Source organism: Zootoca vivipara, chromosome 6 (assembly GCF_965207765.1).
Source record: "Zootoca vivipara chromosome 6, rZooViv2.hap1.1, whole genome shotgun sequence".
Taxonomy (NCBI): Eukaryota; Metazoa; Chordata; class Lepidosauria; order Squamata; family Lacertidae; genus Zootoca; species Zootoca vivipara.
Window position 1 is genome coordinate 24,541,034 of NC_142589.1, and position 108,347 is coordinate 24,649,380.

At 48.1% G+C, this 108,347-nt stretch overlaps 2 protein-coding genes across 10 annotated transcripts; one reads left to right on the plus strand and one right to left on the minus strand.

Annotated features, from left to right (window-relative positions):
* Nucleotides 1-10,261: 10,261 nt before the first annotated feature.
* ZNF362 (zinc finger protein 362) lies at nucleotides 10,262-38,624 on the plus strand. 4 transcript variants are annotated; one of them, XM_060276118.2, is made up of 9 exons: nucleotides 10,639-10,686; nucleotides 22,017-22,251; nucleotides 29,284-29,347; nucleotides 30,186-30,432; nucleotides 31,494-31,815; nucleotides 32,960-33,184; nucleotides 33,814-33,892; nucleotides 34,940-35,098; nucleotides 35,656-38,624. In XM_060276118.2, exons 3-9 carry the CDS (start codon nucleotides 29,285-29,287, stop codon nucleotides 35,770-35,772), a joined length of 1,212 nt encoding a protein of 403 aa, XP_060132101.1. In that variant the 5' UTR covers nucleotides 10,639-10,686; nucleotides 22,017-22,251; nucleotide 29,284; the 3' UTR covers nucleotides 35,773-38,624. The 4 variants fall into 4 exon arrangements, with proteins under 4 accessions (XP_088527923.1, XP_034973348.1, XP_060132101.1 ...); XM_088671797.1 differs by lacking the exons at nucleotides 10,639-10,686; nucleotides 22,017-22,251 and adding an exon at nucleotides 10,262-10,552; XM_035117457.3 differs by lacking the exons at nucleotides 10,639-10,686; nucleotides 22,017-22,251 and adding an exon at nucleotides 10,321-10,454.
* A 1,271-nt stretch (nucleotides 38,625-39,895) lies between these two features.
* Nucleotides 39,896-95,546, minus strand: PHC2 (polyhomeotic homolog 2). Of its 6 annotated transcripts, none has more exons than XM_088671792.1 (16): nucleotides 95,424-95,546; nucleotides 78,833-79,055; nucleotides 68,718-68,876; nucleotides 67,140-67,217; nucleotides 66,802-66,966; nucleotides 64,135-64,218; nucleotides 63,535-63,865; nucleotides 61,715-62,136; nucleotides 60,579-60,756; nucleotides 46,289-46,497; nucleotides 45,327-45,482; nucleotides 45,067-45,202; nucleotides 44,337-44,455; nucleotides 43,370-43,507; nucleotides 41,792-42,083; nucleotides 39,896-41,218 (listed from the first exon to the last, which is right to left on the minus strand). In XM_088671792.1, the coding sequence occupies exons 1-16, from the start codon at nucleotides 95,438-95,440 to the stop codon at nucleotides 41,064-41,066; spliced, it is 2,862 nt and encodes a 953-aa protein (XP_088527918.1). In that variant the 5' UTR covers nucleotides 95,441-95,546; the 3' UTR covers nucleotides 39,896-41,063. The 6 variants fall into 6 exon arrangements, with proteins under 6 accessions (XP_088527918.1, XP_088527917.1, XP_088527919.1 ...); XM_088671791.1 differs by having other exon boundaries at nucleotides 64,135-64,284; XM_088671793.1 differs by having other exon boundaries at nucleotides 64,135-64,284; nucleotides 95,429-95,500.
* Nucleotides 95,547-108,347: the final 12,801 nt, after the last annotated feature.

Genomic DNA, 108,347 nt, shown 5'->3' on the forward strand with positions numbered 1-108,347 from the left:
GTCCAGCCTATTTGTGCAGCTAGTTCTCTCCCTTTCCAAGGGTGTGTGACAAAAGAAGAGGCGCTGGGAGGTGAATGGCAAAGCCACGAGGAGGAGGAGACCAGCACCTCTCAGCCTCCATCGCAGGGAGGTCTTTGGCCTCCGGGTCGCGCAGGGGCCTGCGTGCCCCCCTTGCCCGCGGGCTGCTGGCACCAAGCCCTTCTCGACAGCTACCGCTGCCCTTCCAGGCCTGGGCAGAGCAAAGAAAAAGCCACACCAGGCCGGCCAGGCCGAGTCCAGGAGCACGGAATGGCTTTGCTGCTCCTTCCCACCACGTGAGAAGAGTCCCCAGAGATGGAGCTCTCTCTCAGAGCCTCCTCTTGCCTCCGTTGCCCAGTGGGCGGCACTCTGCACCCTGTGTGTGGGGAGGGCAGCTGCTCCTGCTTGGGGAAGGCCTTGGGCGCAGAGGAACCAGGCCGCCCCACACGGCACGTGTCCCACAAGAACCTCGGAGAGATCGGGCGTCAGAGGCAGAAGAAGACCCGGACTGTCTCTCTTCTCGGGAGAGGCCTCCTCAGCTCGACCCCGAGACTGAGCAGCGCATCTTGGACTGGCTGGAAGAAGTGAACCACTGTCTCTTCTCAACGGTGAGCTGCAGCGTCAAGCAGGAAGCCGAGGCGGACACCTCCATCAAAATCATCTACCAGGGGGACTGAAGCTGGGGAGAGACACCCTGAGGCTGTTCTCCAACTTGATCCCCCAAACCAGACTTTGCCTCCAAGCAGCAAACTGACTTTGCAGGCATGCTTAAACCTTTTCTCTCGCTCTGTTTACTCCAGAAGTCCTGTTCCGTCACCTCACACCCTCACTGCTTCAAATGCAGCTGAACGAGTTTTGGGGTTGTTGTTGGTTTGTTAGGTTTCTCCTTTTTTTAGCATTGTGTAGGCTGAGATTTGTATGAATAACTCCCTCATTCGAAATTTGCCTCTGCTGGCAACACACGTTCACTTCCTCTCAGCTTCAATTCCCCCACGCTACATGTACAATAGGGGAATAATAATAGTGACCTACCTTTCAGGGTCGTCGTGAGGATTGCAGGAAGTTATGGTGTATGTGAAATGTTTGAAAGCCCTGAATGACAGAATTTACACTGTAACATACTGTAACTCTCCTCTTTCCATTGACTGGCTGTAACTTTTTTTTCCCAAACAACTCTTTGCCCCTGCTGACCATGCTCAGCTGAACAGTGATTGATTATTGATTTGATTGTTGACATCAATTTGTAGAACGAACAGAGGGATTTCTCTTGGAAACAATATCTCAGAGAGAGAGAGAGAAAGAGAAAGAGAGAGAAAGAGGGGGGGGGAGAGAGCTCTTAGCCCTGAATGGGTGGGACTAGCTTTTTAAAAATCTACTATTTAAGGATTTTATAAAACAATATTATAAAATAACCCCAAAACATTAGAAAGAACTGTCTGACAGTAAGAGCAGTTTGACAGTGGAATGGACTGCCTGAGAAGGTGGTGGACTCTCCTTTGTTTGAGGTTTTTAAAGTTTGGATGGCTATCTGTCAGGGATTCTTTAGCTGTGATTTTTGCATTGCAGGGGGTTGGACTGGATGACCCTTGGGGACCCCTTCCAACTAAGATTCTGTGACCAAAGGTGATACACACAGCAACTTACGTTTAAAAGTCAGGATCTGCTGCACCAAGGTGAACCTGAGAACCTATGTCTCTAAAGAGGTGGTTAAAAACAACAACCAGGAAACAGTGAAGTGCAGAAGGACCTAGGTGGAATTTATGGCATCTCCAGTTAAAATAGCATCGGGGACCAGAAAAGGTTTCTAGCCTAAATCTGCCAGGTTGAACACTCCAGGGCCAGATCAGGATAAGGCAACTCCCTGTGTTTTACACCTCTGCCTGCAGAATCCAGTGTGACTCAAAGGTTAGCATCCAGCTTTCGAAAGAGGAGTCGAAAGAAGGCCACCTCTTGCTTTCTGTGCTTTTGGTGGGGGGAGCTCTGTGCTCCCCTCGCAGAGGGCAGGGACCCGCCCTGCCAGCTCCCTGCCCCGACATTCCAGTGGCGCGAAGAAGGATGCTATCTAAACACGCCACTGCAGCTGTGCTGTGGGAGCCCTGTGGCAGGCGCATTCCTGGGCCAGTTTTCAAAGCTTTGCCCAGAGGGCTCCTCTCGCGCTCTGCCCGCGACATCCGAGGCTCGGCAGCTCGGAGGGCCCCTTGCTACTCTTGGACGGCGGCCAAGCTCTCCCCTCCTGTTTATTTTGGCAGGGCTGGGGCCCTCCTATCAGAAACACACAGAATTCGCTCCTCTTTGGAAGCTGGTTGAAGGCAGGAGCATTTACACACACACACACCACCTCTTTCTTTTCCATTCCCAATCCCTCCAGCTGCACCTCTGGAGGAAACAGTCAGGGAGGGAGGAAGAAGCAATGCTTCAGCAGACCCTGGCTAACGTGCCCCAGTTTTTACCTTTTCTGGGGTGCAGCAGCTATTAGTACATACCCTCCTACATTTCTGCAGTGAAAACAGGGACATCATATCCCATACTAATACCAATTTTATTTGTACCCCGCCTACCTGACTGAGTTGCCCCAGCCACTCTGGGCAGCTTCAACTTACATAAAAACATTAAAAAAAATTTTTTTAAAAAATCCTCTACAGGGCTACCTTTGGATGTCTACTAAAGGTTGTATAGTTACTCTCCAGCATTTCTCTGGTGAAAATAGAGACGTCCTAAGGAAAAGCGGGGCATTCCAGGATCAAATTAGAAACCAGGGTGACTTCTGTAAATCCGGGACTGTCCCTGGAAAATTGGGACACTTGGAGGGTCTGTTAAAACTGTGTTGTGGAGAGGAGAGTTGCTCTTGTGCTTAGTAGGTAGCCGTGTTGGTCTGATGTAGTCAAAACAAAATAAAAAAATTCCTTCCAGTAGCACCTTAGAGACCAACTAAGTTTGTCATTGGTATGAGCTTTTGTGTGCATGCACACTTCTTCAGATACCTGATACTTGTGCTTAGGTCCTGCTTAGGCAGGTATTTGGTCTGCCATTGTGAGAAGAGAAGGCTGAGGTAAATGGGTCATCAGTCTGATCCACAGACTTATGTTCTTATAAACTGAATGATAGCGGATGATTCAGGGCAGATAAAAGAATGTAATTTCCCACACAGTGCGCAGTTAAACTGTGGAACTCCCTCCCGCAGGAGGCAAGGTTGGCCACCTCCTTGGATGGCTTTAAAAGAGGATTGGACAAATTCCTAGAGGAGGAAAAGGCTGCCGATGGCTACTAGCAGCCATGCTTCTGAATACTAGTTTCTGCAAACCACAGGAGGGGAGAGGGCTCTTGATTTGGGGTCTGCTTCCCGTTGGGGTATCTGGGTGCCACTGTGAGAGCAGGCTGCTGGATCTGTTGGGCCATTGGTCGGATCCAGCAGAGTTCCTGGAGACTCAGCCACCGGCAGCTTTCCAAGCAGGTACATTTCGGCAGCAGCGAATAGAGGCAGCTTTTTCTCTGGTAACGGAGATCAGCTGGCCATTCTAAGAAACCAACTTTAAGAATTGGTGCCCCCATTTGCTTCGCTTTTTCTCTGCCCTCCTCCTTCCTTCTTTCCTTTTCTGTTGTGTCCTTTAGACTGTGAGCCTGTGGGCAGGGACCGTCTTGTTTTTAATTTATTATATGGGAACTTTTGGGGTTGGGCTAAAGAGAAGGTTTACCACAAAAAACTCCTCTCCAAATAAATAAATATATATATTTGCCCTGCAGCTGAGTTGTATTTTGATGAGATGGTGGGACAATTGTTGTTTGTCGAGTCTCTCTTGAAACCAAAGTGGGGTTGGGGGGGGAGGGGGAGACCCTCTTGGACAGAAGTGGAGAAACTTGGGCACACAGACTGAATGTGGCCCTCCAGACTTCAGGATTCAGGCATTACACCAGGCTTCCTCAAACTCGGCCCTCCAGATGTTTTGAGACTACAGTTCCCATCATCCCTGACCCCTGGTCCTGCTAGCTAGGGATCATGGGAGTTGTAGGCCAAAAGCATCTGGAGGGCCGAGGTTGAGGAAGCCTGCATTACACTTTGGAATTGCCTCCCTAGTGACATCAGCCAGGCCCCTCTGCGGTGTTCCTTTAGGCAAGAGGAAATGTAGAGCTCCCCCATCCCTTGCAGTGTTGGGAGGGGCTTCAAGCCAGCTGAATTTTCCTCCCAAACCTTCAGAAAGATGTGCACATAGGGAACACACACAGAGAGACGCCCACCAACCCACACAAAACAAAGATGTGATCTTACAAATCTATTTACAGACTAATATTCCCCAGCAGATTTATTTTCTTATGCTTTGGCTCCCTCTTGTGGTTTTAAGGTACGCTGCATGTGTGTGCAGAATACAGCTGTCTGTCCACACCTTTCACAACCCTGCACACTGTCCCTATTTTGGGGGCCCTTGTCCTGGCAGATCATGGTCCTCATTTGGGCCTTTTTGTCCATCCCTTGTTAGAATGCTCTCCATAAGAGCTGGTCCCATACTTCAAGGTTCAGTTGCCTCCCTAAAAATTTACATCTCTAAAGAGGGTACATAGTTAAACTATGGAACTCACACCCGCAGGCGGCAACTGTTCAGCCGCTGTGAGAACAGGAGGGTGGACTAGATGGGCCCCTGGCCTGATCCAGCAGGCTCTTCTGGTGGTCTTATGTTCACCCTGTCTCTCGTGCGCAGGTGCCTATTTTCATGAGCAGGAACGAGAAATCCCCTTGCAATGTACTTACTGTCTGCTGCTTTGTACAACGCAGATTGGCGAGGTGTCTTTCTTTTTTATAAATATTAAAATAGTTTTTATTCTTGTGTTTTTCATAATCGTTGCAAAGGTACAAGTGAACAAATGTATGTAGGATTGCTTCCCTAAGCCCCCCCCCTCCATGCGTTCAGATTAGATGTAATATACTGTAGATGTAATATAGTCTACATGTTGGAGTGTTAAATGGTTGCAGAAGATTGTATAAAGACTGTCTCAAATCTAAAAATCCCTGTCCTGGGATTAATTTATCGTGCATTACTAGTCATATGGCACTTTATCAGCACATATAGAGTGTGCTGATGCGTAATTACGGGCAGCACATTTGGCAGAGGAGAAGCACGTGCTGAGTGTCTCTGTCTCAATTGGGAGGGCAAAAAGGCTGAGTTTGCCCCAGAGAGGCTTCTGGGGTGTGCTCTCTTCCACATCTGCATGTAGGGCAAATGAAGCAGCAGTCTTCCTCGGTGAGGTAGCAGCAGCAGCTAAGAACTGAAGTCCTGGGTTCAAAACTCAGCCCATCTCCAAACTGATTAAGGAAGCCTTAAGGCAAGAACCACGGCTAGTCAACCCTGGGGCTGATGTGAGCTGGAGCCCAATGACATCTGCAAGGCACCATGCGCAAGACATTGATCTCTCGTTGACTACAGAGGGATGATAATGCTGGCCTACCTTGCAGGGTTGTTGAGAACGTAGAGCACGAGTTGGGTGCCAGCTCAAGGTGGTGGCATTCTTTGAGCTGTGCGATTATTTGCTTGCTTGCTTATGTCCTGTCTTTCCTGTAAGGAGCTCAACAACCCTGTGCAGTAGGTTAGGCTGACAGGCAGCGATTGTCCCAGGGTCACCCGGTGAGCTTCACTGCTGAGTAGGGATTCGAACCCTCGTCTCCCAGGTCCTAGTCCGACACTCTAACCACTACACCACCACCTAATGATTAAATGGCCAGTCCTCATCGGGTGTTCCCCGCCCCACCCAATTCCACATCTGGACCCAGAGAGGTGAGAGGATCCCACTCATAGAAGCCAGTAACACTCTTGTTGCCATTTTGAAATGACCCATACAAAGCAGGAAGAGGTGAAAGACAGCTGATGGAGATTGTGTATAATCCCAATTTGGTGTCCCCCAGGTCTTGGACTAAATCTCCTATCATCCTTGTCCATGGGCCATGCTGGTTGAGGCTGATGGGAGCTGGAGTTTAGCAAAGGGGCCTTGTTAGTGGTGGCTCCCTCTCTATGGAATGGTCTTCCCAACAGGGGCGTAGCATGGGGGGGGGCAAGAGTTCCAAAATTAAGTCTGGCAATTTTAATCTTAAGTCTCAGCTGACAGCAAAAATGAATTATTTGGGAAGGCTGGGGTTGTTTAAAATTGTTCTTAAGTGTTATACTGTATGTTAATTTATATTTTGTATTTCTGTTTGATTTTTTTTGTAAGGCCAATTAAATATTCTACATTTTTTTAAAATGTGTTTGTGGGACAGGGGTTACTGTTTTGTTGCTTTTGCTTTAACTATTTACTGGTGTTTTTACTTTGTATTTTTAATCCTGTGAAGCACCCTGAGATCTTGTGATTGATATAAGAAAAAAACTGCTCCTGTTCCCTTATGGCAGGGGTGTCAAACTCAAATTCATCGGGGGCCGCATCAGCAGTTTGGTGACCCTCAAAGGGCTGGTTGTATCTGTAGGACTATGTGTCCACTCTTTATTATCATAAATTATTGTCACTGCATTCAATTATTACTGTTTTTTGTAATAATGTAAGTAATAACTCGCTCTGAAAGCAGAAACATAGTCAGAATAATGGCAAGTAGATATTCAAATGTACAATTATTGTACAATTTATTGAAAAATGATTTTTGGTAACTGCACTGGGTGGTGGAGGCTCGCTAGGGTTTCATGCAGGACCTTTGCAGAGCTACTAGTACCTGGAGATGCTGGGGTCCTTCTGCATGCAGGACAGATGTTCTGCCAGTGAGCCACCACCCTTCACCAAAGGGACTGGCTGAGGTTGACTCACTGGAGCTGCTCTCCTGGTTCCAGGGTTTAAGGGCCAGAAGTATAAAGCAGCATCCTATGTTTCTGAGGAGAGGGAGAGGGAGGGGAGGGGAGGGAGGGAGGGAGGAAGAAAAGAGGGAGTGGGAGGGAGAGAGGAAGGAAGGAAAGAGGGGAGAGAAAGAAGAGTAGGAAATAAGGAAGGGAATAAAGAAGAAAAGAAAAAGAAAGAGGGAGAGAAGACGGAAAGGGAGAAAGAAGGAAGGAAGTAGAGGGAAAGAAAGAATAAGAATGAGGGAGAGGAAGAAAGATGGGAAGGAAGGAAGGAAGGAAGGAAGGAAGGAAGGAAGGAAGGAAGGGAGGGAGGGAGGGAGGGAGGGGGCAGGAGGGAGAGAGGAAGGAAAGAGGTGAGAGAAAGAAGAGTAGGAAAGAAGGAATAAAGGAAAGAAAAAGAAAGAGGGAGAGAAGACAGAGATAAAGAAGGAAGGAAGGAAGGAGAGGGAAAGAAAGAATAAGAACGAGAGAGAGGAAGAAAGAAAGGGAAGGGGGGGGTCGCCGCCTTGATTCAGCGCCAGAAAAGAGCGTGAAGGGACCCAGGGGCAAAAAGCATTTCCCGTGCAGCGTGAGGCAGCAGGTGTCCGTTTTAGGAGAAGTGCGTAAAGCCTCAGAGTTGCACGTTCGTGAGGCTGAGCTGCGGCAGGAGGAGAAGGAGGTGAGGCAAGAGGAGGCGGAGGCGGCGGCTTGCCGGGTCGGTGCCCGGCAGCGCCGTGCAGAGAGTCCCGAGCCTCTGGGATGCAGCAGTGCTCTGTAGCACTTTGAATCCTCCTCCTCCTCCACATGGCACTGCTGGGTGCTTTGTGCTTCAGCAGCAGCAGCAGCAGCCGTTTCCAGGCGCCGAGCCGTGGCAGGGAGGAGGATTCAAAGTGCTACAGAGCACTGCTGCGTCGCAGAGGCTTGGGACTCTCTGTGCGGCGCTGCCGGGCGCTGACCCGGCAAGCTGCCTCCTCCTTCTCCTGCTGTGGCTCGGGGCGCTCCACGCAAGCGCTGCTCTGGCCGCCTTTCTACCCCCCCGGCCCCAGCTGTTTGTCGGCGCTTTGTCGGCGCAGCGCTTCAGCAGCAAGGTCCCGCTGCTGGGTCCTGCTGGCTGGGGCGCTCGGCGCTCGGCGGGCCACATGACGAGGTCTGGCGGGCCGGATTTGGCCCCCGGGCCTTGTGTTTGACACCCATGCCTTATGGGGTACCCAAGAGCCCATATAGAGTCCTTTTGTAGGTTCTCTATCAGTAGAAGAAAATAACAGAGACCAACCAGAGAATATTGAGAAGCAAAGCAGCTAGTAGTCCTGATCTTTATAAACTGTTGCAACAGGGTGCTCCTCCACACGCAGGAGGGAGGAGGAGGACCCAGAACAAAGGTGTTCCCGCCCTTATGTTGTTGTTGTTTAGTCATTTAGTTGTGTCCGACTCTTCGTGACCCCATGGATCAGAGCACGCCAGGCATTCCTGTCTTCCACTGCCTCCCGCAGTTTGGTCAGACTCATGTTGGTAGCTTCGAGAACACTGTCCAACCATCTCGTCCTCTGTCGTCCCCTTCTCCTTGTGCCCTCCATCTTTCCCAACATCAGGGTCTTTTCCAGGGAGTCTTCTCTTCTCATGAGGTGGCCAGAGTATTGGAGCCTCGGCTTCAGGATCTGTCCCAGTCCTTCCAGTGAGCACTCAGGGCTGATTTCCTTCAGAATGGAGAGGTTTGATCTTCTTGCAGTCCATGGGACTCTCAAGACCAGGCACCCCCAAACTGCGGCGCTCCAGATGTTTTGGCCTACAACTCCCATGATCCCTAGCTAACAGGACCAGTGGTCGGGGAAGATGGAAATTGTAGTCCAAAACATCTGGAGGGCCGAAGTTTGGGGATGCTTGCTCAAGACTCTCCTCCAGCACCATAATTCAAAAGCATCAATTCCCGCCCTTACATAGACATCAAGTTACCTGATTGCATTATCTGGGTTTTGGCCACTCTTTTTGTTATTATAACTACAGTACTTAATTCCTGAATCTAGGTCACAGGTCACAGGCTCACACCCTGTTCATATCTTGAATGTGCCCTTAAGACAGGATTTGTGAGGAAAGTGACAATGGGGAAATTTCCCACTTTGACCTGACCTTGCAGAGAAATATTTGAGGTAAATTTGTTCAGGACCTTTTCTATGGGGTTTCAGACATGTGGTTTATATATACAGTTATCAACATTATTATTTTTTTATATGACCTTAAAATACTTATAACATGATCAAAGGAGGTATATAAATCTAGACGACAACGACGACATTCATTGGGGGAGGCACACTTACAGAGCAAAGTGCTCTTTAGGGGCCAGTGGAGCAAGACACCCTGTGGAGCTGCAGATGACACGCATCACATGACTTGGTCCTGAGTTCAGGATTTACCTCCCATCAACAGCAGGTGGGGGGGGGGACAGCAAATCCAGAGTAGCAGCCTGGCTAGACAAGCAGTAGCCTTTGCACATCATCATCATCATCATCATTATTCTAAGTCACTTTAAAAACAAAAGCAACTCAAAGCTGAGATGCCTGCATTTGCAGGGGGTTGGACTAGATGACCCCTGGACCCTCCTTTCAACTCTGCAGTTCCATGCTTCTGATTTTGCAGTGGTGCTTGCTCCCAGATAAAGAGGGATTCCAGGGCCACGGGCCTTCCTGAATTAACCAGCACACCCTTTATTTTATTTTTCCCCTGCGAGGGAGGTGCCTATGAATTTATACTGGAAATTCAAAGTTGCCTAAGGTAACTTTGGGGCTGGGGATTTTTGTTTGGGGCGGGGGAGGGGAAGAGAGATCAGGAATCTGCTTTTTAAATACTGTAAAATAAAATCAGTGGGTGGACTAGGAAACAGGCTCGTAAGCCAGCCCATCTCTTGTTCTGTGCCTAGCAAGCAATGTCTGGGCACATTCTGCAGCCAGCCAAACCCACAAGACGCCCCCCTCCGCCACCCACCAAACCCCCCTCTGCACCCCACCCCAATGTTTTCTTTTCCAAAACTCCCTCCCCCATTTCCCTCGCCTCTCTTGGATCTGCCCCTTTTGGAAACTCTCTTGCATGAAGTGAATCTTTTCGCACACAACTACCAAGGAAGAAAGAAAGAAAAAATATTGCAGGGGGAAAAGAACATGATCAAAAAGAAAAGGGAGGTTTTCTGTTTTGTTTGTTTTTAAATGCTTTTTTTTAAAGAAAACTTGCTTTATTTTTGGAGGCGGAAGGAAGAATCGGTCGCAAGAGGAAAAGCTGCTCTTTCGGACCTCATAGAAAGCAACCCTCCGGCTGGCTGGCTTGGGTTGCTGCAAAAACCAGAAGTGAACTCCAGGCCGACCCGGAAGATTTGAACTGAGCTTTATAAGCACTCGGCGGGGAGGGTGGGGGAGGGGAAAATAAAACAAAAAACCCAAGCTATAGAGACTGAACTTCCCAAGATCGCCCTGGTAGGGAGTGTTGTTCTTTTTTTTTGAAGGGGGGGGTGTTGTTGAAGAAAACACTCCTTTTTGCCCCCCCCCTCCTGATAAGACTTGAGTGGCTCTATTATTACCAGTCTTTATCTCTCGATATCTATACTCTCGCCTCATGTCTATTTGCATTAAAAGCGCCCCACGTTTGCCAAAACCTCTGCAATCGAAGGTGTGTATTCTTCCGATTACTGTATTCTGTTATTATGGAGGAAAGGGCAAAGAGGCGGACGCGCTCTCCCAGGCCAGCTCCAAGCAAGGACTGGCGAGGTTGGAGGCTGGTGGGGTTAAACTTGTGGAGGTGATGGGGGGGGGAGAGAGAAGGGGATAGATTGCAAATGTTGCAACTCAGTAGCAACGCTGCATGCTTTTTTTCTCCTTCCTTGGCTTTCTGCAAAATGCATGTCAGTTCCAGGCTAAGATTGCAAAGGGGGAAAAGAAGTGGTGGGGTTTTTTTGGGGGGGGGGAGGTGGTGCGTTTTCAAATTCGATGCGCGCATTTGCAGCATGTCTGCACCGGGGATCGTACGGGGGGGGGCTGTCTTCCCGGTGTGTGCCCCCACTTTCCCCGGTCTCCTCCTCCTTATTCCGCCGACCCCCCCGACGTAACTAAAGGTTGGGCGGGTGGAGATGGAGGAGGAGGAGGAGGCGAGGAAGAGGAAGCGAAACGGGGGTGCCCATTTTCTTCCTTTGCAGACGGATCTCTGGCTTGGGTTGCAATTTGCAAGCGGAGCATGTGTATTGGTATAGGAAGTGTCTTTTTTTTTTAAATAAATAAAAGCCGGGCTATTCAAAAGAGGGAAAGATTATTAAGAATAATACGTTAAAAAAATAAATAAAACAAAACACCCCTTTTGGTGCAAAAAGACCTCCGGCCAACAATGATTTAATGAAAATAAAGGCGAGGGCAAAAAGGAGCTTTTTTTTTTCCTCCCTTTTTCCCCCCCTCCGACTTTCTAGTTTTGCGGCTGCCTGAAATTTTTTTTTTCCTCCTCTCTTTTTCTTCCCCTCTCGGAGTCCAGGCGAAGCTTCCGATTTCTCCCTTTTTTGCAGATCTGCAGAATATGGCGTCCCCGTTTCTGTTTTAAAAATAAGCGAGGCTGCCATTTTTGTTTCCCCTTTTGTCTGCAAATTTTAATAATAATAAAAAAACTGTCTTGAGAGTGTTGGAGAGGCAGCCCAGGGGGGAACCGGGGGCACCTGAAAAGGGGTGTTTTGCTTTGTTCTGCGGTTTTATGCTTTTTGGGGAGGGGAGTTGGCGTTGTTGTAATTTTGCTTTGCTTTTGTGTTTGTGAGTCTGGGATGTTGCACTGTTGTTTTTGCTTCTTGCACTGTGAATTGAGTGTCGATTGCACTTTTATTTAAGGGGAGAGAAAAAAAGAAATGGCTGTTTGTTTATTTTATATTTTTTAGATCTGAAGTTAACTTACGCGAAAGTTGGCTATGAAAATATTGCATAAAAAAGGACACCCCCTCTCTCCCAAGTGACTCTTGAGTTGTACAGTTTTCTTTCCTTTTTCCCCCTTTCGGAATATTTAAGGAGTGGGGGGGGGGGGTTGTTTCTTTTCTTCATGCCTTTTCTTTTAATGGGGTATTGTGCTCGCTTTCTTAAAACAGCTTTTGCAAATGCCACGTTTGCCGAGGAATAGTTTGGAAATAAGCTGTTTGAATTGGAATGTGGTATTTTCTCCTGGTGTGGAACCTGCAGCTTTTTAAAAAAATATTGGAGATCCTGTCTCTCTCTCTCCCCACCCCCCTACCCCACTTTTGCAGTTCTGTAGAGAAAGGTCTGTACAGTTTCAGAGAAACATAAGGTTTTATATATGTGCACGTATATTTAATGTCTCCATGTGCATTTGTCTCCCCGTATATGTGGTGTTTGGTCTAGACTTAAATTTTAAGATGTTTGGTGGCCGAATCTTGTGTGTGCTAATTTGCCATTGGACTTAGAAAAAAGAAGCAATGTATCCTAAGATAAGCATGGATTTATTTTTGGACGGTAGTGGGGAGGTGGCGACAGTGGTTGGGAAATAAATGTGCTGGGTTTTTAAATTTTATTTATTGCTCCTCCAGTGGAATGGTGCACTGTGTATGGATCTGTCAGGCATAACTCCACGTCCTTTTGTTCAGTTTTGCAAGACAGTATGCCTTTTGGAGACTTTCTGCCCCAAATGCCACAATTTGACCCACCCACCCCAAATGCCGGGTCGGGTTAGGTTGGATTGGGTGCCTGTTCTTGAAGCAGGCCGGCAGGGAGGCCTTAGAAGAGGTGGAGGCGTTCTCAAGAGGCAGCACACAAGTTTTTGGGCCATCCTGGGGCTGGACATTGCTGAGAGAGGGGTTCAGAGAGCCCTGGCGTGTGCATATAGTTGATCTATTTGGCATCTTAAGACATTGGTTGCTTTTGTCGGTGGCAGAGAATAGGAACTTAGCAGGTCAGGTAAGACTCGGTGATAGAGATGATGTGGTTTTGGCTCCTCCTCAAGCAAGGCCAGCTAACGTTGGTGTATGAGTTTGCAAGCTTTCGGGTCACACAGAGCTCTTCTCGATAATACAGGACTCCTTACACCAAGAGGAATTGGCTTGGTATTTCCTGTTCTGTGTTTATTTGGCTGATCATTCATGTTGCTGTTGTATTTTGGGGGATGGGGCTCAATCTCTGAGAACTGGGCCCTCCTTCATGTTTAGGAGCTGTGGTTTCAGACCACGCATTCGTGAACAAATACAGACCTGATCCTTAAGTTACCAGTATGTGATTATGGGGAGAAGCCGAAAGAATACCCCAGTAATTCCCAAAGCATCTACTGCGGGAGAACCAGTAATGTGCTGCTAAGAATGAGAATCTCCAGGGAGGAGGTTGCTCGTTGTGTCTCTGCATTATTTACAACTCAGGCCTTGCTTCCTGGGGACGGGCAACTCTAAAAAGTCTCATAATTTGGTATGATGGGATCATTCCCAGTGTAGACTGCTAACCAAAATCACCAACACTCTAAAGGAGGCTGGCTGTTGCATCTCTGCATTGGTAACCACCTCAGGCTTCCAGTGAGGAGTCGCATCTCAAACAGTGACTCATGCAGAAGCACAGAAGTAGACTCCTGGGTTCGTGATTCTTAGAAAAACTGGTTTGGGGGTGTGGGAAGAATGAGGGTTCTTATGTATCAAACAATGTGTTCGTGAACAAATTGGGCCCACTCCTGGTCGTGGATATATTTGTAGGGGAATGAATGAAGGATCTGATATTCAGTGCACCGGTTAATTTTTCCTCCCTTTACCAGTATAACACTGGTAGAAAAACCAAGAAATGTTTGGTTTGCATGCTGTGTTGCTGTTATTTCTCTTGTTCCCAACTTCACCCAGATTGGCTTCCTCCTGGAGAACATCCCCCCCCCCCGGCCCATCCTCTTTTCCCTCACAAAAATCGTCCACGGGGGTCAAACACACCCACTCCCCTCCACAGAGTGACCAGCAACCAAGGCTTCGATGGAGCCTTTTGTCTTGCCTCTTGCTGGAAGATTCTGTGGGAAAGGGCACTTGGTTCCGCTCCTCCAGCAGAGAGGCCTTGGCAAAGCGACTTATTTTGAGGGAAATGCTCCTCGTGCGTTCTCCTTCCTGGTGGAGATGCTTATATGATAGTTGATGGTGTGAACTAAAGCCGCCAGTCAATGAGGGCAAATGGAGTAAACGGCAGCGCACTGCCGCGCCGAATACAGCCATTAAACCGAACTCATGGGAGACAGGCGGATAGATAAATGGCTTCTTGGAAAGTGCTCCTAGTTGAGGAAACAGCTCCGGCATCATGCTTGTACAGGACGGTTGTTGTTGACCGAGCGCATGTGGGTCAGCCGGAGACGTTTGTTCCTTCCATTTAAACATAAGAACATGAGGAGAGCTCTAGTGGATCAGGCCAGTGGCCCACCTAGTCCAACATCCACTTCAAACAGGTGCAGAAACCCACAAGCAGGTCCCATGCACAAGCGCACTCTCCCCTCCTGTGGCTTCCAGCAACTGGGAGTCAGAAAGCATTACTGCCTCCAGCCCTGAAGGTGCAACATAGCTTTGTGCCTAGCAGCCATTTCACCCTCTGGAGGAGGGGTGGTGGTCATGGTTCAGGGCCCCATCACCCACATCTTGGCTGCCCAGAACCTCGTTGGGAATCTCGGGGTGTGTGTGTGTGCAACCAGTATTCAAAATTAGCCAGGTGCGTTTTGCGTCTGGCGCAGGTCCAGTTGCGACCATGTGGAGATCTCAGGGGGGGCAGGTTGGCGACTGAGGAAAGCAAAAGGTCACTTAGAGAAGGATCTGAAATGTTTTCCTTGAAGCCTGGATTTGTTTTACTCGGCATTGTTTGATCTGGAGGTGTTGCGACCTGCTTTTGAGAGTTGTTCTTTAAAATATAAAGCGATATAGAAATGAAATTAATAATAATAATTATAACAACCGCAAACATCAATGGAGAAAAATGATGCCTGGACATTCTGTTGTGATGACTGTAACCTAGGTTTACGGTGCCTTTTGGCGATTAGAGAATATATCTTGAGTTTCTAAATTTGCATGTGACAGTTGCATGGTTCCCTTGCTGCTCATACAAGGTGGATCAGCAAATGATCTCCCTTTGATCATATATTTAGTGGAGCAGGAATAGCGGGAAGAACTTAGCTCTGGGCTTTTTCTCCCCTCAGAGCGCTGGTGTCTGCTGCCCTCCTGGTTCTGGCAAATGGATGAGATGATAATGAGGCTTTCAAGTTTTACTACCGATTAGTATAGACCAGTCTGTGCCAGCTTTTGAAAAATCTGGGGCCACAGTGCCCATCATCCCTGACCATCTGGCCATGGTGGCAAGAGTTCAACAATATATGGTGGGCAGCAAATTGGAGGAGGCTGGTGTAGAGGGGGTGGAAGAATAAGGAAAATAATGGAGGAGATACTCAAAAGGTAGAGCACCTGCTTTTTATGCAGAAGCCCCTGGGTTCAATCCCCAAATGGCGTCTCTAGGTAGGGCTGTGATTGTTGCCTGCCTCAAATCCTGGAGAGCCACTGGACAGTGTAGACACTGAGCCAAGTGAACCAGTTGTCTGGCTCCGTATATGCCAGTTCCCGTGTTCCTAATTCATGGTAGTAGTTTAAATGGCAAGACCTTGGGAGATGGTTTGCATTTCTGTTTAGAAGTTAAAGGACGCATGTTTAGCCTGGAGAAGAGAAGACTGAGAATTGATATGATGGTCATCTTCAAATCTCTGAAGGGCTGTCACATCAAAGATGGAGCAGTATTGTTTTCTGCCACTCCAGAGGGTAGGAACCAAACCAGGGGATTCAAATGATGAGAAAGGAGATTCTGACTAAACATGAGGAAGAACTTTATGGTGGTTAGAGCTGTTCAACAGCAGAACAGGCTCCCTCGGAAAGTGGTGGACTCACCTTCATTTGAAGTACTTAAGCCAAGGTTGGGTGAGCTTCAGTCAGGAATTCTTCAGTAGGGGGTTGGCCTAGATGACCCTTGTGGTTCCTTCCAGCGATGCAGTTCCAACTTCCAACGGGCTTGTGCTGAAGCTCAAATGTGTCTTCCTACAAGTTAGAGCAACATGGCCAGAAGTGAGCTCCTCTGAGTTCATGGAAAATTCTCAGGTAACTCTTGTGTAGCATTGCAGTTGTGCTGCCTGGTTGATCAAGGTTGTGATCCCAGCTCCGCGTCTGTTCACTCGCCTTGCTGCAGCCAAATTCCAACAGGCTGTCGTCCATCTAATATTCTATGACTCTCGCAGATCCACACAGCCATCTGCATTGATACACTCTCCTTGGGAGCATAGCTATGGGCTGGTTTCAAAACGAACCACTTCGTTGCTTTTCGAGAAGTTTGAAGCTTGAGCCCCACTCCTAGTATATAGAGATAATATTGTGATGATGATGCTTAGCGGGTTTGCAGCATACTGGAGTTTTAGGTACATGAATTGCCCTGTAAGGCTGGCTGGTATTATCCTCTCTGTACTGTATTGCGGTTGGGGCTGAGGCTTAGATGTTGGCTTGCTGTAGGCTGCCTCTTCTGTGGGTCACTGGCCATTGCTGGCTGGGGCTGATTGGAGTTGGGTGTACAGATTCAAAAGCAGCTAATTCGCAGTTGTAGAATTAAGGAGCAGGATTGGGAGCAGTTAAGAAGCTTAAGAACAACCTCTTTCCATATGAACCAAACCAGGTCCTGCAAATGTCATCTGGGCCCCCTCTTTCATGTTCCCCTTCCATGGGAGATCTGGGGAGTGGCAACAGGAGAAGGGGCCTTTTCAGTGGTGGCTCCTCATTCGAGGAATACTCTCCCTGGGGAGGCTCTTGTTACATATCTTTAGGCATCAGGCAAAAACTTTCCTCTTTAGCCAGGCATTCGGTCTTCTATAAGTCTGGCCTTTTGAGTGTGGGAGAATGTTTTAAAATGTATCTTTAATGTATTATTTTAATTTGTTTGTTTCTTTGTTTTGGTTTTAATGTATCTGTGGGGTTTTGTTTGTTTATTTGGTTGGAAGTTGCTTTGAGTTGCCTTTGGCAACTCAATTTAATAAATAATCAACTCAATTCAATTAATAAATAATAAACAAACAATAAATTCAATGAATAATAATAATAATTGTAGGGTCATATTTAATATCTGTAGCCCAGGATCATATTTCCAGCTCAAACGTTTAGTTAGATGCAAGTTATTCCGGCATAAATCATACAAGGAGACAGACCAGGGAAGAATAGTTAAATGTTGCTTGTCTCTAGTACAGTGGAACCTCTACGAATTTAATGCGTTCCAAACGCACATTTGTAAGTCGAAAAAAATTGTAAGTCAAATCCCACAGGAATGCATTGGGAGAAAAAATTCATAAGTCAAAGCAACCCTATCTAAAAATTCGTAAGTAGAAAAAATCCTATCTAACCCACATCCAAGATGTCGGACGGAGCTCCATTCGTAAGTAGAAATATTCGTAAGTAGAGTTATTCATAAGTAGAGGTTCCACTGTATTTGATATTCAGCTGCTCATTTTTTTTTAGAAAAACCTCAAAGCAGTTTACAGAAAAGATGAAAGAATAAAATTATCACTAAAAAAACGGTGGCAATAATTGAAGATATTCAAAAAGTTGAAATAACAAGACTAAAAGAAGATTTAAGACTTGCATCAACTTTCTCAACATCTGAGTTAAGCACCCATCTCCCACTCAGTAAATCTTGCCTAAGGGACCCCTGACCATTAGGTCGAGTCTTGACCGACTCTGGGGTTGCGGCGCTCATCTCGCGTTATTGGCCAAGGGAGCCAGCATACAGCTTCCAGGTCATGTGGCGAACCAGAGCAGTGCACGGAAATGCCATTTACCTTCCCACTTGGAGCGGTACCTATTTGTCTACTTGCAGTTTGACATGCTTTCGAACTGCTAGCTTGGCAGGAGCTGGGACTGAGCAACGGGAGCTCACCCCGTCACGGGGATTTGAACCACCGACCTTCTGATCGGCAAGCCCTAGGCTCTGTGGTTTAACCCACAGTGCCACCCACATCCCTAAATCTTGCCTACCTGTGCTTTAAAATTGGGAGGGGGGGAATAAGTTTGGGAACCCTGTTGTTTCCCTGCTAATGGGTAGTTTCTCTTAAAATGTTGGGTTTGGGGCTACAAGTGGCCCACTGGGCAGTTTCTGGTAGGCTCTGAGGCCTTCCTGAAAAGCATGGGTCCTACTGGGATTTCCCTGGCACGTGCTAAAGAGGCAAGCTGTTTTTCAGGGCTCGTTTCAAGACTTGGAATGAAAAGAAGCTGGCCTCTTCAGCGCTTCATGTGGCAAAGTGACATTTAATTGGAAGGATGAAGAAATGGACGGGGTGACGTGAGGATACCTGGGGTGCCATATAGTAGGAAGAAAAAGAGAGAGGGACTTTCACATCTCTTCTATAACGACCCTAAGTCATTGTTCAAGCGCAGGCCAAATATTTTTAGGGCCCATCTTATTTTTATGGTTGCAAGTTATTTTGTGGTTGTGGTTTAACCATCAGTCCTTCCCAGGGAACTCTGGGAATTGTTCAAAGTGGCATCCTCATGCTTTAAAAGACTGGTGTGGATGTGACCCAAAGTTCCCCAATTGCAGTGGGCCTACCCTGGGTTATGGCATCACTTTGTACTTTGTACCCAGAGCAGATTGAGTTTATTTTGACACCTGGCAGAAAAATCCCAGAAATCCTGTCTCTGGCAGCAATTAATTAATCAAAGGGCTAACTGCTTGACATCCTAGCTGATTTGCCTGAGGCGGCCACCTCAGCGGCCTACACAGAGGTGGGGAGCCTGTGAGGGCTCTCCCAGATGTGGTAGGCCTCCAGCTGCCATCAGCCCCCAAAGCAGGACCAATGGCTGGAGGTGATGGGAGCTGGAGTGGTTGCTTGGCAACCGGCTGGTGGGCTTCCCTATCAAGCCCAAGTCACTGGGACGGTTCAGGGGAGAGCACAGGAAGTCTCTAGGAAACAACCCTTTTGGCATTCCCTTCAAACATACATTTTGCCACCTAGTGCCTCAGCAGCTATTTTTACGCCAGGCTCGCCTATCTGTTCCTCAGGAGTAGCAGCAGGGTAAACTGAGGCGGGTTTGTGGGCCTTTCAGAGTAATGCTGCCTAATTCTGGCGGATCAGATAGACTGCTCCTGATGGAAGCTTACAGTCACCCTGGTCAGTAGCCATCGACAGCTTTTTTTCCCCTCCCTTAATTTCTCCAAAACCTACCTCCACTCCTTTGAAGCTGCCTAAATCAGTGACACAGCTCAGGCAGCAAATGCCATTGTTTAACTACTTGATCCATTCACTGGGAACTGCAAGGTTGGACTTTTGCAATGCCGTCTGCTTGGCTCGGAAGCTGCAGCCGGGGCAAAAACCAGCAGATAGGTTGTTAAGCAGGCCGGCTTGCCAAGGACGTGTCACACCAGTTCTAAAGGAGTTCCACCTGGCTGCCAATATGCCACCAAACTCAAGGTGTGTGCACTAAAATTTAAAGCCCAGTGCAGCTTCGAATGTGGGTGCTTGCTTTATTTATTTGCATTTATTTATTTTAAAATATACGTTCCTTTTCTGGGGGAAGACCACCTAAAGCATCTCATGACAATAAAGACAAGTAAAAAGAAAAATTAGTGTGACTGAAACCAGGAAGGAAACCTAAGAATAAAACAGAAGGAAAACAAGAACAGACACAAATAGCACCACCATATTCCAGCTTTCATCCAGTCTGTGGGACAGAATATCATTCAGGGGAAAGCCAACGAAGGAGCTTCCATAAAACCTGGAGAGTTGCCTCCCTACTGGGAGGGGGTTACAAAGGTGCAGCCTCAGATGGAGTGGAAGCTGTGTGTGGCCTCCCTGGGAAGCCGGTTCCGCAGCTGTGGTGCTACCACCAAGTGAGCTCTGCTTGAACCCCACCTGGTTTTAAATCATGCAAAGCAGGGACACCAGCACATCTCAAGGAATAGGAAGATGCTGATGGATGGAGACATTATTACAGGCAGGTTGGATCTGTGCCAACATCTGGAACTGGAGGCAGCTGTGTAGTTTGAGACCTTTAAAACTACTCTGCCACCTGCCCAGACCTATATATCTCAGTGATTTGTAGCTAGAAGGAAAAGACCTGCTGGCTGGTTGAACATTCCAGATGTTACATTAGGTTCTAGGGAGCTCCTTGTGGATATGGCGCTGGTAAAGTAAAGCTTTGCTTCTGTTGGAAGAGAGGAGATACCTTTCTACCCTTAGAATTTGTTTTACAGGGTTTAAGATTCAGTAGTTTCTATAACCTTGACAAACTGTTCATCAAATTGGTGAAAATTGATTCATGCAACTTCGGATCTCGAATGGTAGATTTTCTTGTTGTTTGTGTTATGCTCATTCTCTCTTTGAGTTGTATATTCAGTATAAGTTTAAGAAGAAAGGAAAGGAGATAGTAGAAAACAGTTTTTGTAAGTTTCCTCTGCATGGAGCCGATTTTTACCAGGCCAGTGGCTATTTGCATGCCTGATGCAGTACAAATGATCCAGAAGCAGAGTCCAGAATCTGGGCTTCACTAGCTCGGGACTGTAGCCCTGTGTGTGTTTTTCCCCCTCCTTGAATGTTCAGGGTTCGTTTTCATTAGTAACAACCCTACTAGTCATAAAGGCTAAGCTGTGGATTCACAGTCGGAGGCAGCGTCCCTCTGAATATCAGTGTGCCTCTGAATACCAGTTTCTAGAAATCACAGATGGACAGAGTGCTGTTTCACTCACCTGATGCTGGACTAGATGGGCCATTGGCCTGATCCAGTAGGTTTACGGAATACAGGAGGGGAGAGCGCTCTTGTGCTTGGCTCCTGCTTGCAGGTTTCCTGTTGGGGCACCTGTTGGCTAGACTTGTGTGCAACTGCAACACCTGTTTGTTGCAGAAAAATCGCGGACATGTTTTGAGGATGCACATTCTCTGTTGTTCTGGCTTTGGCATTATCCAAATTTATGAAGAGCCTGCTGGCTCAGGCCAATCTCTATCCACTCTCTCCATGCTGTGTTTAATTTTATAAATGTGTATCGTGCTGCCTCTCTCTCACTCGACTTTTCTGTAACCTAAAAAGTCCCAAGTGCTGTAGCATTTCTTCATGGGGGAGTTGCTCCATCTCCCTTTGATGCTTTTGGTTACCCTATTCTGACATTGTATGGGGGGGGGGCCTCTGAGACCCCATTGGCAGCCTGATGAATGCACACGATATAGCACGCTGGAACATGGGAAAACCAGTGATAGTCCTACTCAGAGTAGACATGCTGAAATGAATGGACATTCCTGCCTTAGGTTCATTGATTTCAGTGGGTGTATTCTAAGTAGGATTTGGTTGGATACAGCCCAGGGCTGCCATCCACAGCTAAGTTTGGCAGCATTTGTAGTTCCAGGCCAAGGCTTAATCTCTAGAGACTGGCTCCCTTTTACAAGAGAGGTGACAGGACAGCTTAATTTGTTATTTAATCCTCCACACCACATTTCCTCTCCAGTTGCTCTCAAATCTTGTGCTTAGTCTTTTAAATTTTTGAGCAATAATTTTTTTCTGATGCCCTGCCATTCCAGGTGCCAGCTCCAAGTTTTATTTATATATTGCGTTTATATCTCACCCTTTCTCTAAGCGGCTTGAAGTGGCATACACAGTTCTCCCTCCCCCACAAAGAAATTTCTTTATCTTTATCCTGTGAGGTAACGTGGGCTGAGAGACAGTGACAGGACCCCAAATTGAGCTTCATGGCTGAGTGGGGGAATTTGAAATCTGCTCTGTCCCAAGTCTTAGTCCAGGTCTTAGTCCGTCACTCAGATCTCTAACCACTACGCCACATTGCCTCTCTAATTGGCACTACCCAACACTCTGGCTCCTCCCCGGTCATTTTTTCCTCATCAGTTCTATACGCACAAGCACTATTTTGAATCGGTCTTTTCCTGCAGTCAAAACACCTCAGTTGTAAAACCAGAGAGAAGTGGTGCAAATAGCCCGTATCGAGTGACCCAGAGGTTGGTCCTGACTGGCATTTCCCTCCACGAGTTGAGAGGTAGACTGCCTCTGGACTTGGAGGTTCTGTTGAGCTATGGGGGGCTTACAGGACCATCCGCAGCTCAAGAGCTCAGCTTGGTTCTCTCTCTCTCTCCAGGGGTTGGGCAGTGTTTGCCAGCGTATCCCTCCCCATCGGCGAACCTGCCATTTCTGCATGGGGGGAAAACAAACATCTTATTTATTTCTCTTTATTTCAGCAAGGCGAGACAGAGGGGGCCTCAAAAGCAGAGCAGTCCCACATGGGGCCCTAGCTTGTTTTAACAACAGTTGGGTAGGAGCTGGCGAAGGCCTGTGAAACCCCCAGGCCAGCCTTGGGCACTGGTGCTCGTACCTGCCTGCACCAGCGGGGGACCGTCTGCCGCCCGCCAGCCTGGAGCACCATCTACACGTCTCCTCGGGCAGCTGCGGCCACCGGGCTTCCGAGGCCAGCCTGTGAGTACGAACCACGGCGCTGCTAATGTCTTCCCTTTTTGCAGGGCTGCGGCGGGGCCCTGCCCTGCCCTGACTGCATGAACCTTGAAACGGAACCCTTTCCCTGGTATAACGGGGCCCCCAAAAGCAGTCCTTCCTCTCGATACAGCCCATGGGCCAAATGTGGCCCTCCACGCCTCTGGATCTGGCCCCCAGGACTCTCCCTCTGCCCTGCTTCATGCCCTTCCGAAGTGCTTTTGCCTGCTAACGGCCTCCGTGCTTGCTTGGATGGAGAGACGGGGCACAAAGAAGCTTGCAGCTTTTTGCATGGCTAAAATGTAGCCGACTGTATGAGGGTAAGCATTGCATATGGTGCCTGCCCTCTGCCCACCCTAGCATGTGGCCCCTGGCCTGGAAGATGGCCCTTGTGGGCCGAAAATAGTCCTGGTAGATATGTTGTTGCATTGCCGGCTGAGACCAGGAGCTCACTTGTCTAGCATTTCCCCTACCCTGCAGATCTTTTGGGTCTGCCGGTCCCATCGTTCCTCACTGGTGGACACACTGACGGGGGCTGATGGGATCTGGAATGCAGGAGGACACCTGAAGGGGAACCGAGATTGGGAATCCACCGGGATTCTGTTTTTTTTAAATTGTGGGTTATTTTCCCAGCTGTTCTCACTGATTGATATTCAACAATACTACCCACCTTGCACAGAAGCACCAAATGTCTGTTGAATTACATTTAACTTTCAGGTCATTTCCATTTTTAAACAAAGGTATCGTTCCACAAGTTGCCGTGTGTCTTCGGAGGCCTGTAACTACGTTTTATCGACATTGCATATAAAATAAAAGCATGCAAGGTTGATTGAAAAGTAGTGGCTTCCCTGCCTGAGCAACTCTTTCAGAGATAGATTGCCAGTTTGTCCCTCAGTGTTAAGCCTTAGAGTTGGGAGGTCAAGATCTCAAAGAGGTCTGCGTTTAGTCTCCCAGTACACGGCAGTAAAAATTTTGGATTAATATAGTAGATCTGGGGTTGCCAATACCAGGGATTGAACCTGGGGGCTTTTGCATTTGTGAAGTCGCTCGGGGAGTTTTGGCGGCTGAAGAGATGGATAGAAATGATTTAACTAAATGATCAGTAATAAAATTGACTTACAGACACTTTACTTTTCATTTTTGTAGTGGGAAACTCCCAAACTCAGTGCTGTATTCCCCTGCCCCCATAAAAATCCCTGCAGCACAAAGTGGGAGAGAGCAATCAGCCCTATGAGAGCAGGAGGGGCATAGTAGCTGCCCAAGGGTAGTAAGGCTTTGGTGCCAGGCCTGGTCATAGTGCCTGAGCTAAAATGGGTTTACATTGCGTCTTTCTTTATGTGCGTATATATCTGCTGACCTGGCTGTGAGGCCCCTTGGCCGTAAGTGTTCTCAAGGCAGGACTTAACCAGATGAAGGCTAGGTCTTGCTTGCATAGTCAGAGGATGCTGTAGATTCCACCCCAGCCCCATCTCACTCCGCTTTCTTTCGCCCTGGGCAATGTGCTGTCGGTCTGCCAGGGCACATGCTTTCTGCCTCCTAAATTAGGTAAAGGTAAAGGGGGTGACCGTTAGGTCCAGTCGCGGACGGCTCTGGGGTTGTGGCGCTCATCTCGCTTTATTGGCCGAGGGAGCCGACGTTTGTCTGTAGACAGTTTTTCCGGGTCATGTGGCCAGCATGACGAAGCCGCTTCTGGGGAACCAGAGCAGTGCATGGAAATGCTGTTTACCTTCCCACCGGAGCAGTAGCTATTTATCTACTTGCACTTTGACGTGCTTTCAAACTGCTAGGTGGGCAGGAGCTGGGACCGAACAACAGGAGCGCACCCTGTCGCAGGGATTTGAACCACCGACCTTCTGATCAGCAAGCCCTAGGCTCTGTGGTTTAGACCACAGCGCCACCTGCCCCCCCCCCCCAAATTAGGCTACTGAAAAATAGTGGATTTGGTGAAGAAGGTGAGACTTTCTTGGAAGGTTTTGAAGTGGAAAAACATTTCCAGAAATGCTTTTTATGTGAATGACAGTAACTTGCATTGGATTATTATTATTATTATTTCCATTATGCTGTGGAGAATTTGGAATTGGAAAGTTTTCCTGTGCAAAGGAGAGTATTTTATTTTATGTTTATTTATTTTGCTTTGGATAGAATACCGGTAGTAGAATCCATAGATAACTTTGCAGCGGAAATGTTTTGATGCCCAGCCTTAGGCAGGGATTGAATTTAGCAGGTTTGGTTTGCTTGTGTTTAGTAAACAAAGCTAAATGTGTTGAAACTGACATGCTTGTCTAATATTATATTTGCAATTGTTCCTAACTGAGCTTAGAAATTGAAATTTTAATGTAAACCACTTAGACGTTTCGATGACCAAGCGGTATATAAATCTGGCTAAATAAACAAACACATAAATGTTGTGTTTGGGGAACTTTTCCACTGCACATCACTTGATGAAAGGACTTGTGAGCTTGGATCACAAATTCCTGCGCTGGGCACATGCTCAGAGGCACCTTTATTACTTACATTTTAGGCTATTTAGGGTTGCCCTGTGCCCTCTTTTTCCGGGACACGTCCTCTTTTTCATGGGCGTGTAAAATTAGAGTTGTCATAGCAATCCATAGTTAAAAGTAGAAGTTGGCAAATGTATCCTCTTTTTTTGCTCTTCAAAATATGGCAGCAGTTTATTATATTTTTCTACCTGGCTCCGGTTGCTAGCCCGCAAGATTCTAGCAAAGAACAAAGCAGTCTGCAAGCCTGTGGTCTGCCCACAACCTCTGTCCTAGAAGAGTTATTTTGCTAGCTATAAAAGGACTAAATTGATGGTCTCTGGGAAGGCAGTTTGCAGGATGTGTGATGGGGTGGCCTGGGTCCCCTGAATCTGCTGCCCTTCCTCCATTTAATTTTTTTAAGCTTTAAAGAAATCTTTGTTTAAAGGGCAGCAGGAGTTTTCTTAGTTTTTTCAAAACAAATTAAAGTCGGGGATCCACAATTCCTGTTTGCACTTTGTAGTAACCCATTACAGCAAGAGACAGAATTTGGGATGTCCCCACCCTCTTTGAAAGTTGGCCTAAATTTGCATCTCTCTCTGTGTGTGTGTATATATATACATTCACATATACATATGTATGTATGCAATGAGCATATGCTACCTTTTCTAAGAATTTATTTTCAGACTGGCATCTGTGGTGCTCTGCAGTTGGCAAGGTTGGACAGGGGCCGTGAAACCCCAGACCCATTGATCGCCTTGCTGGGAGGGATCTTGTCCCAAGTGGTCCCTGCTACCCCATAATTTCTCTTTGAATTGCTTTCCTGCAATGTGGCATCTTCCATTTTGCCTCTCTGGCTATGAACACATCGGAATAAAAGGGTCTCTTGCATTTTCCCAGTCAGCTTCATCCCCTACTACTGTCCTTTGATCAGCTCTGCCCCCTCCCTCAAACCTGTCTTTCTCAGCCTGGTACACACACACACACACACAGATACTTTTGGGGCTGATGGGAGTTGTAGTCAAAAGCATCTAAAGAGCATGGGGCTCGTCTAGATGCTTTCAACCTGGGTTTTAAACATGGATTGGAACAGTAGAGAGGCAGCATTTTACCTTCCAAACAAAATACTGGTGGTGTTTGCGTTAAAGGGGCGTCATTGAAAACTGTACCGTTGAGCAGGGACAAAAATAGATCTTGTTGGCACGGGTGCCTTTTTTTGGAGGGGTGGGACAACCCTATTATTTTAAGTGTTTTGTAAGCTCTCCGCACATTTACAGTGCTTGGCCCCCAGACAAGCAGCATCCTTCAGCCATGGTTACTTAATTTTAAAAGTTTGAGTCTGCCTAGCAACAGGCTTCCATGGTAGATGACGACATAGGCATGCAACAGAGATCTCCAGGCCAGCTTTGGAAGCGTATCTGTGTGGTACTAGATTGTCATGTTCACACATTGCAGTGTAATTGTATCCCACTTTAGAGACACCAGATCACTTTGCAGGAGAAAGAGGTGTCTTGTCATCCCCCCCCCCCCCCGGACATACCGTTGTCCCACAAGGTTGGGATTGTGGCAATTGGGTACACAATTCAGCTCCTGGGAGCACTTATTTTATTTATTTGGAAGGTAGACAAATGCTGGGAAATTGGGGTTGTGTTTGCTATTTACAAAGTCCTGAACAACTTGGGTCCAGGGCGCCTAGGGATCGCCTGAACCCTTTTATCCCAACTTGATCACTAAGATCATCTGCAGGAGGATCCTACCGTAGGTCATTCCCTGGGTTTGTTAGGCACATTTGACAGCGGCACAAAACTGAGCCTTTTAGTGTTGTGGTTTAGCATGTGTGGTCTGTTTTAGCCTTTAAACATCTGCTGAAAACTGTTTGGTGCAGCCAGGCTTATGCAAGCAATTTAAGAAAACATCTTTCTGTAATAGGTGGCCGGTATCTCACATTTTAAACTTAGATGTGGTTTCTGTTGCGTATCTTTATGGCTGTTATAAGAATACAGAGGTGAAGTATATGGGATTTCAGTCTGCATTTGCTGACTTTGGAACTTACCAGGAGGGTTAGGGAACCAAGGAGCCATTAGCCAGTATTCCCACCCCATTCCTGAGGACCCCCACAACTCCTGGCCTCACCTTCCTCTCCTAAGTTTACCCCCCCCCCCCAAGCACACTTATCACAATTTGGAAATAGCGGAGCTTAGTTAGAGAATCATCCAACTAAAGCATTTTAAAAAGGTTTAATTCCAGATAATACACTTGTTAAATATGAATGCTGCTTCTTATCAAATCTCAGTGCAGGTGACATTTTTGGGGTTGGGGGAGAGCACCCTCCCCCATTTGAACACACTCAACGGCTTCGATTGGTGGAACTGGGACTGTTACAAGTGTTGCACAACATCTATTTTGCATTTGCAATAACTTGGTCTTTTAGTGTGGCAGCACCTGTACTTTGGAACTCCCTGCCTATTGAGATCAGGCAGGTACCTACTAAAAACATTTTTGTTTAGACAACCCTGTCTAGATGTTTTATAAAGTTCATGTGAGTTTTAATTGGTTTTTTAGTCTATTGTTTAACTCTTCAAAAAAATTAAATTATTGTTGTTCATTTTTTTAGTGATAATTTTATTTTTTTATATTTTTTAAGCCGCTTTGAGGTTTGTGGATTATTATTTTTTTACTATCAAGCTGTGTATATATTTTGTGAAATAAATAGTAAAGAACAATATTTATTGAAGGAACCGCAAGATAATTTTCTTTAGCCAGCTATTTTCTTACATTGAGATCCAACCTTTCTTCCCTCATGAAATCCCAGGTGGGGCACTCATCCAGCCATTAGCCTTAGCAAAGGGGTGGCCCTGTGGGCCTTCAAACAGACTCTGGGACAAAAACAATTAAATAATATATATTTTTTAAGCTGCCAACCATTGTAGAAGCAAAGGCTTCTTTGTCTGTACTTATCAATTCACTATTGTGGGAGCAATTTACAGTCCAGAAGAGTCTCAAAAAAATTGAATAAATAGGCAAGTGTGTCCTTAATTCTTAACCCTGCCGATTTAAAATTGCCCTCCCCGATTAAAATTAATCGTTTCCTACCATTTATTTAACTGGCAGGGCAAGCCTGTACATGTCTACTCAAAAGTAAGCCCCATTGGGACTTACACCTAGGTAAGTGTGAATAGGAATACAGTACAGCCTAAAGCTTCTGTTGATTCAACTTTAGATGTCTGCCCTTCCTTGTCATTTTTTATATGACTCTGGGGACCACCTGGACCACAGACAAGTCTCCAGACCATAGTTTTGTCCTCCCACATAATGTGGGTTTATAAATAGCTTAAAAACAATCCTCTGCCAAGGATGCTTTAGCTGAGATTCCTGCATTGCAGGGGGTTGGACTAGTTGACCCCTGGGTCCCTTCCAAATTTAAGATTCTATTATACTCTGTATTTTTCCTACAGTAAAGGGGTTAATCGTCTGGTACCTCCTCCCATTCTTTTTTTAATATAAGAAAAAAATTGATGGTTACCCTAAAAGGCCACCCAGGTCAAAAGCTGATTAAAAAGAATTTGGGGTGAGGTGGGGGAATTGACTGCACATTCAAGGCATTGGAGGTTGAAATGGCCCCAGCTTTTTTGACTAGAATTATGTTGAAACAATTAAGGCAAAGATACCTTATCCATTAAATCATCAGTTTCTCACATTTTTATCCCATCATGGGCCGAAAGGGAGGATGTGGTCATCCATTTAGGCACTGACCTGACCCAGGCAAGGTAGTCAGCAAGACCATACCCTAGCAGTTTTTGATCTGAAGGGGAAGATGTATGAGGAAGGGATTAGGGGTCTGTGAATGGGACCAAGTCTAAGGTCATTATGGACCCCAAATACCATCCCTGTCTAGTTGTGCTCCATAAACAATCATGCTGAATACAATGTCATTATCTTCCTATATGCATAAAAATGTAAGGCTGTGGTCACGCAGCTACCACTTGCAGATTTGTGGTGCTGCATCACAATCCAGGATTTTCACACCAGAAAAATGGGGTTGGGGAAGTGAAAAGCGAGCTTAATAGCTACATAGGGTAGGAAAGGGAAGCTGGGGAGGGGTTAATGTGAGGGGAATAGTAGCAGAGGCTAGAGCAGTGTTTCTCAACCAGTGTGCCTCCAGATGTTTTGGGACTACAACTCCCATCATCCCTAGCTAGCAAGACCAGTGGTCAGGAATGATGGGAGTTGTAGTCCCAAAACATTTGGAGGCACACTGGTTGAGAAACACTGGGCTAGAGAGCAGGGACTCTGCTCTGTGTGTGTGTGTGTGTGACACAACTGGAGAGTATTTGACCCCCAAATCAAGTTAGTGAAGTGATGAAAGTGTTAAGAATGTCTTTTGCCACCAAGGCCAGTCCTAACCCACCATAACCCTGTCAAGAATGCTTTGATGGTGTTTCCTGCTTGGCAGAGGGTTGGACTGGATGGCCCTTGTGGTCTCTTCCAGCTCTATGATTCTATAACCACCTCTCTCCCTCTTCTTTTGCTTTCCCCGCAGGATGGCGGAGCCGCGCTTTAACAACCCCTACTTCTGGCCACCCCCTCCCACAATGCCCAGCCAGGTAAGGACCTGTTCTCCAAACATGCAAGGTTTTCCAGCCTTACAAATAAGTCATCTAAAGTTTCTAGTCCACACATACCCCCCAAATCTTCAGAGGAGCATAGGAAGCTGCCTGACACTGTGTCAGACCCCTCGGTTGGTCTAGCTCAGTATTGTCTAGGAAGAATAAATGGATTTGTTGGTTTCTGTTTTTTCATTTTTCAGGTCTTAAGTTCAGTTCACATCATTCATGCATCCGTTTGAAAAATTATTTTTAAGAAGTCCTCCTGAAAACCCATCAGCATTTTAATGTGAATTGCTCGTTTTTCAAGCAGTTTTCTCCAATATAATGATTTTGTGTGTGTTCTGTTCACTAATATATACAATCTTTGCACATGTTTTTTGTTGGAGAACTTTATTACAAAATTTAGAGGAATGGGAATTTCAAAGGAGTCCCTGTATTTCAGCCCACATGTTGTTTCAAGAAGTGAAAATTGGGTACACTGGTTCTGTTCCGCTTTTCCTTTCTCTTTTATGTCTCACCATGTTTAGAGCATATATAATTATATAATTTTTGAACTTTCAATAAAGCTGTTTAAAAAGAAGAAGAAGTAGTACAAATTAGGTAGATCTGCATTAAAACCCAAACTGAATTTCTTCCTCATCCCTATTGTTTACACTTACTCCTTGTGGTTTGGAATTGCCAGAGATTGAACATGAGGCCTTTTGCATGCAAAGCAGGTGCTCTAACCACTGAGCTGCAGCCCTTCTCCATACTCACCCTAACCTTTGTCCACAAGAAAAGCGCACACTCCTCCCTTTGCTGGTCCATAACCTTTTTGTTCTTCTTCCCGCTTCAGCTGGACAATCTAGTTCTCATCAACAAGATCAAGGAACAGCTCATGGCAGAGAAGATCCGGCCCCCCCACCTGCCCCCGACTTCCGTGTCTTCCCAGCAGCCTCTGCTGGTGCCCCCCTCACCTGCCGAGGGGAGCCAGTCCATCATGTCTATCCCCAAGCTGCAGCAGGTCCCTGGGTTGCACCCTCAGGCGGTCCCCCAGCCTGACGTGGCCCTGCATGCCCGCCCGGCCACCAGCACCGTCACAGGTAAGCCCTGTGGGCAAGGTGGCAAGCGGGCACCAGGAAGAGGGGGCAGTCCCAAACCGGGGCTATGTCTAGGCCTGTTTGTGCACACACAAGGCACGACCACATCTGATTCCCATTTAACTTGCGCAATTTCAACCATACATGGTTGAAGGCAAGCTGGTTTAAATCCTGCAAGTTAAATGCAAGCAAGGCAGAGAGCTTCAAAGGCAGAGGGCCTTCTTGGTAATGGCGCCCACCCTGTGGAACGCCCTCCCATCAGTTGTCAAGGAAATAAACAACTGATTTTTAAAAGACATCTGAAGGCAGCCCTGTTTAGGGAAGTTTATAATGTTTGATGTTTTATCGTGTTTTTCATATTCTGTTGGGAGCCGCCCAGAGTGGAATGACACTTGTAGTTAAATGTTGGACTATGGTTGTAATGGAGATTTAGTAGAATTGGATTAACAGAGAAGATGCAGGAGGAAAAAAAGTTAACATAAGGACCCACAAAGGGGGGGGGGAGTCCATGGGAATTTATGGATTTTTGTTTGCTTGCTTGCTTGATGATTGCTTATAAATTTGAATGTTTTGTTTGTTTGAGCTTTAATCTGGGGGCACTGCTTCTGGGAGTGCTAGAGGTTCTCTTTCTCTCTCCCTGCTACCTGCTAGTCATGGGAGGCTGCTCCAATGGTTTGGGTAAGATGCAATCATGCTGTATTCAGAAGCTCAAGCTTGTGCCTTACCCGTGAGAGGAGACAGCTCTTTTCAAAACATGTGGACATCCAGTGAACCTGAATGTTGGAAGACCCAGGGCATAGTTAAACTACGGAACTCCCTCCCACAGGAGGGGGTGATGGCCACTAACCTAGATGGCTTTAAAAGAGAGAAATTCATGGAGAAAATGGCCATGGGTGGCTGCCAATCATGATTGCTATGCTCTGCCTCCACATTCGGTGCTGGCAAATGCTTATGAACCACTGCTGCTCTGAGCTGTTGCCAAAGACCCCCTCCCCAAGGCCTGGTATGTTCTGGTGCTTATCTTAAGCTGTCCTCGCCCTCTGCCCCTGGTTTCTGTCTTCCAGGTTTGGGGCTGGGGTCCCGTGCCACGGCCGTCAGCACCTCGGAATCCAGCGCCGGGACGGGCACCAGCACTCCCTCCACCCCCACCTCCACCACGCAGAGCCGCCTCATTGCCTCTTCGCCCACCCTCATCTCAGGGATCACCAGCCCCCCGCTCTTGGACTCCATCAAGACCATTCAGGGTCACAGCCTGCTGGGGGCGCCCAAGGCGGAGCGTGGCCGCAAGAAGATCAAGGCAGAGAACCCCACGGGGCCCCCCGTCCTGGTGGTGCCCTACCCCATCTTGGCTTCGGGCGACATCGGCAAAGAAGGGAAGACATACAGGTGTGTAGGGGGGAGGAAGGGGGCAACAGTCTGCCGCCAGCGTGGGTGGGGTGGGGAGACCTCAGGCCCCTTAGCCTGCTTGGGGGTTGGACTAGATGGCCCTTTCAACTCTGTGATTCTGTGTACAGAAATAGGGTCAATGATATCTTCAAACTGGATAAAAAGAGGGGTTTCAGTTTTGAAATCTCAAGGTTTCAACAAGATCTGTTAGTAAACAATATAAAATTACTGTTGAAAATGTATAGATTGATGTTGGAATAGCATACAGAGGATGAGCAGGTTAAGACCGGAAGGCTTAGGAACCAAATAGACCAAAACTTTAAGAAGGAATAGGAAAAATTTATCATTTATCTTGGAGGCCATTGTAAACAGATGAAAACATTAGCAGGATTGCAATAACACTTGTAATGTTAACTGGTATTGTGGAGATAATGAAGCTATTTTTTAAAAAATGGAGTACAGAAAAAGATGCAGTAGAAGAGTTTTAATAACAGAATCCCTGGAGGGGAGGGTGGGAAGTCAGAGGTTCGGAGGAATCTCTTAATTGTGGATATGCGTTAGGTTTTGGTTTTTTTTTTTTTACAATTTTATACTTGTAAAATCAAATAAAAATTATGTCAGGAATAGGGTCACTGTTCTTGGACTGTGCCAGTTTAAACTCGAGCTAGGAGAATGGGTACAGCTCAGCAGCAGAGCAGCTGCTTTGTGTGCACAAGGCCCCGGGTTCATTCCCCAACGGCATCTCCGGGGAGGGCTGGGAATGTACCCTGCCTGAAAAAAAGCCTGGAGAGCTGCTTTCAGTCAGAGTAGATAATACTGAGTCCTATGGACCAATCAATCTAAAATTTGGCCGATGCTGACGATGGCCTGACCTGTGCAGCCAGAAAAAGCTTCCCACCCATTGTGTGAAGAAGAAATGCCTCAGAGAAGCCCCAAAACTATACACAAAAGTGACAACTTGTTGGGTGTGCTTGCTAGGGAGCTGCTCCCAGTCAGAGTAGGTTACAGTGAACTAATGAGTCAAGACATTCCTGCACAGACAGACCTTTAAAAACCAAGGAGCATGGTAGTGATTATGTTTTGATGTAGAATTGTGTCTTTGAAACGCTTCCCCCCCCCCACTCTTGTCCTTGATTGTCTCCAGGTGTAAAGTCTGCCCCCTCACTTTCTTCACCAAGTCAGAGATGCAGATCCACTCCAAGTCCCACACAGAGGCCAAGCCCCACAAGTGCCCCCACTGCTCCAAATCCTTCGCCAACGCCTCCTACCTGGCGCAGCATTTGCGCATCCACCTGGGTGTCAAGCCCTATCACTGCTCCTACTGCGAGAAATCCTTCCGCCAACTTTCCCACCTCCAGCAACACACCAGGTAAGGGACCTGCTTATGCTTGCTGGGGATCAGTCGTCTGGGTCGACATTTGGGGCAAGCACGGGAAGAAAAGATGGCCATCTGAAATTCAGAAACTGGAAATCCCCCTTTTAACAAGAACAAGGTTAAGTAAAAAAAAGCAAGCCTCTAGTCCTCATGGCTTGAGTGTGTGTCAAATGGCACACACACACACTTCTTTGACCATCAACGTCAGAATAAATTGATGCACAGCGGTGCACATTTTTCAGGATTTGTTTCCTACTTGATAGATAAAACCAGCAGTTCTCAAACTTGCTTAGGGTGGGATTTTAACATATAAGAAACAGTTCCATGTAGACATGGACTTGTTTTATGTATCCAATACATATTCTGGAAAATTGTCTCTTTGTTATGGACCCTAGGATGGAGGTTCTGTGCATGTTTGGGTACAGTTTGGCACCATTTTGAATCAAGATGGTGGCCCATACCTTTCAAAACCATCCTGATTTGTAACCACTGATTTCACCATTTCCTAACGTGAAATTGCTGTGAGATAATTTGCGGGAGGCGGTTTGTGAACTGAATCGGGTAAGCGAAGCAATGGAGGAGAGGCGGAAAACACCTCTGTGTTCTCTCTTGCTGCCTTTCAGAATTCACACCGGAGACAGACCCTACAAGTGCCCTCACGCCGGATGTGAAAAGGCATTCACACAGCTCTCAAACCTCCAGGTCAGTCGGTTGGGAATTCGGGTGGTATGTGCCAGTGAAGTGAATTGGAAGTCCCAAAGCATTTGAGGGTTAGAGACAATTGGGGTGCATTTATAGGGTGCCCTGTGTGGCAAGACTGGACTGAGGTTTTCCTATGCAGAATATGTATTTATGTATCTCATGCTACAAGCAAAAAAAAAAATTTGTCTTGATGGTCTGCTGATCTAGACTAGTCCTCTGCTTCCAACAACAGCCAGCCAGATACCTTTGGGGGCTCAAAAGCTTAGCCCAGAGAGAGCCGTCCTGCAGCTTCTGAGGTTCAAAGGTATATTGCTTCTAAAGACGGAGGTTCCACTTAACTGCTGAAGATAATAGCAAGTGAACATCAATACCTGCTTTGGGACCTTGGGGTGAAAGGCAGGTAATAGCTTTATGTATGTATGTAGCACAGAGTAAAATAAAATTGGCACCAACATTTTAAAAGTTGCAGTCACGTCACAAAACTCCAGAGGAAAATGACAAAATGCCTGGGGTCAGTTCCTGGTGATTTTTTTGTTCACTGCAGCACAGAGCCGATGTGGTGTAGTGGTTAGAGTGCCGGACCCAGGTTCAAATCCCCCAATCTGCCATGAAACTCACTGGGTGTGACCTTGGGGGCCGGCCGGAGTCTCTCAGCCTAAGCAACTTCGCATGGTTGCTGTGGGGAGGGGGAGAATCATGTACGCTACCTTGAGGCTCCCTCAAGACATGTAAATGCAATCGGTCAGTCAGAACTTGGCCACACTGAGAGCGATAAAGGCATTTTGTTCTGAGCTGGGCAGAAGGGTGCAAGTCTCATCTGACCGCCCTGCTGCAGATTTAGCAAGGAGGGCTTGATAAAAGATTTTGCAGAGATCTCAGTGAAAGGAGTAGTGTAGGAGGACTTGGGTCTTGAGAGTCGCAGGGGGTACCTTGGTTGGTGGTGGTGGCGGGACGGCTTTTTGTTAAGGATCTTCCCCACCCCACCCCCAGGACTTCTGAGGCCTGCCATGTCAATCTCCTGTTCCTTCCTGCCCCTTTCCCACCCAGTCTCACCAACGGCAACACAACAAGGACAAGCCCTACAAGTGTCCGAACTGCTACCGGGCCTACTCGGACTCTGCCTCGCTCCAGATCCACCTCTCGGCACACGCAATCAAGCACGCCAAGGCCTACTGCTGCAGCATGTGTGGGCGGGCCTACACTTCAGTGAGTAGCAGGGGCCGTTGGCTGGGCAGGAAGCAAGGCGGGTAGGGAGTGCGAGAGAAACACGAGTTCAAATCCCCCCACACATTGGGCATGAAGTCCACTGGGGGTGGCCTTTGGGGGGGGGGTCAGTTGCCCGCTCTGGGCCTAACCCAGCTCGCAGAGTTGTTGTGAGGAAGAAAATGCGTCGGAGTAGCCATCAATAGCTTTATGTCCTCCTTGAATTGGTCTAATCCTCTTTGAAAGCCATCCAAGTTCCAGTTGTCAGGACAACACTCGAGTCGGGGTATTGTGGGGTGTGGGCCCACAGCTTAGTTTTCTGATTGGTGATTGCAGGCTGGGGGTGTTTCACGCCCAGTTGCCCTGTGGGAAACTCTAGGCAGGACCCATTCGTAGATCAGGCTGATCCCCAATCTCCCCCAAAGCATGCTGTGGGAGGAGGTCAAGGTGGAGGTGAAGGGAGGTCCAAGATATGCTGAAATGAATATGTCGCCCCTGGTTGGCAAAGGCAGCCTCTTCCTGCTTCCCCGAAACCTGACCTTCCCTTTCTCCCTCTCCAGGAGACCTATTTGATGAAGCACATGTCAAAACACACGGTGGTTGAACATCTAGTGAGTCAACACTCTCCTCAAAGGACGGAGTCTCCCAGTATCCCTGTCCGAATCTCGCTCATCTGAGTCTCGGGGAGCAGCTTCCACCGCCCGGCCTGGCCCCGCTCCCATGCAGCCACCTCCTCTTGAATCCCAGAAGTGGGGAGCAAAAGACAAGTACACTTTGGCATCACGGTCAAACAACCCACGGTCCCTGCTCCGCAGCACCCCTCCTGCCATGGGGGGGGGGGGGAAGAGATTTTTCGTTCCATGTTGTTGGCAGCCAAAGACAATCCCAGAGCACTTTGAACATGTCCACACCTCTCCCTTCCCTGTAACAGAGCCTCTGCCGCTCTGGATCCCCACTTCTCTCCCCTCCAAGATCCCTGTTCCACTTTAATTTCGCACAGGAAAATTGTCACCCAACGGGCCAGGAATTTGCAAAGCAGATAACGGGGAGCCGGCCCCCTTCTGGACTCTTCTCTGGAGCCGCTACAGGACTGCCTTGGCCAAAAATGGGGCAGCGTTAGGTGATTTGTGCTGCTCGCTGCAGGGGGGGGGTGGGCACCCCAGGAGTGGCCTTTGGCTAGGGTGGGCACGGTGGGAGGTGATGAGTCTCAGAGGCTGCAACATCACGCGGTCAGAAGCCATGACCCATTGCGCCAGTGTTGGTGCAACGGATTACATCAATGCTCAGAGGTAATGAGGTTGCCACACCTTCGGCTAGGAGGTGGAAGGGAGTGGGGGGGGGCTGTCCTAGAAATAGATGAGGGGGCACCTTCGGAATATGGTTGGGAGACACCCTGTAGCAGGGGGGAAGTTGGCAAGAGACTGGCAGTGTTATGCGGATTCAGAAGTACACAAAGCTTTGCCCATCACTTTAATCTTGAGGCACCACGCGAAAGCCTGCCCACCTGCAGTGCCATCCTTGTGTATGGGTAGCCTTCAACCCTGCTCTCTCATTGTATGGAAAAGGAGGAGAGGGGGCTGGGTCTTTTCTGCGGGGAGGAAAGATGGGCATTGACCTGGTCCTGGGTAATGCTGCCATTCGGCTCACCCACAGTAAGATGTGCCAGTCCATTTCTCCCATCTCTGCAGAGGGCTGCCAGCTGACAGAAGTGAAGCCCCAAGGGTGTTTTGGGGCAGAAGACAGGTGTGGGGGGGGTGGCTCTTGATCCTGGCTGCCCTACCCTTCGAGACTGCTTGCAGTCTCTCCAGGGATACCTCCAGCACTGGTTAGCAGGGCTGGAAGAACCTAGGGCTCTCCTCCCAGGGCGTGCCCACAGCATTGGTGGGGTGGGTGGGGCACAGGTTCCTCCCTAGCCCCAGAAAAGAAACATAAGCAAGTTGCTCATTCCAATTTCCATTTGAACATGGCGATAGCAGGCACATATTTGCAGAATGGTCATCCTTTCCCAGTTGCTGTCGTTTGAGGGGGGGGGGTTGATCCCCTTGCACCAAGATCTAGGGGGATTAGAGAGTTTTAAAAAAAAACACCCACACACCAGTATTCCAGAGAATTCTGGGATTCCCAAAGGCTCGTTTGCTTGCAAAGCCACGTTCTGTTGCCTTGAGAGGGGTCAGCTTCCTAGTGACTCCAGAGGACTGAGCACCTCCTAGAATCCCCCCCAAAAAAACCCATCCCCTAAGCAAGTAGTTCCTGGAAGCCCCATTGATTGAGGGGAAGCTTCCAGGCGGTTCAGAAAATCTGCAAACCGCAGCAACACAGAAAGTGTGGTTATGATCCTCTGCCACTCTTTCCTCAAATTCCTGTCAAATGGGAAAAACACCTTTTAAAGCTGTATTGAGACACTAAATTTGCTACCCAAGATTGGAAACAGAGGACAACATTGCAGTTTCCCGGGGGGGGGGGGGGGGGAGCCTGTCAAATGGCACTTCTTTTTCACTTGCTATGTTTTAGCCATTTCCAGTTTTCCCAGATGCTACATGTGCCCCAGGTCTCCCCCCCCCCACTGCCATGGGTCAACGGGTCATCTGTGGCCACCCCTGTGGCTGAGGAAAGGCCATGGCCTCCTGGGTGCTGTAAAGAGGAACAGCTCAAAGCGCCAACATGATGGCACCCTCTCTGGCTCTTAACGTCTTCTGTGGCTCCTTGGATAGCTGTGAAGAGACACTGGCATGATGCCAACTGCTCTTGCCCCAGGAGCCCCTCACCAAAAGAAAAAAGTAGTTTTTCTGAGGTAGTGCTGCACCTCCCTCAAACCAAGGTCTCATGGCAGCTCTCTCAAGGGCACATCGGCTCATTGCCCGGCAGACTGGAAAGTGCAAGGAAAAGGGGCCACAAAACTTCCCCAAACCACAAGACTTAAAAACCGCCTCTATATTATGTACCCTTCAATTGTGTTTTTTTAAAAAATATATATGAACTACTTTTTTTAAGATAAACTTTTTAAGCCTTAAAAATATATAATTTTGTTTTTTATCAGTTGTTTCTTTTACTGTTTGTATTTGATTTGATCTTTTCTTTTTTTAAAAAAAAAACCTTGTTCCCTTTTCAGTCGGTTTTGAATTGTTGTATGATATTCAATATTGTAGCCTCTCTTTTTTTGATCCGCATGTTAATAACTGTGTAAATAGGACTCTTATGCATAATGTTAACTACTTTTTTCTATATAAAAAAGCCCAGGTCACATCTAGCTAGATCCTTAGTTATTATCATTACCTTATAACTGAAAAAGGAATTTTTAAAGTTTTTTTTAATGGTCTCTCCCTCCCACCCCTTCCCTTCAAAGAAAAGTCTTGCATTGTGGAATCCAGGACTAGTGGGAGGAGGCAACTTTTGCCTCGCTGCCAAACGCCATTTGCATTGTTTTGAAATGAAATGGGCAAAGAAGGAAAAATAAATAAAAAATGGCTTTGTATTTCTCTGTTGTGGAAAAAAAAAGATAATAAAAGCGTCTTTGCAACCTTGGGCTGGATTGGAAAGCGTACCAGTCTTCTCACTAAGGGTATTTTAAATAAAAAATGAGATGAGCAGGGATCCTTGGTGAGGATTTGAGACACCAGACATGTAATGTGAAGTACTTCAGTTTTGCTAAAGGTTTATAGAAAGCCCACTTAATCCAGCTCCCTGTGGCCAGCTAGATGCGTTCAGGTCCTCTTGTTTCAGCAGTGGCTAACAACCAGGATGGCTACTTTTCCCACCTTTGGAGGCAGTTCCTGGGAATCAGGAACTGCCTCCGAAGGTGGGAAAAGTAGCCATCCTGGTTGCTAGCCACTGCTGAAACAAGAGTCTTAAATTCCCAGCATTCTGAGGTGACAGAAATTACGCTTGAGCGACTGACGAAAAGCCTCTCTGTACCAGAGGTGGTGGCAGATGGAAGGAAAGTCACTCTGGAGAAGTGAGAGGGCATGGGATGCATTTTGCAAACATCAGAATACCAAGCCCCAAACTTCTGCTCTAGGAAGAACTCATTTCAGCCATGCATCTGCCTGGTAACCAGATTCCTGGCTCTGCCATGAAGCTCACGGGTGACATTGAGCCACTCGCCATCTCTCAGCCTCTTACCTCTTGTGAGGGCAGAAAAAACATGTACATCACCTTGAGCTTCTTGGGAGAGAGAGAAAGGGATGAAAATGTGATAAATACGAAGTTTAGGAACCACCTCATTCCAATTGCATTATAAGCCAATGAGACTCCCCAACCCCGAGGGAGCAGGCGCTGGAGGGCAGAGTTAGGCACAACATCCCCCAGTGCCCCTTAAGAGAGACTGCTGCCCTGAGGAGGAGGAGGATGCTGTCTTGCCAACACAAGGCAAATCCAGCTGGATCAGGCCAGCATCCTCTCAACAGCAGGCAACCACATCCCTGTGGCAAACCTGCAAGCAGGATCTTGAACAGGAGCCCTCTCCCCTTCCCTGGCTTCCAGCAACAGCTATTCAGAAGCACAGCTGCCTCTGAATTTTTTCCAATCCTCTCTTGAAGGCATCCAAGCCGGTGGCCGTCACCGCTTCCTGTGGCAGCGAGTTCCACAGTTTCACTCTGTGCTGCATGAAGACGACCTTTCTTTCACCTTGCGAGTTCTCATCTTGGGAGAGAGTGAGAAAACCTATTTCTCCATGGTTTTGACGTTATGATTCATCTGGAGAGTCCAGCTGAATGTTCTCCGCCCCGGGGAGCGAAATTGTCCCGGGACCTGCCCCCAACCACTCAGCCCCATAGCAACAAAGCCTTGTAAATACATGGCGTCTTTTTTTTTTTAATTCCAAAAGGCGTTTATTAAAAACAGGAGGGAGAGGCCAAAAGTAGAAAGTCCTTTTGCTTGCAGCCCAAGAGGCTGTGGCGAGTGGCCTGCACGAAGGGGGGGGGGGCACCACCACACACAAACCGATAAAAAGGGGCAGGGGGGATGCAGCTCAGCTGCAATCCCACTCCCTGCAGTTCCTGATCACCCGAGGAAAAAGCCCGCCCACCCACTCTCGACAATCCTGAGGCCAGCCCCATCTTCCAGGGAGAGAGCCGGCTCTTCCTGCCCTGCCTTGATATTATGGGAGGGGGAGAACGGGTGTGTGTGTGTGTGTGAGGTGCTTGTGGCAGGGGACAAAAGGGCCTTTTATTTAAATTTTTAAGGCAGCTGCAGACCTGGTCCCAAATCAGAATAGAGGCCTCCCCAGTAGTCCTGGACATCAGTCAGCCAGTTCGCACGACTTGCAGTTGGCTACTTACTCCTCCCCTTTTTTTAAAAAAAAGTTTTAAAAAACCAAAGCAAAATAGTGAGAGGGGAGCGATACACCCCCGCGAGACTGGACGGAGATCCCTTCTGCTCCTGAATGATTCCCCCACGGGAACTGGAGATCTATTAGGGCAGCTGCTTCCCCCACTGTGCCTTGGAAGAGATATAGCAGAAGAAAGGGTGCAGGGAGGGAGGAGGAAACAGAGAGGGCACTACCCGGCACCACACACGCACACACACACACACCTACAAAAAAATTTAAGGCAATGGTCCTGTTTGGCTTTGAGGTTTCAAGTAGGTGTGTCCGATCCCGGGGGGGGGGGGTCTCTGGGACGCAGGAGAAGCAGCTTCCAGGGCGAGGAAGGGGGTCCTTGCCCCCACCACTAAAAAACAAGGTTGCACGACTCTCTCCATTGCTGCAGGGGGAAAGCTAATGCTACATATTTATGTACAGCCCCGCAACGGCTTTAACCTATGGACACCCCCCCAAAAAAATTGGGGTCTCTCCGCGCCCCTCCCGTCGCCGAGGGAAGCTGGGGGTGTTGCCTCTGTGCTCGAGTTGCATTGTGAAGGATGGGAGGCCGAAGAAAGCGGAGTCCATTTTGTTCCCAGCCCCTCCCAGCCTCCGAGAAAGAAAGCATCCGTCTGCCAGCAGGGCCTACCACCCGCCCCGGCCTAAAGGCCTCTAGGAGTCTTTCAGCATACAGATGCGGGCGTAGATTTTGAGAGCTGGGCCCAGTTTGATGTTCATGGCGCTCATGAGGTGGTCCTCCTTCAGGAGCAGCAGGGCCTGGCCGTCGATCTCTTGTGCCCGGAACTCCTCCGCAATCTCCTGGCAACCTGTGGGAGGGGGGAAGGAAAAGCCCCATTATTGCGAGAAAGTGAGAATACAGGGAACCAGGCAGAGGGCCTTCTCGGCAGTGGCACCCTCCTTGCAGAACGCCCGCCCATCAGGTGTCAAGCACATAAAGAATGACACAACTTTTAGAGGAGTTCTGAAATGCAGCCCTCTGCCGGGAGTTTTCCATGTTCGGTGTTTCATTATGTTTTTAATCACCACCAGAAAACGGTCAGAACTTCGACGGCAAGAGCTGTTCCAACAGTGGGATAGACTCCCTCAGAAGCTGGTGGGCTCTCCTTGGTTGGAGATTTCTAAACCGAGGTTGGGTGGCCATCTGCCAAGGATGCTTTAGCTGCGGTGCCCACAATGCAGGGAAGTTAGGGCTAAATGACCCCTGGGATATTTGCGTAACCCAATCAAACCCATCCATAAACTTAACTCCTCAAAGTAGCAACACTGGAAAATATTGGGCTTCCCACCAGACCAGAGAATTGGGAGGAGGGGGGGCAGGCCCAGCTTGGACCACTCCGGTTCTCTTCCTAAGCAGGCAGGCAGAAGGCCCCGAGCCTTACCAGGCAAGGACCGAATGAACTCGTAGACGTCCTCCACGTTCCACTTGGTGGGCTCGCTGGGCAGGAAGTGGTGCCCAATGGCCACCAGGTCTCGGACGTGCACATCGGGCAGCTCCATGTCGCGCTCGCCCTGGCGCCGGCGGGAGGCGGAGGAGCTGGCTGAGAGGGGCGAGAGGGGCTCTTCGTAGCTGGAGTTGTCCGAGCAGCGGCTGGAGTCCTCCTGCGCGTGAGCCAGCTGCAGAGACCCGGAGACGGAAATGGGCCCCGAGCCAGGGGGCAGCGATACCGGTGCCTGCAATCACAAAGGAGCACCCCACTTTAGGAGGCTGTGCTATTGCCCCATCCAGCCCAGTGCTGCCTCCTCTGGCTGGCAGCTGCTATCTGGAGGCTCAGTCGCAACATCTGTATGTTTACTGCGCTAACTAACTCCCTGGGCTCCTCAATTTCTTTTGAGCCACTGCCCCCTTTGGTTCCACAAGCTCATAGAATTGCAGTCTGTACAGCTTATGAGAGGAAGGTAACCACACAATAAAATATAGGACAATTCATTGTGCGTTTATTCAGAACCCAACTGGAATTATTTACTTAATTCAACAAAACTGAGAAACTTTTCGAAATTACACTACAATATGCCAAAATGCGAATGCAGTAATAATATTAACGAACATCAGCAACATTAGATGAAGAAAAAAGGAGAGGAACCATCGGCTAACTCAACTTTCCCAATATCGTCTCCCTTTTGAAATTTTTTTTGCAGACTGTGCAAAAAGAGCTTCGTTTGTGACGAGACAGCTCAGAAGAAACTGAACTGAGCATTCCTGTTCCCACACATCAGCAAGGAAATCTTTCTCTTGGATCTCAGCATAAATTAAGGGCAGATTAACATGCAGCGAATAATACCTTTCCCCTGAAGTTGACTCTTGAGATCTTTCAATTATACAAATTTAGTTAAGAAATTATCATTATAACTGAATCCGGCACCACCTGAAAGCAAATGTCCACTCTGCAGCTGAGAACACTTCTTCCAAGCATGTGTAGCAACCAATTTGTTATCGTGTTCCAGGGGAGACAGTGTGGTGTAGTGGTTAGGGTGCAGGACTAGGACCTGGGAAAGAACTGGGTTCAAGTCCCCTACTCACTGGTCATGAAGCTCATTGGGTGTGACCTTAGGCCAGTCGCTGCCTCTTAGCCTCACCTCTTAGCCAGTCACTTGCTGTGAGGATAACACGGAGGGAAAGTGGCCCATGAGACCCGGGTTCAAATCCCCACTTGGTCATGGATAAAGCTTCCTGGGTGTGGCCTTGGGCACTTAGCCACTGCCTTCTCTCAGCCTAGCCTACTTCACAGGGTTTTGAGGAGGAGATTAAATGCGGCAGTTCCTCCATGCAGGACCCCAATTGGGCCCATTTTAGAGGTTGGAAACTGAGGACTGGATTGTCCAGGGGAAGAAGAAGAAAGATAAAACCATGCACTATGCTCTCCTTGGGAGGTGCACAAAGAGATACCCGATGCTCCCAAGTTTCTCCTCCACCGTGCGAAAAAGTTCCTTGCCCCTGGATAACTCCAGAAGGCTCTTACCTGTTTCTTGTTCTCTTTGCTGAGAGGGGGAAGGGAGCCCTTGCAGGTCCGACGCCGGCCGTGTGAAGGAGTGTTGGGCTTCTGAAGCTTGCTGCGGTCTGGGTGGAAGAGCCCCACACGCTTTGTGCAACCCACGTTGTACCTGCAAGAGAGAGACAGAGAAGGTCAAAGCCTGTGCACGGCCAACATTCCAACCTTGTATTATTAATTATGATTGTTTTTATTTCTACCCCTTCTTCTCCCACCCCAACTCGCAAATTAAAACAACACCGGGCAAAATACAAAAAGCTTAAAAACATACAATATATTTTATTGGGTTGTTGTTTTTATTTTGATTGTATATTTTGTGGTTTTTTGTTTTTATTTTGTTCTGCGAACCATTCTGAGACCTCCAGGTATAGGGTGATATATAAATCCAATTAATAATAATAATAAATTCTAGAAAGTAATCAGACCCAAACAGCATCACAACACTATAAAAAGCAACCGTGTTAAAATACAGACGATAAAAGCAGTGCAGCCCAGTGTGTGTGTGTAGTGTAATTAGCTCTATAAAAGCTTCTCCGCTGCTACCCAGCACAAAATTTGTGGAACGTGGGAATACGCCTTATAATGGAGTCAAACCCTGGGTTCATGTAGCATAGGCATCCCCAAACTGCAGCCCTCCAGATGTTTTGGCCTACAACTCCCATGATCCCTAGCTAACAGGACCAGTGGTCAGGGATGATGGGAATTGTAGTCCAAAACATCTGGAGGGCCGAAGTTTGGGGACGCCTGATCTAGCACAACACTGCCTACTCTGGCTGGCAGTGGCTGTCTGGGTTTTCAGGCAGGGGAGATTCCCAGCGCTGGCAGCCTGGAGATGCGATCAGGACCTTCCGCAAGCAAGGCAGCTGCTTTGCCCCTGAGCTACGGCCCCCTTTTCCCCACTCAAGGAGAAAGGCAGGCAGACATCTCTGCCAGAGAGGTACCTCTTTGCGCAGGCCATGGAGCAGAACCGCTTGGACCGCTTGAACTTGTAGGCAAAGTCAAGGCGGCCGCAGAGCTCGCACTTCAGCTTCGGGGGTGACCCGTCATCTTTGGATTCTGGGGAAGGAGAGCAGAGTTTTTTAGGACCCCTCACCCCAAAGCAACAAAAGGCAGCAAAGCACCCCAAACCCTGACCCTGCTGGATCAGGTACCTCTTAACCACAGAATGGCAAAACTAGATGGGGACCCCAGGAGTCATCTAGCCCAACCCCCTGCAATCCATTGTTGTCTTTCCAGCCAGGTACCTGCAGAACCTGCGGCCACCAGATGTGGCTCCCATCACAGGAACTGCAGACCCTTTCTCCCTCCAGCTAACTATTGCCTGCACAGACTGGCAACGTTTTAGACAAGGGACTCTCCCAGTCTGGCTTCCCCCTGGGGCATCTGGTTGGCCACTGTGAGAACAGGCTGCTGGGCAATAAGGGCCACTGGCCTCATCCAGCAGCCTCTTCTGGTGATCTTATGAGCCCAGAAATATCCACCTTTGCAGAAGAGGGTTGTGCCAAATATTTGTTCTGCTTTTCTGCATGTTTTGATATGACACCTCTCTGCTGGGAAGCTGCCCCCTCAATCCTTAATGCTCCTTGAGGGAGCAAGTGAAAGGCACTCTGCACATGCTCCAGGTCCCTCTGTCTCTCTGCTTACCTACGGCTTTCCGCTGGGCCTACCTTGTAGATAGGGGTCCTCCATTTCAGAGTCGGTGGTTGTGGTTGTGTTGGTGTCCTGGTGCTGGGGTTTCTCGGCCAGGAGGTCCTGGGCATACTTTTGCTTGAGGCTCCCCACCAGCAGCGAAGAGCGCCCCACCTAGCAAAGGACCACAGTCACGTCGAGTAGGAAGGGGACCCCCCATGTGCCACCTAGTCCAACCCCCTGCCACACACAGGAATTGCCACTGCCAGACGGCCATCCAAACCTCTGTTTTACAAACCTCCAGCGAAGGAGAGATGGGCGAGGGAGGTGCTTCGACAAGGGAGTCGACGAAAGGCAGCTTGGAAGGCAGCCCCCTCCCCCCTCTCTTCTTCCAGGGAGACCCGGGTGGCCTTGGCCCCGCAGGACGAGGGGAGGGCGGACGCTGGACTGACAGCTGCAGCGGGAGAAACACTTGGCTATATGCACCTTGGAAACAAGAGCGCCAGAAATGGGAGCGCAGGGCTTTGGCCTGGCTGGGCAGGAATCTCTGAACAGCACATTCAGAGGACACATTCCATGCATCACATTTAAAGCGCTACTGTGCCACCTTTAATCCCCACCCCCACCCCCCAAAAAAATCCTGGGATGTGCAGTTTGTTAAGAATCGTTCGAAGACCCCGTATTTCCCTCCCAGAGCTACAATTCCTGGAGTGGTTTAAGAATCAATAGCTCTTCCCAGGGAACTGTAGCTGTGAAGGAGGGGGGGTTAAGGGAGTCCCCTCTACAACTTGCAGCACCTGTAACAAACTACGGCTCCTATAATAAATTGGGGAAGCCACGGCTGCTTAAAGTGGCATCACAGCACTTTAAATGCGCTTTGGACTTGGTAAGATTTTAGACTGCGAGGAGGGACTCTGAACACCCTCCTCCCACTTGGGCTCCCTTGCATCACCCCAACCATGTAAACCACCTCCCCGCCCCCCTGCTCTGTGCTCCGACCAGTTTATCTGCCCCCCTCGTCCCACCCTCGTCCCACCGCCTGAAAACAGAAACACCAGGGTGTGGGTGGGTGAAACCCTTTGCCTTCTGCACATGCCCAGGCACAACCCTCAAGTTTTCTTGCAATGGGATTTCAATGCCCACCCTTCCCAAAGCCCCACAACAAAGGCAGCCTGCCAACCCAACACCTACCCATGCGCTGCCCTCGGGCTCCTCGCCCCCTAACTCAACCCCCCCCCCAGCAGTTTGTTGGATACCTACCGGGAACGGCTCGGCCCCCTCCTGGATCACAAACCCCTCGATGACGTGGGTCAGGATCTGTGGCTTCACGATGGCTTGGGGCGGCTTGTTCTCACCGTTCTGGGGGGTGCCGGCGACGGTGGAGGCAGAGCTGCCGTTGTTCCCCGATGTCATGCCGGGGCTGCCGGGGGCGTCCGGAGGCGTGCGGCGGAGGCTGTCCCGGCCGGCCTCTGCATGGGAGAAGGAGGGAGAGGAGGGAAGCCGAGCGTGACAGGCAAGCCAAGACAAAGGCAGAAGCACCGAGGAGGCTGGACCACCGGCCCTGCCCCTCCGCCACCCTCCCCAACCGCCCGCTCTGCCCATTACCATACAGCTGACTTGCTCCTGCTCCAAGCCGCATGGGACGCCTGCCCCCCCCCCCAACCTCCTTGTGGAGCACACACAGAGAGGGTTGTGGAAGGAAGGAGGAGCACAGACACAGAGAGAGAGAGAGAGAGAAAGAGTCTGCCAGGCAGTTCAGAGCAGAAGAACTGGCACAGAGGACCCAGCGTGCCCCAGGCAGGGGGACGCCAACTCTGACGCTCTCAGATCCCTGGCTTTAAATTCATGCCCTCCTCTTTCCAATCGGCACAGGAGCCTGGGAAAGACTTGTGTGTGGCATGCGGGAGGTGAGCGGCCGAACTACATACAATCCACTCTCGGCCACGATTCCTATACTTTCCGTCCCAGACTTCTACAAATACTTCCTCTAGGGAGTTCGCCACCTCCAGTCCCTCACGCCAGATTCTGGAGGGGGCCGCACCAGAGAGCTGCTGCGGTTGCAATTTTATGCGCATGGCGCTTTTCTGGGGGGGGGAGCCACACTCAAAGCGGCTCGCGGAGAAAGGAAACAGGGATGCTAAGGGCAAAAGCGATTTCATAACGACGTGACAAAACAGCAACACAACAGAGAATATAACAATATGCCAAAAAAGCCCACATTTCCATAATGCATCCCCTAGCAACCATGATAGAAGAGAAATATGCTACTGCCCTTCTTAAAATTATTCCTCTGCAATTTGCAAAATGATTTGTGGAGTGGGGGTTTGGGGGGTGGATTCACGCTCTCCTCCAATACTCCCAAAACTGCTAACAACTTAGAGCCATGCAGGGGGCAGGCGCTAAGACAAGGACCCTGCCTGGCATAGGTGCCCACTCTGCTTTCCTCATTCTGTCAACAGGTGCCTGTTCGTACAGCCCTTCCCAGACTCTGAAACCACTTCGGAGTCTAAGCACTGGGGGTGGGGAGCCCTGAGAATTGGACATTACAAGTGCACCCCATCAAAATGCAATAATTCTGCGACTGTAGAAAGGATTCAGTGGGTGGGTGGGTGGGGTCTAGCCCAGACTGACTACAATCAGATACTAGGAGGGAAGGACTGTTTTACAATTAATTTATCCATTGCCTTCTAAACCACCATCTCACATAAGATAATTTTTAAAAGTTTTAACACCCGCTTACCCCCCTCCCCCCAAAAATACATTTTAAACAAGTTTTAAAAGCCAGCAAGTAGACACTTGTGGTGAAGACCCTTTTATCCAACTGGGATATTATGCTAGTTTTAATTTGTAGCTAAAAGGTTTTCATTTATGTATCGCACTGCTGGCTTAAATGCTCCCCATCACTCCCCACCCAAGAAAAAAAAGAGCTGCAAAGTTTGAAAGGTGAAAAGTGGTGATTTATTTATTCTAAAATACGAATCCATGGACCTTTGCTGCATTAATTCCAGCAAATTAAGCTTTGCACTGAGAATTTTTGGGGGGAGGGATGTACAAGTCCCTTTGCAACACTGCACCAAATTAAAGATCAACACTCCACCCTCCTCCACTAAGGGAAGGACACACAAAAACTCAGTACTGTAACTACTGAATTGTTGAATTGTATTTTAACTACAGGTAGTTGTTTTAGATTTGGTGTTAGCCTCTCTGAGCCCGGCCTTGGCTGGGGAGAGAGGGGTATAAATAAAAAATTATTTATTATTATTATTATTATTATTATTATTATTATTATTATTATTATTATACCCTTCAGCAAAGCATTAGGCTGACTGCAAAACTGGACGGGTTTCCAAGAATCCCTTACGACATACACGCGCACACACACACACACACACACACACACACACACGGTCTGTTGAAGAAATGAAAAACTGATAAGTGATGCTATTACCGACAGCATGATCAAGTTGGAAGGGACCCCAGGAGCCATCAAACCCAACTTCCCGCAACACAGGAATCACAGTTAATCACAATGCCGCCCAGACTAGGCTGATGTCTTGCACAAACTGGGTGTCCACTGATGCCCCAGAATCTTCTTTAACACAGAGAAATTCTTTGGCAGGTAAGTTCTATCTGAGAAGGGCTCCTTGCTGAAGGTACGGAAGAGCCCCCCCCCCACTGAACTCCCAGCCCTCCAGATGCTTTGGACTACAACTCCCATCAGCCTCAGCCAGCACAGGAAGATGGGAGTTGTAGTCCAAAACACGGTGGGTGGGGGGGGGAGAGGAGGCTCGGGAAGGCCGCATTAAAGTTTTGAAGTGGCTGAATGTGGCAGGAAGTGGCTGGATCCCGGGGACTGTGAGGACAAAACGAGCAACCCACAAACTGCTCTAGCCTACGGGCCTGCACAACACATCATTGCAGGGGGCTTGACTAGAAAAACCTTGGAGTCCCTTCCGACTCTACAATCCTACGATTCTATGATCTGCAAACTCCGGCACGATCGCATGCCGCTCTCAAACAACCAACAGGCAACTGGCAAAGAGCAGGGCTACTTTACACACTGGAAGCACATGGAGCCTGGACTCCTGAATGTTTTGAGAATCCTTATGTCAACGCATTGTTGTGCTGAGGGGAAAAAAATGTTTCCCTGTGGTTATTCCCCTCCTGTATCACTTTGCTTCCCCACTCCAATCTTCTCTACATCTCCTTTTTCATGTCCAAATATGCTACCAGAATCCGAACCGCAACCACCCACAGGCCAAGGCTTTTTACGTGAGAAATACAGAAAGTGGAACAATGAACAGAAGCCAGCTCCACCCCTCCAGCACTTAATTCCCCCCCCTTCTTTTAAAAAGATCCTAACGGCTGCTGGAAACTGTCCCACGTAACTTGCTGCCCCTCCCAAGAGGGGCAAGAGCAGAATACACAAAACCGAGCCATAAAATGAACAAGGAACGCTCAGTTTTATGCTATTTCTCTCTCTCTCTCTCTCTTGAAGCAGAATCTGGGGCCCCTGTTTTTAATCTGCGTGTCAACTTTGATTTCGGGGATGACCAGAGTCGCAGCTTTGCCGGGATGACATCATTTGGAGTGCCAAAGCACTCGGCACACCACAGCCGCCAGCCCCACCCCACCCCCCGCCAGCACCCCCACACAAGAGGGTCCATAATCCTTGGCTGCTGAGGCGCAGCTGAGAGACAAAACCATTTCTTCCCCACCTCCCTCTCCAGACCCCTTTTCAATGCCGCCTCCTCAGAGACCCTGGGATTTGCATCTCTCTCTCTCTCTTTCTCTCTATTTCCTAGTCTGCGGTCCGTTCGCCCAGCCAGCACCACATTAAATATTAACCACCCTGGAGGATGTGCTTCGCACGCGGCGCCAAGGATTCAAAGCAAGGCATGCTGGGAGTTGCCGCACCGAGACCCAACAAAGGGGGAACACAGCCACTTCTGACGGCATACAATCCAGCCGCTGGCAGATAAGCAGGGGTGTCAAATGGTACCACAGTGGCAAAACTCAAACCGGCCTCATTTTAATTGGGGGGTTCTACTTGAGGTCCAGAATGCTTTGTTAGCTTCTGATAAGAGATTTGGTTGGCAGGAGCCAGTGTTCTGACTCGGCACAAGGCATGCTTCCTATGCTCCTGTTTAAATCAGCTATTTGTTCAACACCATGAGGACTAGAACCCTGGATTATGTTGTAAGAAAAGGACCGTAACAAAAGAGCAAAAGAGCAAAAGGTCCCGTGGTCATTCCCCAATGGCAGCATCTCCCAGGTAGCACTGAGACAGAAGCCTGCCTGAAACCCTGGAGAGCTATAGCTGCCAGTCTGTGTAGACCAGGCTTCCCCAAACTAAGGCCCTCGGTGATGCACTAGGAAGTGAAAATTGGGTTGCAGCTGGTAGGCTTCAAAGAACTGGCCTGATGCCCCTTTTAGAAAAGGCTGTGACACCTGTTTTGCCTGTAGATCTTTTGCCTGCAGAAGATGCCAGGGGTGTCTCCAGCTATATCTGGAAGAGACCCTTGCCTGAATGTATGGAGAGCTGCTGCTAACCCATGCAGGCAATACTGATCTATATCAGGGTTTCCCAAACTTGAGTCTCCAGCTTTTTTTTGGACTACAACTCCCATCATCCCTAGCTAGCAGGACCAGTAATCAGAGATGATGAGAATTAACTGTAGTCTCAAAAACCCAAGTTTGGGTAACCCTGATCTAGATGACCAAAGGTGTGACTCAGTAGAAGGCCTCTTCCCACTTAGAACAGTCCTTTATTCAGAAAAATGAGGACTAGAAACTTGCTTTATTTTTAAGGGAAGGGCCTCTGCTCAGTGGTCGAGGAGACATGTTGCATAAAGAAGGTCCCAGGGTCATTCCTTGCAACCTCCGGTTTGGGCCAACAAATTTTTCCCTGCCTGAAATCCTGGAGAGCTGCTGCCAGTCAGTGTCGCAACTACTGAGCTAGATGGACCCCGATGGACTGAGCTTCATATACTGCGGTTTCCGAGTTTAAATCAGCCATTTATTCAGAACTGTCAAAATGTGGCCCTGGCCATTTTTTGGTAGGGGAAGGAGCAGCTGCTTTCTCCAAGTTCCATTCCCAAACGGCATCTGCAAGTACGACTGGGAATCTCCTGAAAACCCAAAGAGCCACTGCCAGTCCAGTCAGTGCACACAATGCCGAGATAAATGGGTCACAACGGTCCTACTCTCACATATGGCAGCTTCCTATGTCCCACAAGTGAACAATGCACAGCACGGAAGAGCGCCGCCTTCTGTCTGTTCCGGAGCTCCTGCCAATCAATCACAAAGCACACGCCACTGATCCTTACAAGGGTTAGAGGGGGGGGGGAAGAGAGGAGCAACAGTCCACTCTCTCTACACACACCAATTTCATAATGGGAACAGGCATGGGAACCACCTGACAGTGTGAAACTGGAGCGCCTCTCCAGAGAGCGCCCAAACGCCTCTTTCCCAGCTGCGCAAGCAGGATCGGGAAAACAGTGCAGAGCAGGCAAATGGCGCATGGGGGCGCATGAACACGCAAGAGAGGCAGGTGGGGAAGACAGCAGCTGCTGGAGGAAGAGGAGAAGCTCAGGAGAGAGAGCAGGCAGGCTCCAGGGCATTGAACAAGGGGCTCAAAGTTGGGTTTCTCCCAACCCCCTAAGCAATGGCATCAGGTCTTCTTGCCGGCTCACTCCCACAGGATCTGCAACAAGGGGGCAGCCAGTAGGATGGGCAGACCTCTGGAAAGCTCTCGTCTCCATGCCAGCCAGCTTGCTGGGAGGCCAGCCAGTCGCTCCAAGAAAGCTGCTCCTCCCTCATAGGGGAGGGGAGGCGCATGGCTGGTGGGGTGGGGGGTGGGGAGATGCATCAGGCACAGCTTCAGGGCTGAGAAGAGCTCTCTTCTTCTGCCACAGGAAACGGGTGGCAAAGAAACCCTGGCTGGAATTTTCCTGCACGGAAGGGAGCTGCCAGCACCATCCAGGCCACCAGAAGGAGAATTCCATTCCACGGGGCTATTTTAAAACCTCCTCACTCAACCCAGGCTTTGGAAACTCAGGCTGTCCTACTCATGTGCCAAATAATCTCCATGCCCCTCCCCTTTCGCCAAAAACAGAAAGCAGCTTACTTTCACATGTCCCTTCTGCGATCTGACATTTGTCTTCCTCTTTCCACTTAGGCGCACCACGAATGCAAACAATTACTGTACAGCTATAATGCAGAAAACTGCACGTAATTTGAGATTTCAGCAAGGACTAGAACAGGGGTCCCCAAACTAAGGCCCGGGGGTCGGATGCGGCCCAATCACCTTCTGAATCTGGCCCGCAGGCGGTCCGGAAATCAGCATATTTTTACATGAGTAGAATGTGTCCTTTTATTTAAAATGCACCTCTGGGTTATTTGTGGGGCATAGGAATTTGTTCATTATTATTATTTTTCAAAATATAGTCTGCCCCCCCCCCCACAAGGTCTGAGGGACAGTGGACCGGCCCCCTGCTGAAAAAGTTTGCTGACCCCTGGACTAGAACCTCCGGGCGCTAGAACCCTCTGGACTCATTTCATATAATTTAGCATTCTTTTATTACAGCAGAACCATTGTTTTCAAAACAACCCTTGTCACAAGCCTGGCCAATCTGGAACCACACTTGATAATTAAATAACACTAATATTCCTTACTTGTTATTTTAACCCATGTGCAACTGTACTCATTCTGTGTGCCTCTTTCACAGCTTTTTTTTTCATCTTCTAATTTTCACCTGTTGTTATCAATGTTCTGCTTTATATACACATTATAAAATGAAACTTAAAAATATTTGCCCCCCCCCAATCACTAATATCCTACCACAATGCCTGTAATCCCAAAGATTAAAGCAAAACCCCTATCTTTGTACTGTACTGAAATGCATTCATTTCATGCATCCATAAAACGGCGATGTTCAAATATCCTTTGTACTGGAGATAAAACACGAGGCAGGGGAATAACAGAGACCGGGGTGGGGGTGGGGGGTGGGACCACAACTCAATGATTTGAATGCACAGAGTCCTGGGTTCAATCCCCAGCCTCTCAAAGTAGGGCTAGGAGGGACCCCTCCAGGTTAGAGCACTGCTGCTAGTCACTGTAGACGGCTGTGAGCTGGATGGACCAATGGTCTGACCTGGTACAAGGAAGCTTTTTTTGTTCCTATTTAAACTAGCCCTCAAATCAGAACCATGAGGACTAGAATCGTGGCTTGATTTTAAGGGAAGGGCTGTAGCTCACTGGCAGAGCACCTGCTTTGCACATCGAAGGTCTAAGGTGCAATTCCTGGCGCCTCCATGTAGGTCTGTTGCCCAAAAACCCTGCCAGTCAGCGCTGGTAATACTGAGCTGGGCGAACCAGTGGCCTGACTCATAATAAAAGGCAGCTTCCCAAGTTTCGGTGACAGCAGGTGCAGAAGGTTTTTTTTTTAATCCTTTGCCTGTTCTCAGCCGAGGTTGGCAACTTAGGGTCCCCTTTCAGCCAGGGGGCCTCTGGTTGCTAACCTGCTGCATGAGAAATGAGTCATGCACCAGCCACTCCAGGGAAGTGTCCTTGGAGATGGTACCCAGCTGAAGTGCTGTTATCACAAGCTCTTTTAAGCAGCTGCTTTGTTTAGAAAGCACAGCTCATTTGCCATGGGAGTATGGCAGCGTAGCCAACCCCTTCTGAACAGGAGTGCTCCATTTCTGGGTTCCATCCAGTCATTCCTCCCTGCAGAATCAGTGAATCCCACTCCTGCCTCTCTTTTCCAACATTCTGCAGCTACTGAGCATGCTCGGTCACAGCATTTGCAGAGGAGGAAGCAAGTTTCTTTTCTTTTTGTACTTTATTACTGAGGGGGCATGCCATATCCCCGCCCCTGGTTTCTCTGTGGCCCCATTTTACCCATAGCCCACTTGCATGGCTCAAGGAAGTGAGCCAAGCTGCACCTATGAATACATTATTTAAAAACAAAAAACAAAACAGAGGTGCAAACATCATTAGGCAACCTTGATAGCCAGGTTTCTTCTGCCTAACCTGTGGCCTTCCACCACTCGTTGGCTGAACTACAACTCCCGTCCGGCTTGCCCAGCATGGCAAAAAAGTCAAGGCTCATCATTATTACCATTAATTTATAAATCGCCTTCCAAACCTCCATCTCAAGGAGGTTCATGCATAAAATAACCAGAGAGTTAGGAATATAAAAACAATACAGTGGTGCCTCTACTTACGAATTGAATGCGTTCCGAACGCACATTCGTAAGTCGAAAAAAATTGGAAGTCGAATCCCATAGGAATGCATTGGGAGAAAAAATTCGTAAGCAACCCTATCTAAAAAGTCGTAAGTAAAAAAAAATCCTATCTAAACCGCATCCAAGATGGCGGACGGAGCTCTGTTCGTAAGTATAAACATTCGTAAGTAGAGTTATTCATAAGGAGAGGTATCACTGTACATCTAAAATGAAACTAAAACCCCACAGGCTATAGAGTCAGGGGTGGGCGTGCTAGCTGGAGGCTTAACAAAAACATCCTATGGAGGACTACACATCATTCACTTGTGGGCTAGAGGGACCAGTGATTGGATCAACTTTATTATTAACGGCCTTCTTATTTTTTCAATATGCACTCCAGTTTGAATCCACTCCAGTTTGAATAAGGTGAACTATTGCAAAAGTTTCCGCAAAACACTGGCACAAATGATAACTGGACTTAGGGAACTGAGCCAGACCACCAGTCCATCTAGCTCAGTATTGCAGGCATTGACTAACAGCAGCTCTCTGGGATTTCAGGCATTAAAATCTTTCCCTGTCCTAACTGAAGATATCACCATTGGGGATTGAACCTGGGACCTTCTGCAGGGAGAGCAGGTGCTCTAACCACTGAGCAACTGCACCCTTCCCAATCAGCTTGCTGCCTCGTCAGCAAAAGCGCCTTTTGTTTTCGAAGATTTGCCACCGTCTGCCTTACTTCTGCTTTTTAAAAAACAAACAAACAGCTAACTGGCTGTTAATAAAAGTCAATGGGAAGAGGTATTCAGCCAAATTACATAAATTTACCTAATCAAACATTTCTGGAAAGTGCAATAATTCATTTCATTTTTTTATTTTTATTTTTAAAGTTGCTTGGTTTCACAACAACAGCTAACCAATTTTATGGCTGCAGTGAGGGAAAACATAGCTCGATTGAAATATTTATAAGCAATATTCTTTTTTGCGATCCAACTGTGCTTCAGAGGATGCAACTGTTGTTTGGGAGCATTTAACAAGTCAACTAACCGAAACCTTTCCTGTTTGCAAACTACTTTGAGCTTTTTTTAAACAACAACATCATCATCATCAACAACAACAACAACTATCAGTGAACCACCAAAGGCCCACTTGTACTCCAAAGCAGCTAACATTGCATTAAACATCCAGCCGAACAAGGGGAACCTGACCAGCATGCTCAATAGTCAGGGATGGTGGGGGTTGGGTGTGTGTCCAGCACAGGTACATGCATGTAGCTTAGTGGTAGAACATTGCCTTGTATGCAGAAGGTCCCAATTTAATGGCACCTCCAGGTAGAACTGGGAGAGACTCCTGCCTGAAACCATGAAGACCCATTGCTGCCAATCGGTGCAGACAATATGGAGCTAGATGGACCACGGCAGTTTTCCACAGATCTCCCAGCCCTGCAATGGAGAAGTAAATTTAGGGGATTCAACTCACTCGACACTGGAATCCTGGGAGCAAACTCCACTAAACTCAACAGGACTTGCTTCCAAGAAAACACATGCAGGATTGCATTGTAAATGTCTTGTGGATCGGCAGAGGCAGTGCTAGACTCCACAACTCAGGAGAGCTGAGCTGAGAGCCCACCCCCTGCACATGTTTCTTGGGCAGCTTGCGCCCAGCTTTGGCTCTGCTGCTGCCCTCAGCCTCCAGTCTCCCCAAAATTAGGACCCATCCCCAACTGGCTGAAATCAGCTCCAACCCTCAACCACAAAACAGGAGCTCGTGCATGCTTCGTCTAACTTGACAGGCCAGCCCTAAGTCCCCTTGGGAATCAGTGGGATTAATGTGCAGTTTAAGTACCCCGTGGCTTAGCCATACAGCCAGATCTGATTCAAGAAGTTCAGTGGGGCTTACCCCTGAGTAATCATGATGCAAACTGCAAGCCTGGGGGGGGGGGAGGGCAGGGTGGCAGCAGCGGCTACAAAGATTCCTCAAACCCATGCTTAACCCACTTTTATTTAAAAACAGAGATGCAACACACAGGTTGATGGCGAAGCAATATAGATTGAATTCGTTTTGCATCATTTGAGAGCTGAATTTCAGAAGGGGAGAAAAGATTTGTCCAGACTTACGGGTATTTTCCCAACATGATGGCATCCGGCTTTATTTTCTACCATGCCTTCCTGCCTCCGGATTATTCCAGTGCCCAACCTCAACCCCACTCAAATAGGACTGAGTTCACCTTTCTAACCACACTGGATGATCCTGGAAGTCATCCAAGGCAGCAAGAGAAGAAGGTCACATCCCCACGGGCTGTCAAATAGACTGCCCCTGGATATGGAGGTTCTACTGAGCTGTAATAGTTAATTGCACGATTCTAGACAGCTTTACTAGGAGGCCCATGAGTAGTGTGGGGCAGAGGTCATAGGGTTGTTGTGAGGTTAAAACAAAGAGAAGAAGCACCCTGCATGCCACCTTGAACTCCTTGGAGGAGAAGATCGGGCATAAATGCAATCAACTGATCAATGGCGCTGACCCCCAAGCCTTACACTCCAGAAAAACAATGCTTATGATAAATAAAAATCAAAAATTACCCCCATAATTTTTAGAAGGGAGTTGAGGGAACGCCTCTTTCTTTGCCTCTAAACCCTGCACAGCCAAGCAATTACAAACAACACCCTACTTACCCGTCACTTTGACAACAGCCCCTCTCCACCACCAACCCGGGCACAAAGGTCTATTATCTATTTTTGACACACACAAACACCGATCCAAAAAAGGAAACCCCCAATCGCTCCCGCTGAGTGTTTCCCTTTGGGGACCAGTCCCACTTTTTTGGACTTGGCAACCGTGGATGGGAGAAATATCGTTAATAACAAACAAACAAACAAACAAACAAACAAACAAACAAACAAACAGAGAAGTCTCCACCCCCACCCGCCCGCCGCTAACCTGAGTCTCAAGCGCAACAGCAGCAACTCCAAGTCCCATCGGAGGGTGAAGGAACAAAGGCCCCGCGTCCCCGCCGGAGCCCTTACCGTGGCGAGGGCAGCCGGGCACGGCGGCAGGCCGAGGCAGCCTCCGGGCTCCCGCCACGCAGCATCGGGAGTGGGGTGGGGTGGGGGGAAGAGGCCGGAACAAAGCGGGCAGAGTCGCGCTCTGCCTCGGCTGCGCTGAGCACCTGTTCGTCCCGGGAGAGGGAGGCGCGCGCGGCGGTGCCAAAAGGGTCCCCTGCTTCGTGCGCCCTGGGCGCGTGCCAAAACGCGCGCCGCTGCGCCCGCCGGGCCTTCCTTCCTGACTCGCTGGCTCGGGCCGCGCTCTCGCCGCGCCCGGGCTGGCCGGGGAAGGGGAAGCGCAAACAATGCCGCCCGCCGAGGGTGGAGAGGAGGGAGCGGGGGCAGCAGAGGCAGCAGCTGCCGGCCAGCCTCCGCCTCCTGTTTCCCAGGATTGGCTGCGCCCAGAGCCTCCGCCTCCCCGAGCGCGCCTCGGCGGCAGGGAAGGGCCGAGGCCGCAGCCTCCGGAGGGGGGGGGCGGGGGAAGGAGGGCTGAGCGGCAGCCGCGGGAGGAGCAACCCAGTCTCCAGTTCCCAACAACGGATGGCAAGATGCCCCAGAGAGCGGGAACGGGGGGCTCTCCAGATTTTACATTTTTTCCCATTACATATACAGTATAGCTCACTTTTCCTCCAAGGTGGTGTACCAACTTGCCCTCTTTTGGGGGCGGAAAGATTTCATTTCTCTTCATAATGTATTTGAATACCACTTTGGGCTGTTGTTTTCAAAAAAGCAATCTAGCAATGTATACATTTTATGGGATCACAGGCATTGTGATATTAGTAAAGGGAAAAAATTCATTTTTGAAATTTTCATTTTATAATTTGTATAAAATGGAACCGCTATAACAACAAATGGAAATTAAAAGATGAACAACAAAACTATAACATGGGCACAGAGGAGGAGTACAGCCACACACATGGGTTAAAATAACAAACTCTGAGCAAAGAATATTAGATTAGATATCTGATTATCAGCTCCCTCCCCCTTTTCTCCTCACAACAACCCTGTAAGGTAGGCAAGATTGATATATTGCTTGGCGCAAGGTGACTTAGTAAGCCTTGTGGCGGAGTGGGGATCCAAACCTCTGCTCTCCCTGGTCTTAGAATCCAGCACACTAACCACTACACTTGCTCTCTAGGTATTGGGGGAGGGGGAGTCTTGGCAGCCATGAAAATTCAGCTTCTCATTCAACTAATATCAGGATGCCACTGGCACCTGGGGAATGCGTGCTGGCTCTATCTATCTAGTTTCCACTTTCCATTGTTTTGTCAGCACTGGACAAAAAGAAAAAGGAAGCAGTGAGAGTGATTGAGAGCGAGAATGATTTTTGCATGAGCAGCTGGGGGGAGGGAGAAAAAGCAGGTGTGTGCTTGTGTGGCCCACCCCCCACCCCACAAAGGGTCTGCAGAGGAGAGGGGAGCAGCAGGAGCTGGCCATTGTTCCCTCAAGGGGGGGGATATCCGAGCACCCCCTCCTCTCCCTTGGCCCAAATGCAGATGTGGGGCTCCCCTTCCCCAAAGGAGAAAAGGTTTGCTCCATTTAACTTGATTGAAGGGACTGTGCAGCCAGGTCAAAGATCCAGCTGCAGTGCCTTTTGTCTGTGCAGCAGGCAGGCGGCAAGGGCCTCCCTCCAGCTTCCCAAGAGTGCAAACAAAAAAAGGAGGGGGCAATCGAACCCTCCCCGCCCCATGGAACTGGGACAAAAAGCAGGCAGGGATTGAGTACTACTATGCAAAGATGATGGAGGGAGGCGGGGAGAGAACAAACATTTTCCCTTCTCCAAAACAAGCCCATGCCGAGGGGGACATAAAAGCAGCCCTGCCAGGGTTGGAAGACAATAGCCTTAGAATCTCAGAGTAGGAAGGAATCCCAAAGGGTCATCTAGCGCAACCCCCTGCAATGCAGGAATCACAGCTAAAGAATCCCTGACAGGTGGCCCTTCAGATATTTAAATATGGCTCCATCATGTCACATTTCAAAATTCTCCAGGCTAAATACAATCAACTCCTCATGAGATTGGGTCTCCAGGTCCCCTCGGGAAGCCTAAACCAGTTCTCCTGGGAGAACCAGATGGGGCAAGCTAAGGAAATTTCAATTTTTACGGCTTATTTTTCATGAATGTGCATGTTCGGGTGGGGTGGGGGAATGGAAAACATGTCTCTCAGAACACTAAAAAAAACGGCCCCTGGATCATCAGCTCAGCTCCCCTTTCCACAACAACAACCATCTTCCAATATTGCACAAAATGCCACCCGCACATTTGTGAGCACATTTCCATAGCCAGGGGACTAGAAACTTGCTCTTTCAAAAGGGAAGCTGAATATCAAGATTGTCTGAGAAAAGAGCTCCAGCCATCTCTGTGGAAATCAACCTGTTGCCTTCCTGATGTTTTTGACTACAACTCCCATCATCCACAACTAAAGAAGGCATAGATGTTCTAGGTGGTATCTCCCTAAGGATTCCATACCGTCCATGCACTTCCAGAATTTAGGGCAAGTTTCTAGTCCCTGAGCAACAATAAAACTCTAAAAGGGAAAAAATTCAGTAGCTGGGGGCAAGTAGGGTTTCCAACACTTTCTGGCACGGGAAGAAAATACGAGGGTTTGGGGAGCTCTCTTGCACTGTGCCCCTTTCCCAATCAACCAAATCATAAGAACGACGTTAAGCCAAGCCACGTACAGAATACATATCAATTAATTCAGCTTGTAGAATTCACCTTTCCTTTAAAAAAGATCAGACAAAGAGGGCTTTGTCTCATCCAGGATACCACTTTCTACTGCAGCCAACAAACAGCGTGCTTCCCCCACTGCTTGATTCTCTGCAACTGGTACTCAGAGATAGACTGCTCCTGAACACAGAGGCTCCCTTGGAGCCATCATTGCAAACTGCCCACGATTTGTCATAACCCCACAACAACAGATAGGAACATACAGCGCCACCATAGCTGTCAAGTTCTCCCTTTTTTTAAAAGGGAAATTCCCTTATGCTGAATAGGCTTCCTCGCGAGAAAAGGGAAAACTTGACAGCTATGAGCACCACTCTGCCCCGGAGTGCCTATTCAGAAGTACTCCTTGGGATTCAGAAGCATTGCTGCAGCAGGCAGAGGCAAGTAGAGTTTGACAACCTTCTCCTTCCTCCCGCTGGAGATTGCACTAAAGAAACACAGCTCTCTAGTTCCTTTTAAAGCAACCCTGCAGGAGAGGAAGGGCTGCAAAGATACAGATACACACACACACACACACCAGGCAGCACATTTTCCTTCCCAAAAGAGGACCCCTTACCGTGAGACGGGGTGGTCCCAGTGCCCTCAGAGGCCTGCTGCTCAGGAGGGGCCGCCAGGGGTGGCGTCGTCAAGGCGCCCTGGGGTGGGAGTAGGGGCTGGGCAACCCGTGACTCTGCCGGGGGCTTCTCTGCAGGAAACGGGTCTTTCCTGGAATTCTCCTGGTTGCTGAGTGGCGGCTGCGGAGGAAGGACGAGAGAAACGAGGGAGGAAAACATCAAGAGCAGGGAGGAAAACATCAAGAGCAGGGGGAAATAAGAGGCCCCTGCTTGCCCTGCTGCAGAGGTCTATCTGCAGGCATAACCCAGTCATTTATGAAAGGTGAATTATAACTATAGGAATGATTTAATTGTTTTTATAACTTCCTTTTTTGGGGGGGAGGGTACTGTATTATATTCCTTTGCCACACACTGCTTTCATGGCCTCATTAAGTGGGTTCCTAATATGTAAAAATAAATAAATAAAACCAAGAACAGCCCTACTGGAGCAGGGCCAAAAAGGGCCTACGTCCTGCATTCTGTTTTCACAGTGGCCAACCAGATGCCTAAACGGGGAAGCCCACAGGCTTCCAGTTGTTGTTCCCCCATCATCTGGTATTCAGAGGTAGACTGCCCGTGTATGTGGAGGCTCCACTATCAAAACAAACATCCATGTGGCTTTCTGAAGTCAGGGAGAAAACCCAAAGCTAAAGGAGTCAGGGTTTGCCCAACAAACTGAAAATATTTGCCTTGCTCTGGGACGTTTTTGTGTAATTCGCAATGCGCTGAGGGCAAGGGTGGGGGGAACTTCTAGCCCAGAGGCTTGAACAGCCCCGACAAGAGTTCTGCATTTGGTCCATGGGGCCATTGCCCAAACCACAGTCACCCGTCCTACGTGCAAAGCAGCTCGCCATCACTTCGAAGCCTGTTTGCAAGCAGCTTGTATCAAATCCACTTGCAAGAGGGTCCCCAAAAGACAATCCCCTTTTGAGTCATCACCTGACCTCATAAGGGTGATGGACAGGTGCGTGGCCCTGCCCACCTGCCCAAGGTAGCCTGCCTTGGGAGGAAAGGCCGGGGGGAGGGGGGAAAGGATCCAGTTCCACCCCTCTGCCCCAGTCCTCACCCCAAAATAAATGCCCCCCCAGGCCCAACTCACCGTCCCAACAGCTGGCTGCAGTTGCAGGATGACGGCCGAGGCATGCTGGAACTTGCGCTGGCCAGAATGGTTAGGGCAGCCGGCGGGTCTGGCTGGGGAGCCACTTTCCAGCCTCTGGGCCCCCAGTGCTGGGGGTCCAGGGGGATGTGGGGTGTGCTGCTGCAAGGGCTGACTGGCAGCGGGCTTGTGCTGGCTGGGGGCCTGGCAGGCTGGCAGGCCGGTAGCGGGGGGCTGGTTCTGCAAGGGCCCTTGGGCTTGCAGGCTGGGGGGCGCCCCGAGGCTGGGGGTCGGCGGAGGGGGGACCTGCAGCTGCGGAGGCCTGGGCTGGAGGGGTTGATGCGGATGTTGCTGCTGGATCACAAATTGGTGCTGGATTGGCTTCTGCTGTTGCAACAGCTGGTGGGTCTGTAGCTGGGAATACGCTGGAGGGGAGAAAGGAGCCAGTTAACTAATGCCACTCCATATGCCCTTTAAATCATCATCATCAAAATAAGCCAAAGATAGATAACACAAAGAAATACTGTATCAGCAGGTTGAAAGCAGCATTGGGTTGGACATTCTAACAGAACCTGTCGTTCCAAAACACTACCAAAAGAAAATGCTGATTTCCCCATAAATCCATATTATGTTGTTGTTGTTGTTGTTGTTGTTGTTGTTGTTGTTGTTGTTGTTGTTGTTGTTGTTGTAATAATAATAGGTTAATCGTAGGTTACTGTGGACCCAATTTTCTCAAGCCATCAGTTTTATTTTTACTGGAGTAAATCAAACAAATTGGTATATAAAAAACCCCAGTATCAATCCATTTGATTTGCTTCTGTGAAATAAAAATAAATGAATAAAAATAACAGAATAAGAAAAAGAAAAACAGTGTGATATATCCACTTAATATTAGGTTAGTAAAGTACTTAAGACTGTTTGGAAACCCCGATTTCTCATTGTCCTGTGGAGAGGGGAGTCCTGTGTTTCTGCATTTGTGGTATACAGTACAATATAAAGTCCCACCAAACATCATGCTCTACCGACTGAGCTACCTCACACGGGATTCTGAAAAATATATTAATGTAATCATCAGCCAGTTACTAATAAGTGCAAGAAGTAGTCACCAGGTTCCTTGGAACAGCCTTTGCCAACCTGCACCCCATCCAGGTGTTTTGGGCGACAACTCCCATCCGTTGCCACCCAAAACATCTGGAAGGTATCCAGGCTGGCAAAAGCTGCCTTAAGAGTCGGCTTAAGAAATATTACAGTATTATGAAAAAACTTGGCATGAAATTAAAAGAAAATTTAAAAAAAGAATAAAGAAAAAAGAAATATTACAGTATTGGAAGACAGGAGTGCCTGGCGTGCTATTGTCCATGGGGTCACGAAGAGTCGGACACGACTAAACGACTACACAACAACGATGATGAATTTGCGAGCAGGATTCGAACTATGAGCCACAGTAGGAATTAAGAGTTTATTTTATGGTGGTTATGGCATAACCATGAGAGAATGTAGGATGCAGCAGGGGGGAGAAATTAAAAACACAATGGAAAACAGGAGGGGGAGTCAGGAAAAAACAAAGAAAAATACCGGTATGTTTTGGTATTTATGAAATTGTTGGTGTGTGTGTTGTTGTTTTTTAAAGAGTCAACTCTAGATGATTTCTCACTCACCCCTTGTTCGGGTGTGGTTCTCAAAAAGATCCCCCAGCCGCAGAAGCAGGGCAAGGGGACAGCCAACAACCCCCTTCTGCTACTCCACATCCCCAACTTTGCTCTGCCGCCCCGCCCCCCATGGCCTCGTGGCCCAGTTCAGCGGAGACAGGGCCAGTGCCTCACCTGGGGCAATCAGCGGGTGAGTCGTGGAGGAGGTCACCGTCCGGTTTGTGGAGCCGCCCCGCCCGTCCAGATTCCCAGCTCCCCCGCTGCTGCTGCTGCCACCTCCGCCACCCCCCTCTCCTTTCCTAAGATGCTCCGGGGCGTGTTCGGAGACGCCCGCCTTGCCGCCGGGAGCCTGCCCAGCCGCCTTGCCCTGAGATGCCGGAGAGGAGGTGGAGTGGCTGCTGTTGCTCGGGGTGGGCTTCATGGCCAATGTGGGGAGCTGCTGGCTCAGGGAGGGAGCCAGCCCCTGAGCGGCTGCCTGCTGGGTGCGGAGAGATGAGTTTTGTACCTGCAACAAGATGGGAGAAGAACAGACAGAGGTCAGCCGCAGAAGCCTGGTCCACCCACAGAGCCTACAGTACTGTCTACACCAACCGGCAGCAGCGCCCCAAGGTTTTACACCTGGAGGGGCTCTCTCCCAAAAGCTGGGGGTTGAACCTGAGACCTTGTGCATGCAAATCATGCGCCTTAAAACAGTGAGCTTTGGCTTCCCTGCCCTTCTTTCTTCCTGCTAAAACCGCAGACACACACCCAGACCCTCGTCCTCCCGGTTCTTACCTGAGCTGTGGTGGTGGGTGGCTGGGTGGTGGTGGCCCCCTCAGGCTGCACCGCAGCAACCGTGGCCGTGGGCGTGAAGATGAGCTGCGGGGAGAGAGGGAGAGCACGGCCTAGGCTCCTAGCTACTTGCACAAGGTTACTCTGCTGAGCCTGGAAATCACAGGAAACGGGTCCCCTTATACATCACCCGTTGCCGTCCCAGCAGAGAGATCACAGGGTGGGGGTGGGGTGGGGGGGAGCAGCCCCAGGAAACCACAACCATGCGGGACGGAGGGGAGGGATGCACCAAGGAGCATGCTCAACGACTCCATGCTTTGGGGACTTTGAGGCTGGATTACTGCAATGCAGTCTATGTGGGGCTGCCCTTGGGCTTGGGTTCAGAAGCTCCAGCTGGTGCAGAATGCGGCAGCCAGATTGCTGATGGAGGCATCTTGCCAACAACACATGGCACCGTTGTTGAAGCATCTGCACTGGCTGCCTGTCCGCTTCTGAGCCAGGTTCAAGGTCCTTGTCTTAATTTACAACTTAGGTCCAGGGTACCTCAGGGATCACCCAAAACCTTCTATCCCAGCTAGATCACCGAGATCATCTGCAGGAGCATTGTTGGCCGTTCCCTGATTCCACGAGGCTCGTTTGACAACCATGAGAAACTGAGCCTTTAGTGTCACCAGCCCAGTCCTATGGAACTGCCTGCCACTGGAGATTCAGCAAGCGCCTTCTGCTTCAACTTGTAAACGCCTGCTGAATACTTTTCTATTCCATCAGGTCGATGCAGGCAGTTAAGAATACATCTTTCCATAATAGCTGACTTCCGATTTCAACTTTTTAATATGGCTCTCATTGTATGGTTTTTAGGTACTACTGTTGTAAACTCCTGTGATATTTTTGTGCATAATACTTTCATTTTATGTACCGTATAAATAAAGTGGTTGCTTCTGAACTTTGGAGCATTCTTTCCAAGGTTACGCCAAACGTATCAACAGAAATGAAGAATAGGGATTCAAAACGCATATGCTTTTTTCTTATATTTTCCCAGGAAGGTGATGCAATGGAGCCCATTTAAAATCAGGAACAGATTTTTCACGGACCATCTGAGTTGTGCATTTGGGATGCACAGTGTTTCTTAAGTTTACAAACCAAGATGCCACCTCACCCAGGAAAGGAAGCAAAAACAGCAAAAGACTATTAGCTGCTTCAGTAAGACACAGGAGGGGGGAATTTCTCCTGGAGTAGACTGTAAGGGGAAGAGGAAAGCATATACTGCAACAGTTCGCAAGGTAACACATTTGCAAGGGTAACTAGAAAGGTCATAGTTTTGTCCATTACCAAAGTGTGACCATATTTAAATATATATATATATATATATACCAAAAGTGGAGTGTACTGACTAGGTTTTAAAAAAAACCCTAGTGTGTGCATGTTCCACATCCAAAAATAGAGGCTCACTGTCCAAATTCAAACCACAGTTTATTCAATTTTTAGAGCATTTCCCCAACTGTTAATTTCTGCGTTATATCTGAGCCTCTTCAAGAAATATGGTGGAATATAATGCAAGCTTAGCACTCATTTCTGTGTTACTTGAAAAAAATAATTCCCCGGAAGCAAATTACACTGAACTAAGAGCTAAACTTGCCCTTATGTGAAAACTCACTATGTATCACAGAAATTAACTGCTAGGGGAAATTTGGGGAAATGGAATAAACTGCCATGTGAAGGGAGCCACAGTCTGTGCATGAGAACTTCTGAATGGGCTCCACTGCAAACCATGCTCTCGCGACACTCAGAACCAATTCCGACGCCCTCCACCACCTTCTCCATACCACCACCACATCAAAACTGCGGGAAAACCTGAATTACTGCATTGCACACCATGTGGGCCTTCTCTTGCGCTAGATCTGGAAGCTGCATTTGGTGCAGAATGCTGCAGCACAATTGCTGACAGGAGTGAGGCCTTGTCAGCATATAACAACCCTACTCTGAAATCTACACTGGTTGCCAATTTGCTACCAGGCAAAGTTCAAGGTGTTACTATTAGTATATATAAAGCCCTTAACCTGGGACCAGTTTACCTGCGAGGTTGCCTTACTCCTGCTTCAATCTGCGGTGCTGGCACTGTTACATGTGCCCCATAATACCCACACATTTGTAAGGAAGCCATATTTTAGAGACAAAACCCTACCCCTCTGGAACTCCCTGCCTATTGATGTCAGCCAGGCACCTTCGTTGTACTCTATCCGGCGCCTACTAAAAACAATTTTGTTTCGGCAAGCCTCCCCAGAAATGTGGATGCGAGGTTTAATCTGTTTTTTGTTTATTGTTGCTTTTATCTTTTGAACGTTTTCAAGAACTGTTTCCTACTGATCATTTTCTTTTTCTTTTTTTATTCCCATTGTAAATCGCTTTTGAGGGCATTTCTTTTTTCAACCGACAGGTGGTGTGTAATTCTATTAAATAAATAAAAAATGCTCAGGCTGGTGTAGAATGGGCAGAGGAACCGCCAGGGTGGTACCCAAAAGGGCAAGATTGTCTCAGCACCACCGGGATGCTCTGCCCTGCCCAGAGCCTATACCAGAAGGCACATGCCATCTCTCAATAGGCTGTCAGTCAGCTCCCCTGGAGGTTCCCAGCTGGCACAAACAGGGGATTCAAGGTGCTTTGCCAACTTACCATCTGAGCCCGCAGGTACATCTGGGCCTGGCTGGCGGTCAGGGTGGGGCTGCTGGCGTTGCCCAGGAGTACGGCTTGCTGGGCTATGCCAGAGGCGGCTGCCGAGTTCACGCCCTGGGCCCGGTTGATCAGCTGGGCAGCCGCAGGGGATGTCGCCAGGTTTATCTGGGGTGGTGGGGGGGAGGAGAGGGAAGACAGAAAGTGGTGGAGTGAATCTGGACGACGGCATGGAGCACCAGCAAGAGTGGAGTGCATCAGGCCCCAAGATGCCCCAGCTCCATGGGGCAACGGAAACCCCACAGCAGCCCTGCAGAGAGAGGGGCAGACTCAAGGCTTACCGTGGACTGCTGAGGCGGGGTCTGCGTGGGCCCATTGTTGCTGGACGAGGTATTCTGCCTGTTGGCTGCCAGACTTGCCTGGAAGGGCAGGCGGAGGGGGAATTAAGCAGAAGTCAGACATACTGAATCCATATAGCTGTGATTCCTGCAATGCAGGGGGTTGGACTAGATGACTCTATGATAGGAACATTTGCCCATTTACTTCACCGGTCGGCAGAGGCTCTCCAGGTTTTCTGGTGTGGGGCGTTCCCAGCCCTATACCAAGGCTTGAACCCGGGACATTCCCAGGGTCAGAATGTAAGGAGAGAGCCTGCTGGATCAGACCAAAGGGGGCACATCTAGTCCAGGATCCTGAACCAACAGATGCCCCGATGTGAAATCTACAAGCAGGACCACAAGTGCAAGAGCCCTCTCCCCTCCTGTTTGTGTCGATTTTGGAGACATTATAAAAAGAAATTTTAAAAAATCTTAATGAAAAGAAATGACATGTTGTACCTTATTTTGCCAACGCGCTTTGAGACCTTTTGTTGCACAAAGGAACTGACAAATGAAATTACTATTGTTACTAATAAGAATGGCAATGCGGATGTGTGAACGATCCAGTATAAATGATCCACTCCTCATGTATGGTGGTAACTCTGTTTAAGAACTTAATTCATTCCGGAGGTCCATTCTTAACCTGAAACTGTTCTTAACCTGAGGTACCACTTTAGCTAATGGGGCCTCCCACTGCTGCCACACCACCACCACCGCCACACGATTTCTGTTCTCATCCTGAAGTAAAGTTCTTAACCCGAGGTACTACTTCTGGGTTAGCGGAGTCTGTAACCTGAAGCGTCTGTAACCCGAGGTACCACTGTACTATTCTTGCATTTAAAAAAAGTTATTTGTTTCCATTTCATAAAATGTATATGCTGCTCAATCGTAAGAACCACAAAGTAGTTCAAAGAAAGTATGAAACAATAAAATTATGAACAAAACCAACCTCGAAAACAGATATGTAATAAATTTGAAGAATGGTTAAAATCAAAGATAAACTAAAAAATAGATTAAAGCACATGTCAGCTTCTATATACCTGAACAGGCCTGGCTAAACAAAAATGTTTTTTTGCAGGTGCCTAAAAGAGGATGGCAAAGGCACCTGCCTGAGGTTAATAGGCAGGGAGTTCCAAAGTGTGGGTGCCACCACACTAAGAGATAGATTTCTTACAAATGCGGAACTCTACGTGGCACCTGTAACAGTGCCAGCTGATAAGATAACGATTTTTTAAAATCTCATGAAGATAACAAAAACAAAGGCGACTTCCTGGTGTCCATTACATGCATCAAATACATGCTGAAAGAAAAACAACTCGCCAGTCTGGAGGGACCCTTTGCTATTATGCAATTAATCAAAGAATTGTAGAGTTGGAATTGGACCCCAAGGGTTGTCTAGCCCAGCGCCTGGTTAATTTAATTATTATGCATTTAATAGACCTCCCTTAAAACAACACCACCACCACCTTCCTTGCCCAGAGGACTCCACTTGGGGCAGGAGTCCCTCCCTCCAGCCCTCTCCCCCTGGCCCTAGAGGCCTACCTGCTGGACGGCAGCCAAGCTCTGGAGCTGGGTGCTGCTGAGGTGCTGCTGCTGCAGGGCTGCCGTCTGAAGCATGAGGTGCTGCTGCTGGGCGGCATACATCTGCTGCAGGTATTGTGCGGCTGTGTTGGGCTGGCGGTGCAAAGCCTGCTGGATCACCTGGAGGGAGAAGGACAAGCTGAGGGGCAAAGACCCAAAACAGAGGCAGCTGTGGGGGAGGGGGAGGCAAGGGGCGGAGAGGATTTCTTTATCAAGGCTGCACCTGGGAAGGGAAAGGGTTAACCGCCACCCCCCTGGGTGTGGGTGTGGGGAAACAGGTCACATTCACACCATAAGATTAAAGAACTATGATGACACTTCAAAAGTCATGGTTTCTTCCCCCAGAGGATTCTGGGAGCTGGAGTTTGTTAAGGGTGCTGAGCGTTGTTAGGAGACCCACTTGCAGAGCTACAATTCCCAGAGTTCCCTAGGAAGAAGGGGTTTTTTTTGCTGATTTTGGCCTTATATTTTCACCAAAAAAAAAAGCTTTGCAAATTTTTAACACAGACCTAAATTTATTTTTTATGCATTGACTTCCCGTCCTCCCCTTCCATGGTTTCCTTATCACCCTTGAATGCTACATATTTCACACATGCTATTCCACACATCCATTTTAACCTATTTATCTTAATAATGAATGCCGTCACTCATATTTCAAGTCCTGCTCATGTTTTCATCTCGCTGTAGTAGCTCTTTAAATATTATTTTCTCTTTTTTTGTGGCATGACTTGGATTTTTTTTTAAAAAAAAACTTTATTCAAATTTTTATGATACAAAAAAATTCAATAAACAGAATAATGCATTGATTACAAAATAAACAAAACATTAATAACAATTAATAGTAATAATAATTAACTAAACTAAGCTCTTTAAAGATTCATAAAAGGTCTCCAGCCCTCAAGGAATTTTTCCTCATTTTGGTCTCTATAATCTTTTGCTGTTAATCTCGCTGGTTCTGCATTCTGATCTACAGCCTTTTAAAAATGTGTTTCGGAAGGGGTTCCTGCAGCTGGCCAAAGGCGGGTTCTAAATATCATAATAACCATGGCATATTGAGTCACACCATTGGTCTATCTGAGCATTGTGGCCACCCTGACTGACAGCTGCTCTCTCAGGGGTCCCAGGCGGAGTGACAGACAGAAACTATTCCCAGCCCAGCAACCCAAGATCTTTTCAGAACTGGAAATGACTCCAGGGTGGGAAAAGCGTGCAACTCCACTGAGCTACGGGGACCCTCCCCAAAAGGCTGTGTGTGCACCGGTGGGATGGGGAGTTAAGTGCAAACGCAGCTGTGGGCAAAAACGGTTTCCCACCCCCACAGAAAAAAATAAGGGTCAACAGAGTCTGGGAAATTCAAGCCCCAGGAAAGCATTACCACACCAGGCGTGAAAGCAGCATGTAATCTACATTCAAAGCAATTTGCCACATGGTGGAAGGAGAGGAGAGATGCATCCCATCCTTGTGGCCCTTCTCACTGTCACACATTGCAGGTGGGGGGCACAAATCCCACCCCCTGGCCCTGCAAGCTAAAAGCTGGAGGCACTTTTATGCTCAGAAAGGATTTGTGCAGAGCATGTTTAAGAATTATTATGCGAGCGCACACACACACACACATTCATTCAGTATAAAATTACAAAACAAAGTGTGAAAACAAAATTTGCCCCAGAAAGAGAATTTAGGGCTCATATCGCTGCCCAAGAATATGTGGACTCAGACTACTGCAGAGATAAGAACTCTCAAGTTAAGTGCTTCTAAGAGTGAGGAAAACCTCAGAAATCTCTGCACTGTTTTGTGGAATTGCATTTCTTACGTGCTGAATACAACCAACTTGCAAAATTTGGCTTTCCTGGTGTGTTTTTCTGCTTTTATCTTTCTCCATTATCTGCTCTACCTTTATTTGGAAACGCAACCTCTGTATTGCTCCTTTAAAACGTTTCGTAACATTCATTGGGGTTTTTGTGTGTCTTTTTGCAATTTTGATGTTACATTAATGAGAAAGTAAACACACACACACACCCCACCAAGATCACTGATCCAGGAGGGCATTAGAACATTTAAGGCGAGCTCCAGCCCAAAAATCTGATGGGTTCCAAAACCCTCCAGGTTTTCTGGGCGGGGGTAGGGGGTGGAAGAAGTAGGAGACACCCTGTTTGCACAAGCAGGAAGTTTGCTCCACAAGCAGGATCTCACCCAGAAATGCAAATCATCAAAACATTAAAACTGCAAAACAACAACAACAAAACCCTAAACAAGTTTGAAATTCACATTTAAAGGGTAATCAACAACGATTTGAATGCAACAGAAAACAGCAACCTTCTCACTGACATACATCGCAGAATATAAAAACAAGGATATTCACACTGGAGGGAGACCTATTTACTGAGCTAAGTAAATCGAGACACTTGAAACTACAAAATTTGCAAAGAGACTGGAATCCTCACACTTGCTCTATAAAACACAAAGTGTGGAATATTCCCTCCTGTTAATAAAATTAAGAGTACCACCAACCTAAAGAAAAGTTTGTTACAGCTATGAAAATATGATGCCAATGTACAGCGTGTGTGTTGATATATAAATATCCATATATGAAATGGCCTGAACCTGTATAAGCAAGATTCATATTATTAATAATTATTATTATTTCCTTTTATACTTAACAGTTTATAGTTTATAGTTTGTCATAATAATGCAGATCCAATATCTTTTCATATCTATCTATCTATCTATCTATCAATCTATCTACAGTCATACCTCAGTTTAAGTACGCTTCGGTTTGAGTGCTTTCAGTTTAAGTACTCCACGGACCTGTCTGGAATGGATTAATCCACTTTCCATTACTTTCAATGGGAAAGTTCGCTTCAGGTTAAATACGCTTCAGGTTAAGTACTCTGCGGACCCGTCTGGAATTGTTTAATCTACTTTCCATTACTTTCAATGGGAAATTTCGCTTCAGGTTAAGTACAGACTTCCGGAACCAATTGTGTACTTAAACCGAGGTACCACTGTATCTATCGATAGATCGATCTTGAGAATGACAGAATAAAGGTTTGGATGGGTGTTTAAATACCTCATAGTACTGCCAAGCTTCCACCGAAAGGAGCAGGGTTTTTTCAGGGGAGGGGGGAGGTCAAAGGTTAACTGGCATCAGCAAGGGTCTTGAGAACTTTGACCTTGCAGAGAATTTCCAAGCTGCCTGCAAGGAACTAAATGCTCCAACCATCACTTCTGCCCTCTGCCAGCATTCATGCATACCCCGGGGAGTCTTAAGCAAGCCTTTTGGGCACTCCCCACAGCCCCATCCTTGCTGCGGGGCGGTGGGGGGGGGGACAATAGTGCAAAAGCAATAAGAACAAAAAACAGTTCCTCTGAAGCTTCATTTTTTAAAAAGAAATACTGGTGTGCACCCAAAACAAGCACCCCAAAGAGCTCCAGTGGTATGGCAGACAGTTCTGGGGTGCAATGCCCAAAAGGGTGACAATATTTGAAGGTTTTGCCTTTAAAGCCAAGGAAGAAGGGACATGCTAGAGGTGTGTAAAAGGATGCAGGGCACCGAGAAAGTGGAGAGGGAAAAGGTTTTCTCCCTCTCCCATCACACCAGAATTCATGGACATCCAATGAAGCTGAATGTTGGAAGTTTCAGGACAGGTAAAAAGACAGGACTTCTCTATGGGGCACATACTTAAACTAGGGAACTCCCTCCCACTGGCGGCAGTGAGGGTCACCAACTTTAAAAGAGGATGGGATAAATTCATGGAGTAGGTTGTCAGTGGCTCTGCTCTGCCTCCACGGTCAGAGGCAGCGATGCTTTTTGTTAGGGCAAAATTCTGGGTGTGAGAATACTCAGCCACCCAGCTCATCAGGCAAGGGCCTGTGGTCGTTGCGGAGTATAAAAGGAAGGAGTCCAGCCACGATCCGGAGCAAACAGCAAGGTTTATTACTGCACAGCAGGTTCAATGTCAGACTGAACACTGTGAACAGGGCTGCAATAACTTTTAAAAGTTCCCACCACCATCCCATAATGCACATCGAAAGCATCATACATATATCACTTGTGACAGGGTAAAAAAACATCAGAAAAGGGGAAGGTGCAAGGGGCATTAGCATACAGGTAAACAGGAGGTAAAGAGGATTAACATAAGGTAACAATGCAATGTCCCAGGACATTGATAAGCAAGTACCAGTAAGTATCTGGGAGGGGATCCTTGAGTACCTGGAGGGGAAAAACAATGGGTCCAGGTATGTGTATTGCCTCTGGCTTTGAGGGTCAGGAATGGCAGGAGATGGTACCTGAATGCATTATGGATATGCAGAGAAGCACCACCCTGGCTACGTGACCTCTCGCTTAAAGGATTATGGCTGTTCCCTGCATCCCTGAGAGCCCTTGGCCACAGTCGCAAAAGGGGGTTTCATATTAGAAATACAGATACACGGTATTCATTCATAAAGAAATATGGTTTATTACACAGGGCTTGATCTTGAGGGGTTCATGTTGGTGCGATACTAGAGTGGTGTTGTAGGATCAGACGGGGTCCCATTGAGGGCATTTGTGCCAATCTTGATTCCCAAATGAAGCCTCGTTTGGGTGCCCCCCCCCTTATAAAATTCCCTAACACTTTTGAATCCCAGTTGCTGGGAATCACGGGAGGGGGTGGGTGGGTGGGTGCTGTTGTACTCAGGTCCTGCTTGTGGGCTTCCTAATTGGGGCATCTGGTTAGCCACTGTGAGAACAGGATGCTTCTCCATCTATTTACAGAGGCTGCCTGACGCGGCTGATTTGGGGCATCACTATGGGATAGGGGCAGACGCAGAATTGAGCAAATAAAACAGGCTACTTCATCCCATTGCAAACCTCTTTCGGGCTTTTTGCAATTTCACCTCCATATCCGCAGCTGCTGCCTACAAACCAGCCTTTGCAGACATAAAAGATGACAAGAAGCTTTCCTCAAAAATTAAACCACAACAAAAACAAATATGCTCGCTATGATGAATTCTGAGCCAAGCAGCAGTCTCTTTGCTTTTTCAATGCAAAATACATGCACCAAGCGGCAACTTAACTAGAGAGCCGAAGGTGCAAATGGGACATATTTCAACCAAGAAATACAGCCAAAGCTGAGGACACTTTCCCAGCCTCCTCCCACACCCACCCTACCCCAGGGGGTGTGATATATTTCACAAGTGACCCCCACAAAACACAGGCACAAGCAAGCAGCCAAGAAAGCCGTAGCACAGCTACACAAACAACCTGGATCTTTAGCTCTGCAACAATAACAGTAATAAACCTTCCTCCACTGGAAGCATGGCTTGGGGGAACCATAATCTTTTCCCACCCTTATAATCCCCCATCAAGGAAAGAATCACAGGGGGGGGTCGCCCCTTTGGGTCCCTTCCAACTCTACAATGCTACAATTCCCACAAACACAATCTCTCCTGGCAAGATACAACAATGATTCAGTGGGCAGAGTACATGGCTTCTACTGGGCCAAACTGTTGGGTCCATCTAGCTCAGTACTGTCTACACTGGCTGGCAGAGGCTGTCTGGGATTTCAGGTAGGGAATCTTTCCCATCTCTACCAGGAGATGCTGTTGGGGACGGAACCTGGGACCTTCTGCATGCAAAGCAGAGGCTCCATCACTGGGCTCCATCCCTTCCCCATTTGCAAGATACCGTGGAGCTTAAAATAGGAAGGCCAATTCCACACACCCTCTCACTTTTAGGGTGTTACGGAAAATTCTGGGTGCGAGGCTGCTCAGCCACCCAGCTCGTCATGCAAGAGCCCGCGGTCCAAAGGAATGAGTCCAGCCACCAACCAGAGCAAAATAGCAAGGTTTATTGCGCAATAGGTTCAAGTCAAGACTGAACAGCGGGAGCAGGGTTGCAAGAACTTTTAAAACTTCCCACCTAAATCCCAGAATACATTTCCAAAGCATCATTCCTACATCATAGTTACATAGCTAAACGTCAGAAAAGGGGAAGTACATACAATATTAACATACTGGTAAACAAGATTAACATAAGATTAACATGCAGCAGTTGCAAGCCTGGGAAAGCAACAAAAGCAAGGAAAGGGCTGAGGGGAGAAGCTTTTCTCAGCATCTCCACCATCTTGTGGCAGAGAGTTCCATAGGATGGTGTGGCCTGGCATGAAAACACAAACACACACACACACACACACACACAACTTTTGTTCCTAGGACCTGGGAGAGACCAGGGTTCAAATCCCCACTTGTCCATGAAGCTCACTGGACAACCTTGGGCCAATCACTCGCTCTTAGCCTAACCTACCTCACAACATTGTTGTGGGGTTTAAATGAGAATTTGGACCTGAGAGACCAAGGTTCAAATCCCCACTTGGCCATGAAGCTCACTGGGTGTCGCCTTAGGGGCCAGTCAACGCCTCTCTTAGCCAAAACCACCACATATGCCACCTTGAGCTGCTTGAGAAAAACAAATGGCCTATAAATGAAATAAAATAAATAAATAAACTTTCTTGGAGCATGCAGGGAATCACATTTGTGCTTTCAATGCTCTCCACCCCCAAATGCAGGGAGATGCAGGACTCTGGCAGCTTCCAAGCCAAGGGAGGGGACCCCATTCCATCCCCCCCCCCCGAATCATGGAGTCTTCTGGGCACAGAAGCTGTCGAAAGCTCTTGCAGAAAATGAGGGTACTTACGTCCCGTGGGGAAGACCCAGGAGAGCTGGGCCTCTTCAAGGGCTCCTGGATGAGAGGCTTCGGATGATGGGTGGCCCAGGAGGGTGAAGAGGCAGGCAGACCCAGCAGCAAGAGCCAAGAGCCTCTTTGCACAAGGAGATCCTAACACACAGCTTTGGGGGACATGGTGCTGCAAGGACGAGGGAGTTCTTCCTGCCCAGCCCCCTTGCTGCCATCCACGCCCCCAATTCCTCTGGCCCCAGATTTCCCCCGCTTTCCAGAGGCTGTCTCCAGGAAATCCCCGCCTCCCTGGGTGAAGACAAAGGTGACCCCTGGCCTTTGGCCTCCGACCCCCACGAGCAAGGGGGGCGGGGAGCTGGAGAGGCAGCCCGGGATAAAGTTTCCATTCAGAATCTCGCAAGGATGCAGGAGAATCTGAAGCGCAGCTCACTTCCCACCCACCTCCAGAAGCAGCGTTGCCCAATCTCAAAGGAAATTCCCATTTTTAGATGAAAGCAAAACGGGGGAGGGGGATTTGAATCAAACGCACACAGCATGGAAACAAAGAAGATCTCTACTCAGGCGCAAAAAAACTGGGACATTTTTAAGGAGAGACTGCAATTTGTTTTCCTTTAACAACAACACAGGTATGTATCTCACAAACTGGAGAAGGATGAAATTGTACACAGTATTTAATCAGATCCTTTACAAACAACCACCAGAGAAATAAATAGTTTGAAATCCTGGCTGGGACAGCTATATAGAAGGGTTTTACGAGAGAGAGAGAGAGAGAGAGAGAGAGAGAGAGAGAGAGAGAGAGAGAGAGAGAGAGAGAGAGAAGCTGAGTTCCTACCCTTTTCCAGGTATTTTGTTTAACTGTATTAGGCAAGATGGACCCACCCCGGGTTCTTGGAGGGACCCCCCCCCTATTATTATGGTTCTACCCAACTCAAACAAAGATGTTGAATCTTACAGGGCAATCTCATTATTAAACATAGATCCAAAGAGATTTTCCCAGCATCCTGGCTGAAAAACAGGCACTGTTTGCTCCCAGTTGCACACAGGAAGACAGAGTTGTTTCATTTGTAAACGAACTATCTCAAACGGATTTTTAATCCAAAACTTCAAAGCTAAGGAAAAAGGAGGCTCTCATTGTGTATTGGAAAATGAAAAAAACAACAACACTATTGTTATTTTAAGAAGGGGTGGAGGACTTAAAAGCCTTGGAATGTGGCCAACTCTACTTCATTGGTCGGCCATCTGTCAGGACTCCTGCATTGCAGGGGGTTGGACTAGATAACCCTTGGGGGGCACCTTCCAAGTCTACGATTCTACTATTTCGTCTTACTGCAAACTGCCTTGGTAGATTTGTGCTGGGAAGCGTTTGACATATTGGCAAATAAAAAGTAAAATAAAAAAAATAAAATCCACAGCTGTTGCCAACCAACCAAAACTTCCAAACAACTAAATTAAAACTGGGAGGACAAAGCAAACAACAGAGAGAGAGAGAAAAACAGGGCAGGTGACCCTCCTTCCAGGGCAGTACGTTTTGGCCCATCGGCTGGCTTTTAGATGGTTCAGCCAGAGACATGGCAGAACCACTTGCCCTCAGAGGAGGCTGCTCATTACACTCCTCAACGAGTCCCTGCTCCAAGGAAGCCACCTCTCAACCAGGAGGCATGCTAAGATCGGCAGATCATGAAGAAGAAAACCACAGCAGGCTCCCTTTAGGGTGGGTTATCACCCAGATGTCCAACATTTGACAGTCATCAAGGCACAAGTCAGTCGCCTTTGGTCATTAATTTTGCATGGAGCATCAGCTGTACTCTCAAGTCAGAGACAAACACACACACACTCTCAAGAGGTTACACGCAACTGCTCTCCGAGACCCACTAGGGGGCGATGCTGCCTCACCGATACCAGATAAAATTGATGTGCGAGGACCAGAGAGAACACACCAACTTGCACAATAATAATAATAAAATCAGTTCAGACTCCATACATTACAGCACAGCCAATTCTGCAGTTCTTGGTGGTCATTCACGGAAAGGCTCGATGGGTTCAAACACGCCTTATTATCCCTTATACACCCAGTACCTCAGTGCAGTCTGTGGGAGAGTTTCTCTTGCAAGTTCCAAAGATCTCCGCAGTCTGCTCTGCAGTAACTCAGAGCAGGGCTTTTAGTGTGGCTGCCCCTGCCCTGTGGAATAGCATCCCTAGGCGCCCACTAGCTGCACTTTCTGGAAACAGCTGAAGCCATTTTTGTTCTGACCGGCTTCCCCAGCTGGAAAAAAGGGGTCTTTACCACCAGTCTTGTTTTAAATCAGGCATCCCCAAACTTCGGCCCTCCAGATGTTATGGACTACAATTCCCATCATCCGTGACCACTGGTCCTGTTAGCTAGGGATCATGGGAGTTGTAGGCCAAAACATCTGGAGGTCCGCAGTTTGGGGGTGCCTGTTTTAAATGGATTATGGTGGTTTTTGTGTTTCTAACTGTTCTTAAATACCTTATAGGTAAATCGCCTTGAGACAGTGGTTTAGAAAATGATTTAAAAATCAGTCGTAATAAATAGAATAATAAGGAGGATGACAACGACAACAGGAGTCAATAATCCAGATTTTCCTTGATATTGTGTGTGTGTGTGTGTGCACGTGCGCTTGGGAAAATAAGTAAGCAATGTACAGGCCTCCCGAATGGGAGTCAGGTTGCCACGCTGCAAGGACTCCATTGGCCTGACCCATCTTGCATTCGAACAGCCCCAAATGGCCCAGGCTGCCTATGCTTGCACATGCTCCCACATCTGCAAGAGGCAGCATGGTGTAGTGGTTAGAGCACTGGGCTAGGACCCAGGAGAGACCAGGTTTCAGAGCCCTTCTCATCCACAAGGTTCGCTGGGGGACCTTGGGTAAGTTACTATCTCTCAGCCTAACCTACCTCATAGCGCTATTATCAGGATGAAAAGAAATTAACAGGGGGCAGGGCAGGGCAACCAAGTATCTTGCCTTAAGATACATGGGGGGAAGGTGGCATATAAATCTAATATAAGTGAGAGTCAATGTTGTGGCTAGTGAATTGGACCCGGGAGAGCAGGGTTCAAATCCCCACTCATAGGCCGTGAATCTCCCTGGGTGCAACCTCTGGGGCCGGTTGCTGACCTCTCAGGCTAACCTACCTCACAGGGTTGTTGTGAGGATCGAATGAAGAAAGGGAGCGCCTTGTATACCAAGGGCAAAATGGAGAGGGGGGGAGAAAAGGTGGGGTATAAATGTAATAAAATAACAATACAATAGTACAACTCCTCAGCTGGATCAGACACAAAGTCAAGCAGGGAGTGGATTATCCTGGTTCAAGCCTGAGGCACCTTCTCCCCGTCTGCCATGCTCCTCCGAACAGGAGGGCCTTTCCGCCCTCTTCCACTTACCTGGACGGCCTGGCGATCGGGGATCCCTCCATACACAGAGATTTGTGGCCCTGCCTGGCGTCCATTGCTGGTGGCCGTGGCTGCCGTGGCGCTGCTGGTCGGAGGGGGGGCTGGCAGCTGCTCGTTCTCCATGGTAACCATCCAGGGCACCCGAGAGGCGGCAGAGGACGGGCGGAGGCCAAGATGGCGGGGTGCGTGGGTGCGGGTGGCCGGCTGGCTACAGCTGTGAAGAGATGGGAAAGCAGGTTACCAGAGGATTCGCCCTGAGAGCAAAGCTCACCTCATAAGGATGTAAGAAGAGCCTGCTGGATCAGGCCAATGCCCCCCCCAAGTCTAGCATCCTGTTCTCACAGCAGCCAACCACATGCCTGTGAGAACCAGCAAGCAGGATCCAAGGACAAAGGCACTCTCTCCTCCTGTGGTTTCCAGCAACTGGGATTCAGAAGCATGGCGGCCCTCTCCCTCCATGCACTTGCCCAATCCTCTTTCAAAGCCATCCAGGTTGGTGAGTGTCCCTGTGGCAGAGAGTTCCACAGTTTATGCGCTGCGTGCCGGAGTCCTTTCCTACCAATGTTCAGCTTTGTTGGATGTCTGTGAATTTTAGTGTTATGAGTGAGGGAAATAAATGTTCTCCTGTCCGTTTGCTCCATGCCATCTATCATTTTTAAAGCTTCTGCAATGTTGCCGCCTCTTCCTCGCCTTTTCTCTAAACTAAAAAGCCCCAAATGCCACAACCTTTCCTCATAGGGGAGTCTCTCTCCATCCACTTGAAAATTTCGGTGGCCCTCTTCTGAACCTTTTCCAACAATAATTCTGAGATGAGGTAGCCAGAACCGTACACAGTATTATTCCAAATACGGTCTCTCACTGTGGATTTGTGTAATGACGTTGTGATATTGGCACTTGAGTTTTCAATGCCTTTCCTGATAATCCCTAGCATGGAATTTGCCTTTTCCCCAGCGGCCACACACTAGGCCAACATATTTGCTGAGCTATCTACAACCTCAGCGATGGTGTTGAAAGAAGATTTGTGCTCCAAGGCACAGCAGTCAGGGGCCGGCCCTCCAGAGCTCCTGGCTTGCCCCTCAGAGCTCTCCCCAAGCCCCTCCATGGCTGAGCCTTGCACCCTCCTTCAGATGTTTTGCCTGACTGGAATATGTCTTTGCACTTGGACAATGCCTCTTGCTTGCCTGGATGGGACACAGATGTGGGAGTCCTGAGAACTAGCCGGCTACACAAAGGTAAAAATTCACACTTGCTGCTCTGCCTATTTTTGCCTCTGCCCTCCCTTCCCCGGCACGTGGACCCTGGAAGACTGACTAGAAGGTAATCTGGCCCTCGGGCTGCAGAGTTTCCCCGCACTGCGGGACTAAAGAAGGGAGCTTCTGGTCCCAACCATTTACAAAGCTGGTTGAGCAGCTTAGGGCACATAGCCATAAGGGAGGTTCCAGAAGGCCGATGAATAAATTCATAGAATCACAGAGTAGGAAGAGACCCCCAAGGGTCATCCAGTCCAACCCCCTGCAATCCCAGCTAAAGAATTCCTGACAGGTGGCCACCCAGCCTCTGTTTTAATACCTTCAACCACCGCCTTCTGAGGGAGTCCGTTCCACTGTTGAACAGCTCTTACCCTCAGAAAGTTCTTCCGAGTGTTTAATCGGACTCTACACTCTTGTAATTTGAATGGAGTGGTTTGGGTCCTGCCCTTTGGGAGCAGCAGAAAACAAGCTTGCTCCTCCTTCCATGGGGCAGCCCTTCAGATATTTGAAGATGGCTATCATATCACATCTCAGTCCCCTCTTGTTCTTCAACTCCCTCAACCGTTTCTCATAAGGCTTTGGGTTTTGATACGCTTCCAGTGGTAAAATACTTTAGAAAGTGCACAGATGCAACGGCAGTTTGGAAAACAGGTAAGGTGGGGAAATGGTTTGCAATGAGGTAGCCGGTTTTCTTTCCGCAAAAAGACTCTGCTCCAACTGCCAGCTGCCCTAGGGCTGCCAAGCTGAAAGTGAGCACATTCTGGATTCTGCCACCAGCAGGGTGACCTATATAGTCCCTCCTGCCTCCCAGGAAGACCATCATGGCAAATCCATCGGCCAACAAAGAACAGGCTACTCCATAATTCCCTTTTTTCTTTTGCATCATGCATCTTTCCCCATACCCTCTGGTACTCAACTGTGAGCCTGCAGACAGGGGCTGCCTTATTTCCTAATACATGTACAGAGTTTTGAAATTTTTCAAAATATTTAAATAATACAGGTTTTAGCAATCCATATTAGGGCAAAACCTTTGTGAGGCCAAACAAAATGCCGTGAAATAGAGCAGGAAGAATTCTTTATCAGGCTAGGTACCGGTAGTTTCTTTAAAAAGTTGCTCTTGGTGCTAGCTGAGCCATTAGTATATGCATTCAGAAGTGCTTCACAATAATAAATAAAATTTAAAAAATAGACTGGGTCTCTGAAGCCTTCTGCATGCACACACACACACACACACACACACACACACACACACACACACGGGCCTGGACATATGGCAACACATGTCAGAAGTGTAAATTTTGGTGAATTTTCTTAAAAACAGCTCAAAAACTTCAAATTTTGGGCCAAAAAACTGTCTGGGTTTTCCCTTTTTGAAATATGGCAACCCTAACACATACCATATCTGTTCAATAGTAAGTCTATTTAGGATCGCAGCCTGACACATCTAATATTCTGGGCACAAGTAAAATGTCCCTAAGCAATAAAACAAACTTTTTTTAAAAAAAGCATAAAACCAAAAGAAAAAAGAAAAACACATGACAATTAAAAATAATAACAAAATACCGAAATCCAAAAAACAGACCAAATAAACAGCAAAATGAATCCAGCAGCAAAATGCATCATTCAGAAACTCATCTTAATCTGCCCAATGCTTGTGTTTGCTTTGCTTTTTACTTAGGGTCAAAACATTCCTAAAAGCCTGTTAGTTAGACCTCAAGAGTCACACAAAGCACAGCACAGACCAATGGAATACGACTATGAGGAAGGCAATTGTACAAACAATTGTAGGGAAAAAAGGAAGGAATGAAATGGTATAATCTCACCTGCCCCTTGTGGGGAGGGCTTAGCTATGACCTTTAACACCTGGAAGTTCTTTTGTTTGTTTGTTTTCTTGAAAGTCTTTTATAAGGAAGAAAAAGTGGAGATTAATAAGGTCTTTGCCCGAAACTGGAGTGAAAGAAATAGCGGAGCAGGAAAACTGGCACACCGTAAGACATGATGCACAGGAAGCTGCCTCATCTTCCCTTCAGCCGACCTAGCTGGGCACCTATCTGTTCTAGCCTTCCCCAGCCTAGTGCCCTCCGAAAGCTTTGAGGTAGCATTGCATAGTGGTGAGAGTGTTGGACTAGGACCTGGGAGGCCAGGCTTAAAACCCACACTCAGTGGGTGTCCTTGGGCCAATCATTCACTCTCAGCTTAAACTCCCTTCAATAGGGTTGCTGTATTTCAAAAAGTGAAAATCCGGCCACAAAAGTTGAGCTCTTTTTTTCTTTGCAAAGTTGTTTTGCAAAATCTCAAATAAAGGTTTTGAGCTATTTTTAAGGAAATTTGCCCAAACCTCCAACATGGGTTGCCATATGCCTGGGCACTGTTTCTGATTGCCATATTCTGGCTATGTCTGGGAAATTCTGGACGTATGGAAGCCCTACCTCACAGGGCTGTTGTGAAGATAAAATGGGAGGTGAGGGAGAAGAGCTGAGATCCCTGCAGGCAGAGTCTATCCTTCCCTTTCACAGCTGCCACAGCTACTTCTAGCAGCAGTGAGTTCCACAAGTTCATTACACTTCTGAATTATCTTTCTCCCTCCCCCTGCCTTCACTTCTAAATCTAGTCGTTGCAGATCTTCATCTCCAAGCCTCCTGACTTGCCATCCACAAGCCCCGTTTAAGACCTCCAGCGATCACTTTACTCCATCCCAGATATCCACGTGGGTGGAAATAACACAATCATCTGGCACGTGAAAGCCTAGGAGCCCACTGGAATCCCGCTGCCTGTACACTGCCTGCAAAATTCTACTCTGCGACCTTGAGGTCTAGAAACTTGCACTGTTCAATGAGGAAACCCACCAGGAAGCTAACTGTTTCAGGGCAAGAGCACCAAGTAAGCACAGTTCCTGTCCACAACAGCTTGCTGTCATGCGCACCAAAAAAAGCCTTCAAAGCCAACAGCACAACCTCTTTCCCCAGTTCACAGTCCACCTTCACAGGCTCTCTTCACCTACCTCCAGGCTACCGGGATTTGTGGCGCAAGTCGGAAGGCATGCACAGTCTTCAAGCAGATAGCAGGACCCCTGCCCAGGAGTCCCCAGCCTCAGCTCCACGCTCTACTCCTTCAATCCTCCACATCCCCCGAAACAGACAAGATCATCCTCTCCGCAGACCTGGACCTCCAGATCAGGCTTGGAAAAGGACCGTTTTAGGCACCCTGGTAGTGGGCCACAGCCTGAAGCTAAGAGGCGCGCATCAATGTACAGCTCCTGGTGGCAGGAGAAGCGCCACCCGCTCTGCTGTCAGTGGATGTCATTTTGGGGTACCGTGTTGTGCCCGAGATCTCCTCCTGCCGATCTGCCTTTGTTCCGCTACCTCCCCCCCCCCTTGCACAGCCCAGCAATCGCACAGATACTCCAGGGTTGGGAGGGGGGAAGAGAGAGATATAAAGAAGAGAGCCTAATTTCCTGATGATTATGATGTCGCTTAGCAACCACCAATCAGGGCCTCGTCGTTTTGCCTGCAGTATTTCATGCAAATAGTTTCAGGGGGCTGGTGGCATGCGCACGTTCCTTTTAATCTCAAAGGGTCAGCCAAGCGGCTTAGCATGACTCCCATGGGGCACGTTAAGAGACTGATACGAGCCTGGGGTGTGCGCGGAAAGACACGAGTGCCCACCTCACACCCAGGAGCTTCCCAGCGCAGGGAGGACCGTGGGCCAAGCTCAAGGTAGGCACAACCGCACCGCGGAAAAGTGGAAAGAAAAGGGATGTCCCCGCAGCGGCCGCAATCTATCCCGGTCCAGCTGGCAACAGCACATTTTGGGGCATGGGCACAGAAACCTACTTCTGCCAACAATGAGAGGGGACCGCTCCCAAGTTTCAAGAGCCTCCCCTTAGCAAGAGTCGATTCAGATTACAAGAGAACTTTCTTATAGTATGAGCTGTTCAGCAACAAAACAGACTGTGTTGGAAGGTGGTAGATTCTCCTTCACTGGAGGTTTTTTAAAAAATATTTTTATTAAATATATTCCTTTTTTAAAAAAAAAACATATTGTCAATCAATAGAACCGATTACATCCCCCCCCACCCTTTTATTTTCTCCCATCCCTCCCTCTCCCACCCTCAAAGGACTTCCCTCAGCTCCCCTCTCTGGTTTGTTTATACATATTATTCTCTGCATGTTATAAAATTATACTTATCATTACCTTATCTATCATATGTTCTACTAATAAATTTGTGGATGTTTATTCAAAACCTGCTAAGGAGTCCAGATCCTTCTGTTGTCTTTTTAAATGATTTGTAAAAAAGTTCCCATTCTTCCTTGAAGTCATAGAATCATAGAGTTGGAAGAGACCACAAGGGCCATCCAGTCCAACCCCCTGCCAACAGGAAACGCCATCAAAGCATTCTTGACAGATGGCTGTCAAGCCTCTGCTTAAAGACCTCCAAAGAAGGAGACTCCACCACACTCCTTGGTAGCAAATTCCACTGCCGAACAGCTCTTACTGTCAGGAAGTTCTCCCTAATGTTTAGGTGGAATCTTCTTTCTTGTAGTTTGAATCCATGTCCGCACCTTTCTTCCTCCTCTATATGACATCCTTTTATATATTTGAACATGGCTATCATATCACCCCTTAACCTTCTCTTCTCCAGGCTAAACATACCCAGCTCCCTAAGCCGTTCCTCATAAGGCATGGTTGTCCTTCTTCTGACGTAATTCATATGTTAACTTTGCCAGTTCTGCATAATTCATCAGTCTTTCTTGCCACTATTCTTTCGTTGGGATTTCCTCATTCTTCCATCTTTGTGCCAACAAGACTCTTGCCGCTGTTGTAGCATACATAAACAAGTTCTTTGGCAGGCCTTGTCCTAGAATCCCTAACAAAAATGCTTCTGGGTTTTTTTTTACGAATGTCATTTTGAACATTTTTTTCAATTCATTATATATCATCTCCCAAAACTCTTTGACTTCCCTACATTTCCACCACATATGATACAAAGTTTTTAATCAGAGGTTTGATGGCCACCTGTCTGGGATTATTGAGCTGTGATTCCTGCATTGCATTGTAGGTGATCCACTCTACATTCTATGATTCTACAAAATTCTGCAACCAGTATTTGATTTCGCAAAAATAAGCAGCAGCTTGATCGAACTGAACCCCAAACTCCCCGAACACGGGGGGGGGGGGAGTCTCATTCAGCAACCTCTTTTGCTTTGGAGTTTTCACTGGCTCTTGAATCCAGACTGCCTTGAGTAGAGCCTTAAGGTCTAGAATCTTGAGTGGCTCTTTTAAAAAAGAAAGTGGAAAAATACTACCTATCAAAAAATTGACTTCTGTGTTTGCCACCATATTTAGTGTTTGTGTGTCCACACTGCAAGCTTAAGAAAGTAAGAAGAGTCTGACGGAATAGGCCATTGGCCCATCTAATCCAGATCGGTCTCACAGTGTCCAACCAGATGCCCCAGGGGGAAAGCTGCAAGCAGGATCCGAACACAAGACCGCTCTCCCCTCCTGTGGTTTCCAACAACTGGTCTTCAGGAGCATGGCTGCCTCTGACCCTGGAGGCAGAGCATAGCTATCAAGGAGCCCTTGGTTGCTCTCACCTCCATGAATTTGTCTGAGCTTCCTCTGAAGCCATCCAAGCCTTGGCTATTGGGGAGGTTTATCCAAACCACACACTTGGTTGTGCCTTCTTGAAACCCTCAGGAGAAAATAAAGGCAATCACCGGGGAGGAGAGGAACCCTCCTACACGAGGGGAGGGGAAGGAGCAATGAACTCATATCACTCAAATATGAGGCACTCAAGCGTTCCCCCTCCAGTGGGCCCATTTATCCTCCCCTAATTGTTCCGTTTTCATTGCTGGCGCCGCCTCGAAAGGACTTCCATTAGCTGGCCCTGGTCAATGGTGCCCGTAGAATCCCCTATTGATCGGCAGGCGCCATCGATTTCCATCAGGCTACTTAGCATATAAATTAGCCATTTCTGGGAGGGCGGGGGTGGGCGAGGAGAAAGTATTCAGCACAAATTAATTTGAGTTTGGTAGCCCTTAAAAAACCCCAAAACTAAACAAAAAATGAAGCCCATCTGCAAAAGCATTAAAAAACACATGGGGGGAGAAGAAGTCAGGGATAATGGGAACTATAGTCCAGGGGCAGAGCAAGCGGGGGCGGTCCGCCCTGGGTACCGCCCTGGAGGGGGTGTCACTCGGGGCCGCGCCCCCGCCCCTGCACCGCAGCCTCGGGGGGGGGGCTGCAGGTGCGCCGGCCGAGCAATTGGGCGCCGCACGGGTGCCTGCTGGGGGGGTGGCACTCGGGGCCGCGCTCCCGCCCCGCAATCAGCGCCTGAGCCTGGACGCTCCGTTTAGAAGTCGCGGGGGGCGCGATCCCCCTCTACGTAGCACGCATGTGCAGCGGGATGCTGCACATGTGTACAGCGTAGAGGGGATCGCACCCCTCCTGTGACTTCAAAACAGAGCGTCCATGCTCCAGGTAGATAGCCCACTGGTGCGGCGGGTCGGCTATCTACCTGGAGCCTGGACGCTTCGTTTAGGCTCCCTTTAGAATTTGCGGGGGGGTTGCGATCCCCCACTAGGTAGTGACGCATGCGTCATTGCGTAGTGACGCCGGGCCCCCCGGGGGCATGGCAATTTGCCGCCCTGGGTGTCGCGGCGCCTCGCTACGCCCCTGCTATAGTCCAATGGCACCTGGAGGGCTGGAGATTCCCCACCTTTCAGGTTCAGATCCAAGGCCCATCTAGTCCAATATCCGAAGTCCCACTGTGTTTTCAACCAAATGTTCTTGTCCTGAGAAGCTCACAAACACAGCACGTAAGCAAGAGCTCACTGGGCTAGAGCGTGGTGCTGACAACAACAAGGTTGCAGTTTCAATCCCCGTAAGGGCATATTCTTGCCTTGCAACTAGTGTCCCTTCCAACTCTATGATTCTATGAGAACTCTCTGCTCTCCAACGACTGGTACCCCAATTGCAGCACGGTCAGAAATCTGGAAGTTCGGCTTAGCTAGTGCGGGCTGGTAGCCGTGGAAAAGCCCATCTCCTATAAAGTAGCTCAATCCCATTTTCATGTCATCTTTAGAAACCTGACATCACCACGGCTTAGGACGGTGAGTCCCGCAGGTTAATTTCCTGCCATGCAAAGAAGTCTGCCCTGAATCTATTGCTTGCATGGTGTGCTGGAGTTCTGGTTATCAAGAGTGAGGGAGGAAAGGGTCTCACTTCCTGCACTCCCAGGAAAATATACCCGATCAACTCTTAATACAGTAGGTCTTCCTCTGCTTTCTCACTAGTTTAACAAACCAGCCCTTCCATCTTTCCTCACTGAAGTAAAAGGACCACCAAGGTTAAATGATGGACAGGACCTTCAGAAGACCAGGCTAAAGTGGACCCATCTAGCTCAGCATCCTGTTCTCACACTGACCAACCAGACACCCACTGGAAACTGGCAAACGCAAGAGGCCTCTCCCCACCTGCAGCTTCAGAAGCATAACTGCCTCTGGACTGCAAAGGCGGAATCACAGACTTGTAGAGTTGGAAGTGACCAGGGGGGTCATCTAGTCCAACCCCCTGCAATCACCCAACCTGAAACTCGAACCCACGACCTTGAGATTAAGAGTCTCGTGCACTCAGGGCAGAGCATAGCCACCCTGGCTAGTAGCCATCGATAGCGTTATCCTCCACAAATTTGCCTCCGTCCTCTTCTAAAGTCACCCAGGTTGATTGACATCACTATTTCCAGTGGGAGAGAGTTCCACAGTTAAACTACGGTATCTGCATTGTTTTATACACTTCTATCATGGCACCTCTTAGTCATCCAGCTCAGTGCTGAGCTCCTCCTTAGGTCCCAATTCAACCCCTGTGGAAGGTCCCAACTCAACCCCTAGGATTTCTAGGTAGGGCACAGTAACTCCCTCCTGAAACCCTGACTAGTCCTGGCCAGTCAGTGTATACAAAGCTGAGCTGGCTGGAACAATGGTCTGGCTCGCTACAAGGCAACTTCCTCTTCAAAACCAGCTCTTTGATTCAGAACCATGAGGACTAGAACCTTAGCTTAACTTCGGAAGAAGGACCACCGCTCTCCACTTGCTTTGCACTTTGAAGCTCCCAAGTCCACATAGCTGCCAAGTTTTCCCTTTTCTCGCGAGGAAGCCTATTCAGCATAAGGGAATTTCCCTTAAAAAAAGGGAGAACTTGGCAGCTATCAAGTCCAGCCGTCAGCATCTCCAGGTATGGATGGGAAAGACCCCGCCTGAAGCTCTGGTGAGCTGCTGCCAGTCAGTGCGGATGATATTGGGCCAAATGGAGCAGGCGTCTTCCCTTTCGCTTGTCTGCCTCTTTCACTTATTCCTGCCTCCTGAGATGACTTGACCCTCTCCGCCTTCTGAGCTTTTACCAGGCAATGGTGCCCCCATTAACCCTTCCACATTTTTACCTTTGCCTCCATATGGACCGGAAGCTTACTCATTCTCTCTCTCTCTATATATATATATAAATTAAGGAGTCAAATATATATAAGCTTCTATAAAGTGCTATTATGGAGCTTTCCATTAGCCTTTGCAAATGGCCTCTGTCTGCTTACAAGCTCCGTAGCTGTAAATCTTCCGGAAATAGGGCCGGAATCGTGGCAGCCCACTCAGCCCATCCGCAGCCAGGGTCCACCTCCCATTTAGGCATTCCCAGCTGCTGCTGCTGCTGCAACGCTTGCAACTTAATGATGATTAAAAACACGGAAATTTATGGCTGCTCTCTGATCTGAGCTGGCTGCCATTTATTTTATCTTTTACAAAAAGACCTGGCAGGCCAACGGCTGCTCTTGACTTTCCTTGGCTGGCATTATGTCATATGGCACTTTAAACAAGGTGCACAGCTAGCAAGGCCAGCAGAAGTAACTGCCTCTCTTCTTCCCAATTACACTTGCCCTTTACCCTCACAAGAGCAGCAACTCCTTCGCCTCTCTGGAAGCAAAGCCGTGAGGCCATCTGCTGCCAGCAAACGTAATGGTGTCGCAATGCCCTTCAGCGCACATTGCTGTGGTTCAGCTAACCGTAATGCACTCCATTTGGTAGGAAGAGACTGACTGGAAGACACTATTTAAAAACACCAAACAGAGGCTCTGTTTCACATTGAGCATGCTCAGAAAAAGGCTGCAATGTTGGCTCAACTTGCTGATACACTCCCACAGCACACAAGTTGCTTAAAAGTGCAGAAAATCCCCAAAGGTGGAGGCTTCCTGCTGTATCTCTGTATGAATCACTGATCTGACCCTGTCTCCTTTAAGCAGCCTCTGCTGAGCTCAAATACTGCTAAACACTTCCTTCTCATCAAGTACGATTAGATCACTCCTGCTGCAGGTACAAAGTCCTTCTTTGAAGGAAAAAAGGGGCTTCTTTAAGCAACTCATGCAGAGATGCAATTCTGGGCTTGCCTCTTTCCAGTCTGGAAGCACACCCAAAACAGCAATTCAAAACAAAAAATTAAAAACAGGTTGTGTATGGGTTCCTCAGAAGACAGCCGACCCTTACTGTTATAGTCTAGCTAGTTTCTGAGAAATTGCAATTTCTAGGATTCTTTTAGCCACATTTTAGGTGTGCAGAGATCTGCTGCATTCCAGACCATGGGCTGCTCCCAATCCTAGCCCTATTTAGAACTAGACCCATTGAAATAAATTAACCTGTTAGTCATGCCTCAGAACTTCAATGGTTATTGTTGTTTCCTTAGTCCTGCTATATCTGAAAACCATCAAAACATGATAAAAAAAGAAAAAGACAGGCTTGATCAGGGGAAGCTTAATAAGTAGCAGAACAAACAACAGAGTTTTTGAAAGTGATCTGTGATTATGTGTTTTCCAGTTGTAGCAATGGGCATTTTTGTGGACTACAAATAAAGAGATGAGGAGCATTAAAATAATAATAATAGCAAGAACAAAGTGTATGGGTAGAGAAAGAAGAAAAACAGAAATTGGGGCAAGGGTGATGGGGAGAGAAAGGAAATATTACTCCAGATAATGAAGGACTCATCCAGAACTCTTCCAAGGCTTCACAACACACATCCACTGAATATTGATCACTGCTCTGTGTACCCATGAGGGCTAGACCCTTGGCTCTTTGTTTTAATTGAATCCCAAAGAAGCTCAGCTTTCCATTCCTTCAGCTAAACACTCCCCAGACCTTCACAGAATTCCACATGCATGAAAGCCTAAGGGTTCCCCACTCGGCTCCTTGCCTTCCCGCTATCCTCCAACCAGGACTAATTGCCTGGAAGACGCCGTCTGATAAACATGGAGCATTTAAAAATGTATTAGGGTTATGGAAGCATCTATTTCCGGCAGGAAACATGGAGAGTTATGAGAGGGGAGTGCATGGGGGGGGAGGTTTGGATGGGGATGGAGTATTTCCCCTCACACCCAAGGTCAGCCCAGCTCTCCAGTAAAACATCTTTGGAGCAATCCACCGATTGACACCTGCCATCCATCAAACCCACCTGAAGGCCATTGCAGCCGCAAGGCTCTAAGGAGGCAAGGAGAGAAATCAAAAGACGCCACCTCTCGAGGGGGAGGGTCCCTTCTTCCTACCTTCCTTTATTTATTCATAAAATTTATACGCAGCTTGATTGGTCTTTTTTTAAAAAAAAAACTCCAAGTGGTTTACAAAGAGAATAAAACAATATATATATGTTGTTTTATACTACATACACTATACTATATATATCTAGTAAAAAGCAACTCGTTAAAACATTTGAAAGATAAAATCAATAATAATCCATTTTTATTAATAATCAAAAAATCAATCTTTCAAAAACATTTGAAAGATAAAATCAATAATAAACTAAAAACAAATTGAAACATACACCAAACATTCTACATGTCTGGGTTCGCTTGCCTACACAAAAATGTTTTTGTCAGGCGCTGAAAGGAGTACAGCGAAGGAGCCTGCCTGATATCAATAGGCAGGAAGTTCCACAGATGCCACCATAGTAAAAGATCCATGCCTTACAAATGCAAGGTGGTACCTGTAGCAGGGACAGTTCTGCAGATCAAAGGGGTCAAGTGAGTCCATCTCATAGGTAAGGCGATCTCATAGGTGAACTGGTCCCAAGTTGTAAAGGGCTTTAGATACTAATAGTAACACATTTTACTTGGCCCTGTAGCAGATCAGCGACCGGTGCAGATCTCTGAGCTATAGGAGTTTTATGCTGCCAAAGCCTCACTCCTGTCAGCAAGGGCGGTCCCACATGAAGAGCATTGCAGCAATCCAGTCTTGAAGTAACCTGTGCATGAACTACTGTGGCAAGGCTTTCCTGAGTTCCTTCCACAAGTTCACTGCTGAACGGCTGGTTAGCAACTGCAAGGCTGACACCCCCCTTTTCCGTGGGTTGGAGATGGTGGGACATCCCTCTACGGCAGGGGTAGGGAACTTGGGCCCCGTAGAAATCTGGGGCACCAACACAGTGCCCATGGAGGCCTTAACTGGAGTCCCAGCCAGCACTGAGCTTTCATTAAAAAATTAAATAAAATGCAAGTCTCTAAGTGACTGTTGTGAAGTGAGCCACCCTGGCTGCTCAGTCTTTTTAGCCAGTGGGTGAAGTCAGGGACCGTAGCGAGCTACTCTTTTCCTTCCTTTCCCTCTCTCCATCTCATTTTATTCATAGTCCTTGAAATCTCTCTAGTTTGCTCTTCCTTTTGTTCCTAGCCGCCAGGATGCATCTTTCCTGCGGGACTTTGGTACTCCCGAGAAGTCGTTTTCTGCAATTACTACTTTACAATAAGCGTGCGAGTCCTCCCTGCAAAACGCAAGACTTTGCAAAGAGGCTTAGGAACAGCCTCCTGTTGTTGTGCATGGGCTAAAGACCAGGTGCTTGTCGAGAATGCGCCATAGAGCTACCTAACACTAACACTGCAATGGTATAAGAGTCCACACAGAAGTACAGTGGTACCTCGGTTTAAGAACAGCCCTGTTTATGAACTACCGTATCCTTCGCTCCATAAGACCAGGGCCAGCTCTACGACCAGGCTGAGAGAGCCTGGCGAGAAGGCGAGAGCCAGAGCCAGAGCCGCAGGCAGCGGGAAACCAGCTCTCGGGCTCCTTCCCTGTTGCCCTCCTCTCTCTTTCACCCCTTCCTTCCTTGTCTCTCTTTCTTTCTCTCTCTCACCCCTTCCTTCCCTCCCTCCCTCTTCCAACTTGAATAAAATATGGGGGGCAAGGTAAGCCCTACCTGTGGGTCCCCAGGTGTTGTTGAACTACAACTCCCATCACTTTAGCAAGGCCAGAGCTCAGGGATGATGGGAGCTGTAGTCCAACAACATCTGGGGACCCACAGGTTGAGAACCGCTGCAATTGATCTCAAGACAAAATGCATGCACACTATATGAATGACAATGCCCATCAACATGGGGTGGGGTGGGGTACACGAGTTCCTCAAATATTTAATGGTGGGGGCAAAGGCAAAGGAGTTGGCTGCTATGCCTAGGACAATTCAAGAAAGCAAAAAAATAATAATTCTTGTTTTCCTCCTCTAAAAGCTAGGTGCGTCCTATGGTCAGGTGCATCTTATGGAGCGAAAAATGCGATATTTGGTATACGAACTCTGCAGAACCGGAAGTAGTGTCCCGGTTAGCAAACGTTACCTCGGTCTACAAACGGAAGCCGAACGGTGGAAGAGCACCGGCGGCGGAAGGCTTCCTTAGGGAAAGCGCACCTCGGTTTAAGAACAGCTTTGGTTTAAGAACGGACTTCCGGAACGGATTAAGTTCATAAACCAAGGTACCACTGTAAGTTTCTTTGTGTGCCATGGGGCTTAGTCTCACCTAGTCGGGTATAGGATGGCAGCCCAGGTTTTGGTTTAGGGTGGAACACCAGAGTAAAACAAGGGCACCTTCTGGGCCAACTTTTAAACGCCTGCTGAAAAGTTTCCTATTCCTATTAGAAATACATCTTTCTGCAACATTTAGCCAAATTCTGATTATAACGTTTTAATAGATTTATTGTAGGGGGGGGAAGGTTATTAAAAATATAGAGCAGTATAGAAACGAAATGAATATTAATGATGATCATGATGCTTCTATTGCTGCAAACCACTTTGATAGTGGCATAAACTGCAGCGGTATATAAATGTTTTTTAATAAATGAATAAATAAGGAATGGGAAACCAGGAACCCTATTATGCCACCCTCACAAACCCTGGACTTGGGAGCTACCAGACGCTTCCAGACAAGGAGTCAGAATCCCTTCAGCTCATTGTTTGCCATTAAGGAGCCACAAATTAATCAGCCTGCCATATGGGGGGGGGGAGTGGAGGGAGGGAGGGGGGAGAAAAAGACATCAAGCAAAAATTAAGAATTCAACCTTCCCCCAGCGCTCAACCCCCCCCCCCAGCAGCTTACTCATCTCATCTCCATTTCAAGGCAATGCCTCCCACAAGGGACATTGGATCTATTCCGTAATAAGGCCTTTAATAGAGAGAGAGCCCCTCGTTTCTGTTTCAAGGCAGATTACAGCAGACCTTCCTTCTGTTCCCCGCTCAACCCCCACCACAATGTACACACACTGTCTCCTGCCTCCCATCCACACAATTCCATAATTCTGCAAGGTAGAGGGTGGTCGGAGGTAACGAGACGGGCCGTTCTTCTGGAATGCCCAGGAAGCCTTGCAGCCAAGCACAGGGTGTGAACTCAGGTCTCCCTTTAATACCAACACTCTAACCACTCCACGGCACTGTCTCGCTCTCAACGTGTCGCTGCTCCCAGAAAAAAAAAGGCCACCGTGCAAGATTGGAATCAGGGGCTTTCCACTTCTGAGGCGCCATCTTTCAGCGACGATGCCAGGTGGCCTAAATCTTTTTGAAACCGCAACCGATACCCCCCCCCATGCTCAACACCACGCCAGCTTACGAGGGGCCAAATGCTTGCTGGAACAAGTGTGGCTTGAGGTCCAAGAACGAGGGAAGCCCTTCATTCCCTCATGGGGAACCTTCTTTTGAGGGACACATGCAAGCGGCAGGGGGCTAAAGTGGGTGGCGCCTCTTAATCTCAGAGTCATGGGTTCGAGTCCCACGTCGGGCAAAAGATTCCTGCAATGCTGGGGGTTGGGCTAGATGATCCTGGTGGCGCCTGGAACCCACTCTGCGATTCTATGATTCTGTTATTCATGCGGCACAGTAAGATGTGGCGATAACCATGGCCTTGTCTATTAGATAGCCTTCACGACTAACAGATAAGGGACCCTCCACATTCAGGGTCAATGTACCCCTGAGTAACAGATGTGGCCAGGCAACAGTCTGAAGGGCACCCGGAAGGCATCCATCTGGCCATGTTTGCCACAAAGCACTAGTCAATGTCCTGTCTTCCCAATGTCAGTGGACTCCAATTCCCATCAGCCCCCGTCACAGCAGCCAGTGCTCATGGGGGATAAGTGCTACAGTCCAGTAACATCCGGATAGGGTGTCACTTTGGCTATTTCTGAATCATCTGGCCTGATCCATAAAAGCCACTCCGGTTTCTGAATATTTATTTCTACATGCATGGCACTGCGTAGAGCTCAGTAAAAGCTCCGTTCTCTGCCCTGAGGGCCTTTCAATTTAAAGCAGATACCCCAAAAAGCCCTCTATGATCATTAAGTTAGGACTGTCACCGTGACCTATGCTTGATAAGAGATATTGAAAAAGTCTGAAAACCATTGTCCCCCCCAAGAACCCAGGAGTCCAGCTGAGCAGATCTCCCTTCCCTATGCAGTGTTGCATGGGCTGCAATGGGCTGCAGCTCAAATGGGTAGAGCATCTGCCTTGCATGCAGGTTCAATCCCCAATGGCGTCTCCAGGTAAGGAGAGAGAGACTCCCTTCGGGAACACCGAGAAAAGCTGTTGCCAGTCAGTGTAGACAATACTGGGATGGATGGGCCAATGATTTCAGCACAAGGCAGTTTCCTGTGTGCCGGTTTAATTCAAAACGTCGCTTTGCATTTAGGTGAAAGACAACAGCTCAGAGGATGAGGAGCTGCCTTGGTCCCAGGTCCAAACCTCAATGGCATCTCCAGGTAGGAGCTGCGAATGTCCCGAATGAGAAACCCTGGAGAGCCGCTGCCGGTCAGTGCGGCCAGTACTGAGCTAGCTGGACCAATGACCTGCCTCGGGAAGAATGCAGCTTCCCATGTTCCTATTGCAACAGAGCATCGCAAATGACACCCTCCCGACCACCACCAAAAAGGAGGAAAAAACACCATTGCAATGCTCAGGCCTTGGAAGAGAAGCAGGAGGAGGAAGAGGGGAGACACCCCCTCCGCACCCAATGTCCCCCACCAGCACCAGCACCCTGACAGCCTGCCCTGCCCCCTTACCTGACCTCCACGTGCATGCGCAGCGACCAGCCAGCCTGCCCCCCTCCGCGCGCGCGCCACGAGCAGCGAATGCCAAAAAAAACCAACCCAGACAGCGCGCGCAAGACGGGAGGGGGGGGACAGGATTCATTAGCATTCCTGCATGCGTCACGTGCGCGCCCCCGCCAATGGCAGCTCCGGGGCTTTTTGTCCCCGCCCCTCCCTGGACTCACACCAAGAAGCCCAGCGAAGCGGGTGGGGAGGTGGGGAGAATGCATGTCCCAGACAGTTGCCATAGCAACTGGGGAGGGGAAACCCCACCCTGTGGATCACGTGGCCTTGGTCCCCCCCCCCCCATTTGCGCCTCTTGGCGGAGAGAGTAAATGGGGGGGGAGTGATACAGACAGCCCACCTTCTTCTACCGTATTTAGCCAGTGCAATGTATTTGAAATGCAAATATATTTAAAAAGCACGCATCCAGCAATCACAAGATGTGATTTGGAGGTGGCTAAAGATTTAGGATTGGGTTTAGAATACAGTTGCCCTAACTTTCAAAGCAAGCGAGTGGTCCTAATTATTGGCACATGCCTTGAAATTCCAAGCTATCCATTGTTTTTGTTAATTGCTCCTAGCACACTGAGAATTCAAATCCGCTACCCACATCTTATACTCATTATTACAGTTTAAGGAGATTGGGGGCGGGGGGTGGGAGTTCTCCTGGTTCTGCATCCTGTCCTCACAACAGCCCTGTGAGGTAGGCTGGCCGCTTGCTCCTAAGGAGGAATGCATCCTTAAAAAGAGGACATAGATTCACTTTAAATGAGCACAGGCCGATTAAGAAGTAATGAGCACCATTTGAATAGAAATTGCTGCAGGGGGTTGCTGTTGATGAGCAACTCCAACCCTGACCTTTTTTTGACTTTCTTGATCTCTAAATTGGATTGGATGGGCTTTCAGACTGGATATTTTCAAACAGAGGGTGGCCCACTGACAGCATTTCAATTACAGGACTGTCCTTCCTAAAGTCGGGCACATTGGCATCTTGCACCAAGAGTAATTGACTCCCCAGTCACCACCACCACCACCCAAAAAACCCACCCAGTGAATGTGTATTTCTTCAAAGCATTTATATGCTGCTCTTCAGCCAGAAAGGCTCCCAGACGATATATACAGTATATAAAATAAAAAATAGCACTGTCTCTGCCCTCAGGGTTACAATATGAAAGGACACAACACAAAAGGAAAGGGGACAAGGAGGGGAGAGGAAAACAAGAAAACTCAAACACCAGTTTCTTATTGCTATATCATTCTTACAGTATCCAGCTGGGATAGTATTATTAGTATTAAATTCATTACCTGCCCTTCAGCAGCATGTCCCAAGGTGGGTTCCAACTATTTAAAATTCAGAATCAGAAACTGTTATAACAAACAGGATGGATCCTAATAAATAAAAAAAAATTAAAAATGCCCAGTAGCACCTTAGAGACCAAGTAAGTTTGTTCTGGGTATAAGCTTTCGTGTACATGCATACTTCTTCAGATATATGAAAGCTTATACCCAGAACAAACTTAGTTGGTCTCTAAGGTGCTACTGGACAATGTTTGTTTGTTTGTTTGTTTTGATTGTTTTGATTGTGTCAGACCAACACGGCTACCTACCTGAATCTAGAAGGATGCATCCTAAAAACACATATATCCAGTGTCAAAAGCCAGGGTAATGTCTTCAGCATTCTGCCTAGTGAAGGCACCAGACTCAGCTCTGCAGGGAAGAAGCTCCACAACTTGGGGGCTGCCACAGAGAAGGCGCTCTCCCAGGCTGCCAACCCTTGAGGAGGAACTACCAAGAAAGCCCCCTCTGCTAATCTTGACACCCAAGAGAGTCTGTAGGGAAAGAAGGGGTTTCAGACCCTCCAAGTGTCCCTATTTTCCAGGGACAGTCCCAGATTTACAGAAGCTGTCCCAGATTCTGATCTGATCCCGGAATGTCCCGCTTTTCTAGGATGTCCCTATTTTCTTTGGGAAATGTTGGAGGGTATGGGGTTACCTGACCCCACAAGCCATCTGAAGGCAGCCCTGAATGGGGAAGTTTTTTAATGTTTAATGTTTTTATACATGTTGGAAGCTCCCCAGTGACTGGGGCAACACAGTCAGATCGTCAGGGTATAAATAGTAAAATAATAATAATAATAATAATAATAATAATAATTGAATAAAGGTAAAGGTAAAGGAGCCCCTGACCATCAGGTCCAGTCGTGTCCGACTCTGGGGTTGCAGCGCTCATCTCACTTTATCGGCTGAGGGAACCGGTGTACAGCTTCCAGGTCATGTGGCCAGCATGACTAAGCCGCTTCTGGCGAACCAGAGCAGTGCACGGAAACACCATTTACCTTCCCGCCGGAGCGGTCCATATTTATCTACTTGCACTTTGATGTGCTTTCGAACTGCTAGGTGGGCAGGAGCTGGGACCGAGCAAGGGGAGCTCACCCCGTTGCAGGGATTCGAACCGCCGACCTTCTGATCAGCAAGCCCTAGACTCTGTGGTTTAACCCATGGCGCCACCTGGGTCCCTATTATTGAATAGGATGTCCCTATTTTCATCGGAGAAATGTTGGGCCTAAGTCATTTATGTATGTGATCTCTCTTGATCTCTGTGTCTCTCTTACACACACTTTCTACTAATGTTTAATTGCTTTTTAACTATTGCTTTTTAATATATTTTTTGCTGTTTGTATTTTAGCCCATAAGCTGGCTTGATTCCCTGTCAGGGGGAAATGCAGGATATAAATAAATATAACAAAACAACAACAACAACAAATTGAAGGCTTTAGACCACTTGGTCAGTGGGGCATGTGTGATCCAGGTTACTGTGTTGTTGTTGTTTAGTCATTCAGTCGTGTCCAACTCTTAGTGACCCCACAGACCAGCGCACGCCAGGCACTCCTGTCTTCCACTGCCTCCCACAGTTTGGTCAGACTCATGATCGTAGCTTCAAGAACACTGTCCAACCATCTCGTCTTCTGTCGTCCCCTTCTCCTTGTGCCCTCCATCTTCCCACCATCAGGGTCTTTTCCAGGGAGTCTTCTCTTCTCATGAGGTGGCCAAAGTATTGGAGCCTCAGCTTCACGATCTGTCCTTCCAGTGAGCACTCAGGGCTGATTTCCTTCAGAATGGATAGGTTTGATCTTCTTGCAGTCCATGGGACTCTCAAGAGTCTCCTCCAGCACTATAATTCAAAAGCATCAATTCTTCGGCAATCAGCCTTCTTTATGGTCCAGCTCTCACTTCCATACATCACTACTGGGAAAACCATAGCTTTAACTATACAGACCTTTCCTTTCCTTGCTGGGAGTGGGGCAAGGGTTGGGCATTTTAACAACAATGGAAATTATTAGAACTGTATAATTGGAAGAAGCAACAGCAACAAAAGGCAGATCTCTGCCCCAAGGATGTTACATTCCATTGACAGAGAGAAGAGGAGCAAGGCAAGCAGCTGAGCGTGAACAAATGCACCATTTGCAGGTCAGAGCTGAGATTCATCCACAATGTTATGAGAATTATAAGGGCTAAGATATAAAATAAATGTTCATAAATGTACCAAGCAAACACATACATAAATATATAAACCACATGTCTGAAATAGTACAGGCAGACAGTCTTAAAGCCATTTTGACTCTTTCAGTGACCTCAAATATTCCTCTGCAGTTTGGATGGAAATGGGAAAAGCTTCCCCATTGTCTCTGTGCTCACAAATCCTGCCTTAAGGGCACATTTGGGGATGAATAGGGTGGGCCTGTGACATGGACTCAGGAATTAAGAATTTATCATCACAAAAGAATGGCCAGGTTCTCCAGGTAAACCCATTAACAGCCAGGTAAACCATCAACAGGATGCAGGTGGCTCCAAGCGGGAAGGTAAGCAGCGTTTCTGTGCGCTGCTCTGGTTCGCCAGAAGCGGCTTTGTCATGCTGGCCACATGACCTGGAAGCTGTACGCCGGCTCCCTCGGCCAATAATGCGAGATGAGCAACCCCAGAGTCCTCACGACTTACCTTTCAGGGGTCCCATTACCTTTACCTTAAACCCACCAACAGGTTTCCTTCCAGACAGGATTCTGCTGTAGACCGCCCCTTCTGTGACGTATGTATGATGTATTGGGGGGGGTGGTCTTGAGCTGGAGGGTGGCAGTGGCAATTTCAAAAATCTAAATAGGAACTTGCACACCATTGTTCTGGGTTCCTCCTCCCTCCTGCTTTGGTTGACCTCTGCTATTTTCTCCTACCGATAGAGAAGCTACAAAAGGAATCTATATGGGCTCATGGGTACCCCATAAGGGAAAGGGAGCAGTTTTTTGTCTTATAACAAAAACCATTAATATTATTACTGCTGCTACTACCGGTATTACTTACCCACCCTTCACCCTAAGGTGCAAAGGCAAAGGTAAAGGGACCTCTGACCATTAGGTCTGTCAGGAGTATGGGCAGGAGTCAGGCTCTGGGGCCTGTAGTGCTTTGCAGGACTGGGGCCTGCCTCAGCTTGTGCTGGAGAAGCAAGGAGTGGCCACTCAGGTGAGGCCACTTGATAACTCACTGCACCTGGTGGCAAGAGCTGGGAGGGATAAAAGCTCAGCATTTCCCTTCAGCTCTTGGCCACAGCAACGCTATCCCTGCCTGGTTGCATCTGGCCTCTTGCTCCTTGCTCCTTGGACCCTTGCCTTGCCGACACCTTGCTCCTTGACTCCCAGACCTTCGCCTCTGCCTTGCTCCTTTGACCCTGCGACTTTCTGATGCTGGACCCTCAGCCCTGCACCTGTTCCTGCTTCTACACCACCATCTTGCCTCTGGTCCTGACGTCCTCAGCCAGGGCTTCAACCACCCGCCGACCGGACCGTGACAAGGTCCAGTCGTGACTGACTCTGGGGTTGCGGTGCTCATCTCACTTTATCGGCCGAGGGAACCGGTGTACTGTACAACTTCCAGGTCATGTGGCCAGCATGACTAAGCCGCTTCTGGCAAACCAGAGCAGCGCACGGAAACGCTGTTTACCTTCCCGCCGGAGCAGTACCTATTTATCTACTTGCACTTTGACGTGCTTTCAAACTGCTAGGTTGGCAGGTAGGATACAACAATTAAAACACAATGTTAAAAGCAGCTTAAAACTACTTACAATCAAAGAAATAGTGTGGGTCCTAAACATACACACACCAAGTTTTGAAAGCCAGGGAGAAGAGATGCCTCTTCAGCATTTGCTGGAAGTCATACAGTGAAGGTGCTTGGTGTGCCTCTGTGGGGACCTAGTCCCACAATTTAGGGGCTGCCACAGAGAAGGCCACTCATACCAGGGCTTCTCTAGTACTGATTTTAACCAGCAGACAGGAGGAGAAAGGTTTAGGGAGTCTGGCTTCTTTCCCAGCAGGGGTGGATAAATGGCTGGCCTCCTCTTGACTAGGATCACCGTGGCCCAACTGCATGCATAACTCTCTAACTGCCCCAACTTGCTGCAGGACAGTCCCTGTTTTCAGGGAACGGTCCCTCGGAAATTGCTGCCTAGTCTTGTAACACTTCCAGAAGGCCAACAGAAGAGGAAATTGAAGGAAGATATGGATGTGCACATCAAATATTGATGTGACGTCGAAAGCACGTCAAAGTGCAAGTAGATAAATTGGTACCACTACAGCAGGAAGGTAAATGGCATTTCCGTGTGCTGCTCTGGTTCGCCAGAAGCGGCTTTGTCATGCTGGCCACATGACCTGGAAGCTGTACGCCGGCTCCCTCAGCCAATAACACGAGATGAGCGCTGCAACCCCAGAGTCGGTCACAACTGGACCTAATGGTCAGGGGTCCCTTTACCCTTTATGCATGATGTGCATGAAATGCCCACATGATTGTTTGTATGGGCAGCTGCAAATTTTGAAATGTTGACTCTAATTTGAATAGTGATCCATCTCACTGCCACGGGGCAAGACTGTGACCAGGTAAGCTGTGCACTTGCTCAGTTTGTGGTTAGGATGGGCAACTCCAGAATCCTGCTCCCCCCATGCTCTCCTCTTCTGGGGTTGGATGTGAACCAGGCAGACACAGGACTGTCTTCTGCAAAAGACAGAGCTTAACCCGCAGGCAGGAGAACCCCAGCTGGTAATAATGTTGTTGTTGTTTAGTCGTGTCTGACTCTTCGTGACCCCATGGAGCAGAGCACGCCAGGCTCTCCTGTCTTCCACTGCCTTCCGCAGTTTGGTAATAATAGCTGTCCCCAAACTAGGGTTTCGGTTAAGTGTCAAAGTGCCTGGCCATATGTGCTTCAGTGCCAGCAGTGGTAACCCTGAAGTTCATCTCTGATTTTGCCCTCACCCTGGGTTGCTCAGGTGTCACTAAAAGGCCACGGTTGTTACACTCTGCTTCCACCAGGTGGCAGCCCAGCACAAACTACAGTGGCTAGTTTGAAAGTACAGAACGGATGTCTAGTTTGGAGATTTTACAATTACTGTACTAAGCAGGGAATTTGGCTCAGTTCATGCAGTTCCTGAATAAACACAGTGCACTAGGAGAAGGGGACGACAGAGGACGAGATGGTTGGACAGTGTTCTCGAAGCTACGAACATGAGTTTGACCAAACTGCGGGAGGCAGTGCAAGACAGGAGTGCCTGGCGTGCTATGGTCCGTGGGGTCACGAAGAGTCGGACACGACTAAACGACTAAACAACAACAACAATGGGCCTTTGCCCCCTGCCATGTAACCCACACGTGACTCGCATCAGGGCCTGAGCACCCAAGGACAACCGCATGCTGGAAGGCGCTGCAAACTCCAGGGGCTCTTAAGGACAGAAAAGGTAGGAATTGAATGTGTGCGAGAAATCCTGAGCACATCATTGGTGAGTATGGTCTTGGATTTCACCACCAGGTGGCGCCAGAAGCCCACTAGTGGACTTCAGTTCACTGCGGACTTGGAAGCTGCTTACAGCTTTTTGCTTCCGCTGTGCGCTTGCAGAGAGCCGGCACCCGACGGCGGGAGATCCAGGATATCACTGGCCTGCGGCAACTTCGAGGCGCTTCCCCAATTCAACAGTGCAGTTCTCCAGCCAAGTAAAGTGTGTGTGTGTGGGGAATGCATATTCTGGGGTAAAGTGTGCTATAAATGCACATCATAGTGAAAGTGACGTGCAGAAATGCATTGCTCTAGAGAAAGCTGGCTACAAAAATGTGTAAAGCAGGTATATGCAATATATGAATTCAGGCAAAAAAAAATTGCTGATGAGTTTGCATGAGGGTATTATTATTATTATTATTATTATTATTATTATTATTATTGCAAACGGATGTGGAAATGTGGAGAATTCAAGTAAAGAGTGGGAAAATGAGAAACGGAGATCTGAAACTGGCAGATCCTTGGATCCCTAATCACAGGGGCTGGATTATCTGATGCCCTAGTCTATACCTTCTAAAGATGACACATGACACGTTTCTGCAAAGTTTCAACTATGTCATTTAAAATACAAAGAGTTCAGTGAAAGAGCATAATTGTGCAGTCAGGTGGATCCCAGTAGCAATTTGCCCCTGAATGCCAGTTGCTGGGAATCACAAGTTGTGGGGGGAGCTGCTGTTGTGCTCAGGTCCTGTATTCGAGTCTTCCCGCTGGGGCTTCTGGTTGGCCACTGTGGGAACAGGGTGCTGGGCTAGATGGGCCTCCTTTGACTTGTTCCAGCACCAGGGCTCCCCCTACAGTCTTAGGGAAGGTTTGCCACAGCTCAGCAGGGGACAATTTGCTTTGCATGCAGGATGTTCCGGGTTCAATCACTGACTCAAACTCTCGGGTGCCTGCAGGTTTAGAGAGGCCAAAGACGTGGTTACAAGGCAGCTTTGTGCTTCGTCTGATCTGTGATGGACTCACTTATACGTGGGGGCCACCGGGGTGATGCACCCGTACGAGTGGCACGGTTCTCCAAAGCCGGACGGCAGGTCAAACTCAGGAACTTGCTGGAAGAAAGTTGCTACGTGTGTCTCACCAGAGGGCCAGAACCATTTCGAATGGGATTAACCTTTTTCATAATCACCACCACTGCTCAGGTACAAGCATTTCAGCATAAAGGTCGCTGGGGGAAGCAGGAGACGGAAACATGCCGAGTCCTCAGCATCTGCTCAGCAAAAGCACATCTTGTGTTGTTTGGGGAAGGAATCATTGCCAGTGTTATAAAAAGCTGTAACAGTGCTACTGTTCAGGGGACCCCCACCCCACCCCACCCCAAATAATAATATTCTGCACTGAGGTGCCGTCTTTTCAAAGGAAGAGCATCTCTTGCGACAGAAGGCCTCTGGGAACCTTCCCTGCGGTGGCCCAACTTGAGTGGCCTATGCTCTAATGAGAACACCATTGTTGCACATCAAAACTGCATCAGTATCGCTGCCACACGGCCGCCATTCAGGCCGACATGCCACTTATCACAGCCATGTGCCCACTCGACAAAGTCTCCAGAATCCTGGCGCGACCTCAGATTATTTCCCGGCATTAGTGAGGGCGGACTTGGCTAATCTTTTGTAATACAGAGCCCTGCGCAAGGCCAAACTTTGGTGCCCCCAAATGGATCTTCTCAGTTATGGATCTTCCCAATTTTGCACCCCCTCCGCTCGGTGCCCTGTGCGAGGGAATGGTCCCAACCACCCTAAATCTGGCGCTGGGATTAAGGTGAGTGTGGATGTAGCCTAAAGGTCTGATTCCTGGCCAGGAGAGGCAGAGGTGCCGTGTGCAAATTGCTAAAGGAGAAATAGAGTAACATCCCTCTATAGTGAGTTAACCTTCCCTGAACGTTCATCCTGGCCTCCTTTGGGAGGAAGGGTGGGATAATGATAATAATTCATATTCATGAGCCATGCCATGAATATTCATGAGGCCTCCCGCCCACTTCATTGTGATCACATGACCCTTTTATAGCCCCCATCTTCATTCCTGCCGTCCGTTAATATTAATTGATAGCAGCTGACAAATGGTCCTTATGCACCCAGCTGCTTATCAATATTTATGGCTTGGCTGCACATCCGTGAATATTAATTAAGTGGCCAAACCCTCTGGAACACGCACATCTAAGAGTTCTCCACCTTTGAAACTGGCTTTTTCCCATTGTTGTGTCTGGATGAAGCTTTGCTTTCAAGAGACACAGTATGAATTTTATTATTATTATTAGGTTTTTATTTCGTATCTGCTTCGCACACACTGCCTCGCCTGAGAAAAGCGGTTTACAGATTTTTTAATAAAATTAATATTTGAAACGTTATCCAGATAAGGTACAATCTGATTTACCCCAGACATCCCAGCTGTGTTCCTTTACTTCTGCTCCATCAATAAATTACTGCAAAATCTTTCCTTTTAAACTTTGTGGCCAGGCCGAGCCTGGGGCTCAGCTGTGTCTAAACAGAAAATGTGTGGCCTGCTCATTCCTTCTCCTTTCCACCACAATTCCCTGTCGACTGCAGCAAATATTTTCATGCTAGTTTTGGGTTGCAGCCATTCGATCTCAAGCACCATCAGCTTCAGGTGAGTTTTTTATTCTGAGGCACTGGTGCTGCTGCCCTGGCTTCCTAACTGATTCAATTCCAGTTTACTCCAAAGTAAATTCTGATGTGCCAAGCAAGCGTGAGTTGAGTTGCAGACTGACAGTGCAATCTTACACGCATGGCTACGCAGAAGCAGACCCTGCAACCCTCTGCGTGTGGCTCCCATCTTCCTTGACCATTGACTGTCATCTCTTGAGGCTAGTGGGAGTTGGGGTCACAGGCTCTCCACCCCTTCAAAGAGGATGGGACCTTCAAAAAGGATATGCCACGACAGCAGCAAGAATATTATTGGCAAAGAATTGGAAGAATGAAGAATTACCAACTGTGGATGAATGGCAGAAGAAACTGATAGAATTTATGGAACTGTCTGATTGACGGCAAGACTCCGGGACCGGAGCGAAGAAGCAGCAGAAGAAGACGAAGAAATTTAGAACTTATTTGAAAAATAAGCATGTAATAGATTAATCCAATGGTAGTGAGGGAGATACAAGGAAGTTGTAGGTTGTAAAAGGGTTTGAAATTAAGTATTGTTAGAAGATAGAGATATTAGAATTAAGATGAAAGATTATAGTTTGAGTGTTTAAATGATAAGAGATTACAGATATAATAAAATGATAACATTGAGGTAAATTTAGAATTGATATAAGATTTAGAATTTACTAAATATGAAATGTAAAGAAGCGCAGCAGGAGGAGGGAGAGGAAGTCAATAGATTAGTAACAAGGTTTATAAATAAGAAGTTTTGGTTTTTATATATTTTTTGTGTTTTGTTCTTTTGTATTTTGTGTTTTTTGTATTTTTGTTTGTGTATATTGTGTTTTGTATTTTTTTGCATTGTAGTATGTGTGAAAATCTTTAATAAATATATTTTTTAAAAAACAAAGAGGATGGGACACAGACCGTACGGCAGCTTATTCTGTTTCCCTAATTGTTAATTTCCATATTCTACATGAGCTTTCATAAGCGCTAAAAGCCACTTCCAGAAAACTGATGGAGCAGAGTGCAAGTTCGGAGCTCATTTCCGCAATATTTGATTCCGGGGAGAGGGAATTAGTTTGCTGCCGCCCCCTGAACCGGGAAATCGCAGGAGTAAAGTGTCAAAACTTCATGCTATTTGGGTCTTTCCTGATGTTTTCAGGGAGGAACAGAAGTGTGCAGAAAGCTGCACCCACTGGTCTGAGTGAAATGTAACATGACGTGCTAATATATCACAAGAGCAGCAGAAATGGCTGCTGGATCAGGCCAATGGCCCATCTAGGCCAGCATCCTGTTCTCAAAGTGGCCTGTGGGAAACCAGCAAGCAGCATTTGAGCACAACAAGAACTCTCCCCTGCTGTGGTTTCCAACCACTGCTATTCAGAATATTGCTGCCTCTGATCACAGAGGCAGAGCAGAATTGTCATGGCTGGTAGCTGCTGTCTAACCCTCTATAAAGTCCTTCAAGTCAGTGGCCATTCATGGCTCCTGTGGGAGCGAGTTCCACAGTTCAACTCCGCTTTGCGTGAATAGGTCCTTTTTAAAAAAAAAAAATCCATCCTGAATCTGCCAGCGTTCAGCTTCATTGGATATCCACTGGGTATCGGCCCAAAAGCCACAGTTCCATAACACATCAGGCACTGCAGTGCGAAAGGATCATTAGAAAACGAGAGGAACGCATGTGGATTATGCTCAGGAAAACTAACATTAATATTCCCTGTGTTTGAATGCACTCTCAGTCGCTCAGTCAGCAGGAAGGGTGAGACTGGGCTTTCAGCACCAAGGACAGTTTCAGCCCTGCTAGTCGCTCTCTGGAGAGGCCTTATCTAAGACCAGCATGGGCACAGGGAGGGAGGCCACTGCCAAGAAGCCCCTGCCCTCAACATAGTGTGCGCTGACTGGCCCTAGAAGTGACTGTGATGAGTAACAAGTAACTAAAGAGTTAACTGTGTACTGTAGCACCTGACCACTGAGGAAGATCATGTTACAGAATGTACCAGAAGTGTTTCTGTATGTTGCAGTTGGTTTCGTTTCTGCCTGGGAGACGGTCGCAAGATGTCTGCGCTCTCACCAGGTTGTTTGTTATTTTCTCTCTAGAATAAACTTAAGTAGTTATTAGAACACTTTGGACTCTGTGTGTTCTTAAGAGGCTTTTTATCCAACGGCTATACAAGCTTTCGCTGTGTGAGAAGAAGAACTCTGCTGTGTGTGTGTTTTACTGCCAGCCCGGTTCTACGGAAGCAGAGAAGCGGAGAGGAAGCGCGCCGGGCGATAATCAGAGGCTCCTAATTGAGTCATAAACAACTCAACGGAGCCCTATACCCGTCACAGGTTATGGGTCATAGAACCTAATCAATCACCAAAGCAATAAAAGGTGATTGCAGCTGTAAAAGCCGTGGAGAAAGCCGGTGTAAAGAGCTAGCTGGGTGAAACCTGTTGTTTTGCAGTCGGCAATCAATAGATGCACTCGCTAGCAGAAAGACCCTGTACCAGAAGGCTGGGATCCGCAGTCTACCCGGAGGAGCAACGTGAGCTATTCTGAGTGAGTACACAGACACGGAGCCCGGGGGTGGACAAGATGGCGGAGCAGCTACAGGAGTCATTTGTCGTGCCGTTCCAGAGGTTGAATGGCGACAACTATGCAGAGTGGAGAGAAAGGGCCAGAATGTGGTTGCTAGCAAAGGATTTGTGGACTTGTGTGTTAAATCCTCCAACCCCTGTCGCTGATAATTCAGCAGCTGAAGCACAGAGGTTTGCAGCAGAAACCAGGAAAGACAATAAGGCTCTATGTGCCATTGCCATGAGCTGCGATACTACGCAACTGCCCTATGTGCAAAATGCTGAGAATGCCAAGCAAGCCTGGGACAGTTTGGCGGATGAGGAACTGAGACGCCAGAAAGAATCGGCTGAGAAGGGGGGCCGTGGGCACAGAGAAGCCAGTGGGGGTGCAGTAAAAAGCACTGAGGAATCCACTGTGAGTGCGTGCGCAACAAGGCTTTGCTATCGGTGCCAGCAGCCTGGGCACGTAGCGAGATTCTGCCCAGCTCCGGAAGCAGCCAAGGTCACTCAGCCAGGTGCCAGGCAACCCAGCGGACGTGGTCGTGGGACCAGCCAGCAGCGCCGAGGCAGAGGACGTGGGAAAACTCCAGATAAGCCTGTCAGCCGTCTTTCTGCTGCCTTAGCAACGATTCGAAACAAAGGACAGGACAGTTTCACTTTTATTATCGACTCAGGCAGCACCCATCATCTTGTACCTCCTTCAGGACAGATCCTGAACTGCAGGCCACTTGAAGATGAAAAGAGCCTGCATCTTGCTGATGGTTCTTCTGGAACAATTAAAAGCAAGGGTGTTTTTTATATGCAATGCTTAGACACTAACCTTGATGTTTATGTTGTACCAGGCATGGAGAATGGTCTTTTAAGTGTGTCTTGC

What these genes read in the sequence shown, in the direction of transcription:
- PHC2 (XM_088671791.1), bottom strand. An exon ending in CCGATCGCCAGGCCGTCCAG is followed by an intron (nt 68,877 to 78,832) that starts GTAAGTGGAAGA and finishes TTCTCCCTCCAG; the next exon opens with GTGATCCAGCAGGCTTTGCA. An exon ending in TGTACCTGCGGGCTCAGATG is followed by an intron (nt 64,285 to 66,801) that starts GTAAGTTGGCAA and finishes TGTGATTTCCAG; the next exon opens with GCTCAGCAGAGTAACCTTGT.
- ZNF362 (XM_088671797.1), top strand. Translation starts at nt 10,401, where the DNA reads ATGTCTATTTGCATTAAAAGCGCCCCACGTTTGCCAAAACCTCTGCAA. An exon ending in AAAGAAGGGAAGACATACAG is followed by an intron (nt 31,816 to 32,959) that starts GTGTGTAGGGGG and finishes GATTGTCTCCAG; the next exon opens with GTGTAAAGTCTGCCCCCTCA. An exon ending in CACAGCTCTCAAACCTCCAG is followed by an intron (nt 33,893 to 34,939) that starts GTCAGTCGGTTG and finishes TTTCCCACCCAG; the next exon opens with TCTCACCAACGGCAACACAA.